Below are 130,000 nucleotides of genomic sequence, written 5' to 3' on the forward strand. Positions count from 1 at the left end.
ACCTGCGATGATAGTGGTACCTCTGCAGGTCACCACAGGTTTCCCTGTGCTGTAATAACCCCTCACTGCAGTCTGATAGACAGTTGTTGAGTTTTTACAGTCCTTCGCAGCATCTCTTGGGATTAAAATGCACTGGTCTCAAACAACTCAGACAAGCTGAAACCGATGCCTCGTGACTTTTTGTCTGGTTTGCATACGATGTTGGCGTAACTATTTTCCTGCTATACCATACCCCTGAATAGGAATAAGTGCACTTACTTGGCTCAATCAGCCATCTGTGACTCCATCAGCCACAGTGGAAACTAATGGTAATTGCCAATTGTTAACCAGACAATAGCAGATGCTAACTTTAATATCCAGCAGTGCTCTTCCGAGCATCTTTTATGTAGACATGGCCTCACTTTAATACGTGTTTTCTCTCCCCAAAATAAGGCAACTTAGTGAAGGCTGATTAGCCAAGGGAGCTATGTGACTTGAAGCAATGAACTTCGAGGAATGGCAGTTGATGTTGTTTCTGGGCCATAATTTGCATAATAGAAAAAAAAAATAAAAGATTTGGTTTAAATTTCTTCTTGGAAATATTTTTTTTTTCCTGTTAGATTTCACAAAGAGCCATGCACTGGATGCTGACACGAGAGTAATGCCTTTCCTGGCAATGCTCTTGCCTTCTATTAGATAATCAATTAGTCTCAGAACATTAAAAAGCAAAATGCTGCAACAGGATTTTCCACCAAATTCAAAAATATTTGCTAAAGGATTTCACCTCTCGGGTTTATTTCCATCTAAGTGCACCGGCCGCGGCCATACAACACACTGCCGTTGTTTTGGCACCAAGACAGCTTTGCAGCCCAGGCCCTGGAGGACATCTGGAGTCTTCTGGGTCACGGTGGTTCCTTTTCGCAGAAATTTGCTTGCCTCAAATAATGAATGAGCCCATTTTCACTTTGACTGTGGCCTGCAGTCTACAAGAGACATTAGGAGCAATTTGTAGTCAACGTGCAGGTCTGTTCCATCTAAAATATTATCAATGAGCTTGTCAACCCGAGCCTTAACCTTCTTTGTTATTTTCATCTGCTCCTCTCTCAGATGTCTCTCCTCGTACCCATAACCTCTGAAGACTAGCAACAGGATGTCATACACCTGTTTTGCTCAAGGCTGGGACTTGGAGCCCTGCGCGATATTGTGTAGGCATTGGCTCGCTTGCTGCTTTGCTCAACGTATATGTCAGAATGTCAGATGATAGTTGTTGTATCTGCAGCTGTTGCATGAGCAGAGTGCCAGGGGCACAACTTTCCTGCAGTGAGCTTTAATTTGCTCTCCCCTCCCCGAAGAGCTCCCGCTCTTCACCTTGCTGCTGCCGCTGCAGCTGGAGCAGCGCCGCCCGCGTGCGGTGGGGCTCGCCCGCGGCCGGGACGCTGCCCGCGAGCACGTGGGGCACGGGCTGGGGTGCTGCAGGCTGCTCTCGCATCCTTGCTCAATGAGGCATTTTAGTAATTGTTTGCGGGAAGGTATTGTAAACGCTGAGGGATTTATATTCGTGCGAGTCAATCTGCAGTATATTTGGATGCTGTTCCAGGAGAGCTACTTGTAGCCTAAATAAGCCATAACCTGCCAAGATATTCATGGGAGATCTGACTAGGTTTTTGACTGCTCTCAGAATTAGGTTGACAATCAAAACAGATGTAGAATGAGACTGCAACTGGATTGCCAAAGGCAAAAAACTCCTGTCAAATTCTTTAAAGGAGGAAGCTGATAAACCACTGTAATACACGGGAATAGTGGACATTAGTAACTAGACAAGGACACATATGTCCACCTTCGGATTTGTTCAGGACTGCGGATTTGTTTTACAAATTAGGTAGCAAGGGCATTGGAAATAATGCTTTAAAATACACAGTCAGGGCAACTTTAAAAAGACAGCATTACTGCATGAATATTACAAGATGTTTCTCAGGGTTTTTTTTTTTTTTAAATACGTGCTCTTGCAGAACTGCTGCATTTCGACGTGACATATTGGGATAGCACACATCATCTGTAATTTAAAATAAGAAGCAATAGAGAGTTTGATTTAAAAGTAACGCAGTTCTCTATTACTGGAAATTGCTTTGGTTGTATCTATTATTTAAGAAGACATGAGGCATTTTGTCTTTCACTTGAAATTTTAACTAAATCAAGGCTAAATATGTACAATGGGGCTTCATCTTTCATAAGGAGGACAGGTGCAGTGGCCTAACGTACATCTGTATCTTGTCTAAGAGTTGCAACTCATAATTCTTGCATCTAGGTCTTCATAGCAGACAGAAAAGGAGGGGTTTTGTGGGATGAGGCACAAGCGTGAAAGACACTGGTGGGAGAAAAATCTGACAACTGGATTACAGCTGCCTGCTGGGCAAATTGCTGGCTGAAAGGACATCGCTGGCTATACAGATGCATCAGCATCTACACGTGCTGTATGGTAGGTCTTCATGGCGTTTCAGGTTAAATCTGACTGACAAATATTTAATGAAACCTTCACTTGGGGAAAATGCTGATTCATTCAAAAGGGAACGGCGCACGGGGAAGGGTTGGTTTCAATGAGCATCCTAATTTGAAAAATCTTAGGAGAGAAAGTCATCATCATTTTCACATACTTTTCACTAATTGAAGAAAAGAAAAAATTATTGAAATGACTTTTGCTCTTATAATATTTGTAGGTTTTTTTTTTTTTTTTTTTTTTTTTTTTTTTTTTTTTTTTTTTCCCCAAAAATAGGTACAATCTTCAGAATTATAGCAATTCAATAACATTTTAGCCTGTTTATTTTTAAATGATATTTGCTTTCCAGTAGTGTGCTTGCTCTGTCTTCTGTCTGGAACAGCTGCAAAGGGGGCAGAATGACAAAAGAAACATACTGCAGCGCCCCCAAAGACACCTCCTAAATACTTCCACCCTCCCAACAGAAGACACAAATATTCAAAACACAACCTGGATGGTGCTGGCTGTCCTTGTGGTGCCAGAAGCTGGTTTCGGCAGGGGCTGTGTGCCGGCAGGGAAGTGGCGCGGTGGTGCCTGGAAGCCGTGGAGCTGCTGGCTGCTAGCGGCTGCCTGCGAGTTGGCTTGGGGGTCACTTGGCACGCGTGGCCCATGGCACCAAATTCAACAGCGCCGCGCAGTTGAGCATTGGAGGACCCGGTCCCTGCTGGCAAAATCACTCTCCCTGCTCCGTCGATGAAGATGGATTGGTCCAAGTGGAACATCAGGTCTTTGAGCCCAAAATAAGCTGGGAATGTGAGCTCCGGCTCCTTTGGCACCCACGCCAAGGGCTCCTTGGGTGGGGCAGGATGTGCTCTGGCCCGTGGGGACCTCAGAGCACCTCTGGGCATGCAGAGCACAGAAGCCCCCAGAACAAAACAGCCGTGCTGCTTTTTTTGGCTTGGCTCCCCTTTCTCTTCTTTCCAGGAGGATGCCCTCCGATATTAATACTTCTCTAATCTTTTTAATTAAAATTAAATCTATTTTGATACCTTTCCATCAGACCCAACACTGTAATCCTGAGCAAAGGACAGATTCTCTTCGCTGCAATGCAGGGAAATGCCATTTCTTGCACCGTATTTCCAGGCAAGTTAGGCAATGTTTACTTTTTTTTTTTTTTTTTTTTTTTTTTTTTTTTTTTTTTTATCTTCTTACTCAGAATTCAATGCTTTCATATCCTGGTTAGATCTTGATAGGAAAATATAAAAACATGTCAAGAGAGTGGTTCAGTTACAAATGGAGTGCAAAAATTATTTTGGAGAAAGCCCATTTGTGTGTGATTTCTAGCCTAATTCTGCAAACCCTGGTGGTTTGGAGAGTTTAGCATCCAGAGGTTTTGGTTACGTGCCCAAACTAACCCTAAAATGCAAACCTTTGGAAGCTTGCCTTTCAGTTCAGCATGCGATATAAATAGCTCTGCTAGGAGCAAAACAAAGGAGGTATTGCATCGAGCAGCCAAGAGAGACTACATGAAGCACTTGATCAGGCCGCGTGTTGGTCTTCTGCCGTAGCAGCACCGCAGCTGGAGGCACATCCCTGCTGCCGCTCACTGTGAATGCTGCCGTGCCAGGGTGGCACAGGGCGGTGGAGCTCCAGCACCTTTATTCTCACCAGGTATCTGTGTGATGAGGACTGACCACTGACCCCCAGAAATCTAATTTAGAAAATACTCAGTGAAGTCCTTCTCGTGGTGGCGTTGGTGGCTTCGCTGCAGCTGCAGGTGGTGGATTATCGATCGCCTTGTTCAGCCTTGCGAGGAGCAGACAGGTTGGGAGCCCCCTCACCTCCACACCCTGCTTCAGGTGCAGTGAGATTTGCTAAGCCACATTTCACAGCATCCTTTTTTTTTTTCTTAGATCAGTTCCCGGGATTGCCCGAATTGTTAAATGTATCTATCCAGACACATTTTCAGTCCTGAACAGGTTAACAGCCTGGAACAAATCAGCTGCCTGATGAATTAAAAGAATACGGTCTTGCTACGGCACCCTTAGCACCTGCTGCTGTAGCTTGGGCTACTTTGTTCTTCTAAAAGTCAGATCTTTGCATGAGGAAGCAATTCTAAGGATGGAGGCTGAAACAAGGCAGAAACACCAGTTTTTGATTGAAAGGCAGAACTTCCAGGGAAGCCAAGCAAAATCTCATAACCCCAGGGAAACCCTAGAGCCTCCTCGCAGCTCAGCTGACATCCAGATATTTATGGGCCATGTAAGAAGAATCAGGCCACCATCCCCATTCCCATATTCCTCCTCCTTTTATTTTTGGTGGCTGCTCATCTTTGATGACAATTTGCTGTAAAACTGCCACTCACTCAGCCTTTTTTTTTTTTTTTCCCCGTATGCCTCCTCTGACCCCCTCTCTTCACGTTTGGCAGAGCTGAGCCACCAGAGCACGAAATCCCGTAGCCTGCAGGAGGCTGGGGCACAGTGCCTCGCCTGGCCTCCGGCTGCTGGGCGTCCTCAGCTCCTGTTTTTCTTCTTCCTGCAGAGATGGGGCTGCCTCGTGCTGCCCAGAGCCAAGGACTGGGCTGCTAACAGAGAGCGCTGATGGATGGCAGAAGGGCTTTTCCATAACTCTCTATTACTAATCAATGAGCGTGTTTGACATCCCAGCAGCGCAGCGTTTCGGAACAGCTGTCAATAGAGCTTTCCTGTGACAAAGGGAAATGGGAAACTGTAATACTGGCATTACATCACGGGCGGTGGTTGGTTATTGATGTCATCGTTGCTGTCACTCACCTGATATATACAGCCCGCAGTGACTTACCTCTAATCTACGGGGGCATGGGTTTGAAAATAAACATCACTAACTTTAAAATCACGGCACAATTGAGATGATGCGAACTCAAAGGGGTGATGAATCTGGGATTTTCTCTTGCCTATTTCTATATTTCACTCCTATAAAGGGTACGTGTGGTCACTTGTCTTTGCCGTTGAGATATATTAGAAACTCAGGCTGCAGTGAGAGTCTGAATAACTCGTGCGTTACTCTTGACTTGTCATATGGATGAATGTATGTTTTGTGTGCATAAAAAAAGCCCCTAATTGTATGTTGTCTGTTTACTTCAATGAAACTCTTATACCTGATTGCATCAAGCTTAAGTATAGCACAGAGCATCTTTCAGGAGACGATTCCGCCTTGCAATCCTTTATTCCGTGCATGTGCGTGGCTTGATCTGAAAACTGAGAGCTGGAGCCGCGGATGGCGTCCCTTGTCTTTTCTTCGAGGCTGGCTCCTGGAGGTCTGGCTTCCAGTTAGCAGCGGAGGCGAGCAGCAGCACCTGTGTCCCCGCGCCAGACAGCTGGCACGCTCTCTGCGTGCCACCGCGCGCCATCTGTGCCGCGCGCCACGTGCCAGTTACGTGACCGGGGAAGTCGGGAGGAAGAAAGCAAGTTCGTACCGTGGCAGAGGTGGGGTTGGGTTTGTGTGCTGCAGCCTGCGCTAGGCTCAAGCCTTTCCTTTCTTTCCCCGCTCTTTTGCTGTCGGTCGTGCAAGGATGGTGAGATCACGGCAGCCGTTTTGGGTGAATTTAAGCTCATAATGTGCAGGGGCATCAAGCACAGAGGGGATTTTGTTTCTATAGGGTCTGTAAGGAATTGTTGGGGGGGGGGTTGAAAGCAGTAGGTATTTTTCAGCACATAAAGAGATTATTTTTCCAATTGAGACTGCACTCGACTTAAGAAAGAGACCATTCACAAATAAAATGTTCCCTTACATTGTGTGGAAGAGCTCACCGCCCCACGAAAGAAGGGGACCCCCATCCCCAGTGATGCTGCAAGCCGGCAGCCTGCCAGGTCACAGCCAGCCACGTCTTCTGCTCTGAGCAGGAGTCCTGGGAACACCTCATTGTGCTGAAGGGGAGCCCAGACGTGACCCAAAGTGGTCATTTCTCACGGGGTGCTGTTACTCCTGCAAAAACAGACTTTACTGATGGGGGGAGACACCACTGAGCCCTCGTCCTTCCCTGTGGGTACGCACTGTGCCCTGAGATGACCAAGGGGAGAAGCTCTCTGGCACAGTCCAAAGGTGGGAAAAAGGAACTTTTTTCTCCACTCTTTCCCGTGCCTTTCATTCAGACACAGTGGGCTGGGGCTGTGGGGCACCAGAAGGACGTTTCGAAGCTGCTCCCGGGCCTGTGTGGTGAATGCTATTGCTGTCAGTCCCCATGGGGACGAAGGGAAACGAGCTCCAAACAAATGCTTCCTCATAGGTGCAATGCACATAAGTGCATTTTTGGATCATAGTCCAAAGTCTGCATCCTTTGTGAGACGCTGAATGTGCCAGGATGACTTGCCTTTTCTCAGTCCAGCACTTCTCCGTCGAGCACAGGCAGAGTTGGGAGCGCTACACATCAAGGAAAGGGGAATTAATGAATGAGAAAACCTTGACATTTACACAATTTAGGCATGTTACTTTTATTTAAGTTTTTTGTATGTGTGTGGAAAGGGTGCAGAACCCTTAGTGAATAGACCTGTTAATGCCTCTTGCTTTTTGTGTTTATATGTGCCAGTTCTAATAATTGTCACGTCGACCTAAGTGAGAAACATCCAGACATGTTTATGGAGGAAGCCGTAGGGCTTTAGTTCAAGTGACTTCTGTTACTCCTGGGTGGGGAAGGAGGGGAGGGCGATAAACAACAGAAGTTTGTTGGTTTCCCAGCACTAGGATTTATCACGTGTAAATATGTAGGACTTTGGAAGCCATTCATTATACATAAAGTCAATAACCTATCTTAATAGAACTTAAAGGGACAAAAGCGATGACATTTAAGAAATAAGCCTCCCCTTACTGTAGGTCCATGACCATCAGGGAAAGGAAAAAGGTAGGAAACATGTTCTGGGCATGCAGGAATTGGCACTGCCGTTTTCTGATTTCATTAGAGAAAACAGCTTTCCATGTAGTTATATCTGGAAAGGGAGAAATTTTGGATCACAGAGGTCAGGTCTGTGTCCGCATTGCCAGTTAGCAGCAGAGGAAGTCTAGAGGAAAAAAAAAAAAAAAAAAAAGAAGGGAGAATTTGCTTTGTGATATCAACCAATTTTTAAAAATATTTAAAAGTTCATGTTGTATCTGCAGTTTCATTTCTCCTCCAGGTAACTCAAGCAGAAACATAGTGGATCATTAGGAGAATAAGAATGCTAATAGTGATAATAATTCCACGGCACTGCTGCTGATTTCCAGAGACTGCAATCCAATCAAATCTGGCAATACATTAGTCATCTGAATTCGGACTTGAATTTTACTTTAGTAAAAATTATTAAAAAAATAATGCCATGAAAATCCAATCTTTAAAAGAAGTTTTAGTGCCCTGTTTTGAAATTTATTCTAATGTGATGATCTCATGTAAATCAGGAAGGTTGCTATGAAATCATCACTATTTTATGCTGGTACAGCACAGTTTATCCCCTTTACTTTGTACCTTATTTTTCTTGTGGAAGATCAAGAATCAATTCTTGGCCATTATTCTTGACAGAAACCATTTGAAACGAGACAGACGTGTGAGGGAAGCAAGGCAAGGCCCACACATGAATAAGGGATGCCAGGTTCTGGCCATTTTTTTCAACTGCCTAATTGAGGAAATATATTTTTTTCCTTTTTTTTTTTTTCTTTTTTTTTTTTTTCTCTTTGTTTGGAGGGGTGGGTTGGTTTGTTTGCTTGTTTCCTCAGGAGCGGGATTTTTGTCAGTTCTTGCCCTTGTTCCAGTTTGCAGGAGCAGGCGTTTGGGTTGTTAGCAAGTGACATGCCCAGGAATATAAAAGAGCACTACATCTTTGGAGCTGTTTTGTGGTATTCCCCAGCACACTTGTTTGTTACAATTTGAAAGAAGCTATTGAACTGAAAGGAGGGACAAACAATCTACAGGCGGACAAAGCCAGTGAGAGCTAGGAGCGTCCAAATTTCCATGAAACACTCTTGTTTCAATTCATATTTAAATGGGCTCCAAGCAGCTGGACAACCTTTCTGCGGCCGGCCACAGCTGATATTTTCAGCCAATGAGAAATCAAATGCAGTTTGCTGACAGCACATGAAAAATGTGTATTTTAGTCTTTTCAATGTAAGAGAATAAACACTAAACTACCCGAGCATGTCAAGATGTTGAGGGGAGTTTAGGCACAATGGAGCAGATTCTCAGCACTGTGAATTGGCGCAATCTTTTTGAAGGCATTCAGTTTGTGCTGGATTCTTACAACAGTCAAAGACGGGTGTTTCTGCAACTAACTTTGGCGTTTTTTGTGATTTTTAATTTATTTGGTTTATGGTCAAAGAAATGATCATATGACCAAAGGAAATGATTGTTTGATGATTCGAGGGAAATTATTATTTCTTAAAAATGTGCCTAGGCAACAATAACTGCTTAATTTTGAAGGGCCAAATCGTACAGTCCTGAGTAAATTAAAATTGCTATGGTAGACCTAAAGAAAGAGAAAGACTAGGTCAAAACTGCCTTTTGCATAACTTGTCCTGATCTCAGGCAACTTCAGTCCTTAGTCAATCTTGAGTTAAGGTAAATAGCCCCAATTCTCTCTGTCTTGCACACTGGCCATAAGGGCCTTGAAGGTGCTTTTGCAGTCCCCTTTCCCCACTCTTTGCTCTGCTCGACGTGCGAGGGGTCTGCACCTCCTTTGTCCCAGGGTTTGCTCTTCCAGGGGCTGTGCTGACAGCTTTGAGGACATTTGGTTTGGAACTGCCTGGCACAGAGCAGCCCTCCCGCAGAGAGAAATGGCTTTCTCAGGCTCCAAAAGAAGTTTTCTATAGTACAAATAGCCTCTGGCTATAATTTATCAAGTGGTGCTTCTTCAGGTTTACTGTGAATTTTTATTATTATTTGCTTTAAATATGGCTTAACGTGCTAGTTGCTTCACGGGCACAACGTATTCTTTCTCCTTGAGTAAAGGAAAACAGAAATTACCAAGAACTTTTAAAAACAACTTCTTACAGGAGCTCTCTCAGATTAAAGATGCATTTTTGTTCCATAACCTTCTTCATTCATTGCCATTTCGTTTCATGGATATATGTGATATTGACTATAGAAAGCAAGCAGGACTTGGTTAGTTTTCTTTCCCCCCAACTGGATCTTCTCTAAACCTTCTCTCCCCCATTTGAGTTTCTTTTCAAGTCATATTTGCAGAAGCACATGCATTTATTGGGCAGGAGATTGGCACTTCCCTCTGCTTTTTGCTCAGCCTGGAGGATGATGTCTGTGGTGGCAGAAAGAGCAGCTGGATGCTGATAGTTCCCATGGCACTAGAAATAACAAAAGAAGAATCAAATACTGGAAATGCTTGACTTGCAGCAGTTTTACACCCCTGTACCATGTACAAAGCAGAAGTTTTCCTGGCTTTTCTTTTGTCGCTGTGAGAGGCAGGACAAGGTGCGAGCTTCCAGCTCAGTCCCCATGCTCCCTGCAGCCATCACCTGCCTGAGGCTCTGCAATAAAGACAAGGAAAGCAGATGTATTGGGCCTTACAAATTACTCAGAAATGCATTTTTTCCTTACCTAGGATAAATCAGATGGATAAATCATCCCATTTCATTGTCCAAGATGTTACGTGCTTATACATAACTTCTATATTCACTGTTTTCACTGAAAAAGCACTGCTACAGACTCTTAATTATCAGCCCATAAAACATTTCCATGTATGATGATATTCATTCTAAATCTTCTCCCTTTCTATTGACAAATTATATTTTGTTGACTTCCCTCCTACTAATTGTGATACTAAAAGACTTGAGAGTTATTCAAGTAATGACTAAGAAAGTAAAATTTCCTCTGCTAATTTTGAAGTTCAGCTGGCACATTTATAGATCTGTGGTGAGCAGAACAATCTGAAGTAACTGTTCTTCAATATATTGCTTGAAGATAAAATTAGATAAATGAGCTGTTGCCTTCTGCATACATGAAAAGGTGTTTACGTAACCAAGTCAACACTGCTGATGCTTTTTAACTGGTGATAATGATCATCAGAAAACATCCAGTTCTCAGTGGATCACAACCCCAAATTCCAGTCTTTGGGAACGAAATCTGATCAGCTGTTTCATTGCATAATGTCTATGTCTCCAGCAGGAGCACAACTCTGCTAAGTGTGGGCCATGCATGCTCTGGGCAATGAGGTTAGCACCTACTCGTGGAAGTGATGGCAGCACGCAATGGGCAGAGTGGAGCTGCGGGGAAAAAGGCAAAAACTCAGCCTGTGCCTCACAAAGCAGAATTTGGCTCCCCCAGCTGCAGCAGTAGTTAAATGGACCCTGATGCCTACAGCTGTTTTCTGTTGCTAATATTTTATCTTGATTTTCTTTGGAGAGTGAAGTAGAACTGAAGTGGCAAGTTGTCTCTGCAGAATTCTGATGAGGTTAAAATGCAGTATCTCAAGTTTTAAGCTTTATTAATGACCAGTTCTGTAGCCAGAAACATATCTGTAGAGAAAAATAAAAGAAGTAAAAAAAAAAAAAAAAGCCAAGCCAGACTATGAGGAATGAAAAAAAAAAAAAAAAAAGATGCAAAAAGCTTTTCGAGAATGTGTTCTTCCAAGGTCCAAATCAGTAAAAACTACCATTGGCTTCCACAGCTTTCCAGAGACTTCCACGGAGAAAACTGACTTCAGGGAATGCATATTGAGTCAATTTAATTTGGTTTTACACAAGAAAGATACTGAGTGAATGTCAGCTTACGAGAATTGGACCAAATGGCTGAATGGAAAACAAAACTCTTCACATTTTTTTAAATATTTTTAATAAATAAAATTCTTTACATGAGAAAGGAAGTGATCTGGATTTGTGCAAATAATTAAACGAAAGAGAGAAATTACTAAGCAAGGCCTTCTTTTTTTTTTTTTTCTTTTCTTTTTTCTTTTTTTTTTTCTTTTTTTTCTTTTTTTTTTTTCTTTTGATAGACAAATGAAGAACAAACATCTGAGCAAGATGGCGAACTTGCATAGAATTTCATATTTAAATACTTCCTAGTTTCATATTGAGGAAATATAGCATTTACTGCATTTCCAGCATAAGCAATTGCATGATGGAAATAACGTCACTGAAATTGGCACAATTCACTTTATAAAGCCACTATAAATACTGCATTGCCTGAACTGCCTAAGGGTTTTTCCTTAAAAGATGCATTTGCTAAACTTTGAACATCACCAAAAAGTCAACTTTAGACCAGAGCTCATCTAAATGTATGCTGGGAACAAACATCAATACCACAGAAACTTGTCAGTGATTAATGTGACACTGTTATCCAGCTACGTTACTTCCCAGTAACGCATATTAGTGTGGTTTCACTGGTGTCACCAATGCTAAGACAATTTACACCAGATGAAGGTCTGACCTGCGGAAAAATCAGTGCTAAGCCTTGGACTTCAATGAGGTTTTAAAAGAGATAGTCGCTGTGGGCATCTGAATTTTTACAGTGGAAAAAATATGGGGAAGTATTACAGCATCAAGCAAATTTCTGTTCTTGTTCTGTTCTGTCTCTAACCTTACTTAGATGCCCTTGCAACTGCATCTCGGCCGCGTCTGACAGGACAATAACTCACGCCAGGTGACCTTGTCCAAACAGGTGGCCATAACTTCAAGGAACTGTACTTTTTCCATAATGGATGTTTGATTCAAATCTTGCAAAGAAGCCTTTTGAGGACACACTGGTGAAGTGCTCACTTAGCAGTGGGAACGCTCCATGCTGAATCCAGCAGGGATAAGTAATTTGATAGATGAGTTCACCTAAACAATACTAACGTGTTGTTTATCTTCCTAGCCATCAGGTTAAGAGCTGTTGTGCATAACTTTCTTAACCTTAACCTCATCTGTTCATCTCCTGGGACTTCAGACGAGTGCAAGGGATAAAGGAAAATCAATGCTGAGTTTGGTTCTGGTAAATGTTTATGTCTGTATGCAAAGGAAGAAGGGGGGAGAGCTTGGAACTATCCCTTCCCAACGAAAGCTTTTAATTAAATGAGGTCTTAGAAATGTGGAGTGTGATCTTTGCTGTGTTTTGATTTCACTGAAGATTATGACTAGACTTGCCAAAACCAACTGCAAAGCCTTACATTTGTAAACTCCGCGCACAACACTCGCGAATTCGATACATCCCAAAGAAAGAGCCCAAGCGCTGCTGTTTACATTCCTGAAGTCTTTACAAACAAGGAGAACAATATCTGCTCTTTACAGATTACTGTGGTCAGGTTCCTGTGTACAACACGGAGTGACCTTTCCAAGTTGAGCAATCTATATATACTCAACCCCGAGTGTTGTAAAAAGCTCAGGTGTATCAGCTTACCGTGAGTTAATATGAGATACAAGAAGAATGATTTTTACAGTATCCAGCTGCTGAATATCAAATGATTGAATTTTCCACTATAAATGAGGACCTTTCTCTTATGTAAATAGATTCTTCATACTGCTGGGAAACAGAATACTATACACAATCCAGCTTAACGTCATGCCATCTCTTCTCTAAACCCACATTATCTGTGTTTAGCCTGCTCGGTGTGTCCCTTACCTCATCCAAGGGAGTCTTCATATCGGTGAAGGGTGGGCTGGCAGGTGTAGCACCTCCTGCTCTGTGCTCCCTCCTGCCCAGGTGGCAATGGGAGAAATAGTAAAGCACAACCAACCATCCGTTTTGCCCTCCACAGGACTTGTGGAAATGTGAGTCTCTTGGGCCCCAGCGAGGATGGAGGGGATGGTCTGGCAGATACACAGCACCCAGTGAGGCTCCTCGAGAGTGAGAAGTGCAGGAGAGAGCTGCGGGTGGTTTGGGCTCCCTGGAGACCTTTGGTCATATGCTGGAAAGTTTCTCCTTTTGCATTTGGAGAAAGTGGCCTCATTAGCTTGTTCATGGGATAACATATCGTCTTCCAAACATGTAGAACAGTGTCAGCTTCCACTGCAATGGTTTCTGTACTGAAGGCTGTATCGAAGGTCTTTCACACAAATAAGAATCAAATTCTCATTTTTCTCAGACCACAGCGTATTGGGCTTTTTCCCTCTGTTCTTGCAAGACATCTGAAAGAGAGGGGTTTTGCTGTGTAAGCTTCGTTTTAGTGTATCGATGAGTCTTCTGGAAATAAAAGTCTGAACAATGTCAAGGTTGGGTAAGTTCATAAACTCATCCTATCTGTGCAGCTAGGCTCAGGCTTTATTTTCAGATAAAATAAATATGGAAACGAATATGGAAAGTGTGCAATTCAGTTTGTACTACAGTATTCATATATGCAGATATAATAGAAAAAATAATTAGTGTCTCAGGCTGTCAGTGAGTGCTATTCTTCTTCTAAAACCCTGAGTGTTATTGGTTAGGGGGAGCGAGATAATGATAGAAACATCCTGTGAGATTGTAACCCAAACGTTTTGGTGGTTGAACTTGAGGAAAGGGCACATATTATCAGCCGTATTCCATTCTCAATTCACTACAGGAGACTGTAAGAGAAATGGTCTAAAAACGGGCAATCAATAATTTGTATAGTGAACACAGTGTGCTGTTAAGTGGTCTAATCTTCAGATCTCTTCAAACATAAGGTGATACAGAAGAGGAATAACTACCAAGGAGAAAGCAACCTGAAGTGTAATTCATAAGAACAAAGACTGAAAGGGAAGTAGTACTACATTATTTTTGCATTAGAAAACTCGATATGTCACAGAGCTTAGCTGGTCATTCACAAAGCATTTGCTGCAGTAAAAGCTTGTGCAGGAACATATTTGATTCAGCCACAAAACCACTGATGTCTTCAGCAGAACACTTGCTGTCGTGCATCCTCCTACTGAATAAAGTTTTGTTTTGCATAGCAGAAGTAGACTTTTCCAGTTACTGAGGATGTTACCGACTGCCTTTCCTAGCTTGCTTAAGTCCCCACATTGCTGGAAAGAGCTATTTAGGTGACATTCTGCTATCAAGTGGTCAGAATCACCCAACAAGAGAATGAGTACATGTGACAGTGTTAAAGACCTGAGTAACCATCTCCAGAAACTCTTTAGAAGCATATATTTAAAATGGAGACACAACCTGGTAATTCCTCTATCAGTGTTTTTACAACAGTAACGATATAAAATCTCATTGGTGTTATAAAGAACACAAGCAAAAATACACCCGCTCAGTTTTGAAAGCTGAATTAAGCTTTACCATTCTGACATAATCAATCTGTAAAGTAAATTTCCCACAGATGCTGTGGATACCCCATGCCTGGAAGTGTTCAAGGCCAGTTTGGGCAGGGCTTTGAGCAACCTGTTTGAGTGGGAGGTGTTTCTACCCATGGCAGTGGGGCTGGAATTAGATATCTATAAAATGCCTTCCAACCCAAACCATTCTGTGTTTCTATGAATTTAACAGAATCTTAAAGTCACCGAGATCCATCAGGCCAGAAAGGGCAGTTGTAAAGTTGTAACCACTTAAACTGAGCTGGGTAACGTGGACCATAACATTTCTCAGAATTAATTTGAATTAAAATTGTATTTCACTTAATTAAATTCATCTTTTAGGGGGAAAATCTGATCTCAGTTTCAAGCCATTGGGTTCACACATGTGAGGGAATAGTCCAGGGAAGAATTTTTCTTGGGGAAAGGGCTAAGTAACCTGAATAACAATGATATTGCTTTTGTCTCCTTGTACTGGCCAAGTGGTGATTAGGTCTGAACCTGATTTTTAAGGCAATCACACATTTCCAGGGGTGACTCACTGAGTGAAAAGAGAGTTTGCAGTACTGTGGGTCTGAGTAGCTTAGCAGACTGTCTATAAAGTGAGGGAAGAAAATAAGAAGGGAACGAAGAAAAAGCCAAAGAGAGAGTAGAAGTTGGAATTGGAAAAGCAATTCCAGTTCCAGATAAAACATTTCATTACATCTGATGGTTTTAAAAGCAGTTTGCCCAATGATTTTTTATTTAACAAGGCATTGTGTGAAACATGGCATAGCTCCTTACAGGAAATAAAGAACAAGAAATCTACTTATTTCTCGCATACTTGTATTGACAGTGGTATGAAGTTGTAATGTGGAAGTAATAGCTCCGAAGCACAGCAACCTTGTGGTATTTCCTTCTGGAGCTGCACAACATTATCTAAAAATGAGAAAATGAGACTGCTCAGACTGGAAGGATGTTGCTGACTCCTAGAAGTTATGCCTGCTTTTTTTTTTTTTTTTGGTCTTTTTTTTTTTAATGCAAGTTTTTATTAAATGTCTTTAGTGTACTGACATAATTCAGACCTTTGCTTACAGGGAGATATTAAGGTCCCTCTGGGGAGAGCTGGGGCCAAAGCACAAAGTGTTGAGCATCTGCTACCACATCCGAATTCAGCACTTCTCAATTTCTCTCCTTTTCATTTTCCACAAATGCTGTGAAGAAAATGAAGTCCAAGATGTGCATTCCATGTGTTTTCTATTTGAGATGAGGAGACAAGACTGAAATGAAGTTCCAACAAGGCAAGAGAATGTTCTGTTTTCTTTTCTCTAGAGGTTTATGCTTGACCTTACTGTTGTTTTATGCTATTGCTAGCTCACCTGGGCTGATGCAGAAAACAAAATCCTGAAAGCCCCATAAACCAGCAGAGGATGCCTTGGCATTGACTGAGCAGAACCACACCAAGTCCGTCCTAAGGTTTGCTCTCTTGGGTTGAGGATGGACAGTGCAACAAGCCAGCGGGTACCTGGAGATGTTTCATGTCCTGAATGTGACTTCTGCTGTGAGGTGTCTGTACACTGATACACCTGGGGAAGCACTCGATTGCCAGGTTTAATGAACATCTCCCCTAGAACGATGTTTTTGTTGACAAAGAGTATTCCTTATTTGAATTTGGTTTAATTAAAACTTGAGTAGTTTTTCAGTAATTCTGCCCTTTACAGGTGGGTTGGAGGCCTGTTCCTGAGATGCTCTTTGTTGCACAAGTCAAGGTGACGAAGTGATTTTCAAAAAGTGCATTTTCACTTTTCTTTTTCTGTATTCTTCTCCTATTACTGAAGTCCAGTTTACTTTACCCCTTTTTCCCCTTCCTCAGTCACTGATAAGATTTTTCTGCAGTTTCTCTCTGTTTCTCGTGGGGTCAAAGACTGATCTGTCCCGCAGCACTGCGCTTCACCGGAGAGCTCTGTGCAGCCCCATGCACACCAGAGAAGCAAAGCATGCTGAGGAGCTGCCAGAGGCTGACAACTGAAAGGCACAAGTGGGGACAAAGCAGAGCAGGGAGAGTGATATGGGAACATTAACACTTGTAAGGTATCCTCTTCTTCCCTCCCCTTGTTTTGAAGAAGGGAAAGAAGCTGGGCCTTTGTCCAAAAAAGCACTTAAGTGTGTGCTTCACCTTAAAACATGTGAGAAGTCCCTTTACCATCTTCGTCTACTCCTACGGTTTTCTGTTACCTGGATGTTCGTTTAACAGAATACGTTTTCATGTCTTTCACCCAATACTTAGGGAAGATGATCCATATATTTTACTTTCTGAAAATATGAAAATATATTTGTTATATCACAGCTGTGCAAATAAGCTTCCAGGAAACTTAACACAGGGCTTTTATCGTTTGGTAGGTTGCTCCACCCCTTGATTAACAGGGGAAAGTTATCACATGGAAAAAAATATAGAGAGATTGTTTTGATCTGATCTTGTATGGGATTGAGAAAGGGAAAGGATTAAAGAGTCTTATACATAAAGCTTGGCAGCAACTGTCGAGAACAAAAATGGAAATAGTTTAAGAGAACAGTGCAGGCAATAACTCACTTGGGGGGTCGGCAGAGGACCAGAAGAAGTGGCCAGACTGACATTGCTTGGTTTTATTAACTCATCCATAATTAGCCCATAGCTTAGATACAATTTAGCTTGTGCCATATGGGCTAATATAGTGCTGAAAGTTACCCCCCATGCAGGTGACAGTCTGTCACACTGAAGGAAGATTAGCATAAAACAAACAACAATGCACTCTTAATTATAGCAGCACCATTTGCAACGCCATACTTAAGGATGTATAAGCACTTCCATAATAACCTGATCTTCAAGATTTTATTAAGTAGACATAAAAAGCATGTGCAAGGCATCCATACACCTCATATAGCCCAGCAAATCTTTGCTTCAGTTCTCTGAGAAACTCTTGTTTATTTGATTGTTTGTTTATTATTTTTATTACTTTCTCTTTCTTTCTATTTTCTTTTTTTAAAATTTATTTTTATTTATTTTTTCTCCAAATGGTGTCAATGCCCGATGCAGGTATTTCTTTGCAGCCCTGCTCGTTTTCCTTGGAACAATGTGTGGAATGAGTTGATGTAGATAAAACACATTGGGCAAATAGATGCGGGTGTTTTCTGCTTTGATAAAGGCACAACATTGTGACTGTTAAGCTCAAATAAAAATGAGAAAGCTACACTGTATGTGTGTATCAACTTGATTAGAACTCTTTATAGTATGTATGAATCTAACCAAATAGCAATGGTGTAACTATGTAGGCAGTGGATGCTCTGTGAGCGTAATTTATACTGGGAAGAAAGTAAGCCACTCTCTTTATTGATTCCTCTTTATTGAATAGAAATTGCACTATTAAAATGATACCCATGTGTTGTTGATACGTCCTGCATTTATGTTAATTTGGCTACATATTGCCAATATTTTCATTTTAAAATCAAGAAGGAAATTCTGTGCCAAAGCCTTTTCCAAATTGTACTGAGCTTTTGACACAAAGCAGCAGAAGCCATTAGCATTCTCAGTTAAGGCTGATCAGTCATGCTGTTGAACCATTTCTTCTCTTCCCCCCAACATATTTGCTTTCCTGTGTTTTCCAGATAAAAGGGAAGCTCTCCCTCCAATAAGTTTTACAGACTTTTCTTTTGAAAGGCAGCCTAACCATTTTCAATGTTTTAAATGAAGTGAGTTTTGTTATGCAGACAGGAGCTAATTTTTTTTTTCTAGCTCTCATCGGCTATTTATGTGACTCTATGGTTTTCAAATGGTATAATGCTAGACGATGCCAAATGTCCTGCCATTTAATAACCAGTAGCATACAGAGCTCTTTTCAAAATGCCACCACTTTGAGCATCTGTTGTTATTAAGTAAGATGATCAAATTTTGTACAGGACTTCAATTTTGCTTTTCACATCACTTATAGAGCAAGAATAATATGCAGTCTGTGTATAAAACTAATGTGCTGGGATCATTGAGCCAATTGCTGGTTTTTGTGTTCTGCTTTATTGCAGATTGTAAAATAAACTTTGGCCTTTTTTTAATAAATGTTATAAAAATGCTCTGTGAATCAGGAGAGTGTCAGCAATTAAAGCAATTTAACATCATAATAATTAAAAATGCAATACTCCAGCGTAGTCGGTACTGGTTGCCATAAAAAGCCACATTGTTGGTCCTTAATAATTACATTATTTGACAGACATGCTAAAGAAGAGGAAAAGGTGCACGTTGTTAGTATCAGATGAGCAACTAATTCTTATTGTTTCTGGAAATTGCTCTAAAATCCTTTACTGTTGCTGTCTTTCAGCTAACAGATGTGCAGGAATGTCCTCGGCTCACCATTGCTTTTCTCTCCAGCAGAATATGACTGACAACACAACAACACAAGGGAACAGCTGGGTCGAAACACATAATATTTTCCTGGTAGAGAAAGAAGCTGATTAGGCTGTGGAGTACCTAATTGGGTAAGATGCCCCTCATTTTCAAACTATAAAATTCAGAGAGTGTGTAGCAGCGAAGAGAGGCTGGGCTGGCAAGAGCCGTATGTTTGTCCTGCAGCACAACTGGACCTTTACAATGAGCGATGCTTTTACAGCTGTGTTGTGGGAACATTCCTGAGCCTGATGTTGTGGAGGGCCAAATTCTTAAGAGGGGACTCAACTGAGCTGTAGTAGCACTGAAATTACACCTCTGTATCTCAGTCCATTCTCCATTCTCTTCCTAAGTTTGCAGAGACAGAAGGGCAGAGTTCCTCGTGAGGTTCATTTTTGTCAGGGAAAAATAAAATGAAAAAAAGCACAAATTTGTGATGCAGGTACATATGCAGATATTTCTTTCTTGAATATCATCACCAGAGCACGATTCTTCCCTGGCTTCATTGACTTCTATGGTAGCTGCAGACAAGCAGTGCTGTGGGAGCTGTGTTGTCTCCTGTCTGGGAAGAGATGGAGAAGTTCTGGTGGCAGGACTGTGGCACAGGTAGAGCTGGCATCCTCACATCCCCTGAAAGAGATGGAGTCCTGTGAGATTTTTAAGGAGAGTTAAGTCCATCCTTGATCTTGCCTCTGGAAATATCAGAAAATAGGGAATGAAAACGGACTTAAAATGTGCTGATGAGACTTTCTTTGTCTTCCTGGAGAGTCTGGGAGCTTTCTCTGTTCTCACATCTGTCTGTGGAAACATTCCCGGACTTTGGCAAACTGATCTTTTTCATTTACTCCAGCTTCTTTATTGCTATTAAATCCTGGAATTTTATTTTTCTGTTATTCTAAAGTTTAGCTTTGAAAGTCCAAGTCTGCTATCCCACAGCCAGCCACCCTGCCAGCAGGCTCTAGGAGTGAGCTGCATGAGCAGAGGAAAATACGGTCATGAGAAAGTTGCCACCAGTCCTGCATGCAGTACATATTTACCCATAAGACAGCCTGAGTTGAAAATGTACTTTTTTTTTTTATTATTATTATTATTATTTGTACTTTCACAAATGTTCAAGCAAGTGAAGAGCTCCTCCAAACAGAGCATGGTGTGAGAGGAGAGCTGCTTAACATTTGGTGTGTTCAGCAGGGCAAGGAGGCAGCTTGGCAGATGCACTTTGCACACCCAACAGCAGCTCTTGGCCATGGTGGTGCTTCTGGGCACCCCGAGCCCATGCCTTGGCATCAGCCACTCTGAAAGTGGAGTGTCCTTTTGGAAAAAAGATGCAATATAAATTTCAAACCAGGTCTTGTAAAGTCCCACATCATATCTCAGCAAGACTGGAAATCTATCTAAGGTAGGGTAAAATCAGTTGGCCTGAAAATCTCATTGCTCTGATTTCTCTTAGCTTTGCCTTGTGCATTCTGTCACTAGTAGCATTTACTGTTCTTCAGGGAAACTAATGATTCACCAGCAGAAGCTAGATCTTGGGATAAAGGAATAATAAATATTTGTGAAGTTCCTGATACATAGGTTAAACCACGTCAAAACTGACTTGAAGGTAAACAAATCAAAGTGTCCCTCAGAACATGGCCAGAAGGTGAGTTTCTGCAGAAGCATCTTGTCTACAACATCTCCAGCAAATGCTTTTTCTTCCTGAGGTCTTGGCCTTGAATGATGGAAAACTCCAGTCAGGAGGAGCACAGCCAGTGAAGAGCAGTAGCGTTACCAGTGCAGGTTTGGGTCCTGGGAGGAGCAGCACACCCCAAAGACCAGGTACGAGTGCTTAAAAACAGTGAAAGCATCTGAGAGGCCAGAGCCCCTCCTGAAGCCTTCCTATCTTAGATGCAATTCATATGTGTGCAATTATTTCAGTTCAAATATTAACCTTAGATTTTAAACAGATTATCATTTTGTAGGAAAATACCAATAATTGCATGACAGAAAGGGATTTGATTTGCAGCTATGGAAAACAATCTGCTTCTCGAACACCAGAAGTGTCTTTAGGTGGAAGTATAAAAGAACAACATTATCTCGTGATTAACCTGAATCAAATAATGGAAATACAATTCCATCTGCCCTAGAAATCATAAATAATAAATACATTATTAAATCAATAAACTGCGTACAACAATGAATTTTAAATTTTATGTTGTGATTAGAGCCAGTTCTTTCTTTGGGATGTATTAAGCTATATTCACAGCACATTCCACTCTTTTCATTATTATTATTATTTTTATTTTTTTAATAGGTGATCTGTTTCTTTTTCAGGAAGTTCATGTGAAGTTTCTGAACCTCCACTTTGCCCCTTGGGGAGAAGCAGCCCGGAAATAAGGTGAAAGTGTTCTGAAAGAAACAAGGAAATCTCAAAAGGAAAAAAAAAATAGCACATTATAGAAATACTGGTAAATAAAATATAACCAACGAGCAGCATGGGAAGCAGGTTTAACCCATGGCACACCAGTTTTCCTGTAGTGCCAGCCAACTCAATGTTGAATGTAGAATATCAAGTAATATGGTTTATATGTATTAGTGACATTAAATATGATATAAACATGAATGGATTAAATTAGAAGAAAACATAGTGTACAAAGGACAAGTGTATGAAATCAGTGCTATTTGAGCCTTTTGTGATAGCTGACAGCAAAAACAAAAATAAAAAAAAAAAAAGGAAGAAAAAGCTGAGATTCAATAAGAAAAATAATATCAATATTTTAAAAAGTTAGATTTTTGAAATCTGTCATGGTTCAAGAGGCTTTTGTTGTATGGTTCTGCATTTGTTTGGCAGATGCATTTGCGAGACCTTCCACTGCTCTATAGAAAACTTGAAAGAAATCAATATTTTATTGTTACATTAATTTACCTATTGCTTTAAAACACCTCTAGAAACAAATACAGAAGTGCTTAGGAAATCTAGGCTTATGCAACTAAACTGGACCTTGTGTCTTCTGAGTTTTTGCAAAGGGTGTTTTACAAAATCTGAGTTCTTTGTCCCAGATCTGGACAGACACTTCCAACACAGCCCACAACCTCTGCCTTGAAACACGGTCGGTCATCCGGGAGGTGAGGAGGTGAAGTAAAGCCAAAGGAGTAAAGCAAGAAAGGGTAAGCAGGAATTCAAACCTCGTATTGCTATACAACTTTACCCTGGGTTGCCTCCACTGATATGGGGTTGTCGTGTTGTGTCCAGCACCAAGGAGACCTCAGCATCCTCCATCCCTAATGTATTTTTAACAATGTGCACAAAACTCCCAAGTATTCATTCATTTTCTCCACGAAATGTGGAGAAAGATTGCTTTTTTCCTAGATTGCTTTTTTTTTTTTTTTTTTTTTTTTTTTTTTTTTTTTTCCCATTGTCAAGATCTGTGAAGGAATTATTTGTTCACTTTTTCCAGCAGGACTGTAACTTCTGTGGTTTCTCTAGATATTAGCTCTAGATCTCATACAGGCAGACTTGGTCAGCACAAAACCTTTAATTATAACTCTTGTCATTTCTACCAAGTCTGGGTATCCACTGACTACTACCATAGTGTTGACTTTTTCTCTTTTTTTTTTTTTTTTTTTTTTTCCATGCCTTTTCCTCGAAATGTTTTAAAATTGTGGGTACACTTGTGTATTTTGGATTCTACCATTCTTTTCTCGTAAAGAAGCTACAGAGGGGATAAGAATGGCTTTGCCAGCATGGTTCATCATGATGGATCTTGCAGGCTTATGAAGGGATTTGTGCTTGTCCTTGAGCATCCCTTAGGTGCAGGTGCCTCCCTCCATCGTTGTTCTGTAGCCAGGTCAACCCTCCACAACACCAATTTCTGTCATCTCTTCAGTGCTGGGCACTAATCCTTCCCTTCTCTGGTCCTGTTCTCGCACAGCCAGCACACCAGCATCACCCAACCCATGGGTTTCAAAAGTCTGACTGGATTTAGAGGATGTGAGAAATCTTGACATTCAACTTGACAACGTTTCTGCTGTCAAGCTTGTGCTCCCACAACTTATTTTTTAATGCAAATCAGAAGATGATTAGCTGTTTTCTCTCTTCATTGTGTTTATTTTCTCTTGTTGTCTCGGCTGTTTTTCACGCCTCGTCTTGGCTGAATTCTCTCCCATTTTTCTCCCTTCCTGTGTCTTTCTGCTCTTGCTCTGTTCTCTGCCCTTTGTTCTCAGTTGCTGTTTTCCCCCTTCTTCCCTTTTGTGCCTCTCTTGCATATTTTCTGGTGCTCTATCATCTTTGTTCTTTGTCTCTTCTTTTCTTTGTCTTTTCATTTTGCGTATCTTTGTTCTGTGTCCTCTTTGGTGTCTCCCTGTTCTTTGTCTTCTCTTTTTCCTTGTTCTTTCTTTTCCTCTGTCTGTCTCTTTTTATGATTCCCTTTTATCTTCGTTGTGTTCTGAGTAGGTTTGTCTTGATCTTTGTCTTTGCAGAGAACGTGCTCAAATGAAGACAAAACACACCATTCAAACGGAAATTGCTTATTAATTATAACATGGACACACTGCTGAAACCCAAGCCTCCCACAAAGCCTGCAATCCAGCTCAGAGGTGTTCACAGGCCAGCGTGGGATGTTCTGGTCATCTGAGCTCTGCATAGGGCCCAGGCTTTGCTGTGGGCCCTATGGGATTGAGCACCCAAGATTTAAACCACATCCTAACCCATTCCTCTCTGTGTGGCTGTCAGGTGATAAATCCATCCTAACCTTCACCACTGACCCATCGATACTGGGCTGAAAATATCCCAACTTGAATTATACGGCAGCTAGAAGTAAAAATGGGTATTTTGGTCTCCAGTATGGAATCCACATGATCTTCATGTCCCAATTGTACTACTTCCTCCTGTGGTGGGGCCTGTAATTTACTGAAGATGTCTTTGACCTACATCATCAGTGTGAAGTTATCAGTTGCTTCTAGAAGGAATGTTTTAATTTACTAACCTGCTCTACTGGGAATGAGTATAAGCTACAGCCATGCAAAAAGCAGGATTTCTTGGTACACATTCACGAGTTATTTGTTCAGATTTGAAAACAAAAAATAAAAAGTCTTAAAAGTGTGACAGTAAAATCACAAGCAGAGTTATTTTGTTAAAGGAACTTTTATTTAGTCCTCCCCAAGTCTTTGGGGATTTCTTTCAGATTAGTAAAGATTGGTATGATTTCAAAATTTAAGTTCAAACCATAATAGTTCACATAAATAAACTTTAGCTTTCTGTTCATTTTCCCTCTCATTTCTCCCTTGTAATAATCCAGTGAAATCTCTCTGTGCATGATAGTTGATTAATTCTCATTAAAGTCTTGTCTGAGAAACAGAGCTTGCCCTATCTTTGAGCTTGCCCTATTGTTGCTGTTCATCTCCTTTATTTTTTCTTTCTTTTTTATTTTTTTTTTGGTCTGTAGGAGGGCTGCGAGAGCCATGTTATGTTGTCAAGCCACAAAATCAATGAGCTGGGAGAAGCTTCTCAAGGCAGAGGGGCCAGGTGCTTGTGGGGATCTGCTGCGGCCTGTGGTGGGCCATGGCACCCCATCTGCACCAACATCTTTCTAGGCACATTCACACTCCATTCCCTTACCTTTGCTGTGAAATTGTCACTTCCTTGGCTGGGCTGCAGTATATAAATAGAAATCTCATATCTTCTACCTGCTGTGCTCTGGGGAAGCCCAAGAACACCCGGCACATTGCATTTCTCTGCAAGCTGGCTGTAGGACCCGGCCACAATATTGCAGCAAATAACCTGGGTCTTATGTGAATTGCCCTGAATCTGGGAAACACGGCAGGTTCCCCCGGGACTGCAAATCGAGTTGAGGTCAGCTTGGGCTGTTCCTGCTGCTGGCACCTTTATGCTGGTGTTACTGGCCACCATCGGCATCCCTCACTGCAGTGACAGAGTGGGACACAGGGCAGGGGCTCTTCCCTGTCTGGTCCCTGTATGTGTACTTTTGAGGGAGGACAGGTGATTTCCCATTCTGCATAAATATGCTCTGATTACACGTTTCCCCAGATAGATATTTTTTTTTTGTCTTAATAACATTGATTTAAATTATGCTTAAATATTAATAAAGTGATTTAAGACCAGGCCGCTTAGGCCAAATGCACATTAAAATTCCCCTTCTATTTTCCCTCTTTTTAAATCCTCCTTCTTCAGTTTATTCCCTGTGGGAGGGTTTGGGTCCTGAACTCATTGTGCAATCTTCAAACACATAATAAGAATTAATCACCATTAGTCCTCTATTTTAACAGCTGCTTCCTACCCCCCGAACCAGTACAGCTGCAAACTTCCCTCCCTCTGCCGACACCGTAATCCCATTACAGCTGCAAACTTCCACACGTAAAACGCAGATTTAAGCTTCTTCTGAAACAACTCACATCTTGTGATGGCGCAGGTCCGTGGCAGAAGCGAACCACTTCTTGGTATTCACAGGGACATCACCGCGATTTATTTGTCAACAGGGAGAGGAGGTTTGCCTGCTCGGGGAAATTTCCCTTTTTCACTCTGGGTTGTGGGCTTTCTTCTACTTTCTCCGTTCTAATATCTGCCCTTAGATCGTAATTATTTTATTTTTTTACTTTTTAGCATTAAGGTTTGAGATAGATAATTATTTTGCTTAATAGTAAATTTCACTGCAACGTGCCCAGAGGGATATGAAATAAAAGGTATTTAAAAATCTACCATGTTAGAAAAGTAAAATAATTTCAGCTAATGAGATTATCAAGGATAATCGGTTTACAAAAGCCCATTATGCGACAGATTCATTGATGTCTTAAAACAGAAAAGGAGAATCCTATTTATTTTTTGAAATGGTGTAGAATAAATTGCTTTTCAGAATGTAAAAGGCTGTTTTTCATTTTATTTTTTTTTTTAAATGTGATGATTTCTGTAGCCCCATCTGCTGTTCACTGTCGGAAGTATCCAGAGGAAGATTTGGTAAAACACATATTTTTCTGCTGAAAATTGGAATAGGTGAGAAATGAGCTGTGGGTTTGACTCAGGACAGTAAGGAAGGAGCTCCTCTCCTCCAGGCCTGGTGGTGAAGGAGTTACAGAGCAGTGGTGATTATCCTGCCACATCCAGCCATGATGGAGGGCATATTTTGGGCACACAGCTCGCTCCTGCTGCCAATTCTCCAGGGATACAGGAGGAGGAGGAAGAAGAACAGAGAAATAGAAGGGAAAAGGAGAAGAGGGGGGAGGAGGAGGAGGAGGAGCAGGAAGAGGAGAAGTAGGAAGAGGTTGCTGCAGCCTATGTGGAGTTCCTGTTAATCTGACAACTTCCTTACCTTAGAAAACCCAAATTGGTCTCACAGGAGAACCAGGGTGGGATAGGCCAGGAGAAGACAGATGACTGCAGTGGCTGCAGCTCTGCAGAATACACAATAGGGTCACTTTTTATGTTGTGAGAGTCGATCGGGAATTTTTCCGCTGGGCCCAAGCTGTTAAGAATACTTCCTTTTCCCCCCAAACATCTATGAGACTGGTGTTAGATTTGGGCTATGTCTCCTCATAGAAGTGGAAGGGTTGACTTCCCAAGGAGAGCTGCAAAAATACTCCAGGGCTACCATGGCCTTATAATGTCCCAGACAGACTGTAGGGCTAAATTACAAATAAGCAACAACAAAATCACTGATTTGTGCATTACATGAATTGAAATACACGCCCATAAATCTGCAGACTTGAACAATATTATAGCAGTGTCTATTTTATTTGTTTTATGTAGTTTATTGCTTCAACCATGCATTTGGGGCCACCTGGAGTGTGCCTGCTGGGTCTGGTGCAGTCTCCTCCAGGACTTCCCTTCTGCTTGGCGATGATGCAGAAGGTGACTCTTCAGTAACTAACACAAAATGATTTCAGACTTGTATAAATAATATACGTGTTCTGTCTTCCTTTGATTGAATGATGAATAGCATTTAGAGTGATTGATTCGCCGGCTTGAGCACACAGTGGCGGCTGGAGCAGTTTGTGATGTCCTTGGGTCTCCTGAAGTGGTCCTGCGTCTCCTGTGGCTTGGTCTTGTGGTGGCAGCATGCTCCTCCGGCAGCCCCTTAGCACCACACGAAGGCCTGGCCTTGGTTTGGCCACCAAAAGGGACATGGGACCAGGCAGCCCCCAGCACACCCACGCTGCTGTGTGCTGTGCCTGCACCCACTTTGAAATGCAGCTCCCGCACGGGGCCTTATGCTGCAGCTCAGCCTGCTGCTCCGGTGGCTCCCTCTCATTTCCTCTGATATTTAGCAGAAAATAATTCTGCAATGAGCTTTACTTAAGCAGCAGGGTAGATTAAAAAATGAAATATGTTTAGCAAGATTTGGGGGGAAGGCTGGAGTAATTAATTTTCAATAATACCTGGCATTTCTAGAACTCCTTTCATCCCAAGATCACCAAACAGTTTACAGACATTAATTAATTAAAGCATTATGATGCCCCAGTGTGGGGCCATTGCCTGCGTGTCTAACTCAGACAAACTCCCTCCTATTCCCCGGATGGGCGAGTGCTGCACGCAGCAGTGTCTGCACCAGGGCTATTCCTATGAGTAAATACTGCTCAGCTTTCCTAAGGTTTGCACTCCGTGGCCCTATGCAAATATTTCCCAGTAAGTTTGATTATTTGTCTTTTATTCTCTATCAGGAAAACCCCAAATATCTCAGCAATAAGATTTCCAGCCTGTGTGTGTGCAGGAGGGCAGTTCTGATGATTAGTTTTTGATTCAGTTTCCCATCCCCGCTCCTGAAACTCCTTTTGCAGGCTCAGAGCCGGGCATACATTTTAAGCTTCACTTTTGGGGTGAGCTCGCTGTGGATTTTTGACAGGACGGTAAATTCCGTGGGAAGGAAGGAGGTGATCTGAGCACGCCCCAGAGGGGTCCACATAACGTCACACTCCTGGAAATCCCCCTGAAGTACAAGTTCAGTGAAATCTTATGAAAGCTATAGATTATACAAACTTTCTCCACTCCGATGATTTGATTCATGAACGTGTAAATAGATAGATAGATAGATCCATCATGGAAATCCCTGGGGAACAATGCAATGGTGTTTGTGATTGGAAAAATATTATAAAAGAGCTCACGTAGAGCCAATAGTTAGGCAGTTTTGTAGTGCTGAGATAAATAGAGAAGAAATGATATTTCATGATCATATTTTTAAAGGACATTGGGAGAAATAGATGTCCTGCAGGGACTGTCTGCACTCAGGGCCATTCCTATGCGGTGCTGCCACCGGCTGGGCACCTGGGGCCCAGTACCCTCACCCTGGCTGTCCCGGGAATTTGGGATAGCGGGTTCACACCGTGTTCATTAACAGTGCCCTCACCTGAAGTGTCTGACTCCATCTCTTGGCCACCTCGGCCATGGGATGATGCTTTCACTTGCCATAAGGCCTTCCAGTTTGGCTGGGATATTCAGCAGCTGTCACCTGGACCAGTCCTGAAGCATGTGTATCTAAGGGAAGAGTGGGAAAAAATAAACTGATTTTTGTTGTTGTTGTTCAAATGAACAACATTCCCTTGGATTGGCTTCTTTCAGATAAACCAAAGGAAAATCATCATCAAATGCGAATTCCCTTGCAGTATCAGTGGTCAGGCCAGCATCTAGCTGGAGCCCTGGCTGGCTAGGTGGGCCAGCTCCAACTTTTCATTTATTCCAACTTAAAACCAGGGTTGAAAGGTGAGGCCATGCTTGGGCAGGAGGCACCACCTTGTGCTCACGCCGGGGCAGAGACGAGCATTTGGAAAAACCTTTGGCAAGTGCCTCAGTACCTTGGTGTCACAGCAGGTTCCCCCCAGGAGGACGTCAATGGTGCTGAGCAGCGTGGAAGCCGACAGAAATGCTCATGGATGTTGGGGAAGATGCTGTGCCAAGCAGGAGGCTCCAACCGATAGCGGGGAGCTGCCCTCCTACCGGCTGGTTTACCGTATGGAAAGTGCATCATCGGGGAGTGCCGCGACCGGGAGATATGAGCAGAAATTCTTAAGTAAACACAAGTGACATTTGGCATATAAATAAGTTAGGGAATACTCTTGCACAAGCAGCGCAGGTCAACAGTGATCTTTTATCTCCCATTGTAAAATAGGCAGCTTTAGAAATGTAAAAGCGCCAAGTGTTTGCGGAAGGGGCGGCGGAGGGGAGCGGGGCCCCGGGCGGTGCTGCTGTGGGAGCTGCCCGTGCTGGCAGAACCTGTGCCCCACGGATGGCAGGGAGCCTCTGCAACTTTCTTTTTTTTTTTTTTTCCTTGCATATGATTAATGCATAACAAGTCCCTTCAGAGGGTAAATACTGATCTGAAATAGCACAGTAAACAAATAACACGGGAACAGGCTTAGAGTGTCTACACGCACACATCTATAAAATGCATCGCATCCACACCCGCGCACCCGCGCTGTTATTGTGTAGGTTAGCTAAGGGGATTTACCTCCTTTTTAATATTTTTGAAGACTGCTTTATGATCCTGTTGACCTGCTATTAGCAAAAGCTTAGCTTTCAACAAAGGTAATTAAATTATAAAATCACTGCTGCAATCATCAAACTACTCATAAAACAAGAAATGAAAAAAAAAAATACCCTGAAATAAAAATCTTGCAGGCTTCTCCTCATGTAATATTGCTCCCTGATGTTAATTACATTTAAATGGGAGAGTACTATTTTGGTATCATTCATACGCCTCCAAAAGTACTTTCCAGTTTATCATACCTGTCAACCCCAGTGCATCACAGGCTAATACTTTATTAAGAAAAAAATCATTAGGGAGCTGCTGATCCCATTTAAGTACATTGGGCAGAATGTAAGACTAATTAAAAAGCATATTTTTACATTATTAATTTCTGAGTTTCACACTTAATGAATGTGAAATGACAGGGCTACTATTTTTATATTCAGGCTCTCTGGGCTCTTCAGCCAGGGGAATTAAATTCTGGGGATTTTTGCAAAGATGCTTCTTGGGAGATTTGTTTTCAAGAACAGCTAAGCTTTTTTAGCTATGCCTTTTTCTGGGAAATTATACCAAAGCATATTACAGCCACTTAAAAAGAGTAGTTAAATAGATGTTGTGTTGGGTTTTTTTTCATCACACTGCTATAAAAGTATTTTAGATGAGGTATAAAATATGGTTTTTAAATGATATTATGATTTGCAAACACTAAAAAATAATTGCGGTGGAGTTGAGAGAGAGCGAAAACATCTAATCTTTATTGTGTAAGACAATGTGATAAAATATTTTACAGCCAAAAGCTCATTTTGCATCTGGAAAATTGTGTAAACTGATGGGGGGAAAAAATCTCATTAAAACTAAAGGTTATTTTTAATATTCTTCAAACAAAGCAACACATTATAACTGCATTTTTCCTCCTCGTATTTATTAAATTAGACAATTGTACGAATGTCTGACATTCTATTTAAATAAAGACATAAAATGACAGAGACCGTGTGATTAGGCAGGCTAATCTGAATTTATACTGGCTTTTAGAGAATACCGGAGTTAAAGCATGACGCCGGCGTTGTAAGGGGTTGTTTGTTTGTTATGTGCAATCGCAGCATTACAGTTGTTATTAAGCAGGAGGTGTTGCGTTACTTAAACCTTTGCTGGGTGAGGCTGGCACCACGGTCCCCGCGAGCACGGCACAGCACAGCTCACTTTTATAGGGCTGTGCAAGGAGGAGTGGAGAAAAGCTTTTTTTCCCCTCTCTCTCTCCTTTTTTTTTTTTTTTTTTTTCCCTCTCCAAATGTGCTTACAATTACCTCTCTGTATTTTTATTGTCTTTTTACTAACCACAAAACTCACACTGGAGGCAAAGCTTAACGGCTGAGGCTTTCCTCATGTAAATATTAGGAAATTACATTTGTACAAACTGCGCGGCTTTGTAAAGGGGGCTGGAGCCACTCCAACACAAATTAATCAGGATAAAGTTGCTCTATGTTCAACATGACCATAGTTTATTTTCTTAAAGTATTAATTTGTCAACAGCTTTCCTGCCTCGCTGTGACTCATGTGGATGGCATTGAGGGAAGACACAGATGCAATCTTGCTGCTATACCTTGCGGTTTTAGGAACCAGCTCCAGTTAATCAAAACATAATTGTGTTTAATTTCTCAATATTTGTTTTCATACAAAAGTCAAGTGACTGAAATATGAATGCAAACCTGTGTTTAAATATTGTCTTCCCTTTAAAAAAAAAAAAAAAAAAAAGCATGAAACTATTTTAACTGTTTGCTAAACAATTTGCCTTACTTCGTACTTTTAGGTCCTTGCCTCTTCTGCTGCCTCCCTTCTAAGCCCCCAAATAAACAAATAAATGCTGGCAAGAGCTTTTCAGCTGGTGTCCTTTGCTGTTCTCCCTCCGCAGTCATCCCCTGTGCTGAAAGCAATGCTTTCCAGCACGTCTCTTCTCTTTCTTCTGCCTTCGCTCACTCCTTATTGTATCACACTATTTTTAATTATATCTTGATTTTCGTAAAATTATTGTTCATTGTTATGTTTCTAGAATGCAAACGTGAGCGTAATGGGATCTATTTTTCAGAGTTGCCAAAACAAATTAAGGAAAATGTTCAGCTCTTCCTTTGCCAAATGTTTTAGTGCTTTTCCATGAAAGCAAATCTTATTTCTAACTGTATATTAAACCTTAAGTAAATAATGCAGTCTGTCAGAAGCAAATTCTATTGTAAAAGCAGTAACTGTTCCCAGGCTTTGCTTGTGATGCCCGCACGCTGCTCTGCCCGGAAAGGACTGGGCTAGCAATGAATTACTGCTCATTTCAATCTGCCTTTCGCAGAAATGCCTAACTTTTTCGTTTACACTGGACGCAGCCCCCATAAATATGGAGTATTTGTTGCAGCTGCTCCACGTCTGCCCAGGTAGGTGAGGAAATGTGGAATAAAAATATCATGGAAAAGAGACCGGTTTTAGGCTCTGCTTTTTGTTAATTGTGAGGATCAGGGCTTTCCTGATCTTTAGCATCTTTTATTAACACACATCCCCAAATAATATTGACACTCTTCGTGTTTTATTAGTACACATTTACCTTGTTCATGGTTTTATTATTCAAGAATGCAGTTGTTGCCAAGTATTAATCAATATATTATGCTGCTCAGTTGGGCAAGCTTTACAAAAACATAGTGCCCCTAGGGTTAATACAGTCAAGAACTAGAAAAGTGTTTCAGACATGTACACAACATGTGGTTTACTATTATCATTAAATGAGGTGAACTGGGACTCTATACATATGGATTTTGAATTGCATAAATTTTGATTGATATCATTTGAAGACTGAGACCCTGAAAGGCTAGATTTTGTGAAAGACGATACACAGGCCAGCTATTACCACATACAATAATACCAGGAAAAATATCTGAAATGAGCAAGGCAGCTGGCTTTTAAATAGCTAAAACATAACATCAATACTTATTTTGAATAATGGAAAAAAGAGGTAAAAGATGTTGACCTCTGCCTGACAATAACATGTTCCAAAAGTAGAACTGGTCCCAGGAGAAAACCCCCTGCTCAACAGTAGCGACTAAGACATTTTTTTTCCCCTCTCTCTCTTTCTCTTTCCCTCTTGTTTTCTCTTTCTTTTCTCTTATTTTTTCATATATATATATTTTTTAAAATTCAAACTTTTTTTCTTTTTTTTTTTTTTTCCCTTCCCTCTCCCTCCCTGGGAAAGCCAAATGAGCTTTCGCACACGAAGCCGCCGCAGACAACCCCCAGAAAAAAAAAAAAAAGAAAAAAAAAAGAAAAAAGAAGGATTTTCGCAAATTCAGGAAACACTTGAGAGGTAAAACCAACATCCTGGCGCAGGAGACGAGGCTGGCTCCTGACAGCGGGCCGGCCCGCTAGGCCAAGGGAGGCCTGCAGCCAGGAAGCGGCCGCTGTGGGGTCAGGCCGCTGGGGACCCTGTGCCCGGGCGGGCCCCGCACCCCTCGCCACGCACCGGCGAAACCGACGGGCCCCTTCATGGGAAATTTGCTGAAAATGCGCTGATCTGCGTTAAACATTTATGGGAGGTGGGGGGGGGGAGCGAGAGCCGGCACTTTGCTTCTGCCGGGCTGTGGTTGGCGCAGTTTTGCTGGGGAATGATCCCACACGCAGGGACGGGGCAGGTCTCGGAGGCCCTACATCCATTTCTCCCGACGTGCGATGCACATGGAAAATTATCAATAGCTCGCCCTGCCAGATTCATTCAATTTGCTCGTATTTGTTAAAACTTTTTAGAGAGCACTGGATACTTAACGCTTCATTTATGATTTATGCTCCATAAATGTATTAAAACATTAACCGTGTTTCTGCAGCGGCATACTTGAATCCCCCTGGGAAAGGCCCAACCGTTTCTCAGGCTGCCACTTGGGTTTCCCCGAGGAGGGAGATTATTTGTGTTGTGCTACACCTCCGAGTGTTGATTAGGCCACGGTGTTACCCCGACAGACGCGCCGTGCGGGGCTGCTCTTTAATGGGGTAATAAGCTGCGCCAACCACATGAAGGAAATGTCCCTTTTCAAGTCCGAAATGGCAAAAAGTTCCTGGGTAAACACCGCGAAGGCTCAGCTGCGGGGCTCAGCCCCTCGTCGAAAACTGTTGGCCGTAGCACTTGGGTGGCTCAGGCAAATTTATAATCTGGGGCTGAACTCTCTAATATATTAAATTGTTACAGCACCCTTTGCGGAGCCCTGCTTTTAACTGTCTCACAGCCCGGATGCTGTGCAGGCTCCGAAATGCAGAAATGTGGCTGTTAATTGGAAAGAGGGAAGGTTAAAAAATAGACAAACTAGTTTTCTGGATTGTGCTTGCCAGCGTGGGTTATTTATGCGGGGATTTTTTTTAGTAGGGTGTTTTTTTTTTTCTTTCTTTTTTTTTTTTTTTTCTTCTCCCCCCCCTCCTTTCTTTTTGTATGTGCATGTGATGGGCTGGAGGGGTGGGGGTGGTCTGGAGGGTTTCTTAGTGGTTGGGAAGCTTCACATTTTTCAGTAAGCATTATTGGGTAACAATTGGTGCAAACATTATGGAGGGGGAAAGGCACATAAATCAAGAAATAAAAAAATAGTTTCTGCACATTTTCAAAAAACACGTTGTGCTCTCTGAGGTCCTTTTCATTTTAACCAAATCAGGGGGAACTTGTCCTCACAGCGGCAAGGCAGATGGAACAATAAATCACAGGAACCATTGACTGCCTGCAGTGTACTCTCCGCAGCTGTCACTTTTTTGTCTCTTTGGTTTTAGCTGACATGGTTTGAGGTCCACTGTGAACCAATCTGGACTTTTTTTTTACCGTCATATCCATCAAAACGACCAGTAGCCATCAACCTACTGCAGCGATCGATTCGTTTGCTTATTCTCACGCATAAGCCAATACTCAGCTCACTAGGTGAGGCTTGGGAGAAGCACCTCATTTTAGCTTTTTTTTTTTTTTTTTTCCCCTCTTTCTTTCCCTTTTTTTTTTTTTTTTTTTTTTTTTTCCTTTTGCCTCCAGCTACAGCTGTGATTTTCTGAGCAGTCTTGGCTAACGTTATTAAAGTTGCATCATGATAGATATAGAGCGGAGCAGATAACAGTCTCCACGCACAACAACAGAAAAATAATAACAACCGTGGGTTTTGCTGTTGTTGTCAGTGTTGCTTTTCAGGTGTACCGAGACGCTTGCTAAGCTCGGAGTTTCCAACTCATTGCTTATTTTGCAAAGTAAACAAGCAAATGTTATGTGCATAACCTTAGCTGTCTCTGCAAAGGTCAGTGTGTGGCTGCTAATTTCTTCTCCTGCCTTTTGGTGGCACTCTGATGCCAGCGATTACTTCTGGCGTGTTTTGGAAACAAGACGTCCTTTCTTAACAAAAGACTCAATCTACAAAGGCTGCAAAACAAAAAATTGATTAAATTTGAACCATAGTATGAAAGTTTACTTCGGTGTATAAAATAGCCCGGTAAGCACTAAATAGCAGCTCATCTGTAACGGGGGCCAAAGGGTGTCATTAGGCGCAGCTGGGACTGCACGGACAGGTTGGGTAAATGGGGGGATTTCTTCACAATCAAACAATACATGTGTCTCCTCCACCCACGTACATATGTGTGCATATGCATGGGCAGTGCTCTCTATCAGATGTTGCGGTTTGGCCTCAGTTTATCACCTGAAATGTTGCAAAGTATCCCTTGCATTTTATAAAAATTTATTCTTTGAAGCACCCTACGTTACAGATATTATCAGGGACTGAACTTCAGACCTCATTTTGGAAAGGATTTTTTTTTTCTTTTTCCCAGCATAAATAGAAGTGAGGAGATAAGTGTATAATACAGTTGTAGTATTTTTTTTTCTAATGTCAAAAATACCTGCTTGCTTTAAAAACCTTCAATTAGGTCAAGTTAAATTTATTATATATATATATATTTTAATAGCTGAACTCCATGATTTTGACTTGAGGTGACAGCTGAAAAGCACCAGAAACCCTTGGAATTTCAGATCTATATATTACTATAAAGGAAGAAAATAAAGCACTGCTAGTATAATGTATGTAATTGCATCCACCAAATATGCATAGTTTAAAAAACACAAACTCTTGAACATTTGCCTTTAAAAAGTCAGGACAGCAGAAGTTCCCTTTGTATCTATAGAAAAAACATCTCTGGGATTTGTAATAAAAACCCAGTTATGAGATACGGGGTCCCTCCTGTTAACAAGGATCTTTTAACAGAATATTGAAATATTACCATGTTGGAGAGAAGTTATTTAAGGACCCTACAGAAGGCAGATTCTGCAGACTGTTTTCCTCTTTACAAACCTTTGAAGGGTGTGTGTCCTGAACATGTTCCATTGTAAAGAAATGCAACAAATAGCAAACTGCAGTCAAAGCCAGCCCCGCTCCATGATGAATTTTAAGGAGCGTGACCAATAATCCTTCCACTTATCTTAAAAATCCTATGGAAGTACTAGAGCAGTTCCAATACAAGTGAGAGCAAACTGTGGGAAAAAAAGAAAATCACAAAAAAGCCATCTGTCTGAGAGCAACCCAAGAATCCTAAGTCCGCCCAAGTAGTCATTGCATGTTTTTCTGTACTGCTAATGGATTGCATATTGTTGAAAATATGAATTACAGAATAAATCAGGAGAGAGTGGCAGCTACGGGTCCAATTCTGCTCTTGGCTACGGTGACATCGTCGGCCTGATTCTGTTCCCGGCTATTAGGGTGCACATCAGAATAACTGTTCAATTTCATAGTAACTCCAGACTGGCACCGGTGAAGGGGTAAATCTGAGCTCTGTGAACGCAGCAATTGCCAGAGGAGAGAGGCTGACAGTTGGTGAGGGTCAGAGCACTTTGGGCTGTGGATTTTCCCAAACCTTTATACGCTGCTGTTAGCTCTGCCACATACACTCCGCAGTATGATATACATGTCTTAAATATACCTTTAAAAATGTCTTGTGCTGGGGATATGCCAAACATCACTTGCTCCCTTTAGGGGAAACATGAAAAGTTACAAACCGTGAGCCCTGCTCCAGAGCTGCTGCCTCAAAAAATTCCTTTTTGAAGTGAGGAAGAGTTTTGGCTGAAGAGGGAGAGCAGGGTAAGAGGGCCCTTCATTATAACGATTATGTAGGAATAAGGAATTTCGCTATGATTACTGTGCCAGAAAAAAAAGAAATATTTATATATAATATCAGATAACATCATCCTGCATGTGAAAGGAAAGCCACTAATTCGGCAGTATTCTTATTTTCAGATGAATTCCAGTGCTGAGACAAGCGAACAGCTTTGTTAAAAGGGACAGTCATTAACATGCCTAATGGGGACTTTTTTTTCCCCATTTCTACCAAACGGGATGTAATACAATTCACATTAAAAACAGGAAGCAGTTCTGCATATTTCGTAATTAGCCTTGCATGGAAATCTTGCAGCAATAGATGCTTAATAAAAGAAGGAAAGGAAAGAAAAAAAGGCAATGTGAACCTGAAACTTTGTGCATCGCTTGCATACTAAACAGAGCAGCTTTAACATCCTATACACTGCAAAAAAAAAAAAAAAAGAAAAAGAAAAAAAAAAAGAAAAAAAAAAAGACAAGTAGCGATGCTCCTTCTGAAAAAAAAAAAAAAGGTGATATGCATGCTTAAATTTAAGCCCTCGGCTGACCTCGCAGCCGTTCTCGGGCTGCTCATGCGCCCAGTGCCCAGCACATGCACTCGGCATGGCAGGATCGAGCCCGCAGGCGCTGCTGCCACCGCCGCGGTTGTTTTCCAAGAGGAAGCATTTCGGGTCTGCCCTAACATTAGTGCAACATATCACTGCAGCTGCATTCCCCGCTGACTGGAGGCTGTTTGATGAGTAATTAGGAGACCTTCTCTTTAGTTTGTTTGACATATTTTACAAAACATGTAAATCTGTTTAAAAATTGCTTGTTCATTTAAAAGACAGAGTTCCTAAATGAAGCAGGGTATCTGCTAAGTGTATATAATTTTAGGATTTTTTTTTTTTCATCACAACTTCAAACACAATAGGCTCTCTTTTACTTAAAAAGGATTTTTTTTTGTTGTTGTTGTTTCTGTTGAGAAGTAATTATTCTGTTTCTGCATCTGTGTAGCTTCACCCAGAGCTAATACAGGGAAAATCTCTGTAATACTTAGAGATAAACATATCTAGACATACAGATATCCATGTGCATATTTAAGTTTGTTTGTATTTTACACCCACATGTCAAAACCGGTATAATTAACTACTTACTGGAAAGCAACAAACATAGCCTCTCTCTCTACCCAGATCAGAGGTGGATATTTTTTCTTTATTTTACATTAAGACATCTTTAGCAAAGAAATGTCACTGAGAATGTTAAATAGCCCTCAAATATTCCAACACCCATTTTGCTTCTTTTGTAATATACACTTCAAAGATCAGCTGCCACTGCAGATTATATGATTTAAGATAGTGATTTAAGTTTCCGAAGTATTGGAGCATTGTGTAATTAAAGAGTTTAATTTGACTTGGTTTAAAACCATTTGGAGTTTTTAAAATGTAAATATGATTTCCTTTCCTTCAGCTCTTTAGCTGTGGCAAACTGAAGTGACACCTCTCAGCACCCTTGATTTCAGTCAAACTTGCTACTTGCAACATTATTCTTTTTAAATAAAAATTATTATTATTATTATTATTATTATTATTATTATTATTATTATTATTATTATTATTATTATTATTATTATTATTATTATTATTATTATTAAATGCCAGATACAAACTCTGGTATTTAAAACAAAGGTTAAAGTTGCCTTAAAAAAACAACACTATAATGGGGCTGCGCTAGCTCAGATTAAAATCCTTCTATACTTTAAAATGAAAATGCAGGGATGATTTAAAAGCCCTGTACTTTCCCAGTCAGCTATACTGACTGTTATTGCTTCAGGCTGAGCATTTTGTTTTTCTTTTTTTTTTTTTTCCTTTTTATTCTTTCCTTTTTTTTTTTTTTTTTTTCCTTGTGAAAACCGAGTTGCTTATTTTGGGGAAGCATCTCATTTATGTGAGCCTGCTTCTTCCTGAGACTTTTTTCCTGCTGGAGAATTACTGCATGGCACATCAATAGGTTGCAAATTGTGTAAGGGCTGTGTTTAACTTGCAGCCGAATTGCCATTTTCATAAGGGTCCGCATCTTTTAGCTAAACTGCCTTTTCCTGAGGAATTTCAGATGTCTGTAATTGCTGCTCCTTTCAGCACAGCTTAAGGTATCAATATCAACTATATTTGAATATCATAAGTGGTAAGTTGCTCTAAGCAAAACACAAACATGTCAGTTGCCCAGGTGACATTTTGTAGCAAACAAGGAAATCACAACTCCAGGAAGTGTTGTATTTTATGCCAACAACAATATGACAGTTTTCTCTGTAAAGAAAACATGACACTTTTCCAAATATCAGAGGATGCCTCCGCTGCTCAAGGGATTCCTGTACTGTCACTGAAATGGAAGGTCACAGGCTGGTTTCATGATTTCTATAGTTTCAAAATGTTGTGGTGGAGCGTTTGCACGCTAAATGCTGTAGGCTAAGGGAAATCTTTCCCTTCATCTCTGAAAGAAGTGACAGGAAGAAAAAGGTCCTACTCTGACAGCAGTAACCTCTAGGTCTAGAGGTTCTGCCCCAAGCAACTCTGAAGTAAAATTACCTATGTTAATGTGTTGTCCTCGCTGTCACACATGGGTGTGCGAAGCAGAAAGCACCGAGAAGTGCAAGGGTGCGAGCGTGTGCCCCGAGGTCCCCGCTGCCCGCAGGAGGCTCTGGCCACAGGAACCATCTCAAAACAGCCCTAAAAGCAGCGTGCTTTTTCTTTAATTGTCCAGGAACTGCAGCAAATGCTCCTGTCCCGTTTTTACCTGGCCTTGACTGTAATAAAGACGGAAAAGTTTCTGCAAACAATTTCTTTTAAGAGGTGGGGTTTCCAGTTTAACTTCAAGAAGGTAGGGACCTACTTGCTATGCTGGTACCTGATTCCTGAAGTTTAAATAAACAGACTGTTGCTTTAAGCCAGAAAAAGTATTAACGTCAAGGCTGTGGCCAGGATCAAAACACATTTGTTTCCAGCCTTCCTCCTTTTTTTATTCTTCCCTCTCCCCCTTAAAAAAAACACACCTTAGTCTATAGATTATATACTTCCTGCTGCCCTTTTTATAAGCAATAAGAATTTAATAACTGAGGGCAACTCTATAGTAATATTTATATGGGTCAAGTGGCTTAAAAGTATGCAATAAATGTAAAGTTATGAACCACATTGCCCCTTTTTAAATAATGCAGCTAGCACTAAGATATTATGTTTCATATTCTGGAAAAAGGTGTTTTAGCCTAGGCTTTAGGAGTACACCAGACATGAAAAGTTATACTGATCCCATAATAAAGTCACTGCCTGCTTAATATGGTGTGTTATGTAGAGCTCCAGATCTTAATAGCAGACCACAGCAAGAACGTCCCAGATGATATCAACAAAACCTTAGCTTTCTCATTAGCAATCAGCAAATTCTCCTGGTGTCTGCTAGTTTCAAATAAGGGCAAGTGCCTCTATTCCTAGTGTGAAGCCCAATAGGATAATAGAAATAATGCAGTCTAATCAGCGGCGAACGCAGGCGATCCCCCAGCCGGAGCAGGCTGCCATGGGTTCGGTGGCGGCCGTTCAGCTTTTCACAGCTCTCACAGTCCCGACCAGCAGGATCGGAGGAATGGCAAGAGGGGGGAGCAGAGAAACCAAGCCCTCCGCCTCTCACAGCTTGTCCTGCCTCTCCCTGTGACCTCTTTGTGAAGGAACAGCTACTTCGTTACAGATGAGGGTTTTTTGAGGATATTTGTAAAAAAAAATCTTACAGTGAGTGCTTTCACTATATGATGAAATGCTGTGTGTGGTTTGTGTGTCTCTAGGAAAATACCTAAATATATCCATGCACAGGGAGGGGGAGATCGCAGGCTGGTTTGGTTTGGCCTCATCAAGCTGGCTACTTCTTTGATAAATCAAATCAAATATTTGTCATCACGGCACAAATGACCATTCCTTTGTTGGCCGGCACACTGCTGACATCCCCACACTGCCTGCACCTGATCTGTTACCTGCATTTTGTTTTTTTTTTTTCCCTTATTGCTGTTAGATTTTAACATATTTTAGTTTTGGACATTGCAGCGTGTATTTACAGCACAACATTATTAAGCACTGGGACAACCACTGCTGTTAGCAATTATGAGGGAAGTGTGAAGGACACGAGAGCATACTCTCATCATTTACTGCCATATTTTCTTTCAGCTCTTGCAGCTTAAATAATCTATGGCAATGCTTGGAGAAATGCAGAACCAGTTTAGGTTTTTGCTGATTTTGTGATTTAAAGTTTTTTTTTTTTTTTTTTTTCCTCAGTTTTCCCCTGTGATTTCTGCATGCTCTTATGACATCATTAATTTGTATTTAAGAGCAATTTTTGCACTCTTACTTGATCCTGGTTAAAAATTAAGAATCAAAATGTGGCTAATGCCATGCAAGGAAATGCAAGCCTAAGCTGCAGCAGTGTAAACAAAAAAGTGTTTTAAGAGGTGCTGAACTGTGTTTTGAACCCTGATTAAGCCTAAGGTTACCCAGTGTTTATATGTGCATTTGCAGTGCACTGGGAAAATTCAGCATTTAATGGTTCCTGTGCTGATCTTTTGTTAGTGCACTGGGCTGTGCTGCCTAAGAGCGGTGATTACTGGCCAGATTAAAAACCACAGAAATGATTTCTTATTCTGAGTTTTGTCCAACTTTATTAATTTTGATGGGAAGCAGGGGTCCGTATATCTCATATAGTTAAGATTTTAAAAACTGACACTACGACTCAGGCCCCCGAGCTCTTGTTTAGCTACCAGGATAATCAGTAAGGCAGTGCAATTTTCTATGCATCCAGCAAATTGAATATAGTTTGTGTCTAAGTGTCCCATTATGATTCAGGAGCCAAGCCTGAGATTCTCGGGTATGAATTTTGTTTTAATAAATGTGCGGTGGTGGGGGTACAAGGATGGTACCCGCAAAGCTCAAATGGCTCTGGTGATGCTGGGCACCCGGGGAGCTCCAGGGAAGATCCCCATTGATCCCGCACGGCTTCCCCTCTGTGCTTTCCCTCCACTCGGGATAGGGACAGGCATTTTTTGGCAGAAGTGCCACACACTTTGGCTTGGCACCCAGCGCCGGGGAAGGCAGCACAGCCCTGGCCTCTTCGCTGGGAGCTGCTGGCAGTGGCTGTGCCCACCTGGGAGTCTCACGTGCGCCGAGCCAGGGCCAGGCATGGGGGCAGTAACAGCAAGCGGTGAGGCAACAGAGCAGAGCCTCTTGCTTCCAGCCTTGCTGGACTATTTTTAATTCTGTGGATGACCTTGAGGAGTATTTATTCTCCTAAAATAACAAGCCAGTCAATACCAGTCCTGCTTGTGCGATTAAATGCAGCAAGTGCTTGCCAGGACATCTCCTCAAGGAGCCAGGAGAGCTGAGCTGTGGGAGAGGGGATGCTTCCACCAGCAGGGTCAGAAAAGCCTGGTAGGTTGGGGTAGCCCGTGGCAAAGAAAGCCCAAGCATGCTGAAAAAAATAACTGGTGGATGAGGGTGATGTTAGCAAAAGGAAGGCAGTGCTGGGCAGACAAATGCATATTTAGAAAGAGAAAATCTCTTGTTTATGGGAAATGAGAGGTGAAAATGTAGACTGCTGATGCTAATGTACATGATTATTGTGCTCAAGTGAGAGGGAAAAAGGACTGCGGGATAAAGCTTGCTCTGCAACAAATAGGCATCAACTACCTGCAACTACTCAAAGGCCAGAAATTTAGGAGAAGGTTTCTGATATCAAAGCTGTGAGGCTGTGGAGCAGCCTCCATATGTGGGTAACGATGTGAAAAACCACTAACGGCTCTTAAAGCAGAGCCCGATGACAGGGGATTACAGGGCGTGTTGTCTGCAACAGAAAGGGCCCAGACACGAAGACCCAAACAGCCTCATCCAGCCCCATTTAGTGGAAATGCTCCAGAAATGGGCAATAGTGAAGCATGCCATGCCCAGATAGTCTAAACTTCTATTTTAAGCTACTTTTATTGTTATGGCTTTAATTTGTGTGGTTTCCAGCGATGGGGAGTGCCTGGGCTCAGCTCTGCGCCATGGGAGGGCACCCACAAGATGTACCACAAAGCCGGGAGCAGGGTTTGAGCTCATGTTTTACCAAAGGAAGAGGCTTTAGAGTCGTTTCAACAGAGGTTGGTGAGTGAGGGGAACAGGGCAGGGGAAGGGAAGGATTTCCCTTTGCAGGGGCAACAGACCCCCTCCTGCATAGCCTTGTGTCTAAGTTGTGTAGGGGCAAAGCCAACAATAAAATGCACATCGCCCAAGCTTTCAAGACATCAAAGTTGTCTTTCTCCGACCTGGGATGGTGCTGAATTGATGCTTCTATGAGCTGAGCCTTGGCAGCTTCATGAGCATCATGGCTTTCATCGCATCCCATGTGTGGAAGCACGAACCTTGGAGCTTTAAACCCATGTGTGGCTGTGCTGCCAGCCGGGAGGGCATTGCTGGTAACATGCCAATGCATCTCTATACTACATGCGCTTCCCCAAATAATTTAAAGCAGAGCTCGATGTTTGCTTCATTTCACAAAATGACATTTTTTTTTTTTTTCCCCTTTCCAAGACGGTTGCAAAGGCTCAAGAAGGAATATTTCCATAAACAAGTTCAAACTTAATAAAGAGCAGACAGAGAAAGAAGAAGTCAGAGCAGAAGGGCAATAAAGCAGGGTGTAAGAAGAAGCAGTCTTTACCTTGGGGCTATGAACGCTGGGGAGAGCGGCTGTGAGCGCTGGAAGGGCTGGCGCAGCCCTGCACGGAGCCGCGTGGTTGCTGAACCACCATAAAGCTCAAGGTGAAAGCAAAGCAGAGCTGCTGGGGAGCAGTGAGGGAGCACAAACCCTGCTGCCTGGCTGCAGTATGAGGCAGGGAAACGTTCCCACGAAGCTCATGAAAGTTTTTGAGAAGCAGCAGGCTATGGAGAAGGACTGTCATAAACGTGGAACATGCCATCTGATGCAATTCGTGTGTTCCTGCAACTTCGGATGGCAACTTTGCCCTGAATGCCTTTGAAGCCTACAAACTATGAAATTTTAATGCTTAGCAGCCTCCCGGGGACCTCACGATAATACCTACAGGACATCTCTCAGCATCCCTGCTGGAAGAAGGACAGACATCTCGGGGCGAGCACCACCGATGGCTCCTCGCCGCCACCACAGGCACCGAGGGGCACGCTGCCCGGGGACGGGAAAAGCACGAGTTCGTGGAAAGTGGATGGGTACAGTATGGAAATAAAAGCGGATCGCATCCTCATTATGTGGGCTCTTTTGAATAAATGTTAGCCTTTAAGTGCCAGCTGTCACTCTATGCATGGCCTCCCTTCTTACAACTAACCTCTCCGTCACCTCGCCTTGTCTCCCGAACTTGTCCTATTATGCAGTACCAAGCTGAGTCATTGTTTCAAGCAGGAGGTGACATGTTAATAGCTTAATAATAGTATAATCTCGCAAATAATAATATGCTGTCACACTGTCTGAAGCACAATGTTTACAGGAGAAGTGGTAATGTATGATGACAGTAATTTGAATAAAAATGAATTTACTGCTCTTGTCTCATTTGCAGTAAATTTTCGCATCTTTCATGCACAACTGGTGCTCCATGACCTCTTTCATTATTGTGTTCTCAGTGGCTGCTGCTTGCTTTAAAGTGAAAGGCAGGCAAATGAAACAGAAACCTGCAGCTTAATAACTGATCTCCAGAAAAAGAGTTCGCACCGCGGCTTCTGAAAATCTCACTTGGTTTGTTTACCAAGACGATACGGTGTCAGGCAGGCTGTTTAATTAATGCAAGCTGGAGGTGCCGATTGAAAAGCAGGCATGAGCTGATATGATTATGTATTGACAATTTACAAAATTATTGTCATTAAAATGTGTCAGAGAGAAAAAAAAAAACACGCTTGAAATACAGAGAAGATCATTTGGTTTGAAATTAAAGTTTGTGCAGCCTAAGAGGAAACTGCTTTAAATGCTCTTGGTATTGTCTGACGTGGGGGAAAGCAATGCTGTACTTTCTGTTTGGTATGGGGTAAGTGTTGGAAGCTACCCGCTTTATTGGCTTTAGTTAATTATAAATGTATGCAGCTATGATAATAGCCAGTAAAACTTAAAAACGCTCCCGGAAGGTATAAATTATTTGTGGTTCATGCTGTGGGCTCACTCGTCCTGACCCGTGTGCTGGTTTGGTGTCATGAAATTCTGCCATTTCGATGTACGAGGTGGACCAGGACTTGTGTATTATTCTGGCAAATAAATAGAAAATGTATGCTAGATCAAAACAGCCTTTGGAAAATCTGAATTCCTAGGACAGTTCTGTGTCTGTAAAAGAAAAAAGAAGTTATGAAATGATTTTGTGCATTTGATGAAAAAAGAAGAAAGTTTACAACTCACAACTGATATGCCTGGACTAAATTTGGTTTGATGGAATGAGGACAACTAATTGAAACTTACTGGGACTCAAAACACTGCACAGGACAAATTCTCAAAAAAATGGTGTGTTTTATGTAAGTTTAACTGAACATACAGAATAAAGAAATGGCATCTGCATGACCTAGTTCATGGGTTGAAGTCATTAGGACCACAGGTTACCTCCTCATCTGTGTATATACGCATGCACATATGCATTTTTTCTTTACTTATATTTTGCATCTAATAAATATGATATTTTCCATCTGAATTGGAAGTTAAGCACTATTAATTTTTCAGGAAGAGCTTGATGCTTGGTATGTAGCAGGTTTTTGAGTGTCAGTTAGATTCTCAGTTTTAAAACAAAGCTTTTAAACTTGCAGTAGGTATGGCAGAACACTTATTTGCCCTCACAAAATTAAAGGCAGGGTTTCTGCCATGAGAACCTTTGTCCTGCTCCCTTTTAGTGACTTTCTGAGAACTGGAATTGTCAAAATTTGGTTGTGAAGCCTTCGATCCAGCTCAGGTGGGGACAAACCTGCCTTACACACACCATGTGTGTGCACATGTGGAGCTGGTGGGGAAGGGGCAGCTCAGGCCGGTCTGTGGTCTGTCTTGGTGAATCATCATAAAACCCAGTTTGTTGTATTTTTGAAGCTGAATTTTTATGACATGAAAATTTGTCTTCTTCTCCCAGCTTTACTTTAAGCAAAGTGCAGGTTTGTGCTAAAGGCTGAACACTTTCTGTTTGGCTGTTTTTAAAATAAGGCATCGATTTATTTATTTATTTATTTATTTTTTCCCAAACCAACATTGGTTTAAGCAATTCAGAACAGCTTTCAAATCTAACTCCAATTTTAATTTTCAAGGTGCAGGAGTGTCAGGAAATGCTCGTGTCTGCAGGCACGAGCAGGAGCTGGCAGCCACTCTGTGGCTGTGCTAGGTGGGAGTGGGAATGGCCATTGGTGGGAACACATTTATTTATTTTTTTTTTAATTTTGTGTGTGTGTGTGCTGTATATGGTAGAGTGCAAAATGTCATGGGCAGTGTGTGGCCATGGTGGGCTGGGACATGGTACCCAGCTCCCCGCAGGGGCAAGGATGGGCTGCAAGAGCCACCACCCCCTGTTTTTTCCCAGTATCTTTGGAGACTTTGTGTATGGGAGGGAATCTCCTACCCTTATGCCAATATTTACCTTTCAGTGATGACATTCTAAAAAAAAAAATCAGTAAAAATATATTGCACAGGAACCATGTTACCAGCTGTAGGAATCTGCAGCGAGGCTATGGAGAGTGGATACAGTCCTAGATAGGCATCTATAGGGATGGCAGAAAACAGCTCTGAGGCTGTCACTCTGATACCGTTCCCTTTGAACCTAGAGGAAAATATGCTGTCCCCATTAGGAAGATGCCGGGGTTGGTGGTGTGATGTATTCAAATATGTGCTTGGCTTCAAGCATCTCAGTAATTTCACCAAAGTAAGCCCAGTGCTCTTTGCATGCCTTGAATCAAGTGTGGGGCTGATGGGTTTCATAAGCACCTTGCGAGGCTGGACAGGGTTTTAGATTGAGTTTTCAATTTTTGTTTACATGAAATTTCCAAGGGGCTTCAGTGGGATTACTCAGAGTAGCAGGAGCTGGGTGACCCCCGCCAGTTCACTGCAGTAAAAGAAACTGTTTTGCTGAAAAGCTTTTTCCATTTTCTACTGGAAAAAGATTTTCTGTTTAAAAATAATTTCTGTTTTCCCAGTGTGAATTTAACACTTTCATCCGAGAGTATTTAATATCACTTTGAAAATCCCAGTCGTGTGAATTAAAAATAAAAATATTTATGTCATCACAAAACTAAATAATGATTAACAGAGATCACGTGCAAGGGGAAAGAAAAGATCAGAGCAGCAAGGTCTCACTTTGCCTGATGGAGTTTCTTTCATGTGTATAAAAGGTGTCTTTTCCCCGAGTCACTGATGTTCAAGGGGATATCTAGTCTTCTATTGTTGTGCTTGAAACCGAAAGGTCCTTTTTGTTGCTCAGTGCTATCTTTTAATTATTTAAATGTAGAAGTGTTTGATTAAAGGATTTAATTGGATGTATTTTTGATTGGTAAAAATATCACCGTTCTGAATAGTCAGCGTTGCCCCACAGATACAGGAGTGTGCAAGTTATCTAACAAAATGCAAGAAAGTTTCAATGGGAAAAAAAATAAAAAGTAGTGGGTGGAGATGATTTTCCTGGTGTAGAAGTCAAGTGGAGTTTTTAATTGACTCCAACAGGCGCTGGATCAGGCCTGTGGGGTGTTTGGTGCTCAGTTACAAGTTAGTGCTCTCCCTAATCACCTTGCTCTCTAAAGGAAATAGATACTAAACAGGAACCATCTGGTAATACATTCTGTACCTCTTAATTACAATGTTTTGAGTGGCACCTAAATAAATTTCATTTACAAGCACATGACTGCTTGTCAAAAGCTCTGTTGATAATTTTATTATTGTAGTATACCTTCTCGCTTAATGACCCCGGCCCAGTAAAATCAGGAATATTTAGCTCTACAGAAAAAAAAATATATAAATAAAAAGTGATTGTCTTAAGAAAGGAAAGACACAAGCTCAATCTTTCATGTCATGTTTTTAATTACTGGCAAATACATTTATTCCTGTTTTGTAGGTTGGCCTATATTCACAACAGCATGGTGATATGTCTGCAGTAAAATGTTACCAGTCCTGTAATTTCTTGGTAAGCAGGAGAAGTTCACGCAGCTCTGCAGAGAGCCCTGGTATTGTTGTAATGTGTCTGTGTTATTTTATGATCTCTGTGTTTCTGCGTAGATGTACTGTAGCATTTAGACAATTTTCTCTTTGTTAGCTGCAGGAAAAGATCAATATTATAAAGAGGTCGAGTGACTCTGTGAATTAGTCTCCTGCGTTTTCACCCCTGGAAGCAGAGGTTTAATCCTGTGCCTGGGCAGGAGGTGAGATGAAGCTGAACCACCAGCCCTGCTCTAGGTCCGTGTCGGAGCCTCCCCCAAAACTGGAGGCTTTCACTTGGGGTTGCAGCCTATCCGTCACTGCAGCTGAAAATGACCTTCCTAATTTCGTAGTAATCTCTGGTGGAAATCAGTCTCTATTGCAAAATCAACATATAATCTGTCATGATGTGGCGTGATTGACAGCCCCCGTAGAGGAAAAATGGGGGCAGTGCTCAGCGAGAGCTGGAATGTGTGCATGGGTGAGGGGATGTGCCACCACTGTCTTCTCCCAGGAAGCTTTTTTGGGAACAAGGGAAGGTTTTCTTATGCCATGACATTAAAGGACAGAACATTTCTTGCTGTCAGGGAACAATGTCCCGCACAAGAAGACCTTGGTCCACCCAAGTGCAATGTGTGCTGGGCATGAAAATATTACCAGTCACATGTAGCTTCCACTAAGTTGTGGCAGCAAAGAGATAATTCATCCTTGTGTTTGAATGTCCTTTTAAAATAACAAGTTGGAGGAGAAAAAAAAATACTACAAGGGAGGGCAGAGGGGAGATTTCTGGGAAAACGGGAGGAATATGACACCTGGAGGGCTTTTGGCCGCTTCTTTGGGATGAGCTGCCCGTGGGAAAACAGAGATGCATAAAAAGTAAAATAGCCTTATTTCTAAATTCGTGGCAAATTAAAAAAAAAAAAAAAAAAAAAAAAAAAGGAATTCTACTGCTCTCAGCAGGATACTTTATTCCTTTCTAGTGGCAGTTGATGTTTTTTTTTTTTTTTTTTTTTTTTCTTCTTAAAATAATTTTGTCTCTAGGTCTCAGTCTAGATGTGGGAACTTTGGGAAACAGAGAAGCTTTCAAATTAATTTATTTTTTTATTATCGATGCTTTAGCAACCTGGCATTGAAATAACGTATAAATTCAGAGAGGTGCTGGTAAAATGGAGGACACAATCATTGCCATGTGGATTTGTTCGGTTGGGTTTGTGGAGCCTGAGCTATCGGAGCAAGGGACGGGGAATTCGCCATACACAGCAAACTATTATGCCGTACAATATAATATCTGGATTTGCAGCTGATATTTAAAGAGGGCACTTGCTTTACTTATGAGATTAAAGGCAAATGCTCTCTTTTAAAAATGAAGTCATGCTGTGTTTTGCACCTTTTGACACTTATTAACTCAGGTCATTAAAAAGAGGCTAATTAAAAAAGAATGTAAAACAAAAGAGTCATTTGTCTATCGCCGAGCTGGGTTCTTCATGTACGCTGACTGGAGGCAGTCTCTGTTTAAACCTTGGGTACAGAAAGCACTGACGGCCACTGGGGCATGCTTGGAGCTTGTCATGGCTTTTGGCTAGACTGTGGTCCGGCTCATTATGCACCTCATAAAGAAGAGAAGTCATTGTCATCAAAATTAGCTGAAGCTGGAATTTACATTCATGGAAATTTTGGTTTCACCACTGTCCTCTGGGGCTGGACAATAAAGGAAACCTTTTACCAGCTGCAGTTAAAGTAAGTGAAGTTCAATAAATGCTTAGTGCTTCATTAAGGCATTTCCGAACATACTGCGCTATATGCAAGTGATATTTTACAGCCGATGAGGATTTTGTACAAACAGCTTGTGAAGTTCACTAGTTCCTGGTGCGCGATGTGCACCGCGCATCGAGTCCGGCCTGTAAAAGGGCCAGCCCTTTGTAACTGCTGCTTGTCCCCAAAGAGTTCTCTCTCCTTCAAAATGGACACTTTCCTAGCAGGCCCGTTCTCGTTCATAAGGTTAAAAAAGTGTCTTGTCATAGGGATAAGCTCTTCCGATGCAATTGAGGGTGTGGGGCTGATTTTTTAGCACTGTTGAGTATGTGGAGTGTTGTGCTTGGCTGCGGAGCTCCGTGTGGGCAGGCTTGAAACCTGCACGATCATTGCAAGGCCAGGGGCTGACTGAAGGCCCGTTCACCTTCCCGGTAAATCCTCCCAAGGACTTCCACGAGGACACGGACAGATTTGTGGTTTATGACTAAGAGCACGTCAGATCGGCAGGGGGAGCAGGGCTCACCCAGGCTGAGATGCCGTGGAGGCGTTTGGAGGACAAGGGTCCTACAAGGATGGTTTTATGTCCTGTTGTACTCCAAAAAGTAAACCGAACGGCCAGCTCACTAATGTGGGTGCCCACCTGTCCTCCTGCACATTCAGATGGCAGCACTCGGTGTTTTTTTTTTTTTTTTTTTTCCGTGCCGCTGAACTTCCAAGGCCATGAAGATATTTATGGAAATATCTTCAGCAGGATTTCAATCACTTTCCGTAGCTCTGCGCCCTGCTGGCCTACAGAGAATCGGGTCAATTGCCAAACGTTTCTAGAAAGGGTTCTCCAAACAGAAGTGCGCTTCTCCGAAAATCCAAGATTTGTGAGTTGGAATCGATTTTGATCGTTGTTTTTTAAAGCCTCCCCACTCTCTCCCCACGCAGATGACCGTAAATTCAGTCCAGAGCTTTGATTCATAAGGTATTTAAACAGATGCTCTTATTTAAACATAAATCCTATCATAAACTTCAAATTTATGCTTACATGATATCCTGACTTAGGGTCTTAGAGCTGGAAAACACAAAGGGATTAATGAACTTAAGGAAAAGGTTAGGAATGTCATTCAAATGCTGATTGAGGCAATGGCCTTTCGCAGACAAGATCTCTCCAGCGCTGGAGTCAAGCCCAAGCCTGGGAGAGGGTAGGAGGCAGACGGGGCAGATCCTGCCCCAATTTCAGGCCTGTCCCCAGTCGTGGTGGCAGCGGGGACCCCGACCATCTCTGCCACTGTGCTGGCAAAGCCAGCCAAGCCCTGGCACCTGCCCGGCTCCTCGCAGCCCTCTCAGCCAAGGACATGCTGGGGGGGGCAGCCAGCGGAGAGAGGGTGAGAAGGCTTAAATGGAAAAATAATATATATATATATATTGAAAATATGCACATACCGACTTCAAAACCAGGCACGTGCAGGACAAAAGGGTTAATAAATGTCTGCAGCAGAGCGCCTGGCGCTGGCAGGGGCTTCGCTCATCACGGGAGGGAGCGGGACCTGCTTTGTGCTGGAATCTGGCTGTAACCAGAATATCCTGCAGGAAGCAGTCGTTTCAAACAAGCCATTTTTTGTTCTGGAATATAATTAATACATCAGGTCATGTTTTGTACTGCCAGTGGCGTGTTTATTACATTATTACTTCACAGACATTTTTAGCTGTAGTCCAGGAGTTAGGAGTCACTGGCTTTCTCGCAGAGCTATCCCATTTAAGCAGGGTAGGTTTATACCTAGTCTGTGAATATTCATGTCTCCTGAAAATAATAACAGTATTATTGTTGCTGAAATCTTCAGGGAAGCTAGCTGCCAGTGAGAGATTATTTAAAGCAGGTTCTCCCATCACCCCTCCCCAATGAAAATGCTCAGAAAAATCCTTATAGACAGATAGGCACTTTTTTTTTTTTTTTTTTTTTTTTTTTTTTTTTCTAAAGCCGTGTTTCCAAGGATAAAATCTTACTTGCAAAGATCCTTATTACATGTGTGTACCCTTAAGCTGCTGAGATGACACCACCGCTTACAGGTGGTGGAGTGAAAGCAAGCAAAAGCACCAAACCCCTAAAGTCTCAAGTCACTGCAATCATCTTCAACTCCCAAATTGTCCTGGAAGGAGAATAGCATCGGATTTGTCTTAGGCTGTTTGGCCAAACTGGGGCACAGATGGGATAATGACTTTTACAAACAGCATTTTGATGAGAGGAGGGGAGAAGGAATCATATGTAAAATGCACAAAGGCTGCATAAACACACTGATGCCTGCAGCTGGAACAAACTAAAAAGATGTTTAATAATTTAGAACCAAGCAGGCAGGGCCTGTGCAGCTGTTGTGTGCAGGGGACCATGAAAGTCTTCCATTTGACAGCTGGCTCCATCTTTCCCCAGTTGCTACGTGAAGAAGCGAATGCAGATTTGGGATTAGCCAATCCCTGTTACCCCTGCCCATCTGCCACCAAGACCCCCGGCTCCGGCTCCTCTCGCCGGAGAAGCGCGCACATAAAAAAGTCCACACTCTCCCAAACATATGTATGCATCAGTATCAGCCGTCAGCCGTTCCGAGGATCTGTTGACATGCCGCCAGTACATGGCTGCTGTCGTTTTTGCTGCAGGGCACATTTTGCATTTCACACATTTGCAGAAATACAAAATGCTGTTGGATGCAAACAATTCAGGGCCTAATTGGCTGAATTACTTCAATGTTACCTTGTGTCCCCCACCTGATTAACATAGCTCAGCTGGGAGGGCTGGGAAAGAAGGAGCAGAGAGGGATTTGGAGGGCAGGTGAAGCTGTGTTTGCCCATGAAAGCGAGATCCTTAGCGAAGTCCCAGCTGAGCCGGCGCGGGGCCGTGCCAGGCAGAGAGCTGTGAGCGGAGGGGAGCCGCCGCGGGGCTGCGGCTCCGGCAGGGATCTGCTCACGGTGGCTTTCCCCTTTCCAGAAAACAGCCCCCAAAATAGGGAGCCCCGGCATTTGGACAGTGGCAGGGGGTCGTCCTGGTGCTGCCCCCGCGAGGGGTGGCTTCTCGCAGGGTGGAAAAATGTATCTGAAAAATGTAGAGGCTGGCTAATCCCGACCCCGTGTTAATGCCAGAATAGCAAAACCCACAAAGGAACTAATAATCATTATTAGAGCCTATTCCAAAATTGCATTCTATTATTATTAATGAGGCAGATTAGCATTTTCTCTTATTTGAGAGAACGTAAAGAGCTCGGGAAAGATGCAACAATTACAAAGCGGAGATTTTTTTTTATTTTTTATTTTTAATGACAAAACACTCCAAAATGGATAAGGCCTTAGTGTTTATTTTTTTTTTCTGTTTTGCTGATAAATCATTTTATTTCTGTTGAATTTTGCACATAAATATTTACATGTGATTTGCATTTTCTCACAGCCTATTCATAATAATGTTCTGTACTGGGAATCTTCTTTTCTGGCTTTTTTTTTTTTTTCCTTTTACATAATACAGCTTATGGGGAAAAGATGAACCGGTTTGTTAAATGAGGCAATTGTCTCTCATGCTGATAGGACCAGAGAAACAGGGAAAATCCACACTGTGATTTTTAAAAATGGGATTGCTAACCAAAGGGTGTGCCTGTAAATCTTTTGATAATAAGGTGTCTATGTCTGCTTGTGCTCAGGTTGGTTTTCCATCCATCCCTTGCAGGAGGAAGGAGGAAAACAAGGTTCCCCCTTGCCAGCACCGCCTGCTGTCCCCCCAACGGAGCAGGCTGAGCAGCCCACACCAGTGCCAGGCTGCCCCAGCATCCCCCACCACCACCGCTCGTGTGCAGCTGGCCCCACAACACCAAGAGGATTTCTTTCCCCTCTGCCTCTGATTACTATGACCATAGTAAAAAGTCTAGACAAAACGGATGAAATCATCACCTTCTGAAAGCTCTAATTACATCATACGCTTTAAATTCCAAAATTCATCTCGCCAGCGGAATTGCCTTTCGTATCTCCCAGTTCTGGGGCAAAACAGCAGCAAGCACATGCCAGGGATGAGGGCTCCTCGACGCAGGGAGAGGGAGCGAGATGGATCTGGAGTCAGGAGTGGGATGCCCAGGTAACTGGCCAGATGTTTTATGTGCTATCAGTTCTGCCCATCCTCATCCCACCCTGCTCACCTCCACGCCGCGCTCCTGCCCACACCAGCCTCTCCCACCCCGGCGAGGAGGTGGGGGATGAGGAGCCATCGATTAGGGTGACCTCTCCTCACCTCCCCTTCCCTCCTCAAATACTTAAAAGAGCGCTGCGGGGAGCTAATCAGCAGGGCTCGGACCTCCTCTGCCTGGCGCTGCCTCGCAGGGGGGTTGAGCTGCTCTGATGTGGACGGCTGCTTTACGGGGCTGAATATTCAGCTGCCATAGAAATGCTCTTTAGCTGACCCGAAATTTGTACCGTAATGGCCCTTGGTGGCTAGACAGTTAATGCCAGAGGTGCAGTCCCTCGGGCTGACTTTTATTTATGTTTTAGACCAGCTCCTTTTCTTTAAAGTGTGCACTTGTAAAATCCATTTTCCTTTCCCACCCCTCCTGATTGTGCTATAATTTTTATTCTTGCTTCATCAGCAGCCCTGAGATTTACAATTAAGTGCAAAAAACTGTGTTAAGGTTGCGACACGCACAAAAGCAAAGAGATTCAAAGTTAAGGGTGAAACTCTATCCTTAATTCACTTTTTTTTTTTTTTCTCCTTTTTTTTTTTTTGTTATATTCTAGGGGAAAGGAGAAGAAACGTGAAGGCACGAGAAGGGGCTCGCGCTGGCCGGAGGCAGGCTCAGGGCAGCAAGCCACCGCGCGCTGCCGCTCTGAGCTGGGCTGCCAAATTCCGACGCAGTCGCAGGATGACCCGCAGCAACCCCATTTCAGGCTTGGGTGTCTCTTCGGCAGCGGCTGCCAATTAGAGCGGCCGGTGCCAAATTATTTGGCAGATTGGTGCCATGGACAGACAGCCAGTCATGGATTTGCGCTGCTTTCCTTGAAGTAATTACCATGACAATAACACTGACTTGAATAAAGAAAACATTTTTATGGTGGAGGAGAGGGGCGTGAGAAGACGTGGATGGGGAGCTTGAGACACCCGATCCTGTTTCGCTGGTGAAGCGTCCCATTTGGCCCGTGACGCCAACCCCGATGCCACAGTTGCATCTGCCACCACGCTTGCATCCCCTGGTGCTGGTGGTGCAGTGTGTGGTGTCCCAGGGCATGGTCACCATGGGTCGGTGCCACCCAGCCCCGTGTTGGTCCCCAGGGAAGCACTAATGGAGGGCCTTGGTTGACGGTGGTGGGTGATGTGTGCCTGTGCCTCCCATAAGATCCTGCCCGGGGGACTGCATCCCACCCTCCTGTCTCTCTGCAGCTCAGAGAGGACACCCCTGCAATCCCCTTTTTGTGCTTTCTTCCATAAATAGCAAAAACGGGAAATCCGCTGTAATGGAGAGCTCTGTTAGGAGAATTGAGTGAATCCAGGCTGAGCCTTTAGGGTGTAATGACCCAGAAATGGCCAAAAGGGGACCCACCACAGCTGCCCCTACAAAAAAAAACAGACAGCACTTTTGGCGGTGCTGGTCTTACAGCAATGGGAAGGCAACAACGCACTGGCCACGGCTCCTGGGGCTCTGTGGGACCTCCACCATCCATGAGGATTGCTCGGGCACCAACCTCATCCCTGTGAAGGTGGATTTGGGTCCCGCAGGTGGGACGTGGCAGAATTCTCCTCCCGTGCCTGTCCCTGCCCAGCCACCAGCTCTTGCATGCACGGCTTCACAAGGGTATTTAATTCCAACCCGAAACAAAGGCAGTTGCTGCACGGCTGGGAAAAATGGACTGTCAGGGGGAGTTTACTTCCTTTGTTAATAAAAAAGAAGAAAAAGAGTTTATGGATCTTTTCCTGGATATGAATATTAAGTAGACCAGTTGTGGGAACCCTGATTTTAATTTCCTATGTCTTTATTTGGAATTCTACTCCCTCTTGGAAAGGTGTCTACTTAAATATAGGGGGAAAGGGAATTTAATGAATTACAAAAAGGGTTATTTTACATGGAAAATGTGTATTCCTGGCTATTTCCATTTAAAGAACATGACATTAGTGTGGAAATTGCCCCTTATGAACAGGTCATTAATGTCAACTCTACTAAAACTGACATCACCTGCTACTATTTTAATTGTGTGTTTTACTAATGCTAACCATTTTCCTGACAATAGAACCCCCATAAGCTTAATGAATCTTTGCAGAATACATAAACCAAGGTCAATATGTAAGAAATGCTTCAAATGTTAGGAAACTCTCTCTGCAAAGCTGAAAGAAAAGTTTATTATTCTTCTACATTCATAAGAATAGGAGCAAAAATAGAAATCCTACACAATATGTTTTCCAGACCATAGTATATAAAAAGCTTTGATGCTTTTGGGAAATCTTTTCGATTAGCTACTATTTTATATGAAGAATAGGGCTTATTTAACCAGGTTACGTTTCCAAGATTTATTCTTTATTTTCCAATACAAGTGGCATATTAAAAAAAATAAAAATCCCGAATTCTTCCGTAGTGTCATATGTAACAGTCACATTTTTTTCCCATGGTTTGGGGGGGAAAAGAGAGAAAATGAAATCCAGATTTGTAATTCCTAACAGGAGAAATTCGATCCTTTCCAATGTTTAAGTAATATTTCCTGTAAAACATACGAGGCCATCTGCAGAGCTGTTTCCAGACACATTTTGAAGTGGCAAGGGCAACTGAAAGAGACCCGAATGGAGGCTGGCATTTCACCTCTGGGAGATGGAGCATTAAAGGTTTCTAAAAGCTGGTTCTACAATTTTACAAAGTATTCAACCACCGCATAGTTCATAATTTGTTTAATTTACCTACCTTTTATAGATGCAGGGAGGGGGAAATCCGCTCGGTAAGAGACAGTATAAAAACCAAGACAGCTGTAAAAAGCTAATGTACAGCTATCAAGAATGCTTCATGATTTTAGCTGATTGAAATTGTGTTTTATTCTTTACAGGCCACGTACAAAGATTATAGGGAAATATTCACCTAGAACAACCGTACAGATTGAAACATATTTGGGTAGACAACAGAAACACCGAACCCTTTTTGCTATTTAAGTCTATTATGGAATTTTGTTTTATTGTTGATCTCCAGGGTCACCTTATGAATTCGTGTTAGTAAAATGTTACGGCCTCACTATAATATTCACTTTGTGGAAGGGCCTGCATTTACCAAATCTCATCCGAGATCGAATATAAATGAGAAACTTGCATCTCTCTTCAAGGAATATATTTTACACTGTTTTCTCCCCCTTTTGAATTACAGACAGATTCTAAAATTGATTTTTTTTTTCTTATGCCAGGATTCAGTAAAATGACTGAGCAGTTAGGCTTACCTTCTGATATATGTCTGAAATTTAAAATTTGCATTGTTCAAATAGTTAAAGTCAGGGCCAGATTCTGCCCTTAGACATGCGTATCTGGGAACCCTATTAACTTCTGTGGAAAATGCACTTTATGAGGTTTGGATGCACTCGAACGATATACATTATCGTGCTAGGTTCCTTCATTCCCCAGTAAAACTCAGTATTTGCTGCAATTTTTATGGTGCAGGCCAATGTAGGCATCTCTATTCTGTCAGCACCAACTGGTCTGCAGGATGCTCATACCTGTTCCTCTGCTGTCTCTTGCTGTGCTGTTGAGATTAAACAAGACAAGCAGGATGGAGGCTGTAATGCCTGTGACATTTTATAATTGTCACCCACCTTTTGGACCAGGATCACAGTGTTTCAACATTATCTGCACCTGGAGGGGCTTCTGTGGTCCTCTGCCCCACACGCTCAGAGCCCCCCATCTACAGCAGCTTTTGTCAAGATGTTGAGCAAAATATTTGGAAAATTCATTGAACCAACTGCTCCAGTGTTTGTTTACTTTTACTAATAAAGTGAAGTTAGATTCAGTTTCCATGCTTTTCGTCTGCAGGTTTGAAGAGCCTTTTATCATCAGTTTCCTTGGCTTCATGCAGGTATTTTTGGACCTTCTCTGTGCAGCCACCAGAGGCAGCAGGACCCCACTGGGAGCCCAGTCACGCATCCAGTGGCCTAAATCTCAAGGGTTAATTCAGGGATCAGAGGTCTTCAGCATCACATGAAACACCACTGAGTGAGTTGTTGCAGCCTCTCCTTGGCACCCGCGTGCTGCCCAGGGCCTTCACACCTCCCCTACCTGCAGGTGGGTTTGCTTCTACCCCTGCTGTCAGCTTGCTCAGTTTCCTCTTGTTCTCCCAGTTCTGACATTGAATTTCAAAGCTAGCACAAATCGAGCGGAAGGGTATACATGAAGCCACTTTCCAGATTAGGGCTTCTGTCAGAGCACCTTGCCCGTCCCATCAGCTGCTTTCAGCACGCGGTGCCGCAGCGGTGCGGCGGCGCGCTCTGATCCTGTGTGAAGTCAGAAAGAGCCTTCACAGCTGTCACTTCCAGTTCCTACCAAAGCAAAACACTTCCTACAAGGAAAGCGCACATTACAGCTGAATTATAAATGAGGACTGGTATTTTTGCGAGGTACAAATCGGAGGCATTCTCCATATTGTTAGAATACCAATTTTATTTTCCTGGTATGTAGTACCCAGTGCAGCGCGGCGTCCCCGGAGATGCGGGCATTCTCCGGAGATTACTTCAGCATTGCATTACTGCTATCACATATCCATTATATATACTCTTTCAGACAAGTGGAAATGTTTTCACAAAAACAATCTGGAATCTTGGCTTAAAACCCAAGTTTGCTGTCAAGGCAAACAGAGTAGCCTCAAAGAGGACTTATTTTTATTTTGTTCAGACAAGTATGTTGTTTCTGGATTATAATAAGGAAAAATATAGCAGCTATCACTCTTCAGTTTATTTGACAAGCTTCCTCTGACAAACCTACAGGAATAAGCCCTGGCCTTGCGAACTTGTTCTCATTCAGGTATTCCCTTTGGCTTCAGCACTTTTATTAGTGTGATTAAGGGCCACACACATGTTTACAGGACAGGAGCCGTAGGATGGGATGATATATTTGTTCGGCTGTTACTTATTTTGCAAAGTTTTAAAACCCTTTGCTGTTTCCAGTGTTTGTCAGTCTCAGTCAGAGCTCTTGTCCCACCACCTATCCAGCAAGGTCAATGAGCAGGTTATAATCAGGTGCCAAATAAACAAATGCAAACTTGAAATCAAGTGATTTACTGTCCATTTTCATTAAGCTCTTCCCAAGGATGCAAACACTTTACGCTGCACAAGGGACCTTTGGAGAGGGTCAGCCGCCGTGCTGAAGTGAGACGCAGCGTGATGGTTTTCACCCAAATGGAGTTTAACGATACTGAGCGAAAAGGGAAGGCTGCCTTGCTCGGGGAACAGTGCGCGGTAAACAGAGTGGCATCTTTTCACCTTGCAGCAAATTCTCTGTTGTAAAGTGCATGGAGTTTTAATATTCATGTGTTTACATTACTCTGAGTTCTCTAGTCCTTAGACCAGAATTTTCCACGTATTATCAGCTAAATAAATAAATAAATAAAAAGTAAAAATAAAAATATAAAAAAGTATTGGGACCTGGAAGGTTCTAGCTTCATTGTAAATCACAGCCCATTTTTTAAATTAAAATTTCAGTTTGTTTAAGATTCCCAGCATGAAGCTGGGTTGCTCTAAGGTAGCAGGACTCCTTTGCATAGTGAGATCTGGCCTCGATGGAAAATAAAGAGGCCTGCTTAAGCTCCATGGCTTAGCCCATTAAATCCAGGACTAGGTGATTCTGGTGAGACTCTGAAAGGCCACCTTTGTTTTCTGCAGACCCCTGGTCTCCTTCCAGCTGGTTGTATGTAAGCGTTTTAGGCTTGTAGCATTGGATTGAGCAGGGTTGGAGCTGCGCGTTTGGATGCAGTAGGAAGATGCACATCAGCCCAATGCGGCAGCACAGTGGCTCAATTCTCTGCCCTGCTACACATAAAGAAGACACTCCAGGTTCTGGCTGTATAAATCAGATTGAGACTGTGCTGGAGCACTACTTAGGAAAGACATGTCACTTGGAGAACGCAAAATATTGAGCAACTTGAATTGTTTTTCCATGAAGCTTATCCCTTGATAGCACTTTACTCTCTTATATCTCCTTAATACAGCATAATTTAAATGTTTTCTAGGCAGAGTTATGCTTATAATGCTTCTTTTCCAACATAATATTGGCTGTAATGTAGATGCATTGGCGAGAAGTCACGGTTTGCTTCTTTGCCATTTTGTGAGTCTCCTAATTCAAAATAAGAATGTCGAAGTTAACCTGTTCTGAAATTTTGCAAATACTTTTTACAAACAAATGGTTTGTCCACAGTTTTTCCATATTTGTTTTATAAATTGTTCCATTTCTGTATCTCAGAAAATTTCCCAAATGAGGCTGAGCAAATTTTTTTTCTCTCTCTTTTTTCCTAAAGGTTGCATAAATATTTCACATGTATCTCCCTTTAATTAGATTAAAACATTGTAAAGTGGCAAAGAATTTTCTCTTTCCCCAAATTAGACATGAGAACCACAAACAAATTAATTTGTGTCTCAGGGTTTTGACTGGGCCTCTTGGCCTCCTCCAGCACTAACACAGGCACTCGTGACCCTCTGGATTTCAAACGCCTGAGGGTAAAAAGCAATTATAAAAACATGACTCTCCCAGATCAGCTTTCGAATCTGCCTTGTCTGTGTTTTATTGATGGGAGATTGAAGGAAGATTCAAATCAGCTCTCCTTCAATTCTTTACCAGCAGCAAAATACAGAAATCATTAGCTCTTTCTATATAAATGACTTTGTCCCGCTTTATTATTCAAAACTGGCTGGGCATTTGACTTAAAAAGGCTATCTTGAATATTTATTTCTAGTTCCTGTATTTGTAAATATACATTGCTTTGCTCCTCGTTTTCTTTTTATTTTTCAGAATAATTTTTCATGGCAATTAGAGCAAGAACTAATTAATATGGGTATTTTTTAATAGCTAAGGAACACTCACTGACTTGAATTAGGATGATCGCTCTCTCGTAGGTCTGTTGTTGTTAGGGAACCCTACTGCACAACCATGTTAAAAAAATAAGGAAAATAATTTAATATCTGCTTGATTTCACTTCTTTGTATGATTACAGATGATCATTTACTGATATGTGTGGGGTGAGAACAAAATATTCACTTTAAATCCCAGTGCAGTTATGTGCACTCACACTGGTGAGTCCAAGCTGTTCCCCGAAGAGGAAAGAAGAGTGTTTGGTGCGGAGCCTGGGAGAGGAATAACAGGCATGGGGAGCAGTCGGGCTTGGGTAGGAAATGAGGCTGAGGTGGGATTAATGTTTTGTAGTGAGTTTGAATGGATTGATACAGCAACACTAACAGGATGTACTGAGAGATGAAAGGAGTCTAAAAGGGAGTATGGGATCCTCAGACCTGGGTGACCAGAAAGGATGGTCTATCTGAATTGAAACTGCATCTACAAACATCAGATGCAGCTCCAGAAGGCAGCATGGGATGCCAGAATGTGCTTTGCTTGGCAGCAGCTGCTTGTGAGGGCCTGGGATAAAGAAAATCATTGTTTTGCACCCAACATGATGTGATGGGTGATGATGTCTGAGCATGGGAGGAGGCTGTGTGCACGTGCCATCCAGAGCATTTCCCCTTTGGATTTCCCCTCCTTTTTGGAATAACACGTGGGCTTGACTTTGATTTAAGTCCAAATGAGGGCATGATCCAAGTTGTGACTGGGTCATGTTACAGAGGCGTCAGATATGTATCAAGGACTCTTAAAGGTGGAGCTTAACAATTTGTGTGCAAGCGAGCATACCCCTCAGCCAGCATGTCGTCTTTCTAAACCCTGCCAGGGTGGTTTTGCAGATAAAAATGCCTTGTAGCTCAGATGGTGGCTTGCTTAAATGATACAACACAGACATTCAATTTTAAGAAGCTGGAGCTTTATTTTTGGAATCCTACAATGTGTACAGAATTTAAAAAGCCTAAAGCTATAATGTTTTACTGCTCCTTTGATAAAATTTATATTTAATCATATCTTAAAAACTGTTCTCATTCTGCCACTTGATGTTACCAACCAAGCGGAACCCATCAATGCAACACTATCTATCAACCCTTCTTATATTTCATTCTCCTACAACTCCTCTTTAATGGTACATACGTTAATGAATTACAGTGGTGTTTCTGTGAAGTACAAATGAAAACTGTGCTCAAACCAAGGGCGGGACTGTTACCCATAAGCTCCGTGTTACCCAGTTGGAGCCAAAATGCTGGATCTGACCCATTTACATCACTGAATCTCCAATTTGCAGATAATTATCCCTGCCATTTCTTTTGAAGCTCAGTTTTCCAAAAGTTGTAATGAGTGGCCATTCTCAGTTGCTTTTAGATCTTCATCTAAAACTTTTCTTTAACATATTTTAGGAAACCTTTCCAGGTGGGAGTATTATGTGTGCAACTGTTGTCAGCCAGGGCTGATAAGGATGAGCAACCACTGGTAGCTTGGCTGAACTTTCAGTGGTGCCCCTTTGCTGCTGGCAGTTATAGGATTACGTACAGATTTGTGCAGTGAGATACATGTCTCTTTATCAAATTTGTCTCTTTAAAACGGTAGTTAGACTAATTAAAGTCTCTGCTAAACTCTCCCTGCAGCTACACCTGTTAAATCTGCTGCTGTAATGTTGTTGGATGTGTGTCTGGAGGTAGACAATGGCCTTTGGCAATGTGTTGTTCGTGTTCCTTGTGGCATGAATGAGTTAAACACATTTCTCTCCATTTTTTTTCAGAACTGAAACATGTCCAGCAAAGTTGGTGGTCTCCTTAAGAAATCCAAACTCTCTGCTGACCAAGTGAAAACACACATGTGCATGTATCAGGCATATACATAATCTTGGCTGAAAATCAGCATCAGTGACAATTTCACTCAGTGAAATCTTAATTTTGATCCCCACTCTTAAAAATCATGTTTGTGTCAGGAATTTTACTCAGAAGACCTTTTAGCTTCTTAGTATTAGGCTGACTTCACAAGTTGTTAGTAATTTTCCTTTACAATATGAAGACACTCTATTTTTATTCCCATATAATTTTGAATTAAGATTCACATTTATTCACAGTCATATGCCAGAAGGATTTTTTTCTGTTTCCTTCCCTTTTTCTCAGAGGTATCCGGCATGGACCACTGCTCCACTGCTGCTAAAAAGACACCAGACTAAATGAACCATCGGCAATTGCAGATGCCAATATCATTCCTTTAAATAGAAATGATTTGTTCTTACTCTAGATAAACACATAAGTAGAAGTCTAGTCATTTCATTTCTGCCTCTTTTCCTGGAGGGCCGGGGGATCTCCCAGTGCTGTCTGTTCTTTTCCTCTGAGTTTTGCAGGCAGGGGAATCTCATGCAAGCTTCAGCTCCACATCCTCTGAAGAGAAAACATTAAAGTCAGCACTTGACTGCACTGAATTTTACAGGATTTTCTCCCAAGTATGATATTGATATCTTTTAAGTGAATGGAGTAATTGAGGAATCTTTCTTTAAATTATTGACTGGGTGTCTGGAGAAGAAATGAATGAGAAATATCTTTATCCCCAATAAAGATTTAGGTGCACTGAATTAATCTTGTTTCTGATGTGACCCTTTTGAGTATTATTTAGGACGAGCTTTTCCATGCTAAGCCTGTGGGGAGATTGTGTGCGTGTGAGGGAGGAAGGATAGCCTAAATTTTGGTGCAAGGCACCTGAGAGATTTTCCATGTTTCTAAATCTTTCCTCTCTTAAAACAGGAGACAGAAGCAGGAGGAGGGAGATGAAGAAAAGACATCATAACTTGACATCGCCATGCTTTTCTGTTTGTGGTCTGCTAGGATTTGGCAATAACATTTATGCTGTTTCAGAGAAAAGATAGGGGGTGAACAGCTGGAGGAGAAGTCCACACAAAGGCTTTAACATCAGCAGGAGCAGAGCCCCAGGAGGGTCCTGGACAGGCCAGCAGTGTCAGTGTGTCGGCTCGGGGACATCTCTGGTCTGAACACACCCGTCGGGGATGTGTGTGCTGCTTGGAGGGGCTGGGAAAGCCACAAAGCATCTCAGCTCACTTCCAGACTTATTTTTTAGACAGCCTGGATTTGTTTTGGAGGGAAAAAAAGGTAAGGGGAAACATATAAATAGTTCTGTGTGAAGAATGTTTGAAGTCACATATGCTGTGATGGCTTTTCTTCCAGTAATGTCTCTTTGCATCGTTTAAGAAAAAGAAGGGGACTTAAAGTATCTGTTTTTCTGTAAATGCAAAAATGATTTTTTTGCATTGATTTTTTTCTTTGATACAAATTTGATCACTTTTGTAAGGTTTAAATGATTTGGTCTGCAGAATATGTTCCCTTTCTAAGAACAACAAATGGAAATAATTTGCTGATAGCTTTTGAATATTTTCCTGAAATAATTTTCCTGTTTTGTTTTGTTTTGCCCCTCATGTGCCACTAGAGATCAGCATATTTTTAGATATTTAAGCAATCATTATGTCAACAGAGGGGCTTAAAAAGGGATACAGCATGACTATCGAGTAGGCAAATTACTCATGACTGGTAAAACAAAACAAATAAAAGTCAGGCCTGAAGGCATTCAGAGAGCAACTTTTTTGCATCTAGTCTTCATATTCCCCTGTTTTTTCAGAGGTTTGGGGCATCTCTTTCTTTCCATCATATTAGTTTTATTTGCCCCCAAAACCTAGGGTCAAAATGGCACCAAAATTAGCGTGAATGAGAGTGAACACACCTAAATTCATTCTTGTTTTAATGTAGCAATGATTTAGTATACACATCTTCAAGACCAGAAAAACAGCAGGATCTTCTCAAGCTTCCAGATTGTTACATGAAAATAAAATAAATATAGGGTTTAAAATTTTATCAATTTCTGGTCATGTGAAGCCTGTCCCCTTTTCCAAATCATCTAAGCTTTCTTTTTCATATCTAAGAGAGCCTGGGAGATTTGCAGATGAGGCACCTACCTTTGAAGTTCTCCCTTCTCTAAGGGTGTGCAGAGTGTGCGCACATGCTCACTCCACTGGTCAGCCTTCAAGGTCATTAATGTTTGGGAACTGTCAGTCGAAGAAGAGCTAATCACTTGCTCCAATTTTGGGACGTTTCTCACACTGAAAAGTTTATTGATTGTGCATTCTACTCTTGCACCGGATTTTACTGTTTTTTTGCACATGGGATGATGGTGGCCACCAGTTTTCATCTGTCCTCCTACCCTGAGGCAAGCATGACACGACCCATGAAGTGCTTGCTTACACTTCACAGTCCCAAATATGCCATGGCTTTGCCAACTTTTCAGCTTAAATTTTACGGGCACTGAACTATTTCTGCAAACCCCAGGGGGACAGCCTCATCCCGTGCTGAAGGTCGCATTCATCATGGCTGCGAGAAGGGAGCAGGAATGAGGTGGCCAAACCACGGTAAGGATGCGGCATGGACGTGGGGTGCAGGCAGTCCCACCTGGTCTTGGGCAGCAATTCCCAGCCATCCGTGTTTCTACAAATTTCAGTCACACTGTCCTTGTCTGAGGTTTCTACCTCAGTATGAATGAAACATGATAAATGAGCATTTGCACATTCCAATAACTGTGTTTTTCTTAAGAGTATTCTGAGAAAGGCTGATTTTGTCAGCACAGCCTACAGTGGGTTTCTTGCTTAAAAACAGCAGCACCAATGTCAGAGGTTAGAGAGATTTGCACTGCTTTGAAATATGCAGTTTTGAGATGAAATTAGTGTATTAAATTTCAAAGTTAGTTGTAAATTCTTGCATTAAATATTTTTATTTTTTCTCAAGACCAAACGTAGTTCTATTTTCAAAAGTTTCATGGTGAGGCTTTTCTGTAATATCCACAGCACTAATTTACTGGGAACTTTAAGTAGAAAAAGCTATTATTATTTGATTTAGGATTTTATCAATGAGATTATGATCCAAATCCTGAATCCATGGATACCCTGCAAATAAACCTTGGAGTTTCAGTGATTGTTCATAAAAGCAAATGTAAGCAAGGGACAGATAAAAATGTTAACATGTAGATATTCAGAAAAATCTTTATTCCCCTCTACTTTTTTAACTAATTGAAGAAGTTAATTTCAAGCAAAGACATTCAATGTTCATTTGAATAAAACAATTTCTTATACTAACAAGAAAATTCAAGTAAAGGTAATGGTTGTAACTTGTTCTGAGTCCTTGTAAAAAGAAGTGGAAAGGAAATATTGATTGTTCAATACTAATGAAAAAGAAAAAAACAGAAGGAGGAGTTTTCACAAAGATCTGTTTACCCAATTTTTGGTGTTATTAGAGAAATAGCTCACAAGGTGGGGAAAACTGCCTGGCTGAGTGAACAGAACTCAGTTCTGTCGAAGTCCAGGCAGGTCCCATGTCAAGCACAACGATGCAACAGGGCCTGTAAAAAAAGTGTGTGCACATGGAGGGAGAAAAGGGGATTGCCTGGGTGATGGAAAGCTTTGGCAAATGGCTTTTCAGCAGCTAGACAGTTGCTTGTAAATCTGGCTTGTCTTAAGCTGAATTTTTTGTCACAGAAGGGAAGAAACCAACACCCTTCATTAGCCTTGTAAATCCTGGCCTAGAAAACCCCAGGGAGCTTGCTCCCAAGAAAAGGAAGCCTCTGCACAATAACTGCACGTTTTCAATCAGTCCTCTTGATCCCTGCTCTTGCTTATTCCCAAGAATCTGCCAAGTCTGTTGAACTTCCTCATAGTGACCCTCCCATTTAATTCATGGGCCATTTTGTATTTACAGAGAGGTCAATAAAAGCTTTCCAGAGCTGCAAGCCTCTCTGTAATGGTTGTCCTGAGCAATACAGCCTGAAGAGCCCCAACAGGAAATTGGTAAAGCAGCAGCCAATTTCCTCTTGCTCTTTTACTGCCTTTTGGTCTTCCTGCTCTGTTCATATCCCCACTGCTGAATTATTCTAGAAATGGTGGGATATTTCTAGCACCACATATGGAAGAGAGCTCATATCATTTGCAGAATTTTATGCGAGGTTAATCAAATATCAGGTTTGTTTAATTAATAGTAGTTGTTAGGTTAAAGCTCATGACCTGTCATGAAATTCAGTTTCTGTTCTGATTCTGTTTCTGGCATGCTGTGTGACTTTGGAAAAGATGTTTTACTGATCTTTTGTTAAATTTAAAGTTAAAAAAACCTTGCTTAAAATGTGGACAATGTCTGTATATGTTCCAGACTGTGGTTTACAGGCTCTTTGAAATCTTTGGGTGCAGAGAGTGATGCAGTGTGGTGACAGCCCTGAACCTCTGCCCTCTGCTCCCATGACTGAACACATAAAAAAATACTGCTTTTTTTTAGAGAGTGGGAGGATGGTATTGGGAAACATTTTAGGTTCGCAAAGCTGTTTCACAAAGGCTGCATCTACATCACAATAACTTATTGCAGCAGATCTGTATCATGGAATTGTTGGCCCTGAGTACCAGATGTCCACAATAAAAGCATTTCCAGGGTGCTCACTTCAGATGATGGTGAGCCTGGTGCTGCAAAATCCAATCTGGACTGGCTGGAACATATCTTCTGGTTTAGTTTCACCCTGAAGAGATTTAGTCTGTGTGTTCCATGATGTCTGTGTGATGCTAACCCAGTCAGGGAAGTGGGACACCTGGGAGGTGGCCTTCAAAAGCACGCTTCCAACCCAAACTCCATCAATTGCATCGATGCACAAAGGGACTTTCTGTGCTGTGCTCTGTGGCACAGCAACTGCCGCGCCCTGTGTCCCGGGAGAAGAACACAGAGCACTAATTTAGATGCCTGAGCTACCTCTGCAGTGCCTGGGGAGTGTTTAGCATCTCGGAAAGCCCTAGTTACCTGTGACAGCAAAGGTCCTGAGTGCCCAAACTAATCAATGGGAAATGCGGATGCTAGAGGCACCTAAATCCCACACCTCCCCAGCCTTACTTGTGACTCACAGCCTTAGCCCTTTGTCTGAGCTAGCTATCTACATACCATCTCCCCCCAGAAAAGCCAAATACAGGAAGAGAAGACCAAAGAGCTGGTAGTGGCTGTGTGCTGCTTCCTATGATAACATAATGCTCACAGCGCAAATTTTGATCGCAGCTCTTGTAACTTTTCTGTATTTTCTTAAATGACATGTTAATGTAAAATAAGAGAAAGTCCTTGAATTTGCTAAAGGTCTCCTTTCTCTCAAGAAAATTCCCTAATTGCTTATAAGCTAGTATTTCTAGCTCTAAGAATATTATTATTTTCGGATAAGCAGAGCATTTACAGCAAAAGGCACTTGTTTTTATCCCAAATAACAGAAACAATCACTCCAGAAGTTAGAGAGAAATAGACTCTGCTTTTTCCCTAGTTGATGTGAACCCTTTGCATACCAGGAGGTGTTCCTCCCTACCTGGGCTTGGGAAGGATAATTCTGCCATTCTGTGTTTTCCAGCCTTCTGGCTTTGCTACCATTGCTTCCCAGATATAGACATGGATGGGGGCTTCCAGTTCAGGGCATCTTGATATGATGTAGGGACTTAGTGTGAGTTCAAAGCTATACTCAAAACCAAAAATGACCAAAATTAGAATTTTGAAGACCGCAGTATCCATTAAGGATTAAGCAGGTAGACAGAAAGTTTAAAATCCACCATTAGACTTGGTGATAGCAAACACCCTGCTACAACCACGTCCATGTTGTGTCCTATTAGTCAAAATGCTATCCTTGCAGTTGCTCAGGACATAGACATTGCTGTAGAGACAATGTTGGAAGAAAGGATGTCACAGATAATGACTTGTCCTCAGATTTTTTACACTGTTTTCTCAGTATTTTCAGTTTCTTTTTAGACTATGACATTTTTCATTTAATATAGGAATAATAATTGTTAAAAAATTAGATTAAATTAGGACTATCAAAGAAAAATATATTGTGGGAGCAGTGCCGTTTATATTAATTATGCTTTGTGTATGGATATAATACAGGCTTGTATATGAAGGTTTTCTGCAGCATTTAAGGCCACTAGTCCTTTGGCTCTGACTTTTCAAGCCTGAGAAGAAAACAGAAATCTGAATAATTGTGCTTGTGATTCTCTGAATTTATTCACTTATGGAAAGAAACTAAGCACAATCAAGTCTCTCATGTGGAGAAGATTGCAGTCATAAACTCTAAAATGATAGGATTACCTGTCTTGTATCATATTATCTTTTGTGCTAGTTACGTATTGTTTCAAAGCTACAAAAATAACAGCTCCTCTGTCTGAAATATTTTTCTTAGCTTTGCCTCTTGGTCATAAAATGTAATCGGATACTTTTTTCTTGAAAGGTTTCTTGTAGGTTTTAGCTGTTCTTTAAGTTACACACTTCAGTCTTAAGTTTGATTTTTGTCAGTTAACCTCACACCTCAAATACAGATTTTTCTCTCCAGGCTACCACTTTGATTCTTCTAGTCAATCCCAAACTTAGCAAAACTATGGATGTGCATATTCTTTTTTTTTTTTTATTTTTTTTTCCCCTTCCATAATTATCAAGTTTATTCTTTTTTTTTTTTTTTTTTTTCCCTTCTCCCCTTCAGGATCTTTCTGGCAAGCATTGCACTCTCCTGGGTTTCAATGCTGTGAGAATTACAATTCATCCAGAGTTCAAGCCTTTGGTTAAGACAATGTCCTCAGGGTTATGAGGCATGTTAAATGGCAGAAGAAAAAGCTACTGTTCTGGTTCTTATGTTCAGCTGCATTGTATCAGGTGTGTTGTGGAATATCTAATCCTGTCGTACTTAGACATCCAGACCTTGACTCCAAAGAGATCACTTTTGCCACCAGCTGGAGTTTGTGGGCTTTCCCTTTGGCCCTGGCCAGGCAGAAGCATCAGGACCTCACATGCAATCACAAACATGTTGTAGGAGTACCACAACTTGGTTTCAGGTCAATTATTTCATCTTTTTTCTCTTTAAGGAAATGATTGGAGCATGACTCAGTCTGCTGCTAATCCTGGCTCTACGTGAGATCAATCCCTCTGTAAAGGCAGGCCTAGCACCTCCCACAGCTCTGCTTCTTGACGTGGTGCATGCGGGTTTTAGTGGTCTCTAATGAAAGGATTTTTTTTTTCTTCTTTTTATTTTGTTCCTTGAGGCTGAAACACTTTACAGAAGCACCCCTTGATGCCTGGAAACAAAAAAAAAAAAAAACCAAAAAAAAAAAGAAAAAAAGAAAAAAAGAAAAGCAATTTCTACTAAGCTAGCAGCTTGCTTACCTCATGGATTTCCAGGGAGACTAGAGAGATGAACAGATATTTGGAGGCCACGCCACACATTTTCCTCACCACCCACATCTCCCTACGTCAGCGTGGTACCACCAAGGACCCTTGGGACCCTGTTTGCAGTGACATCCCCCAGACGTGAGGCCCTGGGACCACCACAGCCTCTGGTCGAGGAAGCCCCTGAGGAGCTGGGGTTCAGCAAGCTTTGTGTCTCAGGTTTCCAGGCAGGACAGGCCTTTCCTACTGCTTTTTAAGGAAACATTCTGATATATTTTCTCCCTTTGTGGGAAATGTCAACATTTATGAAATGGGAGCAAAATGTTTCAATTTTTTATAGACTGAAAAGATTAAGCTTTTCCCCATAATCAAATGAATTTGAGTGAAAAAGAGCGGTTGTCCGTAGTGCTGCATGAAGAAAGCCATCGGTGTGTTCCCTGCAGTCCTACCTTGTTATTAGAGTATGCATTGGAATCTGAGGTGTATCTTTATAGGTTCATATTTCCACGACCTCCAGTATCCTTTCTCTCATTTATTATTTTATGGTGTTACTTGGATATGACTACAATTCTAGTGGCACTTTAAAAAACTATTGCTTGTGTAGGCTCCAACTGCAGCTAAACCGGTGTTCTCAACATTGCGTCTCAGACACAACAAGGACAAATAAAGAAATGCAAAGAGCATCACAAAACACTGTTTATTGCTATTTTCAGTGGTGGTGAGTACTCCAAATGAATCCCTCTACAGCTGAACTTTTGCACAGGTGATACTGTTGGGACGTCAGCAGGCCACAGTCACTCAGCTCATTTTTGTATCTGAATCCCTAAAAAAAAAAGAACACCCAGACTTTTAAGGCGGAATTCATTTTAAACAAATATTTGTGTCTTATATTGCAGCTTTAAAATAATCACTGTCCAGTGGTAAGTGATACAACATGGCATACTGAAAAGCATTTCCAAATTCATTGGAATGTGATCACTAAGGAGTTCATTTTCTGCAAGCTCTTAAAATACAGCCATGTAGTAAAAAACGCTTTATTTCATTGTCTGGCTGTTCTGCCAAGTCCCTTCCTTCCTGGAATGTTTATTAAATTTAGTTTCATGTGGTCTGTAAATATATATATACATACGTATACACATACATATATGTTCTTCTCTTCCCTCAGAAGGCTGGGTGGGCTGCCAGTTACATCCTAGTTTGGGGGGAATTGGTACTTGTGCTAGAATTTTATCTACATGCTAAGATGTGACAAAACAAGTTTGCTCTCCCTGTGGGAGGTTTGTCCTCCCTGTCAATGACTGAATCTAGATTATGTAGCTTGTGCTGATCAAAATACACCATTTTTTCCCCACTATAATTATTATTGTTTTTTTCTTTTTATTATTATTTTTATTATTTTTTAACCAAAAGCACACAGTATTGACTTGATGATTCCAACGCAGCTGTCTGGCAGTGTTAATGATCTCTGCTTGCTCACAACATACTACAAGCATTAGACCATGGTGAAAATAACAGTACAAGCTTGGTGCAACCTTTGAATAAATCGTCACTCTCTTAGTCACTGTGAACTGCATTTGGAGCAAATATTGTTTTCTGAATGTTAGAAACAAAATAATCATCTTCTTCTCTTCTCTTCTCTTCTCTTCTCTTCTCTTCTCTTCTCTTCTCTTCTCTTCTCTTCTCTTCTCTTCTCTTCTCTTCTCTTCTCTTCTCTTCTCTTCTCTTCTCTTCTCTTCTCTTCTCTTCTCTTCTCTTCTCTTCTCTTCTCTTCTCTTCTCTTCTCTTCTCTTCTCTTCTCTTCTCTTCTCTTTCTCTTCTCTTCTCTTCTCTTCTCTTCTCTTCTCTTCTCTTCTCTTCTCTTCTCTTCTCTTCTCTTCTCTTCTCTTCTCTTCTCTTCTCTTCTCTTCTCTTCTCTTCTCTTCTCTTCTCTTCTCTTCTCTTCTCTTCTCTTCTCTTCTCTTCTCTTCTCTTTCTATTCTTTCACAAACTTTTCATCTCTCTGAATATTGTGCCCATCAAGACCTTTTTTTGTCTTCCATAGCTAGATAATTGATTCCCTATTGTTTCCATATGCTTAATGATGGTTCTGTAAGATCCTTGCTTGTTACATCAGAAAATTGAATAAAAAATTCCTTTGTGCTGACAGCTTCATTGTAGTCAGTGTTCAAAATATCAAAGGATGAATGCTAAATGTTCATAATGTAAAGTGTCAAGAGTGCAATCTGGGATAATAGAATACATGTCTTGCAAACTTGCACTTTAATATGGCAAACTACTTGGTCAGCAAGCAAATTAATTCATTTATGATTTGATATTATTGCAAGTAGTGGGTCAGCTTTTGCAGGCAGCTCTGTCTGCAGCTGAATTTTGCTACCACGCAGTCTCTTCTGTATTTGTAGATGCCTACCAGAAAATGAGTGTGTGGTCTTAGTGTAAGGATATGATTTCCGTGGCTACTCTTGTATGTATCAGTTCACTGATTTATTTTTTTTTTTAATAAACATTTTTTTTTTTTTTCAGTACATGTTTACTGTTTAAAGAGAGAAAAAAAAACTTGCTGTAATTATCTGCTTATCCCTTTTAAATACCAATTGTTGTACAGTCTGAATTGACTGTGCAGATGTTTAAAACATGAACAGATGAATACAGTGAAATGTTGTCAATGGTGTGTTGTCTCCCACAGTTCCACAAAGAAACTTGAACATATTTTCTGGCAGAGCTGCTCATTTTCCCAGGGCAGATATTTGCAAGCCTACCTCTGTAGCTTGTGAATATCAAAATGAATGGCAAATATTAACCTCTGAGAGCTAAAACAATGTGAAAAATTACAAAAGTAAATGTTAGCAGAAATATCTGTTACACAGGCAAAGAGAGAGACGGCACTGAAAGGATTTATGTTATTTTTTGAGTCTTGGCTTACGCACGAAAGTTGTGAATCTTTCTATTGAAAGAAAAGTAAAGTCCAATTTTTCAAAAGTAGCCTTGAAGTTTTGTTTTTCAGAGTTCAGTGACCTGATTGAAAAAGCAGCTCTCTGTAAAAATAATTATGGAAGAAAAAAAAAAAAAAAAAAGAAAATATTTGATGTGCTGTAAAAGTTACAACTGCAAACAGATTTTCATTCTCTTGTACAAAAAAAAAAAAATAAAAGGAACCACACATACAAAAAAATAATAAAAAAAAAAAGCAAAGAGGAGAATAACAGACTTTATTTATCACTTTCTTAAAGAAAAAACAAAACAAAACAAAACCTTGGTAATCCTTTTAAAGTGGTTAACTGTGTCCTCCTTGTCGTCTTTCATTGATACTATTTATGAAGAATACACAACTGTAACTTACTGTTATTGTTTATTATTATAAATTTACTGTTGATAATAACCCGTAGATATCAAGGTCCTCAGAAATACTACAATGGGGCTAAATTAGCCATTGTTAAAGCCAAGGCCCGCAAGTGTAATAGTTTGGATGTGTTTGCTAAAAAGATGATTAAAAGGAGAGCAGAGGCACTGGTTCATGTGGTTTGAGATCTGAAAGTCTTGGCTTTCAGGTGTGGTGTGAATCTGATTTGGACATCTCTCAGATAAATACTTGTTTCATCACTGCCCTGGCTTTAAGTGAATTTCAGCAGAATTTGATGTCTATTTTGCAGAAGAATCTCAGGTCCCTTACAGTTGTTGAGATGCTTTTTGCTTTCACAAAAATATTACCAAAGTGAAGCTCGCTGCTTTCCTGCGTCCTGCGGGCATAAAGTACAACATGTCTCTGACAAAACCCTTCTCAGTACATTTCAAATGTAGAGCTGGGTTAGCCCAGCTGCTGAAATTCCCACAAGACAGAAAAGGAGCTGGAGAGGTGAACTTGTAGCCCCTTGACAGCACTGTCATCTACACATGCTACCTGCTGCTTCTTTACGGGCAATCCGGTGGTCTTCCTGCCACGGACGTCTCAGTGTCATCCATTTCCTTTGTCCCATCCCAGAAGTAGCATCAGCAGAAATATACTGGAAGATCACACTGGGCTGGTAGCCAAAGCAGATTTATGTCTTTGGTATTTTTTTTTTCTTTTTTTTTTCTTCTCGTGAGCTGCCTTTGATTTAAAGATCAGCTTTTTTTTCATGGATGAGGTGTTGATCTAGGGACCAGGGCTTGGCAGTGGGCTCCTGCTGACTGGTCTTTGGCAGGATGTTTGGCCCTAATTCTATTCATGCATTGGGTATTCGGCTGTTTAAAACCCATTTGGTGCTCTCTTCTCCTTAGGAATTGCCACTGAGCAAGATCTGGATTTATTTATTTTCTAATAAATGATAAAGGAGGTGATGCAGAATGTCAGCTCACTGTCACAGTAACACCAGTCTATGGATGCCACCTGCATTCAGTGGTGATCAGGACAACTCTTGTGAGAAGTCATAGCCAGATTTGGGCTCAAATGGTTTTACATTGGTTTAGTGAGTGCTAATTACATTGCCAGGTAATACCTATTTGCAGAAAAAAATCACATTTATTCCACTGGCTTGTTGCTAAAGTTGTGAAAACTGACTGAAGGATAAATCTAACTTTTGCCTTCAGTATTTTATTGAAGTAAATATATTAAGGTAACACTTGTGATTCCCAAAGCGAAAACCTTAAGCAATGAGTTGCTTAAAGCAGCTCTTAGCATTTATTACTAATGCCTCCACACCTACAAAAGTTCAGCTGTATTATGTCCCAGCACTTTTTTGGTTGCTTGTTCTTTTTTTTTTTTTTTTTTATCATTAACATCAATCACACACTCAATATTTAATATTAATTAGCACGGCTTGTATATTTACCTTCCCTTTGTGCTCGCCCCCGTGGCACACAGAGGCGCAGTGCATCCTTCCCCAGCTGCCAGCCAGGCAGCAGGAGCCAAGTGCATTAGCAGCCCCCGGGGACGGGAACCCCCAGGAATTCCCCAGACCCCATCTCTCAGAACTTTCCTGGGGAAGCAGAAGGCCCAGTAGCAAGCACCGGGTGCCTTCAGCTCATTTCGCTCAGCAGCCAAAGCAGACCAACACGAGGCATCGTTGTTCTTCAGACAGCAAAGAAATTATAGACCTACAGGTTGCTTTCTTAGCTCTTTTAGATGCTTACGCCTTAGCTAAATTTATAACAAACATTTATTCACAATTATGCTGTGGACTATTAGTAATTTTTATTTTATTTTATTATTTTTTCTCAGACCTGTGCCAGGTGGTGCTGCCCTGGGCAATGTGGGGCACCCACAGCCAGGACCGAAGCTGCTGTCCCTGCTCCAAAGATGGTGCTGCAAGAATCACTATTGACAGAGACTTCTGCAAACCACCCAAAAGCCCATTCGAGATGTCTGTTATAAACACAGTTCAAACAACATCGCACAAGAAATGTTATAAATATTTTAAAATGGCTTCTTAAAATTAGGGATTGCCTACTGAAGGCAGTCATTAGTGTAGGTTTCATTGGTGTAGCAGACTGGAACAAGTTATCTAGTTATGAACTAATTTAAATTATATCCATTAAAATATCCTTTTTACATAAAACAGGGGGCATTGGGGTTATAAAATAGACTGGGGCTTAAAGTGTAAGCTAATAAATATCTAATAAGTTGCAGTGCATATTTAAATTGATACGACATACAATATATTGAGTAAATACTGCAGTGAAGACTCTGAACGGCCCTTGACCAGCCCTTGAAGCAGCTGTAGAGTAGTGCCTGGAACATTTTATTGTGCGTTTTTCAGGTCTTGGCATGACATGACCCCTCATCGGTCCTGCTGCTCCTCCAAAAGCACAGTGCTCAAGCCAGCCACTACCTGAGTGCACGTGTTCGGACTCTGTTTTACCAGGTAATTCATTAATGGGTCCTCTGCACACCTTAGGTGGCTCATATCCATTATCCGCACTTAATAGTTTAGCCTAAGGATGTCTCTCAACATAAATAATCTTCCGTAATACTTTGATAGCATAGTTGTATTTCTTTTTATAGTAAATGGAAATTAGCTAAAAGCCTTTGCCCAGATTTGGAATCGCATGTCATATGGAAGACCAGATAAAGAATCTGCTGAGTTTTTTTTTTTTTTTTTTTAAAGGAGGATATATTATCCCACCAGTGCGATATCTCCCACACAGGCAGAAATTCATCCAACACGTGTTCAAGTAATTTTCTCTCTCTGACTTTTAGCTGGCCACGTAGACTTTTAAACTACCCGTGCTGCTTTAAATGTAGTTTTAAATTGCACCTAATATTTGGTGGGTAATTCTTTAAAGCTGTTAGCACCTATTCACAGTGTAAGTAGGGGGATTTTTCTTTTTCATGTGAGCCTTCTGGGATGTTAAAGGATCCAAGACTGGGGATGCAATCTCAATCCAGAACTGATCTTTGCAGTTTCCTGCAAGGGTGAAATGGGAAATGTAAAATATTACTTTATTAAAAATTGCTCAAAACACATCTTCCTTGTTAAATATGCAGAGCTATTCAAATATATTACCTTTCTGGGAACAGTAACAATACTCTGTTTGCCTGAATTACTATTTCCAGTACTTCTTTTACTGCTAAGGTAAAATTAGGATTTCAGAAGAACAAATTAATTTCTACATTTTCTGAAGACCCAAAAATGAACATCCACGAACTGCAAAGGGGTAAGAGGCTTCTGTTATTTAGTGTGAACACAGGACTCCCTTGCATGTGACCATGTTTTTTTTAAAAAAAAATGGCTAAAAAGTTAGTAAACACACCACCTTTGCAGTTACAAAAGCCAGCAGTCTGTGGCTGGTGGTATCATGTCATACTTATTGTGAAGAAATTTCTGTACCAGCCACCAACACCAAGGCAAAAACTGAAACTTACATTCTTCATACCTTATAAAATGTAACTGTGTCTTTGACACACATACTTAAAGTATTTATAATATTACAGTTATCTCTTACAATTTAAATCAATTTGGAACCACTTACAAGACAAAGTCCAAACATGCCTGAATTTCTTCCAGGATGCTTTTACAAACTATGTTTTCTATGCAAATAATTTATTCTACAATTTTCTCAGTGAAATTAATTCCACATACCCTACCTGCTAATGAGAGCCCACCAAATATTTTGCTATCGCACGCACTCATTAGCTTGTTTTCATTTGCAGGGAGCAATCAACATCTGCCAAGCAGCTAGCATACCAAAGCTGCCATTAGTATTTCCTGAATCTAACTGTTTCTATTTCTTCCTCACCTCCAAAGGACAATCCTGCACAGCAGGTATCTTAGCATTAATATTGCTGGGGAATAGTTGCCTTCTGCAAGAGTACTCTGGACCCGAAACCAAAACCTCCTGTCTTTCTGCTAAATGATTGAAGAATACCTTGTAAATCATTTACCTCTCCCTGCTGCTGGTTTTCTGTTGATAGTGTTTACTCTGCTTCCAACATGATGGCAAAGTTAAATTTTCATTTTGCTGAAAAAGAACAAAATACGGTGAGCCTTTTTGCTCGTTATTGCCTGATCTTTCTGGAGTGAGCTGTTTCCCAATCCCATGCATCACAGATGTCCTGTCAGGGCTCATATACACCCAGTGAAGTATTTGCATCCCCGTGCCTGCTGATAGAGTGAGCATGTTTGTCTACAAAGTGCTTTTAAATGAACTAATACATGATTCATGCAGGCTCCTTTGAGCAGAACACCAATCTGTCTGGACACAGTTTGCTGTAGGCTTGACAACAAGAGCATTTCTCTAGGTGAGACGGGTGCAAGAGACCTTTCGGAAGGAAGGTGGGGAGCAAGCGGCCGTCATGGCCCCACTGAGCAGCTGGGGCATGCAGGGGTTCCCCACAGGGCAGGAGCAAACCCCACTTTTGTCTGAGATGTTCTTCATACCGTCTCTCTCTGGGTGTGGGTGACACGAGCTGCACAGAGGCTGTATCTGCTCAGTCATGCTTGAGCAGGAGCGGATAGTGCACTACCTTTATTATTTATACAGGGATACAACAAGATTCTTTGCAGTCAAAGAGAAGAAAAAAAAAAAAAGGAAAAAAAAAGGAAAAAAAAAAAGATTGATCCCAAGTATACTGTTTCCTATTGAACTAAATAGATTTTTAATCGAGTCACTGCTCCTTTGGGTAATTGACTTAACAGTGTGGGCAAATTAATTTCAGATAAACCATAGCTGGGATTTTCCAAGGAGCACAAGGGTGCTAAGGAGTCAGCTCCAGTGCAGTGAGAGCAGGGCAAATATCTTAATTCCTCTGGCTTCCCGGGCACAGCGCTGCCCAGATGTTTAAACCTGGCGCTGAATTTGGAAGCTTTTATGTTAGTGAAACTCCCACTGAAGTCAGTCAAAACACTGATTCAGAAAGGACGGCAGAAATCGGTTCAAAAAAATCCCAAGTGCTTGCAAATGTGTTATGCACACATAACCTCCTCCCCTCGTTTAATAACCTAATCTAAATGTTGCTCTGCGCAATGCATTATTGTTCAAGTCTTTCTGTGAGATTTGGCACAATTACCTCCTTTTGGATCTTATCTGGGAAGCAAAGCCTTTGAAACAAGTTTATTTTCCGGTGACCCAACCAGAACCCCACTCTAGTGGTGAAAGATTGGTGAGGAAAACTAGCATCGTGCTGCGGTTCCAGAATACCCGCTTCTCTCGTCTAAAGCTCCACTTACATTAAAGCTCTTTCTACAAAGGGCACTGCAAAAGCAGGGAACTTGGAACACTTTTTACTCTTATTCAGGTCAGAAATAGGCAGAAAAAAAAAATGCACTGTGACTTGTTCTGGCAGGATTGTTTTGGGTTTTCCCAAATTCAGAGCCTCAGCAAGACAAGGAAAGCCACACTCGCTTGTCCGTGGGGCAGCAAGTTGTGCTACAGCAGCCAGAGGTGGTGTCTGCAGGCCCCTTGGGTTTGGTTTTGCTCAGAGACAGGAGACTGCACACATTTACCTTCCTCCAACATCAAATCTATTAAATCCTACATCTTTTACATAGGGCACAGTACCTATATTAATGCATAGAAGCAACACTCCTTCCAATATTTTTTAAGGAAATGAAAACTGTACATTTTAAGAATCTGTAGCTGCTTTTCATTGCTGAAAAATTATATTCTGTGAATTGAATACAATAAAAATACCATTATTATTAAAGAAATTCTATTGTATGGAAAGAACTCGCGTTACATTCTTTGGTGCCTTATTCATGCAACTTCAGTAATTAAAGAGAAGATCAACTAACTATTAAAAGGAAATTATTCCTCAGCTGCCAGTTGCAACCCTTGTGAAATCAAGGAATGTGACAAATAGTACTGTTGGTATTATTTACATGTCATGAATGGGTAAGTATATATCTACATTGTTTTTTCTCTTCTAAAATAAATCTTAAGATATTTGTAGTGATTTCTAATAGAAAATGCAATATTTTACCCCTGTGCAGCTGTTTGCAGAGCTGGTCAATTGCAAATATACTGGTCATATTTTTTTCTGTTATTCTCATATCTCCTGTAAACCTGGTTGGTTTTATTGGCGTATGCTGAGTTATCATCCCAAAGTTTGATTTCCAGTGGACAGGGTTCTGCTGCTGGTGGAAAAGAAGATGTGGCTGGCTGAAGTAGTGCTGGGCACTGGCTGCCCCATGGCCAGGAAGGCTCAGCTCAGATTGGTGAAGACAGATTGGACAACTGGAAATAGAGAAAAATGACTGGAAGAAACAGATATACTCCTGCCAGTGGAGAGGCAGCCAACTTCTTTCTGTTTTTTTTTTTTTTTTTTTTTTTTTTAGTCCTTCATTAGAAGATTATTTGCAATAGCCCTCATGAAGAGGAATTTGGCCAGTCCAGGTGAGAGCCTGTGTACCTTTCCCAGGTTTCTCCAAGAATGGAGTGGAAAGTCAGAGTAGACGAAGGAAACGTTTTTCTCTTTGCTGCTCCTTTCCTCCTTGTTTGGTTATTTGTCTTGTGTCATCACCTGGGATGCAGGAGCCAACCTTCTTAGCAGAGTGCTATGCCAACTCAAATATTTTTCTTTTTCCCAAAGAAGTATATTAATATGATATTTAATAGTTTCTAGAAATTGTCATGTAGGAGGAGGGAGGGGTTACCCACAAAACCTCTTGACTACTAAAGGGAATTTGGGATATTAACATAAATTTTTAAAAAATATATTAACCACATGGTTTAGCTGTTTTCCTTCCCTTCCTTTGTAAGTAATATAAAATTAAACACTATTTTAAAAGAGCTTTCTTTTTCCCCTGTTGCTTAGCTCATTGCCCTCAAAACTTTGAACTCTACTTAGCTGTTAATTATTCTGCAGTGACAGACTCATACGAGCTCTTCTTGCTGTTCTGGTCCATTAATTTCTTTCTCAAAACACGGCACCTGCCGAACCCCGCTCCCTGCCGTTTCCCATCCTTCCTCAAACACGGCGCCGAGCCCTGGCTGCTGCTCAGGAGGTCCATCCAGACTCCTCAGCCCAGCAAAAACAGGAGCTGAGGAAATATAAAGGGTACTTGGGGCTGCTGAGATGCAAGCTGGGCTGCCAAGGGCAAACTGGGGCACTGCAAAACATACCTGAAGGGGAATAGAGTTCCTTTCTACTCCTGCTTAATGCCCATGTTATTTCAGAACAAGCCTGTTGAAATTAGGGGACTTATCCTGGCTTAACACCAGTGTAACTGAGAGCAGAATCTGGCCCCCTGCTCTTGGCATGACTACTTTTTTTTGGCAGATTTGGCCACTAATGCTCTCAGTAGGTTTCAAGCTTACATTTAATGGCATTACATTTATTTTAATATTTTTTAAATAGCTAGTGTAAATTGATTCCACTAAAAAAAAAAAAAAAATCCCTTTACCTACCAACGTTCATTTGTATTTCAAATGGCCCATTACATTTTCACTAACAATCATTAGAGCTGTGTGAGCTTATTGAAGCTTGGTCTTGGACTGAAACTGTAAAAACTGCCGGGTCTGGATTTTTTTGCAATGCTGAAAATAGCACTAGAAAAAGGTTTTTTATATTATAGTACATGACTACGTAACCTAAAATACAGTTAAGACATGGTGAAGAAATATGCTGCATTATTTTTTTAGGTCCTCCAGTGGAAAATATGGGCATAGCTTGGATCAACTCTGAAAAGCCAATCCATATACTGACACTAAATCTTTCAGATACAGCCACAGCCCCTCAGTGCGATTGCAGTTTCTATGACAAGAATTTGGTTCAAAACTTTGAGAAGCCATAAGGTGAAAATATTTGAAGCATGAAAACAAGGCAAAACAAAGCAAATGATCCTAAATGGCAGGCTCAAGACACGTCCATCACAGTAGAAGACCACACGCCCCTGGCTGTGGCAATGGTTTCTGCAGCAGGATGGAGATGCTGGGTCCTGGAGGTAAGTGGAGAGGAGATGGAGCTCTGCAGCCTCACCTGGGCCAGGGGTGACACCTGAGTCCTTCAGGCCTCTGGGAACAGGGCTATTTCTTGAGGAAAGAGGACCATCTCTCCATTTCCCATGTCTTAATGGAGGGTGAGACATCCCCTGCTCTGCTGGCAAATTCTTGCATACTGCTAATCTTACCTGTAATAATTTTTACTGTTGATACAAATAAATAAAACAAGAGTATTAATATGGATATTTAGCCTTCTACCTTGTTCAGAAGATGTGCTGCTATGCTCAGTCATGGTAATACAGTAAAGCAACATGGGAAAATATACAGCAATCTGGATTGCCTCATAACCTAGATCCATCTGAAACATAAGTTTAAGATGGCCAAACATGAAGTCGTGTACTAGGCCACAGCTATATAGTACTGAGCAGTTTAGGATGGGTGTGACATGGTGGTCTCTGAGCTGGGCTGTTAGCTAAAGCAACGTGAGCAGACGCTTGAAGGGATAATAAAGGGTTTTTGCCGTGTGCTGTTAGTTAATTCTGCCAGCTCCACTGCTGCCCCTTCTGGGCTCCGTTCCTTGCCGTGTGCTGCTCATCTTCATTACCTACGTGTACATGTACAAGATCTCTAATTACCCTTCTTGCTCTGCTAGTCTGCCTAAGACTTCGTACCCTGTAATGTGAGACAAAATAAGATTGTTTTTTATTTTCTTTTTTATTTGTTTTTCAAATACTCTCAGCTTTCTTAGTATTGAACTGATCCTATTTCTGTGCCAGTTCAAGCCATTCTGAGTTTCATCACTCTTGCTTTTATTTTCTCCTTGCGAGCCTCCCCCCATATTGTGCCATTGGCAGGTTCCATCCTTTTACATGGCTTCTTCCAGGTCATTGATACTAGAGTGAATAATGCTGTCCTGACATTGATCTTGTTGTGCTCCAGTAGTCACTAAGAACAAACAATATTAGGTTATAGCATTGATTTCATGGATTTCAATTTTTTCCCAATCATGTTCTTGTTAAGCACCTTGTAAAATACATCATGTCACATGCTCATCTCTTCTGTTTCGTGGCAAAACGAATCCAACACAGGCAATCGCTTTCATACTGGGAAAATTTGTCCTCCCCAGTGCCAAGGAGTTAGCAGTGTTTAATTCAGTCCTATGCTCTGGGGAAACTTAAGGGCAGCCTATAGCATTCAGTACAATATTTCAAATTATCATAATTTGCGAGCAACTGGACAAGCTGGCTACTGAAAATGGGTATCACGATCTAATAAAAACCTAATAAAACTTTCAAAGTCACTCTGGAGCTCTCAGGGGAGCATTATGCAATCCTGCCACTGCGGCAGGAGCCCATCTCCTTCCAGCTAATCCGCTGTGAAAGCGAGGTGCAGGCACGGCCGGGCATGCCTAAACGGCTTTTCATGTCCTCGCCGGCAAGAACTTTTTTGGATGAGCTCCGGACTCTTTTGGTAGGCATGTAAGTCACTACCAATACTTTTCAAAGTGGCTGTGCTGTGGTTTGCTGAGAGAGGAGATAATACGGCCATGAGGCTGAGGATGTACAAACACAGACATAATGTCATTTAAGTGCTCTTCCTAATTATTTTATATATTAATGCACTGTCGTCACTGCTTGCCAGGTAATCTTTCATACGGAGCTACAAGGATGTCAAAGCAAATTGTGCTGCTTCCTTCAGTGCATGGTTTAGAAGAGTCCATTTTGGCAAAACAATGACTCCACTACCTGCAAGTATAATGAAACAGAAATGACAACCAGATAACCACGTTGTCGATACACGTACTGTTTGTAAAATTATTGTTTAGAAAAGTGGTGCTTTCAAAATATAGTGGGTACTGTGGGGAAGAGGCTCACATACGTGTACTTGGAAAGCCACTCATCCTGTTTTTGGTGTTCCTCAATGGAAAGTGTTACATAAAGGGTCATATATATATGTATATATATCCTAAAAAATCAAACTTAGCACTCTTAATGGTATGGTTTGCTCACTGGAAGATTTCAATATTCTCAGGCACAGGAATTCAACATTTCTGACTGTTCTTAATAGATTTGGTGAGCCCTGAAATCTGTGCCGTCCTGACCCTATGTAATGTCCAGTACATTGAGGTGAGCTGAGGCTGCCTGGGCACACAGATCGGTGTACATAATCACTGCCAAGGAGACGGCCGTAATAATTCTTATCTTCCTTAATCTTATGTAAATTTGGAGTTCCTGGATTTAAGTCAACAGAACTGCAGTGTGTAGAGATTAAACATAGGCATCTGACTCTACCTTTATCTATTCTCATAAGAAAACCTGGTGTAAAAAATTGTAAAGTTGAGACTGGTAATGGAGATAAAAAAAAGCCTGTAGGATCTTGCAGAAAGGAACAACTTCACTATTTTTCTTACCCTTCATAATGCTGAGCAAAATATTTTAAAAATATTTTAGTGATATGATGGATGTAAACCATTTAAAAGTTTTATTGAGCTTTACTCTAGTGCAAATCTTAAAAATCCTATAGAAATTATATCAAGATTTTCAGTAAGGTTCCATGCAGTATTATGAGTAAATGTAAAATTGATTTCATATTGGAAATAGATGCTAGGCAGATTTTGCATATCGGGTAGAGGAATGAAATTACATTTATTGTTGTATTTTTTTTTCTTTTTTTTTTTTTTTTTTCTTAAAAAACAAAACAAAACAAAACACTTCAGCTCAGGTAATAATTGTACAGTCTATTATAATGATCCCAGGAGGTGCTTAACAGTACTGCAATTCTAAGTTTTTACACTTTTATTTTTCATTTGAAGAAAAACTTGTCACAATAAAAGTGATACATTAACAGAACATCACTTCCTTCTTTTTTTATTATGCATATTTAGATTATTTCCATGAAATTGCTTATCAAATCCCATAGGCTTTTAAAGATAACTGAACAGTTACCCATTTGTGTTAACTCTGGGATATTGTGCAAGAATTTGTGGTGGGACAATGAGAAGATAAAGCACACTCTGAGTTTAATATCTTTTTTTTTTTTTTTTTTTTTTTTTTTTTTTTTTTTTGCATCCAAGGGCCAGGTTTTTAAAGCTCTGTGAGGAAGAATGATCTGTGCCTCGGGTAGCATTCAAGACAACAGCATCCTCACAGCAGGAGTCAGATCCTCTGAGGGTCAACCATTCCTCTCAACTTCTCTCTCCACACTTGTAGGTAGTTAAGTACTTTAAAAAGCCTGATTCTGAGAGTTTTAAGCAGCGTTGTGAGATGGCCAACATCAGCAGATAGGCTTACCATAACCATGCCCCTTGTTATCGGGGCACAGAGTTTAGCGTGGAAATGCTACTTAGTTTTATGTTCCTTGACACATTCTGTAGTAAATCAAAATACACAAGATAATTTAGGGTACTGCTAAATTTTCTTTTCTCAAATAACAGAGCTAAGATTTCCCATTTTTTTTCCCCATTTTTTTTTTTTCTAGGTAGACTGAAATTTTTACTATCACCAGTCCATCACTCAATTCATGATACCATGTCCACGGCAGCCATAAAAGGAGAAACAACAGTGGGGAGCATCACATGCTGGCCCTTTGCATGAGCCTGAGTGACCATGACTGCTCTTGATTGAGGACTTGGAAAACCATGCGCACGGTGGAGAAAGGAACCCAGCCTGGGCTAGTTCAGTGAGGAATAGGCTGTGCTGCCCAAACTTCAGTCCCTAACATTGACTCCTGGAAGTAGTTTCCTTCTCTTGGGCTCCCTAGGGACGGTACCAGCAGGAGGATGCTGGGGGTGGACGCGATTGCTGGGATGAAGACAAAGCAGCATCTTGTGCCAGTCCCAGCACAGTGGGCAATGTTCGGGGCTGTCAGCTCAGCTGTGCCCAGCGCTTCCAGGACGAGCAGGCAAGACAGCTACAAGAGCACATTAAAGATTTAGGAAGAGGCACGGTGCTGTTTGTCTGCTGCAGCAGTCGCAGCCCCAACTTTGAGCACGCTCTGCCCCAAGACTCTCTCGCGGCACTGGACTGTGTCAGCGAATGGTGCCAGCTGAACTCATGCAGTAAAGAAGAGTGATTATACATCCTGTATGTAATCACGGAACATATGTTAGAATGGCACATGAAATCTGGGCACACTTTACCCATGTAGTAAAGACCAGAAAAATTATGAACAAGCTACAGAAGGAAAACAACTTGCCAAAATTTCCCAAACCAAGCAGGAGGTTCCAGCGAGCTGGAACTCCACACGGTATATTCTTGAGGGGGTTTTGGAACAGAAACCTGGATATGTCTAGAGCATGTTGGCAATGCTCATGATATAAAGAGCAGATGTCCTCACCTCCACCCACACGATTATGGCTGCCAGTTTTTCTAATATCTTCTGCCTGATGAACTGTCCAGTTGCAAGAGTTTAGGCAGAAAAATATAAATGGTATTTGTGAATTAGGGACATTTTAGTAGATGCTAACCTCCCAGGGCTGTGCAGTAAGGCAGCACTAGTTGAGGGAAAAACACAAAGCAGAAAAAACCAAATCATGATTTGTCCTGGGGAGAATATTTTGATAGCTATGAATAAATATTTTCAAAAAGGACATTTGTTGAAGATCATAATTGTTAAAAAACAGACAAACAAAACAGGATTGCGTTTAAAGAATGTGTTTAAATACCTGCTCTGAGTTAAGAGAAAAAACAGCTTAAAGAATATTAGGACAAAAGGAGTTACAGTACAAGTGGTTTTCTACATGGAAATGGCAGAGCTGTGAATAGGGCAGAAAAGATGAAACTGGTGAAAAAAATTTCTTGTTTTAAAATGTAGAATGAGTCCAATTTCAGTATTCCTGTCACAGGGTGATGGTCAGGCTTTCCACATCAATAACAAAAAAGGGCAATGGGAAATGATAGCTACTAACGTAGCCCCAGATTGTTGACTGAAGCAGGACATCGACGCACAAGCCCTTCGATTTATCACATCCACCACCACCTGGCAGAAGGCGTACCATCATCAGTGCTAAGGTTACAGCGTGCCAGGACGGAGGCCAGGTTCAGGGGGGTGATGTTTCTGAAAAAAAGCATGAATGCCAAAGTGTAATTGCAGCTACACAGGTCCAGGTGAGGTGCTGGATGCAGAGGTGATGCCTGTACGGATGTGACCTCCTGGTGGCTTTATTCATCCCTGGGCACGCCTGGGTCTTTAGGGAAGGCACAGTCTGCTGGCCACAGAGGCTGCTGTTCAGCAGAAGAGGCTTCTGAGGGAAAAACAGGCTAATGATTAATGAACATATAGCTTATGGGAAAGGATTTCATGGTTTGGTTTATTTAGCTTATCAAAAGGAAGGTTAAGGATGACTTGACCATGGCCTATACACACCCACATGATGAAGTGAACTTTAATAATGGGTGCTTTCATCTATCAGACAAAGATATAACGAGGTCAGTGGCTGGAAATAAATTCAGAAGAGTAATTAAGGTACATGTTTTTTAATGCTGAGAGTGATGAACTGACAGAAGAAACCTACATGAAATGCGGTGAGTTCTCTACATTTATTTTTTTTTAAGAGATGTTGTTTTTCTCAATAATATATATTTTTTTCTAATTCAGCCTTCTCAAGAAAATTCAATGCTGAGGCCAACCTATCTGATTGCAGTCGGCCCTTCTGGCTTTGCAATTTATAAATCCGGTAGTGTGAAAAAGGACACGCTGCCAGTAAACCAGTGTTTTTAGCTCACACTAAGAAAAAAAAAAAAAAACAAAAAAACAGCAATAGCTATTATTTGTTACCAAAACATATTTATAAATGTGAAATACGGCTGCATCCTGGCAGACGTGCTGGCAGGAAGCTCGGCGTGATCTTCCCTGCAGACGTTGAAGCTGTAGCCCTCCTTAGGCAGCCAGAAAGCATCCTTCCCATGTTGAGGGGCTGTCCCGCTTTGCAAATCTCCTGTCATCATTGGGGAAACAAATCAAAGTTTGCTATAGCCAAGTTACAGTGCTTTTTAGTGCTTCTCTTTCAAGCTGGACTGGCAGGTGGGTTTCATGTCTTTGATGGCAGAGAAAATTGTTGGGGAAGAAGGGTTGTTCAGTGGTGGCATGGAGTTGCACCAGCTGGTAAGACTAGAGGCCACTGGTAAGGGTGGATGGAGCTGCTGGGGTGGTGCGAGGTGAAGGTGGCTGAAATATCGTCCCCTTGTCCCCATTGGGAACTGAGATGAAACAAGCATGTCCTGCCTTTGGAGTCAGCCTCTTCTCAGTCTACTCTACAGCACCCAAACCACGGTCCTGAATGGCCCCTTTTCAGTGTGTGACATTAGCCTGGTAATTTCCCATCACTTTATTGGCTTAGCTTAATTAAACTTCAGTTATCGCTTTCCTTCCAATTAAAGATTTATTTTTACTACTTGACTAAATAAAGTGATGGGGACACTGGGAGCAAGTGGAAATGGCAATGGGAAAGTTCCTTCTCAATTAAATTTCTTTTGTTAAATTTTGGGTTCTCTAAAATGAATCAAGCTGGGGTCAGTCCTGGATTGCATCCACTGGATTTCCAGTAAACGAGATCTTACTATGTTGTGCATGGGTATAAAGTTGCCGTGAAAAAGAAAGGCTCCCATTAAATCAAATAGCCAAGATTATGTGAGAATGAGGTATCTAAAAGCACAGTTATATGAGAAAGGAGTTGGCAACTTCTATGTCAAGTCTATCAAGGCACTGCAGTTCTCTCATAGCATATAACCTATGTAAACAGCACCAATAAAAATATTCCTATTTCCATCTATATTTTGATTACCTTACAGTGAGTACAGAATGTAATAAACTCCCAGTTCTATAATGAATTCAAATAAACAAACAACTACCCGAATCCCCAAGCAGGCCTTCCCTAAACAAAATTGAGAATAATTTGGGGATATAAACTTGCTTTGTATTATTTGGAAATGCATGTTACATTAGCATCATTTGGTTTTGCTGGTATTAAATGTAGATATTGGTTCCTGGTGAATAGCTTAAAACAAGTCAGTTGGTAAGTAAGGGAGCACGAGGGTTTTTCCATGCAAAGGAAGGAAGTCATTTGAATTTTTATCCCATTAATTTCTTCCTTTAAAATAGGTAAGAGGAAATAGCTTCCTAGTCCAAATGTTTTTGCCCAGTGGAGTTCTGGTAATAAAGAGTAACAAATGTGCAGGATAATTGTTAGCACTTTGCAGAAGTGGCCCTTCAGCACTGGCACTGAGCTGCCTGCACGTGGCCGGGGGACATATTCTTGCAAAAAGGGACAGTCCTGAGATGTGCTGTGCCATGCCGTGCCATGTTGTGCTGTGCCAGAGATACCTGTTCCTATACCTGAACTCATCCTGAGCAGCCTTTACAGATTACCCGGTATTCAAGAGGACAAACGGTAGCCTGTGAAGGTATATTTACCTTGCATTATCCGCGGAAAGCCTGTAGGGGGAGATTTCTTATTACTCTTTAAAGTAAGCGAAGAGGGAGAAGGATTGTAATGCTTATTGGTATTATTTCTTGCTGGAGGTTTCCCTTCTTTAAAGGCTCCAGCCTTTGAATTAGATGAAAAGACCAGGTGCTCCTGCAATATTAAATCTCTCTCTATATATTTGTATATCTAGTTTTTAGTATAAAAATATAGCATTACGGTGTCCTCTAAATTACTAGGTGTAATTGTTGAGGAGCGTGATTTTGTGGTGGTTTCCGCTCTTTAGATGGACAAAACGGGCAGGGCAGGGATGGCAGCAGAGCTGAGCTCCCTTGCGGGGCTGGCCCTGGCTGGCCCCAAGCAGCAGCTGGTCCTGGGCATTGGGCGTTTGGGATGGGAGTCTCAAAATGCACGTGCTGGTTGAATCTGGAGTTCCAAAGAGATGATGGGAGATGGTAGCAAGGGAAGTGCAGGATGGCAGACAGCACTGCCTGGTGATGCACTCTCTTCTGCTGCCCAGCGAGGTTCAGTGGCCTCCCAGGGTGGGTGCTGGCTCATGGGGACAGCACACAGATGCCCTGGGGCTGAACGCTGGAGGCAGAGGCTTTCAGAAATAAAACAGTGAGGTGCATGGGGCTGCACACCCTGCAGAGAACCAGCCTGGGGGCTGCAGCACTGCTGATCTCTGCCTGCATTTGGGCTCTGCCAGCTTTTGTGCTCGTTACATGTGGGGACAGGACCGGGGCCTTCTGTGGGTCTGACCCACTCGGGCCAGCCATGTGCCCCCATCTCTGAGGATGTGCTGCTCTTCTGTAAGAGCCAGAGCTGCTCAGTCAGTGCGTGCTGCTGGGCTTCCTTCTGTGCAAAGGTCTGCTTTTAGCTGTGTCACTTAAGGAAAGAAACATCCTGAGTTCTCCAAGACAGTTATTTGTGCAGGTTAACCTGACAAAATATGTGATTTTATGTTATATGGCAGTCAATTGTGTTTTCAAGTGACACCCGGTAGTGGCGGCTGAGTATTTTCCATTAGATACCCAAGAAGAAAAGCACCATAGATCAGAGGCACCTTTTATATATGATGTATAAGGATTTCTTGAACTGTAGCAGTATTTTTTGGTTTTCTTCATGTGAATAAAAGGCCTGACTTTGCAAACACTCACATACAACTTTAACTTTGCATTTGTGTTTTATGCCTGTATATACAATGGGATTAAAAATTCTGTTAGCAGAAATCAGGAGCTGAAAACCCCAAGCAGTCCTTCAGTACAGTTACCCATTTCAGTCCCTGTATCAAGTATTTGTGTACCAAGAAAGAGAGAATGGAAATAAAACGGCATCTCTAAGAAATTTGCAATTTATTTTTCAAGCAGTGAGGAGCAGCTTAGTTACACTGTCTCTACTTCATGGAACAAGAAATCAAACACTGTAAGTGGAAAAGCAAACAATTGGTTTGCTCATGAGAACTTTCAAAATAACACCTTTTAAAGCAAGAAATGCCGCCTTTTAACCCACCAAATTCTGCAGCCATAGAAGAGCACTGTCAGCCTAAACTTTTTAATGCAGGAAATCCAAGTTTTGTCACTTGATAAGGAAATAAAAATAGCATAGCCTTTAAAATATGACATTGCCTAATGTAATGGACAGGAGCATTGTTTAGAATGAAATACTTGTTAAATAAATTTGAATTATAAAAGATGCCTAGAATATGGTCCTTGTTCCAGATGAGCTGCAGTGTCCCTGTGCCACACGTTTGGGCAAATGCTGGGACTTGAGCAGTGCTGTGACACTTGGGGATGTTTTGCTGCTTGCAGCATAGGGCATATTTGTGGTCAAAGGTGTTTTGTGGGCACAGGAGCACGCTGCTAAAATCTCATTTGGAGGAAAATCACCCCCCTGGGATGCTGAAGGTAATTACAGCAGTCTTTGGGTTACCCCCAGAGTCACAAAGCACAGGGACGTATAAAACCAAGTTTAGTTCCCTCTGCCTTTCTGGTAGAGCCCGTTGAAGAGCACTGCTCAGAGTGGGTTTCTGGCCATCCTCCTTGCTCTGACCATGGCTTGTTCTGGCAGGGACAAGAGTGTTCAACAGCGAGCAACCCTCACCCAGATGCTGGCCTGGCTTCTTCACATAAGGCCAGGCTGGAAGCAGGACCTCCTGCTCCTGCAGTTCTTTCAGACATAGGTGTGAGTTTGGCAGCTTAGGTCAATTTGTGTTTTACATGCCCTCTGGACAATTGCAGTAGTGCTCTCTCCTGAGTTCAAGACACCCAAGGAAATATTCAGCAGACAGGGACATTTTTCACCTCCAGTATCTGATCAAGGAGCTAGAAGACTTTGTGGTAGGACTGATGATGCCAGAGCTGAGTACTCAGGGTGGGAGCAGGCGGACATGGAGAGGAGCAGGGCTGTTCACACCTTGCCTGGTGATGGCAGGTGGGATCCCAAATGTGTGCAGCGATTCTGCGGGGGTCATGGGATCAGCCAGGAGATTTCAACTCGCATGGCACTGATGTGCAGTTAGTTTCCATGAATAGAAAAAATCCTGAAGATCTTTTTGCCTCGTACTGAGTGCAGCACTCCTCGGGGCTCGTCTCACAGAGCTGGTTGCGGAGCTATTAGTTTGCTGCATCGACAGTGAGTGCATTGACCAAGTGGCTTCATCATCGCCATCACAAGCTCTTACTAAAAATTCTTTAAGCAGGTCTCTGTACAATAGAGTTTACTGTCAATTAAGGGGCCATTCCTCTGCATGCCAGCATGTCAAATAACCATTGTCTGAGTTCAATAACCTCCTCTAATTAAGTATTTACTAGATTCCACTATTAAGCCACTATTAAGCATTTTAAAAACCTTTATTTATTATGTATTAATCAATAGTCCTTTCAGACTATTGGATAAGTAAGTAATGTTATTACAGGTACTCTAGCTTTAATACTTTTAATATTGTTGAAAAATAGGAAATTTACACAAAGAACGAAAACCAGATAATATTAAATGTCCTGTATATCCCTGTAAGAAATGCAGAGTGAGAACTAAAGGTATTCATCAACATGTACATCAGCTTAGTTTTCTTTCTCTCTCCTTCTTTTCTGGTGGTGGCAGAAATGAAGGACTCCTTCCAATATTCAGAATGAAGTTGGAATCTCATTCCTTTCGTGTGCTCCTGTCCTCTTTCCCAATTTCCCTTTCAGCACAATACAGATCCGGGTGAATAATACTTTCATCTACATTAACATCACTTTGTTTGCCATTAATTTGATAAAGATTTCCCCACCATCGCAATATGTGAATCTGTTTACATAAGGAAACAGCAGTGAATCCAGCAGCCTAATCGGAATCCACAAAGGAACTCTGAAGTGCTTACAATGCTGGGCTCCCTTTTGGATTTCTCCCAATACCTTCACTTAATGATCACAACTCGAAAATGCTCACATTCAACCAAATGTCTTAGACTAATTATGTGTTAGTATCTGATAACATTTTGCCACAAAAATGTTTGTTTGAATGTATCTTATCAAAGTAATGTTTGTGCCCAGGATTAGCCACTGCTTGGCTAAAGATTTATGTAATCAGCTTATTTTAAGATTAATTCATGAAAAAAATACAAATACCTATTACCACTTAATTTGTATAATAGATATTTACTGTATTTTAACAGTGCAATTAAAAATTAATATGGACTGTAAAACCATAAGGTCATGTAAACACTCCACTATTTATTTGGTAGTTCACTTATCTTTTATCCCAAGATGTGATTATGCAGCCCAGACCTTTCAGGTTTGCAGAACAGAGAAAGGTCACAAGTGAAACGAGATGAATATTCTCAGCCCTGCCATGCAGACATGTACACGGCCACGCACTGCCTCCGCTCATTCATCACTCCGGCTTGAGAGGTGGCAGAGGTTGGGGAGCAGGGGGTGGATTGATGGAGCCCAGGAGGTGAGGTGTCCCTCGGGTGGGAAGCAAAAGCTACGGAAAGAGCAGTCGGATGAAGCCGTCTGTTGCCCCACTGCTTTCTTTAGTTCAGGCTCCACTTTGTGAGCAGACAGTGCTTTTTATCTGTTTGATCATCAGGCTTTGGCCTTGACTACCAGGTTAACATGTCGGCAGCTTCAAAGCCAGCTGCAGGAGTTTTCTTTGTGCTCTTCTGAGCTTTCCAAGAGTTCCTATTCAGACGATACCCCTAATTAGCACTTCCTTTGCCTCCATTTATTTTCCCTCTGTCCACTCTCATCCAGGCTTGCAGCATGCCCCAGCAGCATTACGGTGGGCAGACCCCACTGTATCGTCTACATCCCATCCAGAGGCAGGGAGAAGGGAAACACTGAGTGCCCTGCTCACCTCATCTTGGTCCTGATACAATTCCCACTGAGGCTGATAGTGAAACTACTACTGGGACCACATCAGCTCCCAGTGTCTGATACTCATCCAAAGAACTGGACCAATAAGTTCTGCAAAGCTAGACTTGAAATCTCCAAGGAAAAAAAAAAATTAGACAGAATTTTGGTAGCGTTAGCATGCCTGTGGACTGGAAATAACAAAAGACTAATTTTTCTTTCAGTATTTTGGCACTCTATTTTCAATCTGAGGTTACATGTGGAAGGGCACAGGCTCTCAAAGTTAAATGTGGTTTGTAAATGAGTTTTTGGTTGTTGCTGATCTTCAAACAAATTTGTGTTTCAGGATTGATTTTAATCCAAACAAAAATATTTCCTCTGTGGGATGTTCCCACATGTCAGATTCAAGCTGTCTTTAAAGCTTGCTCACCTGGAATTCTGAACTCAAGAATATAATTCAGGAGAAAAACCTAAGAAACTACTTTGTGCTGGCTTTATCAGCACTTCAGACATAGGTCCTTAGCAATTTCTGATGAATTATTAGCTTATCAGACCAATTGCTTGATTCCACCATCCTGTTGCACCAGAGCTGAGACACAGGACCCTATGAATGCTTTCCCCAGCACAGCAAACAAAAGCAATTCCCTGACACTGAATGCAGAAAAATATCATCAGAGTTAGTCTGAAAACCTGACAGACTATCTGGCAACTTTGGACCATCTATATAAATCATTAGATTGCAAAAGATTTCTGAGGGAAAAACAAATTAAAAGGTCAAGTCTTTAACACGCAAACATGCAAAAACCCTCCACAATATTAATTATTTTCAGTGTAATGTAATGCTAACCATTGCATAGAGTTCTGTCACAGAAGAGGAAGAATTTAATTGTGTCAGTGTGATTGTCCTGGGAATTGGGGAGCCTGCCGTAGGTAGGGAGCTTGATTTCAGCCCGCAAACATATTAGCAGCCTGTGTTGAAAAGGCATTTCCATTCCTCAAGTGCCACTGAAAAGCAGAGGTGTCTACCATCCACAAGCACCTAAACAAAGAGGTATTGTCCTCTTGAACAGATAGCAAGAGGAAAAAAAAAAATAAAATAAAAAGAAAAAAAAAGGAATTAACAAGCTAACTAAGAAATGTGGGAATAATTGTCGATGGCAAAACTTTAAAGTTTCCTATCTAATGGTTGCTTGGGTAGCTGCAGACTAATTCTGCATCTCAATTGCTTTCATCATTATGCTCCCCACAGATGAACTTTAGGACTTCTTCAGACCTATGAACACAGGAGGCAAAATTTTAAGACCTGTCCCATGGTCAGCATACACTTGTGAGAAGTTCTTGTATTCAGTTGGGCTTTATTTTTGCTGTCCTTGTCTTGCAGTGAAGAAAAGTGGTCCCAAAGTGAGGTTGCTTCCTGTTCATTTATGGGTTTTGTTTGGTTCAGTTTTTCATTTAGTTGAACTCTAGATAGCAAACAAGAAGTATTGGTTTGTCATTGATATTTTCCTTTAGATTTGTGGTGTTATAACACAAAATTATGAAAACCATGTAGCAATTTCAGGTTAATTTGTAGTTATATTTGCTGGCTTATTTCATTGCATTATTAAAACATTTAGTACCGTATGTGTCATTAATATTCCAAAATGTAATTAGCATATTTAATCAAAAACAATTAGGAGCAAACATTGCTTCCCTTTTTAAGTGATAAAATATTTATGGATGAAATAAACAAATGGAAAACCAAAAAGCACTTTGAGGTGTTGATTTCATGCACAGAAAACAACAAAAGTACCAAACCCAAAAACAAAAAGGAGAAGGCGCCATCCAGCCTCTGGCCTACCCATGGCTGGTTTCCTGCTTTTCTTCCTCTTGAGAATGACAATCATTATACAGCCATTTTAAAGAAATAATGTTTTGTTCCAGTTTATCCATATTGCAGTAGAAGAAGATAAGAGAATCAGGCAATTTTTCTTTTTAAATCCCGTCTTGAAATTAGCTTTTCCCATGTAGATTTTCTCCATGAGACAAGACCATGGAAGCACTGCCTTGAGAGTCCTGACAGCAGGGACAGGCCTGAGAGATGGAAAAGTTAAATACATGGTTGGTGCTGTTGGAGCTATGCTTCAGCAAATCCATGGCTTTACATGAAATGGTGGGTGACAATATATAAGAGCTCCTTCTCTTTCCATCAGTCTCTTTGAAAGATGTTATTTAAAACTCCATTGCAATGAATGTTTTACAGCTGTAAATACTGCACCAGAATGTCAAAATAAGACTAGCCCATTGCAGACAGACCTTGTGGCCACTTCCTCTAGCATTTTCTTTGCCTAATCACATCCTTTTGGAGATCTCTGTTGACACAATATTTGGGGGTTATCACAAGTTTTGACTTTTCCGGCTACCACATCTACCAAATGTCTGATGCTATTTCAATCACCCTGCACTAACCCTCTGCTGGTGGGTTTGCTTTTCAGTTTGTTAGTGGGACATGCACTCTTCCAAGAGTTTAGTGAGTGATTTTGTGATGAGGCACCAATATATTAACAGGGACTTTGTGTGGCGTTTATTCTTTCATGTTTGAGAACAAGAAACTCAGCAAGGACATGCGAAGCTTTCTCTGGGTGCTGTACAGAGTAGGTTTTCTGCAGAAATCTGAAAAGAAACCAAAAGCCTGCTCTGGCTGCGGTGGCTCGGGTGCTGCTGGGATGGAGCGGGCTGGAGCGTGGCTCCCTCACAGGTTTATAAATAGGCGGCTTTTCTCATCCTGAAACATTGCTCCACTTTGCCGGTTGTACTGCAAATTAGCACGCTCCTCTTTAAACACAGTCAAAAGAAACAAAATACATATGTAACACTGCTGCCATGAACACGTGAGAGAAGGAAAAAAAAAAAAAACTTCTGAAATGCGGAAAACATTTGTTCAGGTCTCCAAGGAAAATGAAGTCAAACCAAACAAGCATATAATATAGATGTACGCCTCATGGGCAAAGTTACCTCTAAGCCCATATGTTTTAACAAATTAAGAGGTAAATAATTTGCTGAAGGTACAGTTCAGCCACGTCAGAACACCTCTGGAAATGAGATATCTGTGTTTCAAGTGAAGTTTCTTATCAAAAGATTTATTTATCTACTTTTTTTTGAAAAAAATCCTACCTTGTTTTGACTCAAGGAATACTACTGTAAGTAACTATTAACCCTTCAGAGCCCCTGCAGATGATGCGGTCATTTGAAGTCTAGCCTGCTCCTCTGCTCCTGTATCTGCAAGTGGCTGAGAGGGTTTGATAAATTCAGTTTTTCAATAGGAGAAAGCCACCAGGGACTTCCCGGGGAATGAAAAGAGATGCGGAAAGGTTACTACATGTATCCTAGAAGCTGGTACATAAGTCTACCATTAAAACTTTAATTTATGAAAAAAATGCTGGTGTGGTCCCCAAATGGTTAAATTCCACTCTAACTTTTCATTTTAGTTAGTCATGAATATATCTAACATACAGAGGCCATCAGCATCTCGCCACTAGAGACTATAAAGTCTACTTACATAGGGTTCCTGGGATTTTTCATGTTCTTATGGAAAATATCTCTGAAATCCCCGAGCTGAAAATTTTGATCTCATTTGTGGATGTGAGCGATGCCGAGAAAGGGTTGAAGAGTGAAGAGAACACTTTTCTCGCATAATTTCATTTGTCAGGAGAATCTTGCCGCTGACATTGGAAGAGTGATTTAATTGATTTTAATCATACACCTGAGATTGGGAAATTGAGCCCTCTGTCCTGAAAAATAATTCTAGGCTTCCATGAGAATGTCTAATTTGCAGCTAATAGTTTTTTGTCTTGAAGTTTTGTTATGAAGTTTAGAAAAAAACAGATCAAAAGCCGGCAGGCAGAACTGCTTTTTGCAGCCAGGCACCAGTGAAGCGGGGCCCCGGTGCCTTCCCGTGCTGCTACATGGTCTGGGGCAGGCAGGGAAGCAGGAGCTCTGCCCAAGGACCATGTTGTGCCTGCAGAGAGGGGCACTTCTGTATGCTTAGTGCAGACTGGACGCTGCGCGTCTTTAATCCTTGAATTTTCCTGTTGTTGAGTATGGTGTTTATAAATCACTCTTACATGCTAAGGAGAGCCTTCCTGTGTGCCTCAGTGTGCTAAAATGATTTACCCTAATAACTAATGCCCTTTTTTAATCTCTCGGTTAAAAATAAATAGTGTTATTCAACTACAAATATTAATACTGAACACAAAAATGAAGTCAGATACCTGCTTGGATTATGAAGAACCAATGTGTCTTCTTACTTCTTTTTTTTTTTTTTTTTTCTCACAGCAGAATCTTCATGAGCTTTATTCCCTCTCTCAGCTGTTATTCAGATGGGATTACAGTCAGCAGAAGTTTCTCTTTCCCCAGTGCTTGAACACTGAGGAAATTCTGATATTGTTCCATGCAGCTTGTACTTGTTTAGGGTGTAAAACTCAGTAGTCAAAATATTTTGTTTTTCTGTAACAACCCTGAACTTTTGCTTACTGGATCTGAATTCAGAGAATTTTATATTCCAAAAGTGTTCTGACAGTAATATCAAATAACCACTGGTTATACAGTGCTCCCCCTCACAGGGAAGCCAGAGAAAACAGCATTAGTGACTGTGTATCTGTGTCAAGGAGGGCAACCTGCGAGAGAGATGGGGATGAAGAGCTCTGCCCCACAGCCCAAAGGTGACACCCAGCTCCTGGCTTCAGGTGGCTGGAGGTGGCTCCTGGGCAAAATGGGTGCCACTGAGATTTCCTTCAAACACTTTCTTCTAGCAGGTGTACTGGAGAATGTTGTATTTAAAGTGTTTTGACACAAGGCTGGGTTTAATTCAAAGTGGGTGCCTTTTTGGGGCTGAGCCAAGGCGATGTCGCCTTTGAGTTTGGCACTGAGGAGTAAGAAATTCCTAATCTTTAATAATCAGTGCAGATTTTATAGGATAGCTGCACCCTGAGAGCTCCTTTTTCTGCTGAGGAAACAAAACTGTGGGGGCAGGCTTTGGCAGGCTGATTTGGGGGATTCAGATTTGTTTTCTAGATTTAGTGTTGTCATGTCAAAACTCTAAAACCTTTGAGAATTTGCCATCTTTCCTGCTTTTTTGGCAGTGAAGACACTAATGAAGGCTACACCATAAGGAGCTGATAAGCATGTGACTAGTGTTATTTCTGGGGCAGGAAAAATATTTATAGTGAAGGCTCTGCACAAACAGAAATATTGGCTCCAGCTGAGGCAGGAAAATTTTGGCACAGCTGCCACAGCACAGGAATACCTTTTTTAATGCCCTCCCCTCAATGTTACTGAAGATTTGAGGTCCTTTCTTCAGCTGGAATACATTCAGGTGAGTGCTCCTGATGCCAGGCTAGCAGAGGTGCTGCTGCTTGCTGGAGCTCTGCGCTTAGCTGTTGGCTGCTGCAAGTGCCAGGAATCCAAGAACAGGTCTCCAAAACAACTGTTTGGTGGAGTGGAAATTTTCATACTGGGGCAAAAGAAAGCAAAATACAAAAAACAAATAAACAAAAACATCCATGCACAATGTCTTTGAGCGAGAGCAAAATAGAAGCAACATGCATGAACTACGGCTGGGCAGAGCTTCATGAAAGTCAACACAGGAGTGAAAATGTGCCCTGGCTGGAAATCTGCTCTGGGCATGAATTATCCACAGAAATGCCTCTACAGGGGCTGTGCATCCAAGTGACCAGACCGATGTACGGATTGCATCCTACTTCTGTATTCAACAGGATACGTGGTGTTATTCTGCTACCTGGTCAATTCAGTCCACTAAAGCAGTTTGGGAGAGGACAGAGAGATGAAGCCTGAATGAGTGTCTGTCTGATGAGCTGTTTTCAGCATGTACAGCACGTGAATGTTTGCAGTCAGGGAGTATATTTAGCAAACAGGCCCCGAATGCTTGTATAATAATTAGTTAGTGTTTGTCAAGCAGTTTGAAGGTGACCAGCGCTGTGTAAGTGTTAAGTGTGATTATTATATAAAATGGTATGGCTCATTGTATTCCTCTAGCTATAGCAACCACAACAATCTTGATGATGCCTGTTAATTTTTCTGACTCTTTTATCATTACCCTCCATTGGTGATTAAGTGTCATTTGTCTTATAATTTTAATGTTATCTTTAACACACATAATAAAGTTTACATAATTATAGCCTATTAATATAATTTGCATGCATGTTACAGGCAAGGGGAAGAGAATGTTTCATCACCCAGCATGTAATTTGGCTTATTTAACTATTTCCTTTTAATTTTCATCAATAGATCAGCACGCCTTATAAATGGAGATAACCTCAATAAATTCTCTTTTCAAGACTCTTATCTGTATTAAGTCTCTAAAGGTCTTGGTAGCAGGACTATGAAGTGCTGAAGGGTGAACGTTTCTGAATGTCTGCTACAGGAAGTTTTAAAAATTCACACTTTCTTCAGACAAGCATGGGTCTTCCTAATGAAACCTGGGAACGAGGTGCTCTCATGAAAGCTTTGAAAGTGTGTGTGCACTGTACTTCATAGCTGAGCTATAACAAGACTTTAAATGAGTAAACAGTGTTTAGATTGAACATGAAAAGAGTCAGCATGAAAAGACAGGTTCAAAATATTACATGATGCTTTGCAAAAGTGTAAATGTGCCTGCCTTTATTTTTTTTCTCTTGGTAAATGGCAAGCATTTACAACCCAACTAAAACAGTACCAAGAGAAATCCTGTGTTTGCTCTTTGGAAGATATTCAATAAATTATAGTGAGCTGCAAATGTCACTGGATTGGGAACTGTAAGAGCTTTACCTTTAAGTCTTTAAGTAAAGACTTGCAGCTGGTGCAGTGGCTAGGTAATCCCTAATGATAAGCTGCTTTTAATGTGGGGGTGAGGCAGTTTTCACACAGATATTACTGCATTAACCTTACTCTAGGTACGGTGCAGGTGTGCACAATATTGTGCTTTGCAGCCTTCCCTACTTTATTCTTCCAGGGTATCTGAAGCCTGCTTTAACAGATCCTCTTATACCATGGTGAAAAGATTGCAGTTCAAGCCTATTATCAACAAAAACCTGCCAAAAGGCTACATTGTCAGACTTTATGATGGTACTAACTATTCTGTTGTTCTCTGGAGACCAAACTTAGACCATTAAATTCACTTCATTTGTGATTTCAGTGACCTGGGCTGCAGACATAGGTCTTTTGATGTAAAATGCTAGTACAAGAATCAATGGTACCATCTAGTTCTCCTTAAAGTATATCATAAAAGTGTAATGGTACTGTTCTAAACAAAAGGTGACACTACTCTTGTATAATACAATTATGTGAGGATGATGTTTTCAATGGAGTTTATTTGATATTATGATGTGCAAAGACTTTACACATTGAAATAAACTGCGTAGCTGAGTTCACTCCATTATTTTCAATAGACCGACTATATCGTCTGCACTGGAATATAGACAATTTTCATACAGTGGGGAGCTATTTTCATATCCTCTCCATGAAATAGATGAGATTATAAACAGGCTGGGATTACTCAAAAACCAACACAAGCCATGTCTACAGACCCATTTAAGACAAAGGCTGCCTCCGAAATGGTCTCCTTTGATAGGGAGGCTCCCAGGACTTGCTCCGTTTATTTGACAGATGACAGCTATTTATAGTAAATGTGGAACATTTTTGAAAATTAAAATTTTACTAGTGGAATTTAGGGGTTATTTTCCACTCGAGGGACCAACATTTCTGTCGAAATATCTTTTTTTATATACACACAATCTTCACTGTTAAACTGATTTGTAAACAAATCCATGGCAATAGCTCATTGCCAAACAGTGAACAGGTTTGCAATTAATAAAACTGCTGCAATAAAATAAAGGGCGAGTTAAGGGGTGCATGGCTGCACAAGTGGGGACACACTACTGAGATCATGGGCATGGCACCGGGACCTAAATCCCCACCCACACAGCAAAGCTTTGCTTTTGCCATCACTCTGCAAGCAAACCAGAAGCTCACCAATAACAAATTGCAGAATCACACGAAGTTTTACAGATTTGGGCATTGGCCTGCCACCACTGCTGGCATTGCTCAGTGTAGGCAGCTGCTATGGAGCTGTGGCTCTTTCCTCCTGCGCTGCAACAGGGGATGTAGCTCCTGCCTATCTGCCACTGCTTTGCCTTGGGGGCACGGCTTTTTCCATGGGGTTACAGGTGTGGAGTGGGCAAACAGGCAGCAAAATGCCCTTAGGGAAAGGGAGGGGTCCTGCTGTTCTCCCAACAGGTTGTTGTTTTTTTTTTTTTTTCTCTTTCTGCTGTTCACAAAGAAAACTTAAGTGTTGTTGCTAGAAAAAAAAAAAAAAATTCTCATTTTGGGAGTTAACATTTTTTTCCTAACTTTTCTAATTCTGTCTCTCAAGAGTTTTCTTTTTTTCTTTCTTTTTCCCCCTTGTAGTGTTTCGTCCTCCACCTCAAGAGCTATGAGGTGTTACTGTGAGATGCTGCAGAAGAAGGCAGGAGTGTTTGCTTACCGTGACATTATTATGGGAAGGTTTTCCTTTATATTTTAGCTGCATCGTCTGAAGATTTGGCTTTAGAGACATGAGGCACGATGCTCTTTGTCACTATGCCTCAAAGCTGCACAGCTGCCCACAGGCTCAGTGGGGCAACAGTCCTTGGGGGCTGGTGATGTCTGTGTAGGCACCTTGCCTGAATGGGGACCTTACTGGAGAAACTGGGGTGAACTGGGCTCCCTGGGCAGTAGTGCCAATCTCAAGTCAGCATGGGATTATTTGTTGTTTGTTCTCTTTTGTCTGGAAATAATCTTACAAACTTCTGCAAGGGAGAAATTGTCCATTTTTTAATAAATGAGAGGAAGTCATGGTTTCGACCACTGGCTGTTGGATGCTTACCCCAACACAACCAAGGGGTGGGTGCCACAGGCAGTGATCAGCATTTCAGGTGGGCTACACACAGAACAAGGCAGTGATGGCATTAAAACAAGAGCAACTTCTTACTAATTGTGCTACTTCGTTATACAGGGCCTTGCCTTCTGCTCACATTATCTTACACTGAGGAAAAGGGGCTAGGGAAGCAAATAAGTTGTTCCACAGGGTGCACATGCTGCAGCCAACACCGAGCAAGAGTAGCCTGTGTCTGGCCATTAGTGCAGGTTGCCTTATGAATGGCTTTAATTAGTTATATCAGGGAGAGCTGGGAACCCGAAGGGCAGGCTCTTTGCTTCTTCCCCCATTGGGTGTTTGCTGTTTCTTTTTTTAATGTCTACTCTTGATGAACTGAGTCTTGCGACTAGACAAATGTTCTTAATTAAGCAAAGGCAGAAGCAGATATTCCAAGGATACCAGGACTTTCCTCAAAAATGAAATTTGAAGGACAGCTGGATTGAAAAAAATAGTTTTGCATACTACCTATTTTTCTATACTGCTAAAAATAGAGCATTTTTATTCTAGACTTATCCTTAGGCCTGAGTCAATGATCTTTATATTTTCTAAGCTCTCTCCAGCATCATGTGAAAGTATTTTTGTAAAGCGAATTGTGTTTCCACTATTTTTTTTCTACTTTTTTTTTTTTTTTTTTTTTTTTTTTTTGTGATCACCCAATGGGAGAAAGAAGTATGAACTTTTTAATCAGGAAAACTATATTTTTAAATGGAGAGTATAAACAAAACCTAAAAAAAATTCAACATATAGACCTGCATCTATTTCCATTTGACTTTATTTTGTAAGTAATTCCAAAAATATATGGAACCCAGTACTACTTTGGCCAAACCTTGTCATGTATCAGAAATGGCAAAACAGAGGAATGAATCGGCTAGGGCTTTTTTCTATACATATTGAGTGTTTTTTGGTTTGTTTCATACACCAGTCAGTTTATTTAATGAAAGATACATATTTCTTCCTCCCAATGACTTGAGGAAGAAGAAAAATTTTAATAAAAAATGTTGCCTGTTAAGCTAGCTGGTCTGCTTGCCACTTGCTTCACTAATTCAGGACAAAACGAATGGGCCTGATCCAATCCAGTATTCTCCAAAATACTGTGGCTTGACTTTCCCTAGTCCCCGAATATGTGGCTGGATTTTCCCAGCACTGCTGCTTGTGGCTCATACAGCAGCATGGGGTGAGGTGCCCCTGTCCCTGCCCCAAAAAGTGACCAGCACCAGGCTCCAGTCCTCTCCCTGACAGCAAAACCAGTGGGCAGAAACCTGCTTGCTGCTGCGGGTCCTGTGCTCGGTGACAATATTCCCCACATCACCCTACCTGGTGAGGCTGCAAAATTGGGTGACGTGAGCTGAGCCTCAGAACAAAAATCCCTCTAAATGGTTCTGGGTTTGAACACCGGTGTTCATTCTTTTGGGAAAGTTTATGCTTTAGGCAGAGCTTTCTACAAGCTCTTACACCATGCGTGTATGCATTATACCTCCAAATTGCCTCCAAGCTGACAGGCTTTTGGGTGCATTAACTACTTTACTACCAAAGGGGCAGCCAGATTAATATATGTTTTTAACTTGCTGAAGCAAAATATTTCAGAGCAGTCTTTTCTGCAAATCTTTGACTTAGCGTTCAAATCTGGAAACAAGCCCATCCAAATACCTCGGTGCCCTGATTGATAAATACGCCGTGTTTACGTTGTGATTACTGCATACTATTTTCTGTCAGCGCTAATTTATCTGAAAGTCTTAACCTGTATGTTATGAATTCAGTAGCATTTTATAATGAGGGCTGCTGAAATAAATCATTCCCTGAAAAAAAAAAAAAAAATTCAAAGAAGTGGGTAAAGTCTTTGCCTGCACGGATCCCGGAGTGCGAATAGCTGTGACACCCAGACAGACAGACACATTAACCTCTCGGAAATCCGCAGGATCTAAGCCTTTTAAGTGTTGCCGCATGCAATTCTTCCGTAAAAAGAGGCACACAGCATTAAAGCTCTCTATCACAAGTGGCTTTAATATTGAAAGCCTCCACCGTAGACAGACGGAGGAAGGTGGAGTGGGGGGAAGAAGGAGGAGAACAGACATCTATCCTGTATGTATTTATATTATTAGGCTCAGATTATTATTATTTTTACTGCAGGCTTCCCCTCTGCTTGCAAGCGAATCAGTTTTTGTCTGCGGCTTTTCTCAGGGCACTGGCGCACGGACCTTGGTGGTACATGGGGCTCTATTAAGCCGCTGTTCAATAGTTTGGTGATATTCAGACAATATTGAAACATTCCCAAATGAACTTTGCAGGGAGACATTTTCATTCGCTGCCTCCCTCCTCATGCATATTAACAAATGGTATGCAAGGCCTCATTTAATTCACTGATTTTACATTCGGATCACTTTCTCTTTTACAGCTATTTTTACCGGGCTTCATTAATCTTTGTTGAATACAATGGCATACATCTTTAATGCGGCCGCTGTCAAGTCATATTTCAGTAAGAGCTGCAAACTGAATGACAGCAAGCAATATTAATAAATTTAACATAGACTATATCAATTTTTAACAGAATGAATGTGGAAAGCTAAATGTATTATTTTTCGTTTAAATCATAGGGTTTATCACCGGTTAAGTAGCAGCGATTTCGGGAAACTTGTGACGTGCCGTACAAATAGATTTACATCTCATTAATAAGTAAATTAGGCAAATGCCTTTCAAGTTCAGACAAGTACATAAGTGTAATCTCCATATTAAAGGAGTAGTCTTTGATAAACCACCGAGGAATTGCAGCAGCCAACTATGTGACATGTTGCCAGTGCCTGAACTCTTCCACATTCCCACCTTTAATTACACTGGTTCATTACTAAAGAGATAAGTGTCTCTCCAGTTAAGATTCTATAAATGAGCAGCATGCGGGATCCTCCCAAATCATTTTTGCAGAAACCATGAAAAGGTGGTAACAGTTATGAAAAAACGAATTATCACCTGCTCTCTTTCTTCCTTCCCTGTAATAACATTAAAATATTAAGATGAATTCCTTTCAAATCTCAGAAAGAAATTGTCCATTAAGAGATGCTATTTTGTTTAAGAAAGAAAGGAGTGTTAAAAAAAAAAAAAAAAAAAAAAAAGAAAGAAAAGAGAAAACTCTTCTGATTTTTTTTTTTTTTTTTAATTTCCCTTCATAAATCCCAACAGAGATAATTTGCTGTAAAATTTAAACCCAGTGAGAACTTGTCTGTCTGTGTTAAATAAAAAAGTTACGGTTGGTAGGAGACATGTTTTTGCAGTAGCTTTAGCGATTATAGGAAATTACATGCAAAGCCAGAGTTCTGATCCTAAGTTAATTTATAATTGGAAAAAACTTATTAATTAGCTATGTCATTCTAATTAAGAATTAGAGGAGTGTGCATTAGAAAGTCAGTCAATATCCAACTGACAGAATTAAAAAAAAAACACAGAAGTCGGCAAGCTGCGCAGCTCTGGCCACCGTCTCCCCTGTCATCTTTTTCAGGAATTTTCTGATGCCTAGCAGAAATTAGCCCCTTAAATACAGATATCAAAGGAAATAAATGGGGAATTTTGTCGTGCTGGAAAGGAGCCCCCACCCTGAGCTGGCAGAGGTGCTTTCCAGGGTGCGTTTTGCAGTGCAGGAGGGGCAATCCCAAAATGCAGCGTGGGGCTGCGGGGCCCCGTCCCGCCACCTGCCCTGCACACACCTGCGGCAGCACTGCCTGCCCTGCACACCACCCCATGTCCTGGCAGCCCACCTGCCTGCAAAAGATGCCCAAACAGTCTAGAATAAAGACAAAGAAACTAATTCTGAGGCCCGGCCATGCTGGCGCAGGGAAGGACTATGAATGTTGCCAGCGCAGTTCTGTGCAGGCAGAGCGCGGGGACGCGCACGTTTGCCTACATGTATATATTTCCCACACTGCCAGCCTCAGTCCTCTTGGTACGTTCCCCCTTTAGGCCCTTTTCTGAGATGATTATAATTCATTCTTTAAGAAACTCCCCATGTGTAAATATTTTTTGTTAATGTTTTTCCCTCTCCAGTGTGATAGAATTTTAAAGAGTGCTTTAATATGAAATTAGATAGAAAGTTTGGACCTTTTTGTAATTAAAATTAATATGCATGTTACTGATACTGGCTTCATAGGTTTAAAATATGCTTTTATTTAGACAAATATTGAAAGAGAGGCAGCTGCAAACAGACTCTACCAAATGTGAAACACAGCCTGGATGAAAATGAGACCAGTTCTTTGCATTAAGAATTGGCAAGGCTAGAAACACAAAAGGAGAAGTAAAACTATAGAAGCTAATATCTCAGATAATTGCACCCTCCTAAAAAAAAATGAAAAATAAAAATAAAAATGTTAAAATAATCTGACCTCAGCCTTTCACATCTATATGGACCTTTTTCCATCCTGTGCTTTTCCTTTCAATTAGAGTAGGGGAAAAAAAAAGCTGGAGTGTTCAGTGATGGAATTCAGTTTACTTATTTGAATACCAAAAGATGACCCACTCCTAATGATATAAAAAAATCTTTTGCATTAGCAAGTTTCTATTCTGTATTTGTTTTGCTAGCACAACACAATATTCACTTAATATGCTACTAGTATCTTATCAAGTTAATGATCTGTTGTATGTATACAGTAAGCTTGTTACCCATTTTAAATTAGATACAAAAGCACCACTGTATGGAAATTTGAATAGTTTGGATTTTTATGAAATTATAGGACTTTCATGCTTTAACAGTCTATAGACATCCTTAGCAAAATAACAATAGTTTTGTTAATGGGGCATTATAGATAGAGATTCTGCTTAGCCTGTTTTAATGGATCTCAAAATCAGATCATTGCATAGTGTTCCTCTGCAATTTCAGGTCCTCTTTAACTCAAAATTTAAAGATTGTTTTATGAAATGTATGCAAAGAGTTGGATTTCAAAACGCCTAACACCTGCTCCTAAGGAGACAGCTCCTGCAGACTTCACTGGGTGTCCAAATAGTCTAGTGTCACTTGCCCATGAAATTTACTTCCAAGGCACGTTTGCATATTTCCCTCAAAATATTTCTCAGGCAAATTATTTAAGGTTATGAAAAAATGTAAATACATGTACAGCAGATCCTACAGTTGTTTAACATCCTTCAGCAGGCTCCTACCCTATATCGGTCCTTGCTGCTGCTCTCTGAGATCCTCCTACGTATGCATGCCACACACTGCCACCTAATTAATGGCAGTCTAGAGCCTAAAGATGTAGTATTTCTATTCAGTTTAGAAATAGCAGACAGATGCAGGAAATACGGTGTCACACTTCTCAGAAGAATTCTCCTTTGTGCAATTTGTTCACTTTATACTGGTCAGAAAGGAGCACAGTATATTCAGTTTAGGGACACGCTTACGCTTTGAAGGCTCAGGGCACAGTTGTGCCCATGGGGCTGCACTCACCCACGGCACCTCACCCTATACCACTGCCCCACCAAGAATACCGGGTGCATAAAACAGCAGAAGCTTTGCAGGTGACATCTGAACTCCAGAAGTGGGGATACCGTCCCACTGGTATCTCCAGGGCCTCACGTGGTCCCAGGAAGGTCAGATCCTTCAGTCTGTGCCAGTACTTTTGCCACAATAAGGCTAGGTGGGCTGGGGTCCAAAAGAAGCAGTGCTTCACCACCGCTGGCTCCATGAATTTCTTCCAGATCATTTAAATCTGTACCATTACATCCAAAATCCAATCAAACTCTGTATTGTCTTAGCTCTGAGCGTGTTCATGTTTCAGCCACCTACTTGCTGTTAGCTTGAGGCTCCAGCTGAACCCAGGCTCAGCTGATGCCCCTCTCCAGCCTCCATCACAGACACAATCCTGCATGCCCAGGATAATAATTGGGTAACACTGAGCCCCATTACTTACCCTAGCTGTGATATTTGGGTTTGACTTCACAAAGTGGTGCAGATGTCTCCTGCATGTTGGGCATGCAGGTATTGAGGAAACAGGGCAAATATCAAGGCAGCAATGGGTGGTGGCCTGAGCTCCTGGAGGACCATGTCCACCTCCATCTGGAGCACTCCAGAGGGTCATTTATCAGGCTAGAGTGTCCCAAATGGCAGATCTGCAGTGGCAGTGGTGTGTTTCAGCCTCCCCACCCTGTTCTCATGTGTGGTTAAAGGCCACACATGTGCCTGGCATCACGTGCAGCTGGGGGCATGGAGAGACCGGGCTGGGCTGGACAGAAGGAACAGCCCATGACCGATCATGTTTGCAGTAATCTCAGGGAAAAAAGATCCCCCTCATCTCCTTTTTCATCATTTGCAGACTTTATGCAGAGTTCTGAAAGACTGGCTGGGGATTACTCGATCTCTTCAACCAGATGAAGTTTAGATGTGCAGCTATTTCAGGGGGGGAAAGTGAGTGATTGCCTAATAACTGGTGTGGACTACAGTGTTTGTTGAAACATCGCAGAACTTTTCTTCCTAACATCTCAGCATAAAGGGAGATGTTGCAGGTACCAGAACACCCGCTATTAGGTCCCAGTGTTATGGCATGGGCGTGCTTGTATTGTCCTTCAGCAATCAGGAGAAACAGGACTCACCACCTACAATTAATTACACCCTTTCATTAAAAAGATGATTTGGGTAGTCCCTAATCAATACTATTAATGAAAAGTCATTTACTCAAAAGCTAACACTTGAGAGGAGACCGATGGTGACAGCAGGCTGCTGCGGGCAGGCTGCTGCGGGGGCATCCCAGTGCCCCCAGACTCCTGCGAGCCTCCATCGCTGACGTTCAGCCGTGGTTTAGGTGGAGGCTGTGGTGGGACCAGGCAGCAGATCCGCCGTGATGCTGCCCAGAGGGCTGAGCACGCCCCACCAAGAGCCCCGCTGCCTTGTTGCTGCAAAAGAGCAAACTTTGGCTGTGCTCCCTTCTCCAAATGCAACTATGTAAAGGTCACAGAGGAGGAGATGAAACTAGGAGTTGTAATAAGGAAGGAGAAATAAAAAATAATGACAGAAATAAATTGTCATAAGAGGGGATACAGTTATGATTTATTGTGATATTCTACAAATTTGGAGGTGATTAAAAGCCACCTAAAATTCACATTAACAAGTCACATAAAAATGGAATTAAACTAGTGGGCATAATGTGGCAGGGTATAAAGAAAAATCATGACAGAAATAAATTGACAGAAGAATGATACTATTCAAGTTTTACTCTGTCGCGTCACACTGACAGGAGACTAGTATTTTAATTTCAGAGTTGTGGTTGAGTTTTTGGAGTTCATTAAAGGCCCACATTAAGAATCTCATAAAAGTGAGAAGAAATTAGTGACCATAATGTGGCAGAGGAAATAAAGAAACAATAATGACAGAAATAAATTGACAGAAGAATGATACACTTAATGTTTCACTCTGACACCCTCTATTAATAGGCCGCTGCAAGCTGGAGCAAATGTCATTCATATTTTAGCCAAAGTATACCACTAATTAGGCCAGCTTTCTGCACTGGAATTAAATTTGAGATCCCTCACCTTTAGAGTGGGATCATTTGAATTCTAAAGAAAAGAGCTGGTGACAGAAAAAAAAACTTTCTGCTCGGGCTCTTCTAATGAGATAAAATTCCCCCTTCTCCCCATTTCCTAGCTATAATTGCTGATTATGTTGTTACACAGGAGCGGCTCTCCGCTCTCTCCTCCCCATCATTATGATTTAGTCTGGCATATCGGGGTGCTTCAAACACGGACTGAAGTGGTTTGAGTCTAATTTAGCACTCATTTAGGCCGCAGGTACCGACGAAGGTAAACACCGCATTGTTATAATTAATTACCCCTTAGGCCTAGCCAGGCCAGCTCTGTTTCAGCTGACCCTTATAATAATAAGGCTTAGGGGCATATTGTATTTCTTTTGACAGATTAATTAGAAATTCAGCCGTGGAGGTACAAAGCAACTCTGTCATGAATATTTAAATGGACTGACACAAAAAATCATGAAAGGGCTGCTGAACTACATGACAGACAGGGGATATTAGCCAAGTGATTCTAATCAATAATCTCTTGATCTCTTACATATTAATACACTGCCTGCTGTTATTAAGCTCCATAATAAGGAAGGGGAGAGAAAGTTAGTGTAGCTCTGCTGTAGGGCTCGCCGGGCCCCCAGTGTATACACTAACTGACGGAGAAAATGCACAGAGGAGCCAAGCCTCAGCCTCTTCAATCTCATCCAATCTTAAGGAATGGCAGCTCTGAGCATCGCCGGCCGGATAATTATTGGCCCTGACAAGGTGAAGGCGTTTGCAGGCAAATGAGATGGGAAGTAGGATAAGTCCCCAGACCACCCAGCGCAGGGCACGCTCAAAACCAACCGCGCGCCACTGTGCGGGCTTGTATTTGCTTTAGCAGGGGAAATATGGGAATCACAGCGCTTTTGAGTCGTGTTGAAGGGTCAGTGACAGTCGAACACCGGGAGCTCGCTGTTACTGTTGTTAATGTTAACTTTAACACCAAGTCAACTGGATTTACCCCCGGTCCCTTTGCTCATCTCCTATAACATCAAGGCCACCGAGTGAATTAAGCAGCGTAGTGGAGCTGAATATCATCTAAATTCATTACAGCCACTTCCTCCCTAAAAGGGGGAGGCAGCGAGGCGCATTGCTCTGGCAGCACGCTGCTGCCGCACCACCAAAGCGTTTCTTTGTGCCGGGCTGGCTGGGGCTGGGCAGAGCAGGGGCTGTGCCTGTGTGGTGGTGCGGGATGGATGGAGGGGTGCTGTGATGGGAACGGCAGGCGCTCACCGAGAGCACGCGCTCCGTTATCTCTGGAAAATGATCCACACAGTGTGCTCATGTTGTGCAAGAGAAAGGGCTCAGCTGGAAGGGGAACTGGACTAGCTCCAGTATCTGGCTAAACAACTTAAAAAAGATTATATGACAGGAGCATGGAGTGATTATTCACATATTTAAATCACTTGCACACAATGTTCAGATGGGATTATAGGGACAATGTCAGCTTTTAAAAATGATTCAGCAGCCAAAATATTAGATATACTTTTTGTTTGTTTGCTTTTTGGGTTGTTTTGTTTAGAAGAGAGTCCTGGCATTGACACGCAGTGCTGGTCCAGCAGCCCAGCCTTCTTGCACAGCAGCACCCATGGGTGTCGCAGCCCGGCCAACACCACTTTAGTGCCACAGAAAACCCAGCAAATGTTGCAGGACTCATGGTGAATTTGCCTAATTTTCTTGGGGCAGCTGAGTGATGGAGGGGGTTGGAAGATGCACCTCTATATGCAGAACATGTCTGGTGCCACCCAACTCCCACGACCCTTCAGGGCTTCCCTGCACCCCACTGGGACTGTTAGGTGGTTTTATGGTGCAGAGCTCACCCACGGGGAAAGCATTCATAATGCAGAGATAACCCAGAAGACAAAATATTGGACACGGGAGGGGTGGCGGCGTTGCTGAGCATGCCCATTTCCCTGTCTTTGGCATTTCTTCTGAGCTCCGGGAAGGTGGAGGGGCTTGTGTGAATGGGGGCTTGTGCTACTTGGCAATGTTGTTCCTTTTAATGGGGATCAAGTCTTCCTTGTGAGTATCCTTGAGCTTCTCCAGCTGCTCTAATGTTGCAGGTGGCATCAGGTTGTACTGGTGTGCTGCCTTTCTGCTACTTGGACTGGTTTTGTTTGCATATTTGCTGCAATCAGGTTCATGAAAAATTGTCACTTAGGATCCCACTTGTAACAAGTCCAGACTGGAAATGATGGTGATTTCCCAAACCACCTGGTGCCTAGTAACTCACCCTGTACTTCCATCCTTGCTTTGCTCTGATTGTGTGTGTCTGAGCTGTCTACAAGAAAAAGAAAAAAACCTGTGAATTGAAAAAAAAACAGCGGGAACAGCTTAATGAGCAACCCCAAAAGATCCAAGACCCCACCAGAAGAAGACTTGGGCAACACACAAGCTGTGAAACCACTCCTGAGTGTGGTGGGAATCCTCCTGGAGCTGGAGATGGCCCCGGGAGGTGCACTGGGTCTTCCCACAGCTCACTGCACCTACAGCTGCTGAAAAAGGGATGGGACATGTTTGCAGGATAGGGTGCAAGATAGAAAGGAATGTGCCCAGCTGTCTGGCACGCTGTGACAAGATGCCCTTCACGTTGTGATTGCACATTGAATGGCTTCCTAAATTCTGTTTCAGAAATCACATGTTTATGGGCATGATGCCATCATATTGTGAGTAAAAATGCCCTTTTACATTTACAGGTCTCATCTGGTGAAGGCTTCACTGCTTTAAGAAAATGCAGTAAATGCTTTAGGTTTTTCAGGAGCACTAAGTAAAAAGTACGTAAATCTTAAAAAGAGCATTTATGCTTAAAAAAACTGTACCCTGAATTTATCAACACTTATATTTGCAGGTCACACTTTACTTGCACTTATAAGTTTAAGTCTAACCCTTCTCATTACTTCAATGCTGCTTTTAAACCTCTAATGCATATTTAAGTGGTAGTATTAAAAAACAGTGTGTCAACTGCCATTGATGTGCGATGTAGGGCACTGACCCTTGGAACGCATTATCATGTCATTGGACCCATTAAATGGAGCCATTTCTGTTGCTCTTAATTGGGTTGTGCAGTGTGCAGCAGTCGCAAGTGGTTACAGTTTATGCCATGAATTATAATAACAATAATATTGGATAGTGTGGCATAGATCTATATGGATACCAAACGCAGATGACCAGTGATTGCTTTCGTTGCTAGAGTATAACGTCTATTTAACTTGTCACCCCTTCCCTTTAAAAGTAATGGAGATTTAATTTACGAGATAAAAAACGGCTTGTGGTCACTACTCCGCCTAGGCCCCTTAATTAAATGGAGCATCTTCTTCCAAAGCAGTGCTATTGGGCTGGTTCTGCTCATGAAATGATGTGCAGTTGCCTATGAATCAGTTTTTTTAAAGTATCTGGCCCAGAAAAAGAAACCCAATACATCCTATCTGCTTTTAGTAGGAAACAGCATTTATTTTATTTTTTTTTTAATTTTTTTTTTCCTCTAAAGAATTGAAGAATTTGATGTCAGAATTCATTTGGACAAAGGCCAGTGTATTTTATGGAAAGTTTCAGCAACTGAAAATATTTGCATCTGATCTATAAAGTTTTGCAAACTGATGTAAACACGAGACAGCCTAAAGCTGCTGGCATTGCCTGCCATGCAGTTACAATTAGAGGCTGGCCCACACCAAGGACCTGGCATCGCAGGGGCCTGGACTTTGGATCTCAAGTTCTGCTTTCAGTAGCTAAATCAAAGCTCTGGGTCCTAATGTTCTGGAACCATGGAGATTCCTGGAGCTGGCTGAAACCTGATAGCCAGGACCCATTTCCAATAATTAGTAGTGTTGTCTTTAAATATCAATGGAAGTCATGAGGTTTTATCATTTGCAGCTGGACATGCGTAAGTACCCGTCTCGCTGGTCTGGTGCTCCCAAAGAACAGATAATCAAGAGCAAGGAAAACAGACTCCAAACAAATGCCAAATTAAATGTCTAAATGCAAAATGTGTAGTAATTGCAATAGTAACAGTGGTGATGACAGCAACAATCATTTCTAGCCTAACAGTTTTGTTTATAAAAATGTTAGTAAAAGGTGCAGAGCTGGAAACAAATAACTTTACCTCAGCCCTTTTATTGCAAAAACATAATAAAGTGCAAGCCAAGAAGTAAATTCATCGCAAGTCATATTAAAGGTTTTGGACCGAAGTAAAGCTGTTACAAACTACATCTGTAAAAATTGTGTAATTATTATGGGTGGGTAAAATCTGGCAAGAATTATTTTCTTAAGTAAAGCGTAAAAGAGAACAGATGTGCTGTAACTGACACATTTATTTTTTGCCAGTTTCACTAATTCTGTACAAAAAGTTGATCTCATTTATCATATTATTCAATGGATTTCAAATTAGCGAGACAACGGTGACTTTTTTCATTGTCCCACTTTTAATGCCTGAGAAAAGCAGGGGGGTGGGGAAGGTTGTCTCACAGAAAGAAAATTAATTTGTTTTATTGGGCACTGAAAACCCAAGTCTTTTGTCGAACAGAGAAGAAAACATATATTTGGAAGGAGAGCTAGGTCACTAGTTAAATGTCAAGGTCTGCTAAAATCAAAAGGTAGGAGGGGTGGGTGACAATGAAATCTAAGTAGAAAACCATAAATGTAAAGAAACACCACTATTTCTAGGCTGGGGTGGAATGAGAAAAATGGCCAAAGACAAAGATAGGCAGCCTGGGTCTGGAAGTAATTACGGCCAAGTGAAGACAACTGAATTCCATATTACTTTGGTGGATGTCTGTAAAGGCAGTTTGGGGAGGTATTTTGGTAAGGTTTACTTTTTGGAGCTTAGCAACATAAATTTGTTGTCACTGAACTATTAAATAAAATAGACACATGTTGGCAAAGAGTGCACAGCCGAGGGATGGAACTGATTAAGGGACAGCCTATGAAATAATGGCTTAAATGGGCCCACTGCAGGATTTTAATATCCCATGACAACACTCAATTGTCAAATTCTGCTGGAGTGTCCAGGATGCTACTAAAATTAAGCCAGAAATTCCTAGATTTATTCTATTTTTTTTACAGCTAAGAACAGGAAATGCCAGTAAGCTGTGAGAATCTGAGCAAGAAACAAGAAACTGGGAAGAAAAGAGGATGGTCTAAAATTTTATGAGATTACTGCCATTAAATCTATAACAAATGTCTTTCACCTACACACGATAAAGAGGCAATGTGGGATTTTAATTGGACTTTTGGCTTTTCTTCATTTGATTTAAACCTAGGTAGAATTTCAAACAATAACACTGGAACACCTGGTTAACACGTTAGATGATATGTATAGTTGTAAATTGTGGTTTTAATAGGTGCTCACTGGGGGATTGCAAAGGGTCCCATTGTTCGACTTGGCAGATATTAAAAAAAGTTCATGAACTACTGGGATTTAAAACCTGCTCACATGATTTTAATATTACGCCAGTAATGTAATTTGATAATTTGACCAAACTTGTGGCCAATTTGTGGACAGAGAATCTAATGGTCACGTTATGTGATTAAAGTGCCCTGATACAGGGCTAAGCATAACTCCCATTGTAATTTATTGCAACAGGCCAATCTGGAGAACAGCAACAGTTACTGAAATCTGATAATCATCATATTACTTGGGCATAATCAAAGAAATGCATAGAGGAAGTCTGCTTCCAAGAACAAACACAACCCACAAATACTCTGTGCATTTCTCCACTGTGAGAAAGTCCTGAGGTAAACCTTTTTGGCAAGTAAACTTTCTCTTCCTTTTCAGCTGAAGAACAAGAACTCATCAGGCTTAAGAGAAGAGGCCAATTACTTGAACAGTATTTTTTTAAGCTTTAAAGCAACTTATTGGTGCCATCTGAGTTTTCATTCTGACGTTGGTTCTCCTGCAAAGACAATGAATAGAAGGCTGCCAAACTAGAAGCATGATTAATGGAGCTAGTTTGGAGCAGGATTGCACATTTTAAGTAAATCCCACCGTCACTCCCACTTACTGCACTGTTTCAAATTGCAGAGGTGTTCTGGAGAGTGTGAGCTTGAGACAACTTGGCCCACATGAGCCCCTGGGACCTGACCACATGTTTGGTACCCTCCCCAGCTCCACCCTCCCCAAAAAGCTGGTGAGATCAGGGTTGCATCCGATGTCACCATCTAATTGAGAGGACAACACATGGATGATGGTGCTGAGTACTCTGGTTGCTGTTTGCGCTGTGTCTGGTGGTCAGGTGGGGATGTGGGACCCCCGACAGGGCAGTGCTGTGCGATGGCTTCACCCACAGCTTGGGGAGGTGATGGGGCACTCAGGAGGTTCCCTGGCTGATGCTGTGAATCCATGTGCTGCAGGGATGGGCTCTTCCCAAAGGGCTGAAGGGCATGGGAGAATGGGTTTGGGGGCACCAGGTGAAATGATGCCATGTGCCCAGGGAGAGGGAGTATTGGCAGCGATGCTGATGGGGGTGCAATGCACAAAGCAGGTACTGTGAGGACCTCAGCACTGGCTGGCTTTGCCTAAAGGCCTCATCCTGCTACTCCTCCTGCCTTCTGACCATAAGCCTCTTATACTTCAGAGGAATTCAGTCCTCAAGCGTGCCCCTGCTCCCAATTTAAACATCAGAGGATGCAATTTTTTAATCTCTCCCCCTCAGTATTTTAGAGACAATGCTGAAGATACCTTGCTGATGCAACGTTAATATTTCATAACCTTTTGTTGTTGTTGTTTTTGTTGTTTTCCTGGAATATTTTGTCCTTCCATTCACAGCACCAGAGTTTTACTCTGCTTTTCACTTGTCCAAATGCCAGTTCACGTACTTCCCAGTGCAGCTCCCTCTGTTGTATCTGTGATTAAATGTTACCAGCCACTTGTACTTAGTTTCTGTGCACCTTTGTTGAGTTTCTTCAGCAAGATAAAACAAAAACCTCATACCAAAAACTTTTCCCACGTCTCTTTTTCTATTTACACTCTTTGTGTAATTGTACACCTTGCTTTCTTCCTCCACTTTCCCACTTAGAAATCTTTCATAGATAACAAGACCTCCCTTAGGCCCTGATTCAGCAGAGCACTTAAGCATGTGCTTAACTTTAAATACCTTTGTAAAAGCTTTTGCTGAATCAGGATCTTAGTGTTTCTCCTCATCTAACTGCTGTTCTCCCATGGTTATTTCAGTATTTGCTTACAGGAAAATCTGAGCACAGAGTTCATGGATGATGTCAGCAGGTTTTTGCCCCATCCAGCTGAAGTATTTAGATGCACTCAGCATAAGAGCCAGGTGAAGGGGCTGCAGCAGGTAATTCAACACCAATCAGGTTCTATGCTAGATTTTTACCTGTAAAAAAAGTTTTGAAAGCTGTTACTGTCAGATGGGTTGTACCAAAGCCTTCTAGTGGTAAATATCTAAGAAAACTGATGCAATGAAATGCAGATGGAAAGGCACGATGCACCTCCTGGTTGACCCCACATGATTGTTACCAACTGCACCACGAGACATAAAAAAGCTGTAAAATTTAGAGGAGAAAACAGGATCACTATATTTAGCCCTTCCTTCATGCTCTGCAGCGCAACAACTTGCACAGTTTCCCGTTGTCTCTGTGTAATATCTCCCCCTTGTCTGTGCTGAAGGTTTGAAGGGCTCAAAGGAAACACAACTGGAGAAGTCTTGGCCATAACATTGATGTCTGGGACAAAAGCAGGTGGGTGGAGTTTCAGAACTCAGGTGTGTGTCTCTGTGAACACAGCACAGCGAACTGGAAAGTATAAGGTAAACAAATTATGTTAGATTGATTTTTATTCTTTTCTTTTTTTTTTTTTCTTTCTTTTTTTTTTTTTTTTTCTCCAATAAATATTTTTGCACATTCAAGTCGAGTAAGGGACAGACCAAATGTTTTTTCCCTGCAGGATCTTGTTGGATCATAAATTCTTTTTGAAGTTTTTTCTTCTTTTCCTGGCTCATTTGGGAGAGGAAGTTGATGGTTTCTAAAGGTTCATGTCATACAAAAAAGAGAACAAATACCCTCTTATAGGATCTAGTACCTGTCTGAGTTGAATACACATTTTGGGGTAAATTGCAAAAACATTAAAATCTCTCTGCAAGTCCTACTTCTGCTTTGATGTGTAATGTGAACTGCTCAACCGATGATGGCAAGGCTGTGGGTATTTGGGGTTCATTAAACTGCTGTTATCAAAATACGGTGTAACATTACCTCAATAATGCTACCTCTCTCTCTCTCCAGTCTAAAGCTTTTAAGGGACTAGAAAGTATTTTCTTTATTTTTGAAAATCACTTAACACCTTCAAGATTTAATTAGAAGTAAATAATAATTATTAGAAGAAGGCAACCTCTCCCAAACACTAAGGAAGTTTGGGATTAGGCTGAAATGTATCATTCACCACAATAGGCCATTCTCTAACTCTGAGTTTTGAGCTCAAGTTTAGCAAAATAAACACATTTCTCCTCATATGCTGAAGGCTCAACACTGACCTAATGACTCCATGGTAAGCTCAGGTCATGCCTACAGATTCATGTGAATTTGTCTGTGTTCACGTGGATGTGAGGATATCAGGGTCTTGGCCAGAGGACTAGAGTAGGTGCAAAGTTTTTCCCAGTAGCTTGGGAATGCTACTGAGAAAAGGGTTGCTCAAAGATCCCGTATGCTAGAACCCGGAGTAGAAGGGGCAAAATGAAACAATTTTATGAAATGCTTTATCATTTTCAGTTTGTTACTGAAACGATGTGAAGAAAAATCTGGTCCTCTAAGATAACAGCAAAGCAAGCCAAATTAAACTCAAGCTGATCCAATATACTGTAACATGTTGCGTGTTTTTGAACATGGGAACATCAATGTCCTGTGTAAATCACCTGGAGAATGACAGCAGTTACACCAATGTCCATTTTTTCAGGTTCACCATCACTAACGTGCACACACCAAGTACACGGTGCCAGAGCTGGCAGACAGCAGGGTCTCTGAAGGCCCAGGCTGACATCTCTAGCAAACCCCATGTGTCTTTCATTCATTTCAATAGGAAACGTCATGGGACTTGTGAAATTCCATTCATTTTTTTAGCGGTTGTATTAAACGTGTCTGATTAAACGCTGCACACAGCGCGATGCATGCTCTGGAAAGAAAGTTTCCTCTGCACAACAAACCACACAATTTAACGATACTCAGGCAATATTTAGAGAAGAGGCTTAATTGGGATATTCCTTATTGTGGATGATATTGGGCTATACTTTACGACTTGCAAGAAAAGATGCTGTAAAATCATGTAAACATTGCATGTTTAGTTCGTGTACACCAGTAAATAGCAGCTGAACCAGTACTATTAAATGTTCAATTTAAACACATACCCAGCTACCTTTCCTCCTCTAAATCAACAGTTTCCCTCCAGAGTGATGTCAATAGACTGCTGCACATGGTACTTTCTTTTTTTTTAATAATATCTTCATTTTAATGTGGATATTGCCTTTTCACCTGGGAGCAGGGCTCTATTGAAATTCTAATGGGAGAGCGTATTCTTTAACATGAGAATACCGGGCCTGCGTAGACGCGGAGCAGAATGAGAGATGCGGCATTAACTGATTTTCTTCCCTCCAGAAGAGGGGCCTATGTGGGTCAGGCTTGTGGGGTTTCTCCCTTCCCATTTTCCTTCAGTTTCATAGCAACAATAATTTTAAACTTTATATGCAGCGGTGGAAAAAGGAATCCAAATGCACCTGAATTACTGTACTGTACAAGGGAATTTAATTAAGAATATACACATTAGAATTTCAGTGGGAGCGCCTATTTAATGTTACTTTATTAAGCCTTCTATCAAACCCTTTTTTATGTATATCAGTTGATATACAATTAATCTGCTCTCTTGTGAGAAAAAAATAGCACCTGAGGTGGATGAAAAGTGTCAGATTATAATAATTATAAGCAGCTGTTCACTTGGAATCACCTCTGGCCTACATGGGGGATGCTGTGAGCTACCACTTCTCACAACAGACCACCTCATTAGACTTGACCTTCCCAGCTGGGTATTTCATTTGTGTTTTTTTAATGGGTTTGTATACCGCAAATCGCAGCCCCTCGCCAAGGCTGGCTCTTTGTTACTGTAACAAAAGGGAGCGATGCAACTTTACAAAAAACCACGGCTGCTGTATGCCGGCGCGATGCCGCTGGTGATATCTGTGGCTCCCCAGCAAGGGGCTGGTGCTGCGGAGCGCGCCGCTGTCTTGCTCGGGGTAAATGCATTTTTCTCTGCTTCCAAGCTGTTGTGCTGTGCTCAGGCTCCAGCCGGTACAACAGGAATGGTTGTGCGGTTCTTGCTGCAGTGGTGCTCGCCGTTCCCAACCCCAGCACCAGACAGCATGGAGCCTGAGAGGGAGAGCTGCATCCGGGCAGCTTTGGGATGCTCTGGGAGCATCCTCCTCGTGGAGAGGAAACCCCACACGGCCACACACCAGGCTGGAAACAAGCTCCAGAGGGGTTTTGTCTGTGAGTGAGCTGGTGAGTGCCTGCATGAGCGCATGTTTCCATGTATAAAGCTACATGGAGATCCAGCACGCTCACAGATGCGTGTCAGGCACCATATATATGTGCACATGTACATATAAAATTAAGAGATTAAAAAAGCTTCTGAACAATATATCTGGTTTCTTTTCCCCTTCCATTTATGTTTGTAATAAACTCACTCTCATACAATTAGCCTCAATTGTTTTTATATCTTCTGAGGCAATAATATAGGCAGCCTGGGGAATACAGTAGTAATCCGTATACCTGTGTTCATTTACCCAAATCACTATGGTTACAGCCAGGGCAAATTGTTTACTGTGAGAATCTTTGGAGCCCCTTTCCAGATACTAATGACCTTTCTGTTCATCCAATAACATCAACAAACCGGGGAGGCTGCCCACACCATTAAAGCCAATTGCCTCTCAAGTTACTGAGGGAGTTGTGCTTTTCCTCATTTATTTTCTCTCATCTGATGTAACTCACATGCCACTTTCTTGTCTTTAAAGAAGGGGAAAAACTGTGGATTATTGATTTGCTTCTGAACAGAAGACCAACCTAAAAGCCCCAATGAATTGTCACTCATTATTGAAATTACTGAACACTAATTAAACTGGCAGCTCAAATCCCAGCAGGCCATGCTCATCTGAAGCTGAAATTCAGACACTTGGACAGTGGAAGAGAGAAAGCGTTAGCAACCACCAGGATTGTAATAAGCTTTGCATTAATTTTTGTTTCTTAAAGGCACATGCAAGGTTTGTCACAGAAGAGGCAACATGCTACCTGTACTAAGGTTAAGCTTGCAAGGCGTTTTTCCTGGTTTCCTTCCAAGAGGCACAGTTGCAATGGGAATCCTACAATGCTCCCTTCTTCTTCCTACAAACCACAGCACAGCACTGAAGAGCTGTAGTGTAATGCAAAGGCAGACTCTGGTGGTGATGCTGGCAGAAGAAACTGTTTAGTGTTTAAATTGGCTATCTGAGAGGAAACTGAGTCAGAAAATATATAGAGCTGCATACCTGTGATATTGCCTGGGCTTCTTGAGCAATAATAAATGCTAGAGATCATCTCGAATTCATAGAACCCAATTTATTAAAAAACATCTTTGGCCCATTTTCACAGGATGTTCAAACTGCACATAAATTATGCATGCCCATGGTTAATCAACCTCAATTTTTTTTTTCTGTGCCTGAGAAGTAACCCTTCATTTGTTCAACTTCAAAGAGGGCAGAACCAGAAGAAAGAGGGCTGGGCTAAATATTCAATTTACGCTCTGCATTTATGAACAGGACCATATAGCGATGCTGCTACTAGTACAGGAAGGAAGACCTGGCTTCAGTCATCCTGTAGGTTCCTCTAGGCTTTATAGCCTATGCTATCCAATATTCAAAGGCCAAGGAAAACAAAACAAAACAAACAAACAAATCACAGACTCTTCTAAGAAATGTTGGCTCTTTGACAGTAATAATCCATTCTTTAAAATTATGGCTACCACTGGTACCAAAAATATCAAAATAATAGAAAGCATAGAAGTTGTTCTGTTAGTACATTTGGCAATTCATATCACAGCCAAATAGACTGCTGTTAGGGGGTCATACACATCTTCAGCACTGCATATGAAGAACCCTTTATAAATATGACTTACCATATATGTTCATCTCATGCCAGAATTGGTTTGGAAGAAATTGAAAACAATTTTCATGCTTCTCTCTATGTACACACTCCTACTGAATTTCCCAACAGCTGGTCCTTGGGACACAACTGGCAGAAGGCTTTTGAGTGAACACTGAAGAGAGAAATCTTTTAGGCAAATATCACTGTAGATGAAACACTTTGCCTGTTTCTGAGCAGAGTAGAGCCCTTTCCATCTGACAACCACAAAAATTGAGTCTTGCTGCTCATGCTGGAGGCTGGAATGGTTTTAAAAGTTTTGCAGGGAGCAGTTCTACATGATGTGGTCACCATGAGGTCTTCCCAGCAGCTGAGTGTTTTGGGGAAGTTTAAGTCCAACTATTAATTATTTAATTATTGTAATAAAAAATTAATTGAATTTTAGAACAAAGGAAAATTCAAGTATCACCCTTCTATTTTTAGATGAAGAAACTACTGTGGGGAGTGACTTAGGAAAGAAGGGTGTGAAATTGCAAATGTCCCATTATATTTTGCTTAACACGTTAATGGATAATATTCCTCTTGCCATTGAGTTCCTCTTAGACCATCACTGTAAATCATAAGGGGAAAGAAGCAGCAGTAGTCTTAATACAGAAAACTCCTAGGTGGAGAACTCCACACTCATTTGATGTTCACTGCCACATGAAGTCCCAAGAAGATGTAAACCAAAAGGCACCTCTTTACAAAGAAAACCTTGCCCAGACCTAGGGTTCTGCAATCTGCATTCCTGGGATCTTCAAGATAAAAAGCTTCACCCTGTCTGTAGGCTTGCTCCAGCCAAGGTTTGAGTGCCACCTTGAGAAGGAGGTGGATTGGGATGGTGTGCTTGATTGGGCATGGCAAAATCATGGCAGCTTATCTGCGCAGACATATCTCTGCATTGCTGCTGCCTCTGGACACAGTCCTGCAAGGTGTTATTCACCCAGGTGCCTGGGATCACCACTGAGTTTTGAAAACCTGGAAAACTCCCTGGGAATGTGTAGGCTCAGGCCTTACTCAAGGCATGGAGCCTCACTGAGCACAGCGTAGTGCCGGGAGGCAGCAGCCCCAGGGAGCAGCTCCCTGTTGTAGACAGAGCCAACAAACTATGGCACGCTCAACAACTCTCCAGACCTGACCCAGGCCTTAAAAAAAGAGCTCAGCCAGCACTAATTCACAGGGCTGATATGAATTTCAGCTTCTGTAGTGGCATACAGACAGAGGTGAGCATTTATAATGGCTGTGCTGTGGCTGTTAAGTGCTGCCGTTTTATTGTACTGGGAGGAGGAGAAGCTTAACAAGGCTGCTACCAACAAACAGGGCAATATTTCTAGGCGTCTCTTTTGCAAGTCACGGTCAAGAGGAAAATAATTTCCATATGCTGGCCTTGTGTCTCAATTTTTACAGGGGTCAGAGGGATATTTATTCCCCAGAGAAACGCTTAGTTTTTTTCTAAAAAAAAGTAATGCTCCATATTTTCTTAAAGTCCTGGAGTTAAAACAAGAATCAGTTATTTAACTCTTCTCTTAAGTAAAAACTAGGACAAACTAATATTTATTTATTTTAAAATATCCTCTGTAGCTTAACAATAAATGGCTAGAGTACAATGCAATCCTCCTCCATACACGAAGCATCTTTTTAATATGCCCTATCATGAAATTAATTGGACATTAAATAGCAGGAGAAAGACATATAATAAAACCTGCAGTTATCACAGTTCCCAGTGTGACAATACCCAAAGGTTTGAAGGTTTAGTTAAGCTCCAAAAGTTTAAATACTTTTCCAAACCTCACTGGGCTAGAAATGAGCAGGCTTTCTCATCAGGATTCCCAGTATTCCTGGGTTTGGCCAGGGCTACGCAGGCTGTCAGAAAAGCCTTTGTTACAAACCCCCGCTAATCCCACTTGTGTCAAAAATGAGGAAATGCAGTGCTCATGAACAGCAGCACAAAGAGGAAAGTTAATCATTTGCACTTTTCAAAAAAAAAAAAAAAAAAAAAAAAAAAGAGGGGGTGTTGGAATTATTCCTATCCAAAATGCACCCTGTCCTGATTAGACTTTAGAAGAAAAGATTAAGCAATCACTTTTGTGTAGTTATTTGAGAAACTGGGAAAGCTCTGTCCAAAGCTTAGGCGTGCCAACTGTGACTGAGTACTTTAAAATCTTGCGCAGAAAGTGTCTTTTAAAGTGGGAATCAAAGCTTCCTGTATTCATCTTTTTTGGAGACTCTGGACAGCTTTATTTGGGTTCCTGTGTTTGCAAAACAAACAAATAAACATGTAAGGGGATGCTGAAATGACAACAGAAAGTCTTTTGAAAGTTAAACCTAGATGCCCTCGTCTCCTGTAGGGCACGTCCTGACCACTTTGTATATCCAATAACCCAGGCTGGCTCCTGTCCTGCAGACAGATAGACAGATGTAGAGTGTCACACAGATGTGGTGTGTCACAGAGCTCCCCATCACAGAGGGCGGTATATGCATCATGTGGAGCAGAACAAGCACCCGTAGATCCAGAGTACCTACACCAGCTCTCCAAAAAGCAAAAGTCCCAGGGGAAAGTCCTCAGTTCCAAAAAAATATTGTTTTACTTGTAACAAAATCCCAGGCTTAGAAAATCAAATAGACACTTAAAATAGTTGCAAACATATTCTTCCTTAAAAAGGCACTTTACAGGGAAATCTCACCCAATTTTTGTCTTATTCTGCAAAGATTTTCATGTGTCTGTCCCTCACATTTCCAAACTTTTCTGTACAGCAGCATACAGACCAGACTAGGAAATGGAACCCTTCCTTCGAGAACATCACAGTTGTACTACAATATGTCTCTTCCCTGACTTTAGTTTTGTCTTCCTGTGAGAATTAAACAGATTGAAATGTGAGGAATTTGGGAGGGGAGGGATAAATGTCTTAATTAACCACCCGGAGAGGACCATTCCTTGCTGGGCTGGCATCACATTGCCTCCGATGGGACGTTTGTCATCTAGAGGTAGAGAATAATGGAGATCTGCAGGTTTCAGTAAATGTATGAAAACTTCAAATTTGATAGCAAGCAGCAGAACAACCTCACCAAATTTCTCTTGCTCTTGTGTTTCAGGAGAATGCTACTTTTTTCTTCTGTCCTGAATAGAGAAATGAGGGCATAGAATCACATTTTCAGATTCACTGACCAGCTGAAAGCATCATGTAGCTGGGCAGAAGCCTAGTGAGCCTGTGACGTTTGGAGTTTCTAAATAGAGACAGAAATTAAAGTACAGCCTAATAGCAAAGGCTCATCAAAAGACAAGGCCAGCTGTGGTGATGAAGAAGACTAAAGTTAAAGACCAAATAAGCAAACATGCTTGGAAGAGCATCAAAAACATTTTGAATGCTTGCATTCTACTCTTTGTGGAAATATCCCTGTATTTAGTCCCAAGGTGTTTTAAACATTTTGATTCCCTTATTCTGATTTTTTTCAGTGCCTTTTTCTACACAAAAAATGTAAGGCTAGGGCCACCTCAAAAGTAGTGTGGTAAGATTCACAGATACATATTAAGCAAAGGAGGGGGAGACTCTCCTGTTCAAGCTGAACAAAATGCTTTTGCCTGATGCTTGCCAGTCCTGAAGCAGAATTTAGAAGATGTAGTTTAAAATGTTTCTCCAACTACTTCTTGAGACCAGTTTGGCTTGAGCCTGAAGAGGCAGTTATTTAAGCACTTGAAAGAGACTAAAGGCTCAAGTCTAATCTCAAATACTTCACTACATATCACCAGGTATCTCAAAAAATCCATGATTGTACTTGCACATGCATGCCCAGGAGTGTATCTTCCAAGGCATGCAGAGATGCAAATCCACGGATTGGAGATTAGAAATGAGCTGCAACTGTTGAACTCAAATTTATTATTATTATTATTTTAAATCTGTATCCTGATCTTATAAAGGAATATAATTGCTTGATCCCAGCATTATTGAGAATACTGAATTTCTAAACATTTGGTGAATCACATGCATTTTAATTCTTACAAAAAAAAAAAAAAATCTTTATTATTAGAATTGATTGTTTTTCTTTGGCTCTACAAATACATGTCAGAGACTAAGGATTTAAAGCACTTGTGAAATCTTACAGGATTGCGCTGTAAAATTTGACCAGCATTCCTCAGTGAAGGGGAACACCCAGCCTTGTAGGCTGATGTGGGAAAAGTAGATGTTGTGAGTTTCAGTTTCTTTATGCAGATCCAGTAGTCCCCTTGTACTCTTGCCCCTGCTGTGTACAAAGTTAGTAGGTCTGTTTAAAACTAGACTTGAATTGTGGACCATCTGGAGATAGAAATAAGGGCTTTTCCAGCTTGGAGTGATAAATGGACTTTGTTATTTAGGCACTGTAACCAAACTTGTCTCCCCTGTGTCATCAGAGTATTCCAAATAAAGCTTCAAGAATGCCCATGCAAATCTAATTTCATCAGAGCTTGTGTTATTAGACCGTGCAAAGAGAAGAAGTTGAGTCAGAGCAGCCCACAACTGGAATCTATTCTTCCCCGCCGCGTATCTAAAAATACCCCAACTTCACAGAGTCCTGTGGTGACTGGATACCCTTTGGCCAGCAACAGCTTGCCTCTCGCAACGCAGGGTGCGCCTTGCCAAGCACTAATGGCATCAAATCTTCTGGCGCTCGTCCCGTCCCTCTGCATGGGCTGGGGCAGGAGGAGAAGCTGGCCCGTGGTGGGCACCACCTGTGCTCCGCTCCCCTCTGTGTGGGCTGGCACAGCATCCCACCCGCACACGGGCTTGGAGTGGGCAGCGAGGAGAAAATTGGGATTCCTGGCAAAGGCAGTCACAGCAAGGCTTGCTCTTGAAAGGCTTGAAAAATGGGGTGCAAGGATTTTTCCACACAGACAAAGCAATTTTCAAGGACAGGAGCATCCAGAATCCTCTGATTTTCTCCAGCTCTTGGCATTTTTGGTTGTTAGTACTTTATTTCTTTACCATCTAACATGCAGGAGGTGCTAGATAGAAACACAAAACAAAACAAAACAAGAAAGAAAGAAAGAAAGAAACACAAACACACACATTTTTTACCCTTTAAATATATAAAAGACATGGCACGACAAGCAGTAACAGGAAAAATAAGAAGAGAAAGAAGATCAGAGGTTGCAGCTACAGGATTATATATTTTTTCACAGCATTATTTGTGTACTTCAGAGGGGGGTTCAGTTTCCTGTTGCTCGTGTTTCACCGTGTGCTTGTTTTTAACCTGGTTTCCAAGTGAAATGAGGCTTAAGCAATTGCATGCTCTGTAGGACCGTCTGTTGGTCTGTCAGTCCTCCCAGGAACCTTCTTAACCTGTTGTGCAGTTTCCACCAGATTTCACTGAAGATGTCAAATCGCTGGGACTTATTCCTGTAGCTGCAGATTTTCTGTGGAATGAGAAAATATTTTGGAGGTACTTTGAATAACACAGGTACCGTTTCACTCCCTCCATTGCCCACTGGTATGGCAGCAGTTGGCCTGAGAGCAGCACACATACAACATACATGTGGGGAGGCACCTTCTTCAGTGCTACTTTGATTCTTATTCCTCAGCTTAGTGTCTCAGGCTTGATGCCGAAACATTTGCAGAGAATCAACCCGGCTGAATAATTACTGTTTTGTCAACTTGTCTCAATGTTTTGCTCATTTACATAACAAAAGCATTTCTGGTAACATCCTGCCCATGTTTCCAAGTGGGCAGCAGATTTATCAGGAGCTTAGGAAGAACACTTCATCCCCTGTCCCAGGGGAAGGTAGCTTTCTGGATTTTGTCAGAACACAAGACATCAGAGGGGATAATAAATTTGTTGGGCCTCCTGGAAAGCTTGCATGTTGCCAAGCTGAGCACTTTGCAGGAGATCTCCTTGACTCTTGCATTTTTTGTTTGCTTGATGCAACCCAGGGATAATATTCTACGCCCTTTTTGTTAATTCAAGGAGCAGTTTGTGCTAATTGCACAACACCCTCCTTTTCTGATAGGCACTTCACAAAGTAGACCCGTACTGGGAATCACTCTATTTCTCATCCGAATGTGGAAGAGTATAAGGTCTTCCATTTTTCTATGAAGTATTGACAACCCCTTTTATTGGTCAGGAGCAGTCATTGATGCCCCAGTGATTTCTCACTGAAGGTTTGGTATCCACACCTAGAAAGATCTTGCATCTCATTGGGCTATGACTGGATGCATCAAAAGTAGCTGCCTGCAAAACTCTTGTGAAGATGACAGCTGGTCATGCAAACCTCAGTAAGCAGCTGGGGGCAAGAATTGAAGCAGTCTGGGAACCTTACTAAAAGGGATTTCTGGAATCTTCAGAACAGCTACCTTAACCAGAGACTATGGCTACCATGGCTACTGCTTTAACTTAGAGCTCAAATCGAAGCCCTCCTCTTCACCACTTTCACCTTCTTGATTTTCACCCTCTATAATTACACACACACACAAAGAAAAGAAAAAAAAAAAAAAAAGAGAATAACTGATGTTGTTGATAGAGAAAATATGCAGTTACTCAAGATGCTAAGATGCTGTTAGCGCACCAATGGAGTCACTTGGTCTGTGTTTCCTCAGTTGTTTCGGGGGGTCTGAGTATTTTGGATTCCTACTTCTCCATCTTCTCCTCTCCTCTCTTTCTTCCTCATCTAGATACAGTGAGCTGGGGGAGGGTAAATATCCTCACTAAATTTGAGGGTCTCCCACGCCTCCAGAAGCAGAAAATGTGGCTTTGCCTCAGTGATTTATTGCAGTGTCAGTCTTTGTGTTGTTATTGTTAGGGGGTTGTAACTATTTAAAACCCCCATTTTCATATAGCTTGTCTATAAAAATTCACTCCAGGTTGGAGACATTCTCAGCAAAGGAATAGTTTAAATGAATGTTAAAAAAAAAAAAAAAAGCTCACAGTGTTTTCAGAGGTTTTATGTTATTCTTCTGTATTCTTTTGAATAGTATATTTTGGCTTGTGTGTTTTTCCATGAAGACCACATTGAAAGGGATTTAACTGGAAAAATTGAGTTCAGGTAATTATCAAAAAGCATATAAAAAATAAAGCTTGGTATAAATATATTCTTATCAATAAAAAGATTTTTCCAAAATGTGAAGTGTAGAATGTTTTCAGAATATTTTGATCATATTTCTTCTCTCATTTTTTTTATTTACCTTTGTTTCATAAACAGGAAAATGAAACGACAGGACACAAATTCAGAGTTGACTGAAATCAGTATAGGAAATGATTTTTCAAGGATACATTATGATATTTTGACCTACGAACTGTCTTCAAAACGCAGAGCCTCACTCTATCCAATAGATAACACCATAGGGCTATAATAGATCTTAGTCTCTGAGAAAAAAGTAGCACTTCATCTTTTCTTTTTTTTTTTTTTTTTTTTTTTTTTCGTGAAATTCAATCCTTTGTGGCATTTTTAATCTACTGGGAATAACAAGCATACTTAAATACACTCCATTTTATGCTGATTCAAATTTCTTGAGGATCTGGAAGGAAAAAGAAAGAAAATTTCAACCAAGATGCTGCTTTTGCTCACTTGTTCCCTTGTCATCTAAATAAGAGCTTCTGGTAAAAACTCAGTAGTGTCACATGGTAGACAAAGTGCTAATATATTTTATGGACATGAGACAAGGATAATGAATGATCTGGCTGTTAGATATTTAAAAGTATGTAATGACATTCAAGCATAAAAATTGTCTCCACACACAAGACCAGAGGTGCTATCCAGTCTTCCTTCTGCTCCTGGCATCACACTACTCATGTCACCCAAACAAGAGAAGATCTTGGAAGCCACATATCATAAAAAGAGGCAATGTGCATTTCCTTTGTCAGAATAGCAACGGAAACAACCAGGCTTTGAGCAAAGAGTCAAAGAACAGGTAGTTAATAAATAAATAAATAAATGAATAAATAAATCTGAAAGAAATTTTTTCCCAATAGAAAGATATAGCTTAGAAGAAGAGACTGCAAAGTTAAAGCCTCACTGTTGATCTGGTCTAAAAACAAAACAACCTTTCTATATTGAATCATGCATTCACCCGTTCCACCAGCCATCACTTTCTATGGATTCATTGCCTTTGCATTTGCCACAGGTGTGATTTAAATCAAAATTAAAACACCCATGTCCATCTGATGGACCATGTGCAAGCATTTGCATCCCTTGGAGGAGCAGTTCCTGAGCTCATGGTCTTGCAGAATGGCTCAGAGCAAAGTCTGGTGTCATGGGCTCTAGTAGATTCTTACTGAGGATGTGGTGGTTGTTCTCCCCTAAAGTGGGTGTCTGTGGAATGAGTGGCTCCTTAGAAGTATGGCTATCCAAAAGCTTTCTAGATGAAAGGAGAAAGTCATATGTTTATTAGAATAAAATTGATGTTGCAGTGATAGAAAACAATAATATGAAACACCCAGTTTTCATGACATAAACCAGTGTAAAACTGCCAGGAATCAGGAAAATAACTAAATCCCTGTTTTGCTCACTTTGGAGATTGCAAGATGA

At 41.5% G+C, this 130,000-nt stretch overlaps 2 long non-coding RNA genes across 4 annotated transcripts; both read left to right on the top strand.

Moving 5' to 3' along the window:
- Positions 1–18,648: 18,648 nt before the first annotated feature.
- Positions 18,649–44,487, top strand: LOC119717410 (uncharacterized). 2 transcript variants are annotated; one of them, XR_011810183.1, is made up of 6 exons: positions 18,649–19,114; positions 20,723–20,837; positions 21,333–21,396; positions 22,059–22,166; positions 23,478–25,502; positions 43,164–44,487. It is a non-coding gene; the product is annotated as an uncharacterized lncRNA (long non-coding RNA). The 2 variants fall into 2 exon arrangements; XR_011810184.1 differs by having other exon boundaries at positions 23,478–25,426.
- An 18,376-nt stretch (positions 44,488–62,863) lies between these two features.
- Positions 62,864–79,920, top strand: LOC110353262 (uncharacterized). 2 transcript variants are annotated; one of them, XR_011810186.1, is made up of 4 exons: positions 62,864–63,008; positions 63,307–63,669; positions 64,494–64,976; positions 74,969–79,920. It is a non-coding gene; the product is annotated as an uncharacterized lncRNA (long non-coding RNA). The 2 variants fall into 2 exon arrangements; XR_011810185.1 differs by having other exon boundaries at positions 64,897–64,976; positions 74,969–79,918.
- Positions 79,921–130,000: the final 50,080 nt, after the last annotated feature.

The sequence above is a fragment of the Anas platyrhynchos genome, chromosome 6, assembly GCF_047663525.1.
Source record: "Anas platyrhynchos isolate ZD024472 breed Pekin duck chromosome 6, IASCAAS_PekinDuck_T2T, whole genome shotgun sequence".
Taxonomy (NCBI): Eukaryota; Metazoa; Chordata; class Aves; order Anseriformes; family Anatidae; genus Anas; species Anas platyrhynchos.